This window comes from Schistocerca americana, chromosome 4, assembly GCF_021461395.2.
Source record: "Schistocerca americana isolate TAMUIC-IGC-003095 chromosome 4, iqSchAmer2.1, whole genome shotgun sequence".
NCBI classification, from domain to species: Eukaryota; Metazoa; Arthropoda; class Insecta; order Orthoptera; family Acrididae; genus Schistocerca; species Schistocerca americana.
The window spans coordinates 148,522,694-148,659,870 of NC_060122.1; the positions used below are offsets into that span (position 1 = coordinate 148,522,694).

At 37.9% G+C, this 137,177-nt stretch overlaps 1 protein-coding gene and 1 non-coding gene across 2 annotated transcripts; both read left to right on the forward strand.

Annotated features, from left to right (window-relative positions):
- Positions 1-3,733: 3,733 nt before the first annotated feature.
- Positions 3,734-121,388, forward strand: LOC124613311 (protein scarlet-like). The gene is made up of 15 exons (XM_047142007.1): positions 3,734-3,877; positions 21,999-22,164; positions 37,485-37,533; positions 37,625-37,674; positions 39,045-39,178; positions 39,295-39,447; positions 45,235-45,473; positions 57,323-57,500; positions 65,061-65,092; positions 88,993-89,098; positions 93,333-93,554; positions 101,226-101,364; positions 108,598-108,703; positions 120,765-120,865; positions 120,950-121,388. The coding sequence occupies exons 1-15, from the start codon at positions 3,734-3,736 to the stop codon at positions 121,129-121,131; spliced, it is 2,001 nt and encodes a 666-aa protein (XP_046997963.1). The 3' UTR covers positions 121,132-121,388.
- Trnas-cga lies at positions 62,335-62,409 on the forward strand. The gene has a single exon. It is a non-coding gene; the product is annotated as a tRNA-Ser (tRNA).
- Positions 121,389-137,177: the final 15,789 nt, after the last annotated feature.

Sequence of the window (137,177 nt, forward strand, 5' to 3'; positions counted from 1 at the left end):
ATCCCATATTTAAGTGAAGATGTTTAGGTCTGGCCAGATCATGAAGATTATAATGCTAAATTTTGGGCAGTGACCTGGGTAAACTGTCAGTTATTTTGGATTGAGTCATTTTGTCTGTTATTAAAATTAAAGTTTTGTAAAACATTTCTAGCCAAGTCAATTGCTGCTAAATTTTTTTCATTGTAATTGTCAATGGTAGGGCCAAGTTTTAATTAACTCATTCAAAAGTCTACAATGATTAGTGTTAAGTTTTTTTTATTTATTTGTTCTTAGGTCTTAAAATATTTGTTGCTGATAAAGATTTAGAAGTTCATTTTTTCTATCTAAATTGAAAACTTTGCTGGTCTCAACTCTTCAAAGATTTCGGATGAATTTTATTAGTTTATTATGTCAAAATTTATAACTGCAGTTGCTGTATTTGTTTTAAAAATTTGGTCAAATTAATTCTTGGTGTGTGTTGTTCAAATGCCAATGTACACAAATATTTTCTGTGACATCTAATAAATGATTAAAAGTGAAAATCTTAATGAAAAGGCCCTGTGGCTTGTCACCTAAGGATCCCTGTACACAAGTCATCCTGCACAGCCACACTTAGTGCATTCCAGATGGTAGCACAGAGCATGGTTTGGGTGCATACCTTGCTGCTGGATAACTATTAGCTTCTGGTTAGTGTGTTCTGGTAGGGTGTGCCTTTTTTTTAAAATAAAATGGTTGTTATATCTTCAAGTGTGTTTGCAGAAGGTGTCAACTGTGTGGCCACAATTAGTCTTAGGGACCATCTGGCATATGAATAATACATCCACAGTGAGAGGGAGGAGGGCAGCATCACAGAACTATGTCAGTGGCTGCGAGTCACGTTGAGCAGCCCAATGAACATCACCACGGAAACTGTTGGGGAGGTAAGTACCGCTTGCACTGCAAGTTGTTCCTTGTTGACCACACTTCAGGAAGGTATAATGTTGTTGGAAGGAACCTCTTACATGCATGATGAAATGTCAAGATTTCATGCTCCTGCAGACCACCTAGTTAATAGGATTTCCAATGTGGGTTTGATTAATAAAGATCCAAAATTCAATCCTGATATATAGGCATTGTGAGATGATCTTTTGTTAGTACAGCAGTGCATATCTTCCCTCAAGTAGCAGGAGGCTAGTGAACCAAGTGAAAGTCAAAGTTTAGATAATCAGGAGAAGTTTAGTGTACAGAGGAAGAAGAAGAATGTGTGGAGTCAGTTTAGTAAACTTTTGAATGCCCTTCTTCCTATCATTTGGGGTTTCATGTCCTGCAAATTAACAATGTCAATCAAACTATGAAGTGTTATGGCTAATAGTAAAGCTGGAGAATTAGGCCAACACCTCATAAATTGCCTACAGTGCTGTGTGCCAAGTAATAATTCCTTTAGTAGAAGGATGTTTGAATAGATTATTAATGGAAGTTTTGCAGGACAGTAGCTCACCTACTATCCTCAGTGAGAACATATTGTTTGAATGCCTAGGGGCATGTGCATGTAGGGATTTGATCAATAAATATTTTTATAAAGTGTAAGGGAAGATGAATCTTTGACTATCTATATTGAGCATGTACAAATGGCGATGACTGCCTTGTTGGTTAACATTTCTGAGTGTGAAGCTGTGCATAATATTTCAGAATGAATTTAGCTACAGGACTGATGCTGGGTGCCATTTTTGAATAATCCACAGTCATTTCCCAATCTAGACAAGATGGTTGTCAGTGCTGAAAACATGTGGTATGGTGATGAGAAAAGGGATAGCGAAGTGTTGACCTTTAAGAACAAGGTTACTACCATTGATGGCCTGGTTCACACTCAGCTTGTGTGTTTCCAGTGCAGAAGTGAAAGATAACTCATTAGAGACTGTAAGGTGCCATGCGAATGGCGGTTGGATAGTTGATGCCAGCAGGCAGTGCAAAGGCAAAAAGTGTTTTTGCCAAAGTGCTGCTGCCAGCAGGTGTGTGCTGTGCGTGTTGCATGCCTGCCCTTCATGTGTGCTACTCTTAGGTCAGAACCAGTCTGTGTCCTGACTGACTCTGGCAATAGCATGTCCTTGATTGGTCACACATGGTACTCCAAGCCTGGATTATGAGTGACTGAGGAGGGCTGTTAGGGCTGTTGCTCTGTTTCTAGACAAATGCAGGAATTTGTTGGGCAAGTATGCTGCACACTCTGAATTGATAATGTTAATAGGCCATTACAATTTTTGGTTGTCAAAGGACTTACCGTGTTATGGGCTGACTTCTTGGTTAGTACACATTGCATACTAGATTATGGGGAAAAGGCACTACATTTTAAGTTTTGTACTGGTAGGGAGATTGGGTTTTGTAACCAGGGGGAGGGTTGACTCTGTGTAATGTTCTATCTAATGACTCAATGTTTGGTGTAGGACATTTAAACCAACCTGAGTGAGCTCAAGTCTTGGAATTATTGGGACATTTTCCAGAGGTTTGACAGGGATATTGGGGGTTACCAACAAAATTCAGTTTGAAATTAAGCTAACTGATCAAGTTCCTGTGAGGCTGGTTCTCTACCATCTTTCGCCTCCTAAGGTGAAACAGCTCATGAACATCATGGACTGTTTGCTTGAAGAAGAAGTTATAAGGCCATTTGTGTCTCTGTATGCAGCACCCATCTTCCTTGTGCTGAAGCCCAACAATATGGGTTTTAGACCGGATATCAATTATCGAATATTAAACCAGAAGGTAGTATTAGAAATGGTGCCTCTGCCCGACCTGCATAATTGTTTTGCTTGGTTCGCTGGGGCACACATCTTCACTGTGCTCAACCTGAACCAGGCTTACTATCAGATACCATTTAGAGGGAGTTCCAAGCCACTGACCACCTCCTGTATGACCTACAACCTGTTTGAATTTCGTATGGTACCCTTCGGGGTGTACACCAGGGCAGCAGATTTATCTCGGCTTCCGAATTCTGTAATCAATGACTTGCAATTTAAATGTGTCCATAATTATCTGGGCAATGTAGTAATCTACAGTGCAAATTTTCAAGAGTGTGTCAAGCACCTCGGACTGGTTTGACTGTCAAACCTATTAAGGTCACATTGGCCCGGTCACAGTTATCATTTTTGAGGCATATTGTCTCTGCTGACGGGGTGGCTGTGGACCAGTTACAAACTTGTACTATTTAAAAATTCCCAGTGTCACATAACAATGAAGACATAGCTAGTTTTGCTAGCATAGTAAATTTTTTTTAGGAAATTTGCACCTAATTTTTCCTGGCTTGCTGTGCCCCTTTATCAGCAACGGTGCAAGGGAGAGACATTTAGGTGCAAGCTGTCTTTGTTGCATTAAAAGGTGCTGTAAGTAATGAAATAATGCTGGAGTCCCTTGTTTTAACAGGTTGTTCATGGTCCAGACTTATGCTTCCAATTCGGGGATCACAGCTCTCCTGCTTCAGGAGCAGGAGGAGGAGCATTGTTCCCTTGTGTATGCATGGAGTGTGCTGTCTGGACCCAAACTTCACTACTCTGTATATGAAATTGACGCTCTGGCTGTACTGCTTGCTTTAGAAAAACAATGATTTTATGTAGAACACAGATGATTTAAACTGGAGTTAGATAGTCAGGATCTGAGTTGGGTTTTAGCAAGTTCATGCAAGACTGATTGCATAGCACGCTGGTCTTGAGAATTTCTGCATAGCAATTTGATGTGGATTATATAAGGGGAACACAAAAATTAGGTGGCAGATGCACTTAGTGATATGCTCAGTGATGAAGAGGAATATGTGGTAGATGAGGAACAAGAAAGGTTGGACTCTGGCAGAGGAACTCAGCTTGCAGATGATTGCCACCATTTGGTTGAGATTTGTGCCTTGTTTAACAGTCTTGAAGAGGAGCAACAGAAGGTTAACCAGTTATGGAGGATCCATCAGTATCTGGAACAGGTTATTTCTTAGAGTAGGGTGTGTGATGTTACCGCATACAATACGATGGAAGGATTAAGATCTACTTTCCTAAGAGCTTGATACAGGCAGTCTTCAGCTATTCCCTCAGTCTTTTTTCAATGGGTACTTAGGTTATGAAAAACGAAGGGCAAAATCAATGAACACCTAACTTGGAAAGGCATGGGAACCAAGATATGGAGGCTGGTTGGGAGTTTTCATGAGTATAAATTGGGGAAGTCAGATGCCAGCACTAAGATGGGTTTCCTGCAGTCCACTTGAGAGTTTAGACCATTCAACAAATTGTTTTTGGACTATTTGAGACCCTTGCTTCATACCTGGAGTGGTGCTCATTATGTCTTTGTGATTATCTGTGCTTTTTACCAAGATTTGTGTGGCTTATAATGAGTAGGGAAACCACCAGTGCATTAAGTATTCAGCATCTGCCCAGCATCTTCACCAGTTTTGAAGCACCAAAGGTGTTGGTCAATGATAATACAGCTGCATTTATTTCTTGTGAGATCCAAAGATTTCGTTTCATTAATGGCATTTGCCATGTTATGACCACTGCCTACTACTCTCAACCATCATTTGCCAAGCAGAGTCTCAAAAAGATGGGACTGTTTGCTAGCTGGTTGTGTCTGGCATTTAATACTGAATGTAATGAATCATGTAGAATCGCTCTACCTAAGCTCATGTTTTCTTTTGATGTCACTTCCCCTTTAAGTAATCTTTAGGCATTGAGTGACTTGTTCCCAGAGTATGTTGACCTGCAGGAGTTACAAGCTAAGTGGGAACCTACAAGGAGACATATCATCCTTCCTCATCAAAGGAAGCCCAGAGATACAACAAGGGGTGATGTGAAGGGAATTACGGGGAAAATGCTGCCATTATTTGTGGGTCCATGAAAGGTTATTAAGGTTTCAGCTCCAGTCACATTTGTGGTCCAGGATATGCAAGAAAACACACAGAGATCTGCGCCCATATGGGCCAACTTAAAAGTTGATATGGAGGCTCAGTAGTAAACAACCTCCCTCCCTCCACCAACTGTTTGCTTTTAGAGGGGGAGGTTGATGCAGTCGTTGCTGACCTATTGATTGTCAATGCTGCTGAGAGTTTTTGGACTGTGGTCAGAGGGTGCGCTCATGCAGTGTGAATATGGCTTCTTAACCCATGAACAAGTATGGAGCTTGGGTATGGGTTACAGCAGAAACTGGCAGAAAGAGAGGGTGTCAGTGCTTTTGCCAAGTGGCTCGCGTGCCAGACATGTGAGCTTCCTGGATGAGGGCAATGAGATTTGGAGCCATCGGCTGAGAAGGAAGGAGCTGTTACCATCGTTGCAATGGAAATGCACTGTAGTACACAGCATCCAACACTTGAATGAAGAAAGGCATGCACCTGGGAGTGGTGGCTGCATCAACCTTAGCACTGTAACCTTAATAGCTTTCTGCTTATCCATAAAGTGTGAGCATCATCTAGGTTTTCAGGTTCCTACAAAGACAGTGTTGTTATGGCATATTTAGTTACACTGCCAAGATACACTAATTCAAGTGCTGTTTTGAGGATTGTGTTTCAAAACTTTGAGCAGAAGCTGCACAGTTGACCCTACTCTTATTGAAATTTAAATTTATGTAAGGAAAGTAGGAACTCAGCTCACATTTAAAGTGAAGTGGCTTAATGACTGCTTTTCTAGTTTCACAACTGTGTGCCACTTGTTGTAGCTGTCAGTTATCTTGGTATTAAATTGTGTATTACTGTTTTCCAAATTGAATTAATTTACAGTTCATGTGGCTGTCACTGCACACTGTATTGCTATACAGTTGCCTTACTAGTGTTGTGTAAGTTATTGTGGTTTTCTCTGTTATAGTGGTTACCTTGTGTGTCTGTGTCATAAGACACCCTGCCACAGGGCATGGCTCACCAGCATATTTTCCTGTGCATGTGAGTTCCGTTTGGCATGCCACTGCCAAGAGCAAGGGGCCTCCATATGTTTTCATTAGCAGTTATCAAAGTAACATGGTAATTGCAAAGCATGTATCGGGGGGGGGGGGGGGGGGGGGGTTGGGTCTGGACAGATCATGAAGGTTACAATGATACATTTTGCACTGTGACCTGGGTAAGCTGTCTGTTGTTTTGAACTGAGTCATTTTGTCAGTTATTGAAATGAAAGTTCCGTAAAACATTTCTAACAAAGTCAATTATTGTTAAAAGTTTTTTTTCTCTGTGACTGTCAGTGATGAGGTCAAGTTTCAATTAACTCATTCAAAAGTTTACAATAGTTAATGTTAAGTTTCTTTTAACTAATTTGTTCTTTGGTCTTAAAATATTTGTTGCTGATTAAGTTTTAGAAGTTCATTCGTTCTATCTAAATTGAAAATTCTTCTGGTGTCAATTGTTCAAAGGTTTCTGACAAATTTTACTGGTTTATTAAGTCAAGATTTATATGTGCTCAATTTCATAATAGTTTCAGTTAGTTAATTATCTTTCTCTTTGGTTCCATAAAGAGAAAATCATAGCTGATCTAACACACAAAGTTTTTACAGATTATTTCGAGAGATACTGATAATGTCCTTGACCATTGTGTGCACCCACTATGGTGTCTGATCAAACTAAGTTTCATCTCTCTGGAAGCTGGCCTTGCCACATGGTGCCCTCTCTGCACATGGCTGTGCCTCATATCTTCTGTAGGGCACAGAAACCATAAAGGCACAAAATTTAATGTTTCAATGCAAGTTACTGTAGCGTTAAGAGTACCTTGCTTTCAGTGTGACAGTATTAATATTGTAGCAGAAAACATAGAGTCATATTAACAAATGTTTCATCACGAGCAAAACTGACTCCAGTATGAAAGAAAATCACATATTAAATCCTACAAGCATTGCATTTGGTATTCCCCTGTTTTTGACATAAATAAATTTTCTGCTAATGTTTTTAAAAAAATGATGATACTCTCAGTAGTTGTACTGGTTAGATTCACTAAAACTTCATGGTATTTTAGCAGTACACCTGCTCATCATCTTGAGGTGAAGACTTCAGCAGTGTGGTCATTTCTGTAATGAAGTATGTAGTGCACAGTTTCTGAAAGAAGGCTTCTGGGTCTATGAATGAATGAATGATAACATACTATAGTTAAATGTTGTTTTATCTCGAATGGTCACAACAGTTATTCATAGACTAGGAAGTAGGGACAGACTAGAATAGCTGGGCACACTACAGAATGACAATGGACAGTGCAATAACTGAGTAATCAAATACATTTACCTATCTTATGAGATGTACTCATGTAGAACATTCAAGCATTTCCGATCTCTGAATAAAGTCTTTTTCAAGTCAACAGCAAACTGTCTTTCTAGCTGCTCTGGTTCTCACAGACCTAACTAACTTTGATGTTGGCAGCTGCTGCCCCATAAAATTGAGCTGTTGAATTCAGGAAATGATCAGCACTGTGAGGTGTAGGTTCTGTCACTGTCTGTGTTGAAATCACATCAACCTGTAATGCAACGTGTCCTGTTGAGCATGGTAGAGTGGACATAACTAATTATAAGTCAGCCATCCATGTTGTATGTATCTGATTCATCAATGGGCAGGCTGAATATGGGTCCGCAAAGTGGCAGGAGACTATATGGTTTCTACAATTAAAGAGATGGTCACATGAAGCATCGGATTTCCTAACTGGAATGAAAGCTGTGACTTAAGTAATGGTGTATTAAGTTTCACAATAAGAATGGCAGAAAATCAGCAATATCTAGAATTTGTTGAACTGTGATAAAACCAAGTACACTATATGAAAAGAAATTTCAAGTAAAAATTTCTTGTGTGAAGGACTAATAGGACAATATATTTAGATCTAACATAGCTTTTTTTTTTTTCAAAAATACTGTTTATTAACGTAGGTCAATGTTCATATATCTTGTCCAGGTAACCCATGTATAAGAGATGTATGGAGGCAGAAAGGAATACCAGTGTATGTGTGTTATGAGGATAATCTGTGTTATTTTATTGGTAGTGAATCTGTAAATTTTAGCTAGACTTACTGTGACTCCTGGTTGTGGACTGTAAAGTGCTAAACATATAATTTATATTCTTAGTAAATTTCTGGTTTAAAGTCACAGGATTGGTAAAATTTGATGTGAGTTATAATTTGTGGATTTAAGAGTTTGCAGTAGTGTAGGCTAGTCTGTGCCGAATGTCAGTTCTGCAGTTTCAGTTTTCTAGATGGCAGGAGGTTGCACTTTCTTCAGGTTGGCTGTATGTGTTTTGTAATTTTAACTTAACTATTTCATATTGTAAAGCTGAATGTGAGATGTTTAGGAATTCTGTTAATAATTTATGTAATACTGTATTTTGTTTTATAATTAGAGGTTGCAAAATGACTGTAATAATTGTGTGTTTATTCTTATGATAAAGGAAAATGTGCAAATAGCCTTAGTTGTGAATGGTGGTCATTGTTTCAATATTTATGGATATGCATAACATCACAGACAGCATCTATGAGCAAGCTAGAGCATGCAAATGAGTTTTTGTCTTCAGTCTTTTGCCAGTAACCTTCATTAGAAATTTTCACCTTTTGTGACTGGTACTGTATTGGCTGATGTGCATCCACAAGAACTTTAACTTTGTTTGTGGGACTTGAGGTAATGACAGATGAGAACTTTTAACTATTTTGCTAGGTTATTATTGAGATTTATGTGCTGGTTTCCACAGTGACATTTTATGTCACAATTGATAGTGAGAAACAGTGTGGTCAGTTGTTGAATGTTTGCTTAGGAATATCATGCTTAATAGGCTGTTGAACAAAATTTCTCTCATGTGTTCTAGTTTAAATTACTCTAATAAACTCTAGTTTAAATTATCTTTGTTTTCATTTGAGTCTACAGTTGTGTAAAGCCACTGTTTACAAATGTGTGTATTATGTGTAATAAATAGTTATTCGATTTAAATGATAATTCTTCTGTTTCAACATTATTAATCCCACAAAATGTATTTATATAGTTTATTTATTTATAATTTATTTTGCTTACTGCCTACTATATTATAGTGATTGAAGTGTCAGTCCTTTATTAAATAGATGGGCTATGACACTGACGTTAGTCTAGGCTCTTACGAAGAGTGGAATTATGAAATCATGGTGCAGTTGTAAACTCAGGTAGCTGTATATTGTAAATTTTAGGAATATGTTATGACATTGTATGGTCACCCTCTGACAATCAGTGAATCATTGCTAATCTCATTGGACACACATTGTTCAACTTACCACTACTCAAATCAATAGGGCATTGATTGATACAGGGTGAAATATTTTACAACATGTCAGCACACTGTTAACAACATAGGATAAATGATTTCAGATCTGATGGCCAGACAGATAACCTATTATGTCACTTTCCAACAGAAGGAAGACATTGAAGCAATTCAGAGGTGGGCTGCTAGATTTGTTACCAGTAGGTTTGAACAACATGTAAGTGTTACAGAGATGCTTTGGGAACTCAAATGCGAATCCCTGGAGGGAAGGTGACTTTCTTTTTGAGAAACACTATTGAGAAAATTTAGAGAACTGGCATTTGAAGCTGATTGATGAATGATTCTACTGCCACCAACATACATTGCGTGTAAGGACCATGAAGATAAGATACGAGAAATTAGAGCTCACACAGAGACATAAAGACAGTTGTTTTTCCCTTGCTCTATTTGTGAGTGGAAAAGGAAGGGAAATGATAAATAGTGGCACAGGGTATCATCTGCCATGCACAGTATGGTGGCTTGCAGAGTACCTATGTAGATGTAGATATAGAAGCAGAACTCGTTGATACCTGACACCACTGTGAAGTCTGTTGACAACTGAAAGTGGTGCTGGGTTTCATACACTAGCTTTGTCTTCAAAAAGAGCAGAATTCAAACAGAGATTTGTATAAGTTGTAGAAGCTGGGATGAGTGACTGCTGCAGTAGGAGCACAGGATAGGTGTGATAGGTCAGGATGTCCACATTTCACCATCATAGGTGTTACTGCAGTATTGTGGTGGCAGGTGGCAGGTTGTGATCTGTTATGCAAACAGTACTGGTAGAATATTTCCATTTATTTCATAACAACTACAGCAGTGAATACTGTACTGGAAACACAGCCAGTACTGTCCATGATGTAAGCTGACATCAGTTGGCAAAGTGTGCTGGTGTCATTAGTGGCTGAGCAGACAGACAGCACATGGTGCCTTCCTTCAGGCAATGGCAACAACTGTCAAGGTGATGCCATCTGCATGGCAGCTGTACTGCTGATTCAGGAACAGCTCAGAGTGGCATCCATTGGAGAGTGTATGTTGCCTGCAGCAACTGGCCCACTTAGTACAACATATCAAACTGCAGCCCCCAGCATGGATGATGGTGGTGGCACGTGCATGGTGAACAGCTTGTGCCTGCATGGGACGATAAATAGTGGCAGTGTTTGGCCACTTGGACAGTGACAGCTGGGCAGCTAGATGGCCTAGGCTCAAACACTGGTCCACCGGGAAGGTGGCCAACAGCAGATGAGAGTCACTCAGCTGGTGGTCTCCTTGTGAAAAGATGCAGAGTTGGTAGCATCCCAACTTAGCACAGGCAGCAGGCTCTGGCTAGTGAAGAAGGAATCTGGCAGTGCCCACCTGGTGACTCATCTTAGCTTGATGATCACCATGGGCCTCCCATCATGCCCAGTAGCTGGCAATGACTGCATAATGCTTGTTTAAACTGGATGGTATATATGCAAGCCTGACCTGCAAGTGTTTCTGAGATGGCAACATTCCTGGTTTCTAAGCTACAACATGCTGGAAGTGCTGGATGTAATTGTTGGGCAACTGTGACATCACTGGCCTAGCTTTCCCACATGTCAGTGCCTTCAGAAGCACTGTCAGTGGTGTAATGTGGTGGCAACTCCTCCTTACAGAGGTCCTGATTGTCATATTTTGCCCTGTCAGCTTACTGAATAATTTTTACTTGTGTCAGTGTGCCTAGTTACTTAGGTGTGTTGTGACACCCTCATGTGATGTCATTTTGCTGAGTTGGTCACAGCAGCCATCTGCTTTGTCAGATGAAACCATGGTGCAAAAAAGCATTTTAGTAGTTCTGTTGTATTTCTTTTCCACCTGTATTTATTATCAAGTTATAATTCCAAGAAGTTAACACTGTCAGTCTCTCTTATCTGCATGCCCTCACATTTTATGCATGTGAAATCCTTGTCCTGAACTGTGTATAGTGATCTTTTTCAGTTTAATGACAGTGATTGGCTACAAAACATCTATTAATGCCCATGTAAAATTAATTTGCAGCTACTTTGATAACTACACTTGTTTTGCTGATTGTTATCCAGACTGTTAATTTTCAGAAACAACAGAGGTCTTGAAATATGATCCCAAAGATTTATTTCATCTTCACTTGGAGACTTCTTCACTGCTATCTACAATATCTTGGGAGTGGGTTGATCTCTCTTCCTGGGCTTTATCAGATTGGGTGCACAGAAGTGCCTCTAGTAGGCAGTGCTCTAAATTTCAATGTATTTGTCGTCAACACTTGATATCAGGAAATGATACTTTTCAACGGACTGTGATTAATCTTACATATAAGGATCTGGATGATGCCACAGTTCCAGTGTTGGAAAAACGTTTAAAGTTTGCACCCACACCTAGACGCATTCCCACCATGGAATTCATTTCTTCTGTTGAACAAGCTGTGTTTTGTCTTCTGGAAGAACAGGTGAAAGAGATTAGACAGGAGGTTTCTCACCTTTTGCGTCAGGTTTGTCCTCCTATTGTTTCTGATTTGGGTGCACCAACTTATGACTTGTCAAAATGTTTAGCGTCAGCTCTCAGCCCTCATGTCGGTAAATGTGAACATAATATTTTCAATTCCATGGATTTTATTCAGCGTTTAAAGTTGCTTCATCTTGGTCCCTCTGATTTACTTGTTAGTTTTGATGTGGTGTCACTTTTCACTTGGGTCCCTCTAGAAGAGTCACTCATTTTAATTCATGAAAAACTTGACATGAAAACGACAAAGCTCTGCTGTCATGTTCTGATGTCCACCTATTTGTGATTTGATCACAAATATTTGGAACAAAACGATGGTGTGACTATGGGAAGTCCTTTATCCCCCATAGTCACCAATCTTTTTATGGAGGACTTTGAGGATATGGCCCTGAATACATTTTTTAAAGCCTTCATGTTTTCTGAGATATGTTGATGATATGTTTCTTGTTTGGCCCCATGAAATAGACTCTTTGCACTGGTTATTGGACCATTTTAACTGTCTTCATCTGAGCATCAAATTCACAATGGAAATTGAAAAGGAGGGAAAGTTACCTTTTTTGGATGTACTAGTTTATAGAAAAGAAGACGGAACTCTTGGACATAGTGTTTACAGAAAATTGACTCAAACTGACAGGTATTTACATGCTACCAGTTGCCATCCACCTTTTCAATGTATAGGAGTCCTTTGGACTATGATTAAATGAGCATATGCTGCCTCAGATGCTGAGAATTTACCCCAGGAGCTGCAACATCTTAAGGACATGTTCAATAATAACGGCTATATGGACCGACAAATTCGACATGCTTTTGAGTTTGGACCTCTACCTGAACCTTCTGAAGACACATTTAGGTCTGTGTCTTTTCTTCCGTATGCTGGGAACGTGTCTGCCAAGATAGGTAGACTTTTGAAGAAATATGAGATCAGATATGTTTTTCATCTGCCAGCTAAGATTTGAGCACTTCTTGGCTCGGTTAAAGATGATTTAGGTTTGAGGAAGTCTGGCGTTTACAAAACACCATGTGAGCGTGGGAAAATTTACGTTGGCCAAACTATTAGTACCACAACGACAGGTGTATTGAACATCATCACCATATGCGATTATTACAGCTAGATAAATCTGCGGTGGCTGAGCATTGCCTGAGAGGGACACAGGATGCTATACAACGAGATGCAAGTAGTTGCAAATTGCTTCATGGTACTGGGATTGTGTTTTAAAAGAATCTGTCAAAATCAGACTAGCAGCTAATATCATTGATCGTGGTAATGGATACCCGCTAAGTAACACCTGGAATCCTGCTTTATCAAATATGAAGAAACAAGGGCATCTGAATCAGCCGGCTATGAACAATCATTTGTAATGATATATCGTTTTCAACAGTATTCACCACCACAGGCGCTGAACTCTTTTTGCACCAGAGGGCAGCAGGAATGATTGAGTGTGTGCGTACTGTATCTAGCGCATGAGCTGTTGTACCTCTGATGCATATAAAGATGCAGTCATTTTCGATTGGAATCAGTTATCAATGAGAGCAGCATAGCTTTTCTCACCTGATGATGGCGGCCAGGGGACCGCTGAAATATTGTGTTCAGATGAAAGTTTGGTCTGGAAGGAAACCCAACAAGAATTTGATAAACAGAACCACTGCTACAGTTTAAAATTAGTTTAAAGCAGCATACCTATGCATCAGTCATGAAAAAATACAGGCTCTAGATACTGCATGGAATCTTAAAGTGCTAATTGGACCAATGTTGGTAGTGTTAATTTCTTTTTGATAAAAACTGATTCTTAACTGTCTTGAGATATAGAAAAATGATTTATAAAATCAGTAAGGGAATATTTGTTATAAGGGAATTTTGCTTATTTGTTACTATTTCAGTGCTCAGTTGAGTATTGTGCTTTGACTGTAGAGAGCAAGCAATTCATATTTTTCAGTTACAAAAGAAGGCTATGAGAGAATAATATGCTGCAATAGCTTATTGTAGGCACAGCTTTGGACACACACACACACACACACACACACACACACACACACATTCTCTCTCTCTTTTTTAAAAAAGTTATTTGTGGATTTTAACCTACAATAAAACTGAAAAATTAAAGAATTTAAGATGTAACATAGTACAATAAATAAAAGTGGATCGCTGATCACTCTCTAAAAAAGAATGATTAAGGCACTTGTCAATACACAGAAGCCTCCTGCTAGCTTTGGCCAGAGTCCAATACTATATAAATTTTTTGTAGTTTTACTACTTGTCTCATTGGCAGTTAAAATAGAAAGCATATCCTCGTGTATTGATTGCTTCTGATCTCCCATGAAAATATAAGATAAACTCAGTGAAAATGTCACACAGAGTGATTCATGTGCCACAGGCACCACAAATGGAGTGGTCCTCCTTCTGGAACATGGAGCAATGTGTAAAAGGACAGTGTCATATTTGAAGGAAAATCAAAATGTTTTCATCCTACTGGAGAAAACAGTGAGAGGTACATCACACTGGATAGCTGGTTTTACCAACCCAAATTTATTGTCCCTCAGTGCTTGTCTTTCTACTTTCCATATTTGCATGGCTCTTTGACTCAGTAATTTGATGACGGAAGAAGGATCTGGAAGGTAGCAATTTTATGCTTTTCTATACATTTCCATCTGCTGTTGCTTCCTTGGGTAGATTTTTCTTTACTAAAAATCCTCGCAACACTAATCACTTTCATCAATACTTTTCTTTTTATGCGTAAGTTTTGCCTGTCACTAACTCTTATCATTAGTTTTCTGTCAGTGAAAGCCTCAGTGGATTTTGACTACTCTTTTGTTTTTAGATGAGTGCAATACTTATAAGTCTCTCAAAATATTATTGCTCAAACATTACAGTGTCTTGTCTTAAAATTCCATGAAATGAGTAATTTATTTTTCTACATTTTTTGAGTTTTTTACTTAATAATAATTACTTTTAAATGGAATTACTTACTTAAATTGTTTTATATTCTTTACTATGAAACACAGTGTAAGAATAAATGAATGAATTAAAGAGTGCACTATCTACAGTTTTTATTGAAATATTTTCACAGTCAGAATAACATGTATACTTGCATTGTATGTGACAAAGTTATACAAAATTTATGCAAAGTGCATAACATTCTTCTAAAGCCTCATCCTTAGATAAGTCAATGGTCAGTAAATTTATTTTCTCTTATAGTGTCTACTGATATCGGCTATAAGTCCCAATATTTCAGAAATATTGTGTTCACACTTGTCTCTAAATTTCTTGATTTAATGATTAAGATAAAAATATTCTTCTTCTGAAGAGAAGTAATGTAACTGCACAGTGTGGCCCCAACATGGCTTGTTGCTTAACACTGCTTGAAGTTCATCAAACAGTACCTATCTTATCTTGAGGTTTACATTTTATCTGACAGCATAAGTATGCAGCATTCTTCAGACAATGTCATTCATCTCACAGCAAGTTAGCTGTGCTTCATGAGTGTTAACTTAGTGTATTTGAAAGCCACAGCATCTATCTATACCTGACAAAAATGCATGCAGGTCATTTATTGTAGAGTTTCAACATTTTAACCACTTTTAAAGACTGAAAGGAGGCGTAGAAGGGGGGACACGTCACTCCTCAAATTATTTAAACAAGTAAAATTCTTTTTAAAAAATGCATCTCAATCCTACACAGCACGTCAGCAGGGCACAGTGCAGTGAAGCAGTTGTTGTCACTGTAAGTTAAATCTAACTAAATGTAGAAACCAAAACATTCACTTTTATTTTATTTCTTTGGTGCCCATCCGCTTAGAACAACTGAATTTCACATGATAAACTGATGTATATGTATGTGCTTTGATTGTAATACACATAACATTTAAAAGACTTTATAAGACTGTATTCTAGAGCTTTTTTTAGCTTCATACCTTAGTTATGGTAAAGTGACAGAGAAATCTCTGTTGCTGTTGTGAGACATGAAATTGATATCACAACACTCCATTCTTTGACACAAAGTGTTCATATTTATATGAAGGCAACACTAAGGCAACATAAAATTCCATCAGGATAACTGTTCTTGGTCATCTATGCACGAATACATCTACAGTGTCAAATATACTTTCCTAAGAATCTTAAAAAAATCCAAACTGGAAGTTGATTATAAATTAGTTCTAGTATCTGAATAATACTATATACTTGCTCTGTTGTTTCCTTAATACACAATAACGGCTTGTCATTGCTGGTCCATAAGCCTGTATTCCTGGCAACACTAATGTCAGATCAGTTATTATAAATGTATCCACCAAAAATTCAGTATAAGAATTTAAAAGAAAAACAGACAGTGCAGTGCACACTATATGAGTATATGAATATTACAAAACTGTATTAAAATGCAATATACTTCATCTCTCACAAATAATATATTATAATACTTATCCTACTATTTCATAATGAGAAAGTATTAAGTGGCTGAATAGCTCAGATTCTTCTAAATTATGAGAGGCAGGACATTACACTAAAAGTCAGAGTTCCAAAATCACCTACATCAGCTTAATAATGCTATTTTCTGTCAAACAATGTCTCAAGTCAGTGACTGTAGTACATAAAATTGTACACTTTACATTTTCCTTTTACTAATTTTAGACAATAACTTACTCAATCTTAATTATGGTACTTCACATAGGACATATTTAACATCAAAGCAAGACACAGGACCACTGCATGGTATTCGTCCATGGTTTCAGAATACAGTCTTAGCAGATTTGGTACCGTTACACTAATACAAACACTATCATGTTATTTGTGGCCAAAAACAGTTATTCTATGTTTATTTAGAAAATTGAGGAAAAACAGTGGAAGATTTTCAATTTGCTGCTGCTTCTCTCCATATCCATCTCCCTCTTCCTCTTCATCCCCCTGTTTATACACATTCCATGAACAGCAGTTCAGGCACAACAGAACAGAAATTTGTCTGTCATCTTACCATGAGAGTAAAATTAACTGCAGTATGAAGAGAAGTTTAGAGTGCAATGTTTCATCGCCAGCAAGATCTCTGAAAATGAAACACTAGCCTAAGTGGCCAAGGACAGGAAATCAGCCATTTCATTATTGATGCAACTATTCCAGAAGTTGCTGGAAGTGGTTTACAGAAACCACAGAAAACCTAAATTAGGTTAATTGAATAGGAATTTTAATCATATTTCTTTCTAAACAGCAATTCAGTGTTAAACTCTGCCCCACCTTACTAAGTAAAACAGGGTAATGGAAAACAGCAGGTGACGTGCCTCATCCTTGACTACCTTTAGTTTCAGTTACATAACTGATTCCCTAAATATGTTAAAATTCATTTTTAAAACTGTAGTGATGACTTTTGTATAATGACCACTGAGTAAACTCAAGTATATCAGAGTCAGACATTATAGTAAGCATAGAGGCTTATAACTAATTCACAATTATCTAGGCTTCAGAATGGACTTTTGTTTTGTGATGCAAAGGTCTGTAGCTGACTATCAGTAGGCATCAGGTAAGATATTGGAAGTCCCAGACATTAAGAAACAATGTAAAAGAACACTTAATTAACCACTCCTTCTACAATTATCATTACTTTAAGTTCTAAGTCATTCACCAGCCGTGGCTGGATGGACAGCATTAAGCTTATAATAAAATTTAAAAAGTAAAAAAAGCTAAACTCCTCCCGAACAGGCCATGAAGGCCCAATTGTACCGACCGGCCGTCATGTTAACCTCAGCCCATAGGCGTCACTGGATGTGGGTATGGAGGGGCATGTGGTCAGCACACTGCTCTCCCAGCTGTATGTCAGTTTCCGAGACTGGAATGATAAAATTACAACAATAAAATTAATACAGAATTGCAGACAATCAACATTAGAAAAGAGTGTAGTAAAATAATAGTTACCACTGTTTTCATTGGCTCTGAGTTGCTGCCTAGGTAAACACTATTCTATCACCAGAGACGTATTGTTCAGTATTAAACTAAGTATATGGACTTATGAATGTAAATTCTGCATAACTCTAATTTTGTATTAAACAGGTTTTGACTTTTCCAGCATATTGACAACTGATAGTCTTTTGAGTGAAGTTATGTAAATGCTTTGTTTGCAGTATCAGAACTAAAGTACATTTAACCCTTTATGTAGATTTTTCTTGATCATAGTACTGATTTCGTGAACTGAGCTGTTTGTAGGAAAAGAGATGTATTTTTTACAACAAATTTTGTTGTAAAATAAATAACTGAGAAGCAATAGTTAGCATATCCAGATTTTTGAACAGGTTTCTACATGAGGTTCATGATTGCACATGACAAATGACGTGTGTGACGTGCTTTTAGACTCTGAAAAATTTTTTTTGACTAAATGTATAATGTGATTCATTCCACATCCCTGAAAGCTCCTATCTTGATGAGATTCATGGAATAATGTGTGTTAACAAATGAATATATGAATGAGTGAATGCAAGCATATTATTTCTTGATATCATCAGAAATGTTAATTTTCTGATAGGTGACAGAAATATAATACTGATTATGAAACACAATGGCTGTTCAGCAATCACTGAAGCAACACAAGCAGTTAGACACAGAAATATGCATTGAATCTGAGGGATTATTTTTCATTTTTTAAAGCCTTAATTAATTCAGAAACAGTAAAACAGTGATTAAGTAGACATTCATTTATATACAGTTAATAAATTACAATAAATTCATATGCAAGAAGAATTAAAATGCAGCAAATATAGTTATCATCTTATGAGCTAATAATCAGTGTACATAGGAATACGAAGTAAGATCATGACTATAATTATTATATTGCAAACTGATATGGGTATTGCTCAGCTCACAGAATTCTTTTATATGATTTAGATTGGTTGAGTGTTAATCAGTTTTTCAGTTTTACTTTATGAAAATTTGATGGGATGGTCTGAGCAGATTTGCGGCAATTTATTGTAAGTTTCAAAAAGATTTAGCAGCAAGGTCAAATGCACTGCAAAGCTCTAGCAGCAAGGTTAAATGCAGTGAACAGTTAAGTTGTGATATTCAGTTGATTGAAAATTTATCAATGTAATCTGAAACCATAAGTGCTACAGAAGAGCCACAGGACACTTGTAAAGTATTGGAGACATAAAAACCATTGAAAGTGCTTGATAAAATTAGGTGAAACCTGTTTGGTTAAAATAACAATAAATGTTTTTTTGCAAAAGATGAATTGACTGGCATAAGTCAGTCAGTGTATATTATGACAGAAGACCCACTGATATCAAACTCAAACCATTGTTTTGTTCATCTCGTATGTAAAAAGAAGAAAAAATATGTAAAGTGTAATCAAGAAAATGTTAAAGTGTACAGGTAATTAAGAAAATGTTATTTCCCTTAATGGAATCTTTTTTGTATAAACCTTTATATAAACCTTCTTTCTTTTATTCATTTTCATGTAAAAAGGAGACAAAATGTGAGAAGTGTTATCAAGAAAATGTTAAGGTGTAATTAAGAAAATGTTATTTCCCTTAATTGTTAAAAATATAATTTATGCTTTCTTTCTCTCTCTCTCTCTCTCTCTCTCTCTCTCTCTCTCTCTTTCCATATGACAATTCCTGTGTCTTGCTGTGATAAAATGGATGATAATAAATTTAATTGAATTGAACTGAAATGTTCTGTTGTGGCATGCTACATATGGATCATCATAAAGTGGCTGGAAAGGTTTTTGAATAGTGTTGTGTTCATCAAAAATCTGTTTACATGACTGTAAGCTATAGAAAATGAACTCTCTTTGCATAGAATGTTCTTTTGAAACAATTGGGCAGACTTACAAATCTGTGAGCATAGATACTGTGCAAAGTCTGAGGCTGCAGTATTATTATTTTACATGTAATGAAGAACTCTCCAGGCAGTTGAATTGTCTTTTCATACACTAATGTTGAGATCTAGTAAGACAGTAGAGGGGCTGCAAGTTCAATGCACTGCAGCATGGCATCCAAGTGAGGTGTTAAACTGTTGGTAGAGCCATTCCAAGGGCAACACGATTGTAGGAACAGTTTCAAATTCAGTTCATGATAAGTAATGCTAAACTGATTTAAAGAGGTATAGTTTGAACTGTTTGTCTTTTTTCATATTACTGGAGAGGGGATGCCAATGTGGGCAATCCACTCACCAAAGAAATAGGGTTTGGTAATTATGGTGTGTTTATTGTTGTAATTTGACTCCAATGGCAGTTGATGATGCATCCACCATAACTGAAAGAGTCGTGTCAGGATGAGGATGAACTAATGACGCAGCCTCTGAAATAGCAGCTTTCACTCTGATGACAGATGTTTTCTGTTTATCAGTTCCCTTCAAAGTGTCTCCACATTTACATTAACCTTTCAGCATTTTGTGGGGAGCCAGTACCAACAAAGCATGATTGAACAAAATGTCAATAAAAATTTGGCAAGCCAAAGAAACTGTGTAATTCACCTATTAAAGTTATAGACAATGTCCAATGTAGCTCTTTACATACAATGCACCTAGCTTTTCACTCCTCTTAACTAGTTTACAATGTTTTAATAGTAATCTCTGTCTTCCATATTATCCTGTCTTCCACCTTTAAGCTCTCAGGTTTTCAAATCTCATCCAGTGCAGTCCCAACAATCAGCCTTTCCTTTTCATCCCATCCAGTAAGTCTCCCCTGACCCGGGACTCTGGGTGACTTTTCTGAATTGTACCCCTTTCCTTAAACCTCTCCAGTCCTTTTTCTTCACTCCTCTTCCTTTCCCTTCAACTCTTTTGCCAGAAGAAGGAGCCACTGGCTCTGAAAGCTTGTAAAAGTTAAATCCCTTTGTGTGTGTGTTCCCCTCCTGCCTCTTTGTGGATAGATTTTACATCTATCTATTTACATTTCATTATTTCGTTTGTTTTGTACACATACATTCATTAATTCATCATGTTATACATACCTCATCATGAAGAAGAACCTTGAGGGATGAATAATGGATCAAGGAAAATTATCTGAGGGAAGCATTTATCAGAAACATTTGATTAGATACACTATTATTCACTAAAATGCCATACTCATTTAGGTTTTCCTAAATAATTTCAGGCAATTGCTAGGATGATTCCCTCAGAACGTTCATGGTTGGCTACCTGTCCTATCATTGCAAAAACATACTTATATAATCCATGCATACCTATATCACTATTGTGTGAGTAGACTGCTGTGACATGTAGGAAGTTTGGGACATTGAAATCCACTTACCATCCTTAAAGAACAACGCTAATGACACATCTGACCTGTTAAACACCCATGGCATTACATCTGTGTGTGGAAAGACTGGTAAAGACACATAATGTAGCACTGCATCGATCATTGCTGACACAAAGTAAAGCAATTCAGCATGACGATGCTGCAAATAGGGAGACATGATTGTCCACTGACAACAAAGAGTTCAGTAACAGAGTTTAGCAGAGCCATGCATCATGTGAGACAGCCTCTTCCAGCCAGCCACTGGACACATTATTTGGGGTCCAAGGACTGATGCTACTGCATTACCCAAGGAATCCTAGGAGCCTATAGCAGGTTGCTACTGGCTATTGTAACTGCAGTCAACCTGCATGAACGCTACACTAGCTTCAGTTGGCCACTGCCAGCACTACTCAGTGCTTTGCCAATGTGCTGCCTCCCAACAGCGTGCAATGCCTTCAGGGATAGCTGCCACCACCACACCCACAAGAAGATGCTGTAAATCAATTCCAGGCTGTACTGGCAAAATGAGAGTGTGCATCTGTATCTTACCTGGATTGATAAAGCAATAAAGAGTTTTCCTGGACTCCATCTATTTTGCTATGGCTATCCTTATCTTTGACAGGTGCCTGTCTGTCTTGCCTGCCAATTAAACCCACAGTGCCTAGGTTGTAGAGCAGCTATGATATCCTGACACCAGAAAGTATGGCTCCCCACCCCTCAGTAACAATCATATAACAGATGATCATTAGAATATACTGAACTATCAGGGTTCATTGTATTTTAATGACAAATGCCTATCATTGTGAGATAATCTCTGGATGAATAAGTAAATACTAACAATTTGGCTGTGATACAACTGCTTCAACTGAAACTATCACTTAATTAATTAAATATATGCTGTTTATTAATGAAATAGTATAAAATTAATTTAGTTTCATTTTGTATGAGTTTCCTTGAAATTTAACGCTATGTATTCTGTTTTTATTTCTGTTTGTCATATTTTACTTCATGGTGTTCAACAATTGTAACATTCTTTTTGTGTATAACTTGAAATGTGTTGTTTCGTAGATAAGACCGGCACTTGTATTCTTTTTGTTCTAGGAAGCCACAGGATTACTCAAACAAGAAACTACTGAGTCCTTTGATTTAGCTTGGTACAACATCAATGTCAAATACAAGAAAGATATTGCTGACAGTAAGACATACATTAAAAATCTAATCCCCTGGAGGAAGAGCATAAATGATTATACTTGTGTGTTGAATAATGGTGAGGCACATATACGTGATTTTATTTCATATCTTTATTACACTACTGAAAAGTCTCTGGTGGACTGTAAATAATGGCTGAGATAATACGCCACACTCATCTTGTAGGCATGACAGCAAACATCACATAAGCACATAACAAGCAGTGATAGGTTGCAATCTCTTTTCTTCAGGCTAGAGACCACTTTTATACATACATACTTTTTGATGCTGTGGTGTAGCTGTATTATTACACTGCAGCATTAATTCATTATGTTACATAGGTCCAACCACAAAGGAAACTCTCCAGGGAAAGGAAACGAATCAAAATGTACGTTAACATGGAACATATTTTTCTTATGCTCCTAGAAATTATTTGAATGCCTAGATTCAGGGACTGAAAATTTCTGTTACCCACATGCAAAGTAACAATATTTGTTGTAAAGCTAGGTGACAGGTAGTAACATACTATAAATAGGATCCATTATTTATAAATGCAAAAAATATTTCTTTGAAAAAATACCATTGTAAGGAAGTAAATATTAACTACTAATAGGAGATAAACAAAAACTATACAGGGTGATTCTTATTAACGTTTAAAACTGAAGAAGCAATGTAGATGATGCTGGAATATTTAATTTAATACAAGACACATGGGGTTGCAATTGTTGGGGAATACCCCAAAAGTGGATGACAAATGTTGAACCTTTTGTTTTTATCACAAGTCAAGTATTTTATCACAAGTCAAGTATTTTGTCACAAGTCAAGTATTTCTTCTTGACTTGGGTTGCAAGGATCAGGTGTGGCAGACCAAAAGGTTCAACTGAGGCATGTATGGCGGTGTGGCTCTGAGCGCACATGCGCAACATTAGCAAGTGGGGCTTAAGGTTCAAGTCTTTTATCTGGCAGGCAGTATTTTTCTCAATGTGTTAAATAGCTACATGTTTATATTATGCTAAGGTTTATTATTTTATTTATTGCTCTCATGGTCTCCATTGTTTTATTGCAAAGTACAGCACAACAAAAATCTACCATACTGTGTCATAAATATACTAATATAAGCTTTTGAATTGCATCACCCATTAAATGACATACGTTTTCTTTGTTAAATGATATTTGTAAATAAAAATAAGGTATAAAAGGAAAGAAACACAAAATAAGAAGAACTTTTTCTTGATTACAGTGAGGACAATCATTTTGCAACTTCTTTAATAAAACAGATCACATTTAAAGAAGGTGTTCAAAATTTGCACTGTTTGCTCAAATGCAAGTATTGCATCACTCAGTCACTCCAAACCCAACCACTCCCATGTGTGGTGAGGTGTGTCATCTGGTGACATCACATGTTCAACATTTCTCATCCATTTTTGGGGTATTTCTAGACATTGGTGACCCCATGTATCTTGCATTAAATTGTCTATGTCACTTCAAGGATTTTTAAACACTAATAAGAATCACCCTGCATAATAAAACTGAGGAGACAGCAGCTATTTTCAAAGTAGCAACTTCTGCACTAATTTATTTGATTATATTTAGATGGCATAAGTGTGCACAGAATAAAGTACTCTAGTGATAGTTTATTGTTAATATTGTGTACAGACTAAATTTCTATGATATATGTGTCTTATGTTAACATATAACTTGACTTGCTCCATATCTATAAAGATTCTCCTTCTTAAGGGTATCTGTGGGAATACAATGAGTGAATAAATAAAAAGAGTAGAATCACTAATTGACTGCCCCCTTTGGATTAAGGTCCTATTATTAGTTCATAAGCAACTTTAAAAAGTGGGTCAATTAGGTGAAATGTAGTAGTTCTTACTATTCAAAGAAAATAGTCATAAATGAAATAACTAGCTCAAAAACTAGAGCAAATTAACGGTGTAGTCAGGATCTGTTCCTACACATATGTACAGTGTGTGTGTAATGCTCATAAAGTTGAACACATGGGTTGAAAAGTGCAGAAAACATTGACACAGCTTAACAGCACTACCACATAAAATGTTATATAAAAGAAAACACCTGATGAAAGCTGACACTGATCACATGGGTAAGAAGACAGCAGAAAGACATCAGGCACAGAGCACCTGAAAACATCCTTTAGAAACTCCCAGAGGAGAAGGCACACTAGGACGGACAAATGTTTCAATTATTATTCTACCTCACTGCCAATCGAAACATCTTTGTGTGCTTCGTATTACAAGGAAAATAGTTAGATACAACTGCAGTCATTGTGTAAGAATTTTTTCTCATACAGATTACATTGATGAGACCAGATCAGTGGCCCTTTGTGTGAATTTTGTATTTTGAAAACAAGAGTTTTAGAGCATTGTAGACTACTCTGAGATGTCTTTAGCTGTTTTTAAAGACAGTTACACGATGTTTTACAAGATTTTATACCTTTTTGGTATGCAATTAGTTCTCACACCATTAACTCATTCAATGTATTTAGGAAATGTAATATTCGTAAAGGTTTAACTCTAGAATTATATCTCAGATCACATGTTTCAACTTCTGAATATCAGTCACCTTCAGAAAAGACCTTTTACAACTGACTTGTAGAATTTCATCATGGTTTTATTTATGTCAATGATGAATTTCACAAGTGTCACCCAAAATAAGTTGAGCACATCATGAAATGGATCACTGCTTGCCTTACTATGGTTCAGACATATGAACATGTCAAAGTTTATGGTGCATTTGCTGCTGAATTCTGATTTAGCTGTGAAAGAGAGTTATGTGTATGAGCCACAAACTAAGAAGCTCTTGGGTATTCCAACATGAAGTAAACCCACTTGTATCTTAGTTTCATTGAGCATGTTACTGCCATTGGTTTAGAAGGTTGAAGCTAGATAATATACAACAATTTCTTTGTCCTAAGTCATCAATGAAATTAGCTAAACTAACTGAAAATGTTGCAGCATTCTTTGTCTTGACAATGGCACTTGTCCATGTGACACCTCTGACAACTGACTAATTGATGGAGAAAGTATTAATGCCTCATGGCCTGTATTCAACTGTTTTATTGCCTAATGACCTCCTATTGTTCCCTTATGCCAAACAAATAATAGAAACTGTGTGGATTAACCATGGACCTTGCTGTTGGTGGGGAGGCTTGCGTGCCTCAACGATACAGATAGCCGTACCATAGGTGCAACCACAACGGAGGGGTATCTGTTGAGAGGCCAGACAAACGTGTGGTTCCTGAAGAGGGGCAGCAGCCTTTTCAGTAGTTGCAGGGGCAACAGTCTGGATGATTGACTGTTCTGGCCTTGTAACACTAACCAAAATGGCCTTGCTGTTCTGGTACTGTGAACAGCTGAAAGCAAGGGGAAACTACAGCCGTAATTTTTCCCGAGGGCATGCAGCTTTACTATATGTTTAAATGATGATGGCATACTCTTGGGTAAAATATTCTGGAAGTAAAATAGTCCCCCATTCAGATCTCTGGCCAGGGACTACTCAAGAGGACATTGTTATCAGGAGAAAGAAAACTGGTGTTCTACGGATCGGAGTGTGGAATGTCAGATCCCTTAATTGGGCAGGCAGGTTAGAAAATTTAAAAAGGGAAATGGATAGATTAGAGTTAGATATAGTGGGAATTAGTTAAGTTCGGTGGCAGGAGAACAAGACTTTTGGTCAGGTGAATACAGGGTTATAAATATAAAATCAAATAGGGGTAATGCAGGAGTAGGTTTAATAATGAATAAAAAAATAGGAGTACGGGTAAGCTACTACAAACAGCATAGTGAACACATTATTGTGGCCAAGATTGACACGAAGCCCACGCCTACTACAGTAGTACAAGTCTATATGCCAACTAGCTGTGAAGATGACAAAGAAATTGGAGAAATGTATGATGAAATAAAAGAAATTATTCAGGTAGTGAAGGGAGACGAAAATTGAATAGTCATGGGTGATTGGAATTCAAGAGTAGGAAAAGGGAGAGAAGGAAACATAGTAGGTGAATATGGATTGGGGTTAAGAAATGAAAGAGGAAGCCGCCTGGTAGAATTTTGCGCAGAGCATAACTTAATCATAGATAACACTTGGTTTAAGAATCATGAAAGAAGGTTGTATACATGGAAGAATGCTGGAGATACTAAAAGGTATCAGATAGATTATATAATGGTTAGACAGAGATTTAGGAACCAGGTTTTAAATTGTAAGACATTTCCAGGAGCAGATGTGGATTCTGACCACAATCTATTGGTTATGAACTGTAGATTAAAACTGAAGAAACTGCAAAAAGGTGGGAATTTAAGGAGATGGGACCTGAATAAACTGAAAGAACCAGAGGTTGTACAGAGTTTCAGGGAGAGCATAAGGGAACAATTGACGGGAATGGGGGAAAGAAATACAGTAGAAGAAGAATAGGTAGCTTTGAGGGATGAAATAGTGAAGGCAGCAGAGAATGAAATAGGTAAAAAGATCAGAACTAGTAGAAACCCTTGGGTAACAGAAGAAATATTGAATTTAATTGATGAAAGGAGAAAATATAAAAATGCAGTAAATGAAGCAGGCAAAAAGGAATACAAACATCTCAAAAATGATATGGACAGGAAGTGCAAAATGGCTAAGCAGGGATGGCTAGAGGAGAAATGTAAGGATGTAGAGGCTTATCTCACTAGGAGTAAGACAGATACTGCCTACAGGAAAATTAAAGAGACCTTTGGAGAAAGGAGAACCACTTGCATGAATATCAAGAGCTTTGATGGAAACCCAGTTCTAAGCAAAGAAGGGAAAGCAGAATGGTGGAAGGGGCATATAGAGGGTCTATACAAGGGCGATGTACTTGAGGACAATATTATGGAAATGGAAGAGGATGTAGATGAAGATGAAATGGGAGATATGATATTACGTGAAGAGTTTGACGGAGCACTGAAAGACCTGAGTTGAAACAAGGCCCCTGGAGTAGACAACATTCAATTAGAACTACTGGCAAGATGTATGAGACAGGCAAAATACCCTCAGACTTCAAGAAGAATATAATAAACCCAATCCCAAAGAAAGCAGGTGTTGACAGATGTGAAAATTACCAAACTTTCAGTTTAATAAGTCACAGCTGCAAAATTCTAATGTGAATTCTTTACAGACGAATGGAAAAACTGATAGAAGCCGACCTCGGGGAAGATCAGTTTGGATTCCGTACACATGTTGGAACACGTGAGGCAATACTGACCCTATCACTTATCTTAGAAGAAAAATTAAGGAAAGGCAAACCTACGTTTCTAGCATTTGTAGACTTAGAGAAAGCTTTTGACAGTGTTGATTGGAATACTCTCTTTCAAATTCTGAAGGTGGCAGGGGTAAAATACAGAGAGTGAAAGGCTATTTACAATTTGTACAGAAACCAGATGGCGGTTATAAGAGTCGAGGGGTATGAAAGGGAAGCAGTGGTTGGGAAGGGAGTGAGACAGGGTTGTAGCCTCTCCTCGATGTTATTCTGTCTGTATATTGAGCAAGCAATAAAGGAAACAAAAGAAAAATTCGGAGTAGGTATTAAAATCCATGGAGAAGAAATAAAAACTTTGAGGTTCGCTGATGACATTGTAATTCTGTCAGAGACAGCAAAGGACTTGGAAGAGCAGTTGAATGGTATGGACAGTGTCTTGAAAGGAGGGTATAAGATGAACATCAACAAAAGCAAAACGAGGATAATGGAATGTAGTCAAATTAAGTCAGGTGATGCTGAGGGAATTAGATTAGGAAATGAGACACTTAAAGTAGTAAAGGAGTTTTGCTATTTGGGGAGCAGGATAACTGATGATGGTTGCAGTAGAGAGAATATAAAATGTAGACTGGCAATGACAAGGAAAACTTTTCTGAAGAAGAAAAATTTGTTAACATTGAGTATAGATTTAAATGTCAGGAAGTCATTTCTGAAAGTATTTGTATGGAGTGTAGCCATGTATGGAAGTGAAACGTGGACGATAAATAGCTTAGACAAGAAGAGAATAGAAGCTTTCAAAATGTGGTGCTACAGAAGGACGCTGAAGATCAGATGGGTAGATCACAATACTAATGAATGGATAGATCACAATACTAATGAGTAGGTATTGAATAGAATTGGGGAGAAGAGAAATTTGTGGCACAACTTGACTAGAAGAAGGTATCGATTGGTAGGACATATTCTGAGGCATCAAGGGGTCACCAATTTAGTATTGGCGGGCCATGTGGAGGGTAAAAATCGTAGAGGGAGACCAAGAGATGAATACACTAAGCAGATTCAGAAGGATGTAGGCTGCAGTAGGAACTGGGAGAAAGCTTGCACAGGATAGAGTAGGATGGAGAGCTGCATCAAACCAGTCTCAGGACTAAAGACCACAACAACAACAACAAAGTGTGGATGTTTACTTTTCACCCCATCAAGAAGCTTTTTTATCTTTCCAAAAGCATATTTTCCAGGAATCAACATCACATGGGAAAACATTTACAGAATTGATTCAGATGCATGCTAAAGTGGGCAAATTTTAAAGGCAAATATTTGAGAAGGGATAAAATTGTTTGTACTACACAAAATTCTAATTGTTTTTGTAAAAACATAAAAGGTTGCTCTCACATAACTATAAACACTATTATAACATTAAATGTTTTTCTATTTTAGTGATTTAATTTGTATTTTTTGTTATGTCCTGAAGGTTATTATTTTGGCATAAAATTACTTAACAAGCTACAAATGAATACAAAGTGCATAACTAGAAGCCATAAATATTCCGGTATAAATTTAAGGTATACTTTATTAAATATCATTAAAGGTAGTAGAGATACTAGACAGTTAAAGAAAAATGTGTCTACTGTGACCATAAACATGTACAACAAAATAAGAAACAACAAAAATACAAACAATACCATGGACAAAGACATCTGATCACTTTATGTGGAGAGAGAGAGGGAGGGGGGGGGGGGGGGGGGGAGAGAGAGAGAGAGAGAGAGAGAGAGAGAGAGAGAGAGAGAGAGAGAGAGAGGGAGAGAGAGAGTTGAGCAAATAATACAAAGAACAATATACACACATCAAAAATTTTTTTGCATCATCCCAGTTCCCAGAACTCCTGAAGATATATGTTAACTATGGATGTTGCATCACAGACGTAGTCCCTTTGACTGCTCAGAGATGTCACTAAATCCACCCAAAGATGTAAACAACCGTGCATGAGCAGTGCCTATTAGATGGGGGGGGGGGGGGGGTCTGACAGCTGATCAGTTCCAGTCATTCCACCAGGAAGGAGGTACATGGCTCATGTTGTCTGTAGTTCAACCATGCCTAGACAGTCAATACCGCAGTTCCAGTTCAATTGCATCCGCATTGTTACTTTGTGCCAGGAATGGCTCTCAATAAGGGAAGTGTCCAGGTGTCTTGGAGTGAATCAAAGTGATTTTCATCAGACATGGAGGAGATACAGAGAGACAGGAATTGTTGATGAAATGCCTCGCTCAGGCCACCCAAGGGCAACTACTGCAATGGATGACTGCTACCTACAGAGTATGGCTCATAGGAACCTGACAGCAATGCCACTGTTTTGAATAATGCTTTCCACGTGGCCACAGGACATTGTGTTATGACTCAAACTGTTCGCAACAAGCCGCATGATGCACTACTTCACTCCCAACTTCCATGGTGTGGTCCATCTTTGCAACCATGACACCGTACAGAGTGGTACAGATGGGCCCAACAACATGCCAAATGGACCCCTCAGGATTGGCATCACGTTCTCTTCACCAATGAGTGTCACATATGCCTTCAACCAGACACTCATCGGATACGTGTTTGGAGGCAATCCAGTCAGGCTGAACGCCTTAGACACACTGTCCAGTGAGTGCAGCAAGGTGGAGGTTCCCTGCTGTTTTGGGGTGGCATTATGTGGGGCCAACATATGCTGCTGGTGGCCATGAAAGGTGCTGTAATGTCTGTACTATTTGTGAATGCCATCCTCCGACCAATAGTGCAACCTTGTCGGCAGCATATTGGTGAGGCATTCGTCTTCATGGACGACAATTCACGCCCCTATCGTGCACATCTTGTGAATGACTTCCTTCAGGATAACGACATCACTATAGTGGCCAGCATGTTCTCCAGACACAAACCCTATTGAACATGCCTGGTATAGATTGAAAAGAGATGTTTATGGAGGATGTGACCCAGCAACCACTCTGAGGGATCTACACCAAATCGCCATTGAGGAGTGGGACAATCTGAACTAACAGTACCCTAATGAACATGTGGATAGCAAGCCACAATGAATACAGACATGCATCAGTGGAAGAGGACATGCTACTGGGTACGAGAGGTGCAGGTGTGTACAGCAATCTGGCCCACCATCTCTGAAGTTCTCGCTGTTTGGTGGTGGCACAACATGCAATGTGTGGTTTTCATGAGCAGTAAAAAGAGTGGAAATGATGTTTATGTTGATCTCTATTCCAATTTTCTGTATAGGTTCTGGAAATCTCGGAACTGAGGTGATACAAAACTTTTTTTGAAGTGTGTAAATGCAGGACTCTGACTATGCATGTCTGGTTTTGCTGCTAATGAGACAGATGGCATGCCAAAGAAGAAAAAAATGTAGACTCATCAGAGAGTAATGAGAGATAAGTATTAGCAGTATGATCACATGTAAAAAACAAGTTACGAGGGCCATTTTTTTTTTTTCAAGCTCAGATAGGCTATAAATAAAAGACATGTTCATAGAAAGCAATTATTTTTTTACCAAAAGTTTGGTACACTTATAGTTACTTTTCAACATAATCACCGAAAAGATTAAGACATTTAACATACCTGTGGACAAGCTTTGCAATACCCTCTCCAAAAAATGTTGCCACCAATGATTGCAAATGAGGATTGACATTTTTTTGAAGATCTTTGTTGGTTTGAAAGTGATCAGTCACTTCTGAATGTGATTCCAGTGTGCTAATCACTGAGCCACCTTGCTCAGTTGTAACCATGAGACTAAGAAATTATTTATCTTTTATTTTCATATGTTTTTCTATACAAACACTCAAGAATTTTGTGATGCTGTAACTGGTTTTGAGCAGCATACCATCTTCAAACTAAATGCACATGCTGCAGTAGTTTCCATTGTGACATGTGCCTTTAGTCTGAAGATGACCACTTTCCAATGAAAATCTGTTGCAACAGTGTGAAATGCTTATGTGCTTGTATCCCAAAACCTATCATTATTTTATCTTGAAGGCACTATGTCATTTTTCAGATACTGACTTTGGAGCTATTGAAGTATATAATATATAGATACTCGAATAAATAATTAAATCACTGGCAAAATTTGTAACTATGTATGCAGTACAGAAAATTTGCAGTGAAAATGAATGATGATATAGAATGTAAAGAAAATGATAATGAGGATGCTACCCATAAGAGTAATGATGCAACATTCAGGTTACTAATGGGGAAAAAAGATTTGGGTTCAGAAAAAAATGATAAAAGTAAATAACAATGCAAATTTTCGCTATCATTTCATGACACTGAGAGCACTGTTACGTTGTTTAGGGTGATATCAGTAGAGATACAGTTAGAAATTAGATCTTTCTGGGAAGACAGCATTTTTAATGGTGTGAAAACAAGAGCTGATGGCTGCGCTAGCCTCTTTCTTCAGTGAAAGAAGGATCTTATACAGTGGGCTACACTTAAGAAAGCTTTGCAAGATGAATTTGACGTGAAGATTAGTGCTGTAGTATTAATAGACTGTAGTCTCTGTGAAAGAAGAAAAGGGAAGTTATTCAAGAGTATTTTCTATAATGAAATGAACTGCCAGCTAAGGCAATATTGACTATGATACTATTCCAGTATGAGAAAGATGACAATTTGAAAACAAAAGTTCTGTTTTATAGCATAGAAATGTGAAATAATTTCAGCAAAAGCAAAAATTCTGTGGAATAATTGGAAAAAATTGTTGGCACAGATTGGGAGTTGTGCCTGGATAGCTGAATCGGTGGAACACATGCTTGCAAAAGGTAAGGTTTCAGGTTTGAATCCCAGTCTGTTAGACAATTTTAATCTGCCAGAAACTTTCAAGAAAATCACAGTTTGTGGGATCCAAACTGAAAGGTTTTAAACTTTGGTGTGCATGTCCATAGGTCAATTGATTATAACAAGAAGAGCAAGGGTAAGTGAGACATCAGTTGCTACAAAATTGCCCATATCCCAAATGAATACATGAAGAAGCCAAGGGGTGAAAATGCTCATTTACTTTGGAAACCAACTTTATTACAAGTATTTTACAAAACAGCAGGTGCTTGATGGTTCTGGGGTACAGATTTAGGTAGGATATGGGAAAAAAACTTTTAGGAAGCTGAAAGGGGAAGTTCATCTCATGAATCTCTATAACAAAAAGACTATAGTTAGCTATTGAAAGCTCAGTTAGTGAGAATACAAAGGAACACGTTCAAAGTTTAATGACTAATTACTCTCTTGCAAAGGTAAAGTCTACCAATGCAAGACCCAGAATATTCTCACCACGAGGGAAAGAAAGACAACAAATAAGAGAACATTTTCAAGTGTAAAAAGTTATCTTCATGAAACTTGGTGTGTATATAGAGGGGACAAAATAATGCAGTATTAAGGGGTAAAACACATACTGAATTGTAATTTGGCATATTCGGTTTAGAGGGAATGTCTTAAAAATGATGACATACAAAAAATAATTTTTGCGTAAAAGTTGATACCCAGTCAATGTTTCTGAAAACTGCATAATCAGCTTTTGTGATGATTTGAAATTTTGCAAAATAACCCATCACCATCAATTCATTTTGAAAAATGAACACAATGTTACAACTTAAATCAAAGAAGATTTCAAGCCACATACATCCGTGTGTAATAAAGGTGGTTTCTGAAACATTATTTTTGGAAAATAAGCTGTACACAAAAAATGAATGTTTAAATATTTTAATTAGTTGTACTAAAAATACTCTGACAGCATATTGTGTACAGCGTGTTTTCCCAAAATGGTGTATAGAAACTAGCCTAATTACAGGTGGCTGTATGTACCTTCGATGCTTCTTTAAGTTTTATTATAACAAAGGTTTTCATTTATCAAAGTTAATTAATAATGGAGAGGTATTTTACAAAGTTACTGATAAGCAAAAAATTGATTTTATATAGTTTTGAAAAATGTTAATTACACATCAACTTTTATATGTAAACATTTTTTATGTACCATTGTTCCAATGATATTTCCTCCAAATATAATATGTCAAATTATCTTTCAGTGTGAGTTTTACCCCTTAGAAGTGAAATTGTGCACAAACAAAAAAATACATGTTGCATTATTTTACCTCTTCTACACGCTCACCAAGTTCCATCAAAATCATTTATTTACACATAGGAATGTTCCCTTGTAAGTCTAGGTGCAACTTGATAAAAGAATTATTGAACCAAATTCATTTGAATACGTTACTAAGCTTGGAGGGAAAAAAAGAGATAGATAGATAGAGAGAGAGAGAGAGAGAGAGAGAGAGAGAGAGAACATTGTGTCTCTATACACTATAGAAAATTAATCAGAACTATGATCCACTGCCCCATAAACAGTAGGACGAGTGTTTTTCACACTAGATCTCAAGAATAGCTCCTTTGACATTGATGTTGAAGAGAAATCCCAAAAGCGTACTTCATTTATGACAAATCTGGAACAGCTTCACGTTTAGAAAGATCCATCTGGATTATCAAATTGGCCTGCAGTTTCCCAGTACTTTATAAATGCTGTTTCTTAGACATTATCTCCTGAGAAATTTATACTTAATTACATGTTGAAAGCTGCAGCAGAATGTGGGTAGTAAATTAACTGTGCAAAATGCCAGTTCTGGGAGGGAACAGTTGATTTTTTCAAGTATGTCACACAACATGGACCAATTTGACTTCTGAGATGGCAAGATTTATTCAGACTTTCCAGACCAAAGCCTATCACAGCAATACAAGTTTCCTAGGATGAATAGGATACTTTCAGAAGTATATCTTGAATGTGTCTACAACTGCCAAACTCCTGAGTGTTTTATTGTGGAGTAATCAGGTATATAAGTTCCAGGGAAAGAAGAAACGAGTGTCTGAGGCATTTGAAGACATAATTTAACTGCCCCATTTTTAAAAATATACAAGAAAAAATATGAAACTAAACTGCAAAATGATGAAGACAAAGAAGGCCTTGGAGCTGTGTTATTACAAAAATCTCCAGATCATGATAGATTTCAATTAACCTCTTATGTGAATAAATAAACAATCCCTGTAGATGAAAATTACAGAAGTTACCATCTCAAAGTCATTATCATTGTTAATGCCTTAAAGAAATTTTGTGTATATTTACTTTGTTTATATTTTAAAATTCTAACCAACTAAGCTGTGTTCCAAAAGACAATGAATGTTCTCAGCAAGAATTGCTAGATGAACTTTAATCTCAGAAGAGTATTCCTATGACATCAAGCACCGTTCTGACACTAGGAAGTAACATGTAGAGCTTTAAGTTGCTTTGTAAATATGGTATTTGATTTCACAGATGGGTCAATAGCTAGAATCAGAAAACCCCAAAAGCAATTAACAGAGTACTGCAGGGTGGGAAGTATTGAATAAATTTTAACAATTACAGGACTCTAAGATTATTATTTACAATCCAACCACATGATACAAAATGGTGCAATGTGCTACCATTTCAATGAGACACAGACACTTCAAGAAAACATCATTTACACTTTTGATTAGAGTAAGAATGCTTACAGAAAATGACCATCACTCTGGGAAATTACTAGAAGAAGAGACTATTAATCCATTTGAAGAGAGACACAACAAAATGAGGGACAGTAATAAATGACAAATCATTGAGGATTAAGATGAAAACTGCACTAGCCCAACTAATGTCATTTCCTAGTACAAACCTGCTGATTTTGTGCTGATATAATGAACACAAACTGGATTATACTTATACCTATGAGCCAAGAATTTTGACTTTGCCGACTAGATGATAATCATAAAGGTCCCATAACAGCCTAGTTCAGAAAAAAATGTGTTGTGGTGTGAGTGTGTGTGTGTGTATGTGTGTGTGTGTGTGTGTGTGTGTGTGTGTGAGAGAGAGAGAGAGAGAGAGTGTATATGTGCAGAGCCATACTAAGGGAATTGATTCTCTACACTCGGTACCCTTAGCAGAATTGCAAAAAGCTTCATTTATTTTCAAGCACTCCAGCTTAAACTGTTTCACTACAGTCTTCAGTGGGGAGAAACTGGCAAAAGTCAAAAGCCTTTGTCAAAAAGCACACTTACTTCAGTGCCAGCTCACCAACCTTTGAGATCCTACAGTACTGTGGCCAAGTAGCAGCAAGAACTCAATAGTCGAGCATGAGCTACCTCCATAGTCAGTAGCTGTGCATTGCTGACACACAGCCCAAGTGGTGCACCTGTTCAGTTTTAGCCATGTCTTTAAAAAGCTACTTGGAAAAAAATGACCTTGACAACAGCATGAGTTTAGAGTCTTGGGTTGTCAGGCTGAGAGAAACGTCTCCTCTCTATGGCAGAAATCTGTTATAGCCTAAACGTGCTCAGGAGAACTAATGTACCTCTGGGTGTTAATTCTTAAATCATTTTTTTTTTCTTGTCATATTTTGCAATCATCTGGGCTGCACCCCTTGGCAGGGCCCCATCTCATCATGGTCTCGGTATAGCACTATATATATATATATATATACAGGGTGGTCCATTTGTAGTGACAGGGCCAAATATTTCACGAAATAAGCATCAAACGGAAAACTACAAAGAACAAAACTCGTCTAGCTTGAAGGAGGAAACCAGATGGAGCCATGGTTGGCCCACTAGAAGGCACTGCCATAGGTTAAATGGACATCAACTGCATTTTTTAAAATAGGAACCCCCATTTTTTTATTACATATTCGTGTAGTACATAAAGAAATATGAATGTTTTAGTTGGACCACTTTTTTTCGCTTTGTGATAGATGACACTGTAATAGTCACAAATGTGTAAGTAAGTGGTATCATGTAATATTCCACTAGTGCGGACGGTATTTGCTCCATGATACACTGGACCATTTACCAATTGTGGCAAAGATTGATATTGTGTTGATGTATGGCTATTGTGATCAAAATTCCCAATGGGCATGTGCTATGTATGCTGCTCTGTATCCTGGATAACATCATCCAAGTGTCCGGACCATTCACTGGATAGTTACATTATTTAAGGAAACAGAAAGTGTTCAGCCACATGTGAAACATCAACCACGACCTGCAACAAATGATGATGCCCAAGTAGGTGCTTTAGCTGCTGTCGCGGTTAATCCGCACATCAGTAGCAGACAAATTGCACGAGAATCAGGAACCTTGAAATCGTTGGTGTTGAGAATGCTACATGAACATTGATTGCACCTGTACCATATTTCTATTCACCAGAATTGCAGACATGTCTACTTGTGTCTGTATATGTGTGGATGGATATGTGTGTGTGTGCGAGTGTATACCCGTCCTTTTTTCCCCCTAAGGTAAGTCTTTCCGCTCCCGGGATTGGAATAACTCCTTACTCTCTTCCTTAAAACCCACATCCTTTCATCTTTCCCTCTCCTTCCCTCTTTCCTGATGAGGCAACAGTTCGTTGCGAAAGCTTGAATTTTGTGTGTATGTTTGTGTTTGTTTGTGTGTCTGTCGACCTGCCAGCACTTTCATTTGGTAAGTCACATCATCTTTGTTTTTATATAGATTTTTCCTACGTGGAATGTTTCCCTCTATTATAATCATCTTCGTTTTTAGATATATGTTTCCCACATGGAATGTTTCCCTCTATTATATATATATATATATATATATATGTGTGTGTGTGTGTGTGTGTGTGTGTGTGTATTATGTATTTCTGTGTCTAGTGTGCAATAACCACTGCCTGCAACATGGAAAGACCCATCTGTCCTTTATTTCTCCACCCTTTTGCTCCTGTCCCTTCCGCTTGATACAGCCAACCCCCCCTCCCCGTCTGCTCTTTCACTTACCACTTTAGTGCACATAGCTTTGGCCAAGATGATTACTTACTTTAGTTGGGTCACAGCATTAGGAGAATGTAGCTCTGTGGGTGTGTAGGAGTCATAGCATTGTGCCCTGCAAAAGAATATCACTTCAGATATTGAGCTGTAGTGTATATATTAGTTTGACATGTGTTTGTGAAAATAAATGTACTTAGCAGGATAAATCATATCAAATAAAAGCTTGATTAATTTAAATAGAAAAGTAGGAACTTTGTCTGAAAAGTAACATGTTACAGTGTACATTTTTGAGTACAAAATAAGTTATCAAGTCTAAAATAACTTGAATTTTACAGGAAAAAATTTGAAGTGTGTATTCATTCTTGTGTTCAGTTACAGGCAAAGCTGAGGGAGGACACTTAATTGCTCTGATGGGTGCAAGGTATGCAATTTGTTATCTAATTCTACTGAAATATTCTGATGTTGAATTACCATAAGAATGGTTTCAAATATTTCTTTTAAATTCTTAACAGTGGAGGTGGGAAAACAACATTACTTGCAGCAATAGGAAATCGCCTAAAAGGTAAGAAACTCTATGAAAAAATTCTGCTCACATTATCCATCAGTAGCAAACATAAAGTACAGTGAAGGGATAATAGTTTGGTGTTCATACACTGCAAGTTATTAGTTTCACATAAAACTGAAGTTTCACAGACCTTGTCCTAGTAAGATAAAGTGTTGGTCATTTGACACAGTGTTTAATGTCCATTGGTGACCTCAGACTCTTGACAGCATTGACATGTGAAAGATGCAAGTTCTCCATGACAGAGGTGGAGAATGGTTGAAATCCATGTCCCGCCATCCTGGTTATGTATTCAATGTTCATATAAATCGTTTCATGCATATGCCACGGTAGTTCCTTCCTATTCAGTGTTCATTTCATGTTTGTGCTCTGTCTTCAGTTACCTCAATGACTGAAGCATTTAAAACCTAATCTCCCTTTTTATTCAAAAATCCGCTCCTAAGGCAGTGAAATCTGGAATGAAAGGCCCTTTGAAAATATGTCACTACTAAGGCAATTTTGAAGACAGAACTACAGAAAATGGTATTTGGTTTCTCTTCACAAATAAAAAATATGTGTTTCTGCATTTTTGGAAATTCAGCCACTAAGGAGTGAAATGTGGGTGAAAGATTTTTTGAAAACAAATCATTATTAAAGAACTACTCAAGTATTTTAAAGCTGCATCTATGAAAACTGATATTTGACTACTTGGTTAGTGTTTTTGGGAATTCAACTCCTAAGGGAGTGAAATAGAGGATGCAATACTTTATGAAAATATTATTTTGTTATGAAAGCGTTTACAAAGCTAACTCTATGAAAATTTGTTTTTGCTTTTCTGTTAGAAATAAAGAAAATACATGTTTCACTGTTTTTGGAAATTTACACCCTAAGGGAGTGAAATTAGGGTTGAAAATTTTTAAGAAAAGATTTTGTTCTATTAAAAATTTTTAAAGCTAAATTTCTGAAATCTGGTATTTCACTTCTCTGTTTGATATAAAGAAATTTGTGTTAGGGGATGAAAGTCTCTGTGGAAACATCACCATAAAAATGAGAAGGCATCATTAACAAAAGCTTTGGACTCCAGCTATCAGAACTGCTCTTTGGTCAGAGGTACATTCAGAATAAACCTTACTTCAAGGGCCTTAACTAATCTAAAAAGTTTAGAAACTGGTGAACAGCATAAAAATTTGCTTAAAGGAAAACAAAAAACTCTTTGCTTACCATACAGTCTACATCAGTGAAGTAGGGGGTGCTAAACTAGTTAGTTAAATATATATACTTAGAGTGTGGACATCTTCTTCTTTCTTCCTTTGCCTGAGAAACTTTTATACGTGAAGAAAGTGCTGCTTACCATCTGATGATGATGTTCTACTGTGGCTTGAATGTTGCAGGTCAGATCAGTGGGGAAGTTTATCTAAATGGTCATTTGGTTACCAGATCACTGATGATGAAAGTTTCTGGTTTTGTCCCACAAAATAATATTGCTTTTAACACACTAACTGTGAATGAGCATCTGTTATTCATGGTATGTAAAAGTACTTAATCTACCATTACAATAATATTTTTAAGTTTATTTATGAACCACAAGCAAAGCAACATGAGAAAAATATTTAAGAAACATTGTTAAATTCTTTTGATAAGGCACGTATGCGAATGGACAGCAAAATTAGTGCAAGTTCTCGAAAGACTTGGATAAACAGTCTTGTCAGTGAGTTAGGCCTTTCCACTTGTGCTGATACTGTACTCAGCAAGATATCTGGAGGAGAGCTCAAAAGACTGATGCTGGCTATTGAGGTAAGTTTTCAAGTGTTATGTGCTGTCCTGATTGGAACATTACAAATTGTGTGGATGGATCGTACTGTCTATTGATATAAATTATCAAATTTTGTAGATACTGAAATAATTCTGGTACTCAAAAGTAATGAATAACTGATCTGCATGTAATGTACTGATAGATGTAAGATTAAAACATTAAAAAAAGGTGCAGCTTAATAATTACACTTTTGATTGTTCATGAAATCACTTTTTCATGTGGCGAGTGGAATTAAGTCTTTTACTAAAACCAATACTTACAGTGATGTTATAGGAGGGAATAATGGTATATCAATGGAACTGGTTAAAGTAGGGGGAAAATGATACAAAAGGCACTTGCAAGATAACTTAAAGAATTTCTATGTGCAATGTTATGAAAAGGAGGTATTTCTGCTCACCAGATAAGGGAGACGTTGAGTTACAGGCAGGCATAAAGACTGCTATGCATTCAAAAATTTCAGCCAAAAGGCCTTCTTCTAAAGTAGAAAACATGCACACATTTACAAAAACACAATTGACACACACATAACCACTGTCTCTGGACACTGAAGCCATACAGCAATCTTTTCAGTGTGCTGTCTGCAACTCAACATCTCTTCTAAACAGTGAGCAGCCATCTGTCCTTTTCATAACACTGTCATGATTCCATCCTGGATTTTAAATTGTTAGAATTTCTATAGAGTAACACCATTATGAAGTGGAAAACTATTATGATTATTGTTGTTCAAGAAAGAGTACAAATAAGACATAAATACCTACAGACTTACCAGACTAATCTCCATAATTTATTAGATATGGACAAAAATAATTGCCGGCTATGTAGAAGAAAAGTATTGGATGTTAGTCAAAGAAAGAAATATGCTGAGTTTAGATGAAGATAGGTACAATGCATAAACTGCAAGCTTTGAAGGTTCATAGAAACAGTCAAACTATTTTTCTTTTAACAAGTAATTACAAAACCTAATACTAACTGCTAGGGACAAGAAATAACTGTTAAAATACATTTCCATCTGTAAACTTTCTTGCTGATCACATAGACAACAAATTGAAATAAAATCAGTACATTGATAAGCTTATATAAAAAAATTGGTATACTTTGTATATAACAGTATATCTCATTGGGCTGATCAGAATCATCCAATATTCTCTTCATATACAAAATCAACCACACCTTGAAAAACTCAACTACTGCCTATGACAGGGCATTGCAGACCTGCCGACATACTCCAATGAGGTATATTCTGTGTAATATCCTGTTTTCACATCGAAAATAGTAACCTATCATCCACTCATGCATAAAATTTCTCTACACACCAGGTACTGTTTTATACTTAAAAGCATAATCAATAAAGAGTATCCAATTCATACCTCATGCAACTTTGGCCACAAAATGAAGTTTACTTCATGTTTCTTTTTGGTGTTGGGTCTCTTGCTCCAACCCCACTGTTGTTTCTACTGTTTTAGTTTTTGGGAGGAAGTAATTAACTTATGTTTCATTCCTATAGCAATTAATTTTCACATTAGCTTCTGATCATTTCATAAACATACTGCTCATCTTCCATAAGCATTTGCCTGTATAATTTACTGTACTTTCCTTCAATAGGCCTTAGTGGTAAGCAATTTTACACACTTTTAATCACTGATCATTCAATATGACGTTGTGCATTTTCTTGGTATTTTCACTTGTGGTTGCAGTTTTGTCAAGCCCTTAATGAAGATTTGAACCAATTTTGAGCGTATTTCTCTTGGCTGTAAATAAACCAGAACAAAGTATTTTATGACAACATATTAGTTTTTGATAGGGAGGATGCAGCAAGTTACCTTGGATGTAGACTCACTGACATACATAGAAGTAACATCAGGTGTGTCCCAGGGAAAAGTGTTGGGACCCTTGCTGTTCTTGTTGTGTATTAATGACCTTGTGGGCAATATTAATAGTATCAGACTTTTTGCCAATGATGGCTATCTATAATGAAGTACTGTCTGAAAGGAGCTGCATAAATATTCCAATCAGATATTGAAGAGATTTCAAAGTGATGCAAATATTGGCGACTTCCTTTAACTTTCAGAAATTTTAAATTGTACATTGTCTGCAATGGAAAAAAAAATGTAGTATTCTGTGACTATAATACCAATGAGTCATGGTTGAAATTACCCAATTCATGCAGATACCTGTGTGTAACACTTTGTAAGGAGATGATCTGGAATGATAACATAGGCTCAGTCATGGGTAAACCAAGTGGCAGACTTCAGTTTATTGGTAGCACACTCAGGAAATGCAATCAGTCTAGAAACGAGATTGCTTCGAAATCGTTTGTGCAACCTGCTCTAGAACATTGCTTAATTGTGTAGGGCCCATACCAAGCAGGACATGTATGGAGAAGGATAGCAAGAATGACCACAGGTGTGTTTGACCCATGGGAGAGTGTACAAAGATGCTGCAGAAACTGAATGGGCAGACTCTTGAAGATAGATGTGAACTATCCTGAGAGAGACTACTTGCTTTCAAGAACCCACTCTAAATTATGACTCTAGGAATGTACTACAACCCCCTGCATATTGCACACACAGGGATTGTGAGGACAAGACTGGATTAATTACAGCACACAGAGGCATTTAATCAATCACTATTCTGATGCTTCATACATGAACTGAATGGGAAAACGCTTAATAACTGGTAAAATGGGATATACCCTCTGCCATGCACTTCACAATGGTTTGCAGAATGTAGATGTGTATGTTTATTTTATTTATTTATTTATTTTGTTTATTTCTTACTCCATTGATCCAACTGTGATCAACTCGCAAGGATATAGAGTGTGTAAATGCAAATATTCCAGAGTGCCTCTGCCATGCACTTCACAATGGTTTGCAGAATATAGAGTAGTATGTAAATGCAAATATTCCAGTGTGGGCTTAACAAACAGATGGAAAGACTGACCAGAGAGAGAGATCAACTTGTGAGAACAATCAAGATACGCCTTGAGTGAAATCTGATCCAAATAAAAGTCAATGTTTAAGTCTCAGAGAAAATTATATTTACAGTTTGAGCTCTCTAAAGTGACCCTATGAGTCCAGTGCTGTTTAACATCTATAAAGCAGATGAGACAAACATAATAAAGAGATTCTGTATGCAGAGGATATGGTGATAGGATCAGCAGTAAGAGAGGAGGCACAGAAGACGCTACAAGAAATAGACACTTGGTCAAATGAAAATGATCTAAAAGTAAACAAGGGAAGGACAGTTCAAATGACATTCAGGAAAGGTGGGAAAACATTACCAAAAGCTAATATAGTCCTATACAATGAACCAATACAAATAAGAGTGTGACATAAGTACGTATGAATTATGTTATGAATAACAGGAACATCTTTCAGCATGCATATTCAGGAAAGAGCATCAGCAGTCATAAAGCATCAAACAATATTCAGATCATAACCAGTCTGTCTTCTATTGATAAAAAGAAGGAGACAGACCTAGAGTTCCACAACATGCCAGCCATGCTGGATGGCATCTGGACCAGAGAATGTAGGAAACAGAGGCAATTAATAAGTTTCGCAATGCATGCGTTTCATCATAATATGTCTGTCAACAATAAATTCAACAGACTGACCTATGAGTGTAAATCTGGCTATGTGAGTAAGAGCATAAAATATTCCACATCATAATGTGTATGAAGAGAATGAAAACCATAATTGGTTACAGCAGAGACTAAAAGAAACTTGTTAAAACTTGTACATTAATGCTCAATCTGGCACACATTTCTCACTAACAAATTGTTCCAGTTTATCCATAAAAACAAAACACACAAACTGGGACTGCTAAAAAATGCTCTGTAAGCAAACCAAATTGACACTAGTTAGGCAAAACTTAACAATGTGGAGAAAAAGTATTCACTGATCTCAGTGCTGAGTCATTTTCTCTTTGTCCTTATATACAGGGTATTACAAAAAGGTACGGCCAAACTTTCAGGAAACATTCCTCACACACAAAGAAAGAAAATATGTTATGTGGACATGTGTCCAGAAACACTTACTTTCCATGTTAGAGCTCATTTTATTACTTCTCCTCAAATCACATTAATCATGGAATGGAAACACACAGCAACAGAATGTACCAGCATGACTTCAAACACTTTGTTACAGGAAATGTTCAAAATGTCCTCCATTAGCGAGGATAGATGCATCCACCCTCTGTTGCATGTAATCCCTGATGCACTGATGCAGCTCTGGAGAATGGTGTATTGTATCACAGCCATCCACAATACGAGCACGAAGAGTCTCTACATTTGGTACCGGGGTTGTGTAGACAAGAGCTTTCAAATGACCCCATAAATGAAAGCCAAGAGGGTTGAGGTCAGGAGAGCGTGGAGGCCATGGAATTGGTCCGCCTCTACCAATCCATCGGTCACCAAATCTGTTGCTGAGAAGCATACGAACAATTTGACTGAAATGTGCAGGAGTTCCATCATGCATGAACCACATGTTGTGTCGTACTTGTAAAGGCACATGTTCTAGCAGCACAGGTAGAGTATCCCATATGAAATCATGATAACATGCTCCATTGAGCATAGGTGGAAGAACATGGGGCCCAATCAAGACATCACCAACAATGCCTGCCCAAACGTTCACAGAAAATCAGTGTTGATGATGTGATTGCACAATTGTGTGTGGATTCTCGTCAGCCTACACATATTGATTGTGAAAATTTACAATTTGATCACGTTGGAATGAAGCCTCATCCGTAAAGAGAACATTTGCACTGAAATGAGAATTGACACACTGTTGGATGAACCATTTGCAGAAGTGTACCCATGGAGGCCAATCAGCTGCTGATAGTGCCTGCGCGCGCTGTACATGGTACGGAAACAACTGGTTCTCCCGTAGCACTCTCCATACAGTGAAGTGGTCAACGTTACCTTGTACAGCAGCAACTACTCTGATGCTGACATTAGGGTTATTGTCAACTGCATGAAGAATTGCCTCGTCCATTGCAGGTGTCCTTGTCATTCTAGGTCTTCCCCAGTCGCAAGTCATAGGCTGGAATGTTCCGTGCTCCCTAAGACGCCAATCAATTGCTTCGAACGTCTTCCTGTTGGGACACCTTCGTTCTGGAAATCTGTCTCAATACAAACATACTGTGCCACGGCTATTGCCCCGTGATAATCCATACATCAAATGGGCATCTGCCAACTCCGCATTTGTAAACATTGCACTGACTGCAAAACCACGTTTGTGATGAACACTAACCTGTTGATGCTACGTACTGATGTGCTTGATGTTAGTACCGCAGAGCAATGAGTCGCATGTCAACACAAGCACCAAAGTCAACATTGCCTTCCTTCAATTGGGCCAACTGGTAGTGAATCAAGGAAGTACAGTACATACTGACGAAACTAAAATGAGCTCTAACATGGAAATTAAGCATTTCCAGACACATGTCCACATAACATCCTTTCTTTATTTGTGTGTGAGGAATGTTTCCTGAAAGTTTGGCTGTACCTTTTTGTAACACCCTGTATATCTCAGTATATACTATTTTTTTTGTTATCAATATGCAGGATGAAAGAAAAGCAAATATTTATTTGTGGTTATATTGTTGCCCGTATTGGTGCTTCTTCTGTAACCTATTCATTTCTACAGTTTTATCCTTTTTGAGGTGTTACAAATTTGATAACTGTTTAAATTGTTTTGCAATTTAAAATGATAATGGTCATTCACTAACAATGTGAAATTAGTTTTTTAAACTTAAATTGGCATTGTTTCAAGTTGTTAACAGATCCACCTATACTTCTTTGTGATGAACCTACCACTGGACTTGACAGCTACAATGCTCAAATAATGATACAGAAGCTTAAATCTCTTGCAGCAAGAGGCAAGATAGTGATCTGTTCTGTCCATCAGCCTTCTTCAGAAGTATTCAGATTCTTTGATCACTTGATACTCCTGGCAGAAGGGAGAGTTGCATTTCAAGGAACTCTTTCTGAAGCAGCTGAATTTTTTAAAAGGTTGGTTTTATCAAGTTTTCTGCAGTGTAGTTGGAATAATATGTTTACTGGAGAAAAAGAAAAATCCATCACATTCAAGAAAAATCCACAAAGGAAAATCCAAGATGGAATGTAACAATATTACGAAAAAGATAGTTTCTCCTCATCCTACAGCGGAGATGTTGAGTCGCAGGTAGGCACAACAAAAAGACTGTCAGAAGTGAGCTTTTCGCCATTGAGGCCTTTATTGGAAACAGACAACACACACACACACACACACACACACACACACACACACACACACAGTCACGCAAACATCTCACGCACACACACGTGACTGCAGTCTGGTTGCTGCGACCTCAGCAACCATAGATTGCAGTCATATGTGTGTATTTGTGTGAGTGTGTTTGTGTGTGTATGTTGTCTATTTAAGACAAAAGGCTTGTTGGCTGAAAGCTCACTTTCTGAAAGTCTTTTTGTTATGCCTATCTGCAACTCAGCATCTCCCCTGTATGATGAGTAGTGACTGCCATTTTCAAGAAAAATCAGGCATTAAGAAAAGAAAAAAGTAAATTTATTATATATGGTACACAAAAATGACTGACGCTAACATATGTGCTCTGAAGTACAGTTGAAGTAAAATGTTTATGGGAGAATAATATAATATATTCTAGAAAAATTAGGAAAAAAAGAGAATTTATTATACATGGTACACAAAAATGGATGTTGCTAACATAGTGAATAAGGAGATTGGTTGAACAGAAATACATGATGTAAACTACTCTAAAATTACTCTAGTGCACTGAAAAGAATTAGTTCATCAGGGAAGTGAGCAAAATGTATCATAGTCTACAAAGCAAGAAATAAACAAGAAAAATACACTATTGTGGAGCTGACAGGTTTGAAAAACAACACAGTTGTATCAACATAAGAGTATATTCATTAAACATGCTGGACATATTGTTGGGTCAAACTGAGCACTCTTCATTAATGTCCGGCACCAAACACGTTTTTAACATGTTAAAAAGTATTTGTCCTTCCATTCCATCAAAATTTCTTCTTGATTGTTACCTGCTGCCTTTCACTATGTTATGTCCATTTTTTAAAATCTAGACCTCTGTTTTTAGTGTGTCCTAACCATATCCCTCTGCTACCAGCTACTTCTTAGTTTCCACATTTTCAGATCTCATCTATTTCTAGAAATTTTTTGTTACTTTCCCTCTCATTGTGTTCAACTATTTCTTTCTTTACCTGTGGCTGAGGATGAATTTCGCTACAAATTCATGAATGGCTTTATGCCTAGGACTATTTCCTCTCTTTTGTCTGACAAAGGAAGCTCTCTCTGGTTCTGAAAAATTATACTTGTGTGGCTGTTTGTCCTTTTGTTTACTGTCACCATTAAATAGAATTTTCTTTTTGGATGATTTTACTGCCCAGTCCAGACAATTACAGAGGGTGGATATGCTCCAATGTAAGCCTACCAGGGAAATAGTAGGCAGTTTGTGAAAGAATGCCAGTGTGCACTTGGTATGTTTGCTGGGAGTCTCACATGAGATATGAATCAGGCTCCACCAATGGCTGTGGAGCAGGCTCCGCTGGAGGCTGTCGAGCACCGTGGGTACAATTGGCAGCAAATTGTGTCTGATTTTGGCATGAATGATGCTTTCCACTTGGGTTCTGAGGCCGTCTTCGATTCCTTTTGGTGGATGTCTGAACTGTTTTAGGCAGCCACCATCACACACAGAACACAGGCTAAGTTCACTACTTGTAACATGATACTCAGGGCTAATTGAAGGTGTCTGACTTACAGCAGAGTGGAAGGTCTAAACCAAAGAATCAGATGATTCTGCTATGGTATTGTTTGCAAATTTCTTGACCTCCACTATTGGGTGGAGAGTTTTAGGGTCCCTCTTAATAGAACTGTATGTAGGAAGCAATTAATAGGGTTACAGAGTACATATGATGTGAACACGGGGGTTCTCAGGTTCATCCACTTGGGATCAGTGATGAATTGGCTGCTGAAACTGAAGACAGATCAGTGACATCATTCAAAGTGAAATTCATACTCACAGATCAGAAATACAAAGGTTTAATATGATGATAGTAAACAGCTGGAGCATCCTTGGGAAGGTCTAGAATTAATATCATTTATTAAAATAGTAATAATGCCCAGATAATGTTAGAAACAGAAAGTTGGTTGAGACTGGAAGTGAACAGCAATGAAATCATAATTCACATTGGAATGTTTATGGTAAGGATAGGTTAGGCATCAATGGTGGCAGTGTATTTACTGCAGTAGTGAATTTGGTAATATCTGGTGAGGCTATTATTGATTCTAAATGTGAATTAAGCATTAAAAATGGGTCAAAAATGATAACCAGATGCTTTCATACATCATCTGTATCAGATGATGTAGTGCTAGACCACTTCACAGAGTACTTGCTGAATTTTGTGAGTAGGTTTCCTAATTATTCTACTGGCATTGGGGGGGGGGGGGGGGATTACTTCAAGTTTCCAAGTATAGAGTGGGAAAGATATGCGATCAAAACTTGTGCCAGGGACAGGGATTCATGTGACATTGTTCTGAATTTTTTTCCACAAATTACTTCAAGCAGATAACCAGTTCATGAAGGTAATGTCTTAGACCTTCTAGTGATAAACAGACCTGAAATTTTCAAATCAGCTAACACAGAGGAGGCATCAGTGATCATAAGTCACTGATAGAATCAGTGACTGCAGGTGTTACAAGGACTGTTAAGAAAGGTAGGAATATGGTTTTGCTTTACAAGAGTGACAGGATACAAATTGCTGAGTATCTTAGTAGTCAGAATAAAATATTTGGTGCTGAGGATGAAGATATAGAACACAACTGGAGAGAACTAGAAATTATTGTTCACTATGTCTCAGACAAGGACATTCTGTGCAAGGTGTTAAAGGGAAGGGAAAGGCACACCAGGGTTTTATAGCCATTAGAAAACTTCTCCATAACCAAAGAGAGCTTCATCACAAATTTAAGAGAGATCAGAATGTAAATGTCAAACAAAAGCTGGAAGAAGTGACAATGAGATAAGTGATCAATAATTTGAAAAGTGCAAATTTGCCAACAAAGAGGTTTTGGTCTCATGTAAAATCAGCAATTGGTTTGAAATCTTCTATTCAGCACACAGTGTCCATACCAGCGCCGAAACAGAATACAGAATTCAATCTTCCAAAATTGTTTCACCATGAAAAATCATAATACAAACCCTCCCTTTAATCATCAAATGAATGCTGAAATGGCAGATATTGAGATAACTGAACACAGAATACAAAAGCAACTACAGCTGGTTTCATTTGATTTTATCAGGGAAGCAAAAACAACATTGGTCAAGCCTGCTGCTGCCTGCACCGAAACAGAGCTTATTATGCAGTATCATTCCTTGTGTCTCTAGTAAAGCCACCCAATGCCCTTGAACAGTGCAAGGAAATCTTTTACCAGTGCTTTGATAGACAGAATTTCTTCAAGTCTGTTGATCCAAATATTCTGTGTCTTTTAATCTCCAATGCCTTGCATTTAAAGATCAAATGTGATGCAGTTTCCTTGCCCACACCACATATCCTACATTTGGGGTCTTCTATTATCCCTAATATATGTAGGTGTTTTTTGAAATTCCCATGGCCTGTCAATAGTCCAACCATGAGTTTCATTTCTCTCCTGTTCAAGCCCGGGATTGAGAGACTTTTCTTAGAACATGGCTTCGACATCAATACATTGCCAAGTTTTTGCCTTTGGACCTTAGTCCAATATTCTATGTGTGGTCTCCTTGTCCAGTTTCATAGTTTTATTTTTATCATCACTTTGGTGGTTGTCAGGATAGGATTCAGTCCAATAAATGGTGTCATTGCCCCTATCCTGGCCAACCTATTGGCTTACTCATTACCAATAATTCCTGAGTGACCAGGGACCCACAATAGGTTTACCCTATTGCATTCCCCTAGCTCCACAAGGACTTTGTGGAATTCTGCCATGATCTTTGATCTTGTTGCAGAGGCTGCCAGTGCTTTCAGAGCTGCTTGGCTGTCTGAATAAATGAAAATGCAATGACCTCTGTAGCACCTCCACAAATTCTCACACACCTTGATAACAGATATTTCTGCTTGAACCACTGTGGCCATCTTCCCTAGAGAGATTGCATTCTCTAGCCTTGGCTACACTCTGTACACCCCAGCCCCAACACCTTGGTCTGTTTTTGAACCATCAGTGACCCAGACTATGTCCCCAGTATGATGTCGAAATTTGTTCTCCCAGAGCTCTCTACTTCCAATTACTACATTGAAAGGCTTATTGAAGCAGCTGGGACTTAATACATAGTTGGCTGGGATTTCCCCAACCGTATCTATGTCTACCTCACCCAGTATTTTAGTGTGAGATCCTGGATACCCTAGTGAGTTCCAGTTTTTGTCAGTCCTTAACCTCTGTGCTCCAGCTGCTGCCTCCATCTTTACCCACTGGTGTAATGGGGGCACGCCCAGCATGTTTCCCATCCCAGCAGTGGGTGTGTTGCTAATTCCACCTGTAATGGCTAAGCAGGCCAATCTCTGCACCTTAGCAAGCTACTTAGTAGCTGCCTGCTGCTCTACCTCTTTTCACCACACTGTAGCTCCATAAGTGATTACAGGTCTTACTACTATGGTGTGTATCCAGTACATCCTCTTGGAGCTTAAGCCCCAGTTTTTACCACAAGCTCTCCTGGTACTCATTAGAGTACCTTTTGCCTTGGAACCAGTGATCCTTACATGAGGGGTCCACAATAGTTTCTCATCCAAGGTTCCCCCTAGATATTTCACTATCCCCTTCACTGGTAGAGTTTCATTGAGAAGCTCAAGATTCCAGTATGTGTGTTGGATCTGATTCCTCGTAAATGGTACTACAACAGCCTTCTTAGGATTGATCCTTAGATCCTGTTTCCTGCACCAATTTTGCACAATGTTCAATGCTCCTTGTGCCCTAGCTATGACTGTACTTGAAAATTTGCGAAGTATTACTACGACAAGTTTGTTTCCATATCTCTGGAAAAAGTACTGTCTAGAGTTTAATTCTACAATGAGTGCATTCACTACAAGGTTCTGCACTAGAGGAGGCAGGGCTCCTCCTTGTGGACAGCCTCTGGTGGTGTGGATTAGCATTTTTCCTAGTATCATGGTGGCTTCTACCTTTCTACCACTAAGCATGGCTCTAATCCTCCTGCAAATGGTGGTCTCCAAGCCATGCACCTTTGCTGCCTTAATCATGGATTTGAAGGTCATGTTGCTAAAAGCCCCTTCAAAGTCCATGAAGATGCAGAGGGCTATTTCCTGAAAGTGTAGTGCTTTCTCCACCTTCCCACCAAGTTGGTGGAGTGCTGTTTCACACTATTTTCCTGGTTGGTATGCATGTTGGTTTATGCACAGAGGGACCCTAGTTAACCTCCTTTCCCTAACATGCACACTGAGCAGTTTTCCTCAATTCTCCCTGGATTTGGAATGAAGACAAACTTCACTGCCCCCCAGACATTAGGAAGGATTCCTGCTGCTAGGATAACCCTCAATAATCTGCATAGGAATCATATTAAATTCACTCCTGCTTGTTGCAGGAGCACTGGAAAAATTCCAGTTGGACCATTTGACTTGAATGGTTAGAATGTTCCCATCACCCCACAGGGATCTCATCCTGGTCTATGTTGTCTGTCAGAGTACATTGAGGAAAATGAGTCTTGAGGAGTAGTCCCAGCATTTCATGTGCTGCCCCTGTATACTTCCCATCCTCTTTCCTTAAAGTTCCTCCTGGATTAGTAGGTATCATAGTGAGGATTTTGTGAAGTCTGGCCTGAACAGCCATACCCTCTACCTCCTCACAGAATACCTTCCAGGACGCCTGCTTTGCTTGCTTGGTTGCAAGATTGTATTTGACAAGAGCCTCCCAATATTCTGCCCATTGACCTTTCCTTCTCGCAAGGTTAAACAGTCTACATACCTGTTTCCTCTGGGTTTCCAGGCTGTTGTTCCACCAAGATACATTCCTCTTTGTGCACTTCTTGGTGCTGTTGGTTAGTAGTGAAAAGGCTTCTGGACTAGACAATATTCCTAAAGAATTCTTCAAAGATTATCTGAAATAACTTACTTCCCTTCTAGTACCAGTTTATCATGAGTCTCCGGAGCAGTTAAGGGTATCTAGCAAGTGGAAAAAAGCATAGGTCATTCCTATTTTCAAGAAGAATTGCAGGAAAGACACTCGTAATTGTAGGCCTTTATCACTGACATCAAAAACGGGGCCAGATTTTTAACTGGATTTAAAAGTTCAAAGTTCTTTGCTGATAAAACTGAACACATCACACTTAACAGAACAGAACTGACAGATGTAAAGGTAATTTCAGGAATATCCCAAGGAAGTGTGGTAGGACTATTTCTGTTTACAATGTACATAAATGATCTGGTAGAGAATGGCCATAAGGCTGTTTGCAGATAATGAATTTATCTATAAGAAGTTTGCAATGCCAGAAGACTGTATTGATTTGTAGGTGGACCTGAACCTGCAATGCATTGATGAATGGTGCAGGGATTGGCAGTTGACCCCGAACATAAGTAAATGTAACACATAGTGCATATGTAGGAGGAGAAATCCACTACTGTACAACTGTACTAGTGACAACAAATTGCTGAACACAGTATCTACTGTAAAGTATCTATCAGTAACCTTCCGAAGTGACCTTAAATGAATTGACCACATAAAACAAACAGCAGGAAAAGCAGATGCTAGTCTGAGATTCATAGGGAGAATCTTAAGAAAATGTAACTCATCCATGAGAGAAGTGGCTTACAAAACATCTGTCTGACTGATTGTTGATACTGCTCATCTGTCTGATACCCATGCCAAATAGGGTTAATAGAAGAGATGCAGAAGATCCAGCAAAGTGCAGCACATTTTATCAAAGGGTCATTTAGTCAGAATGAGAGCATTACAGAGATTCTTAACAAAGTCCAGTGGCAGATGTTGCTAAGAGGCACTGTGCATAATGAAAAGGTTGACTATCAAAATTCCAAAAGAGAATGTTCCATGAAAAGTTGAACAACATATTACTCATCCTTCATACAGCTCACAAAATGATCACAGCATGAAAATTTGTGTCATTAGTGCTAATACAGAGGTTTACTGACAACCATTCTTTCCACACACCACTCACAAATGGAACAGGGCAGGGATGATCAGTTATTGGTTCTGGAAGTACCCTTCATGAGATACCATCAGATGGGTTGCAAAGTATTGATGTAGATGTTCAGAAACTTTCCTTTGAAATGGAAAGGCTGCAATGTTTGAAGGGATATTTGAGTAACTACACAAATACTCAAACACTGTGGATCTGCCACTAAATGCTGGATTGCTTCTTTTTATAGCTGCATGTTGGAATGGGAACAGACTATAGTCATTCTTCAGGAAAACTGAAATTACTGTATTGCTCAAAGCAGGGAAGAGACCCAGACCTTCCACAAAGCTACAAACCAATGGCACTGATCTCCATCACATTCACATTGTTTGAACTACAGTATTGATTTTGTACAGAACAAGACTGGCAACTGATGCACTAACTCTAGTGCAAAAAGTTAGATTCCACCCAATTTATAACTAAATTGATCATGTCCTATCCTTAATTCCTTATTTAGAAACTGATTTAAGAAGAAAGAAAAAATATGTTTTCTTTATAGACTACCCTGTAGCACATGACAACATTTGTAATGAGGGAGTTGTAGTGAAGTGCCCTTCTATACATAAAGATCATCTCACTCATCTACACCTACACACATACTCTGCATAGCAGTGTTAAGTGTACAGCAGGGAGTCCTTAGCACAACCACATGCTGAGGTTTCTTCATGTTCCAGTTGTATATATAGTGCAAAGAGAAGGACTTCTTAAAAGCCATATGTTTGCTGAACTTAGTCTAATCTTGTCTTCACAGTCCCTGTGGGATTGATAGGTAAAAATCTGAAGAATATTCTTGCACTTATCACTTAAAGTTGGTTCTTGAAACACTGTAAGCAGATTCTCTTGGGGTAGTTTGCATCTGTACTAAGCATCTGTCATATCAGTTTTTTTAGGCATCTCTGTGATGCTCTTCCATTGACCAAACAAACCTATCACCAGTCATGCTGCATTCTTTGTGTACATTGAATATCCATCTGTTAGTCCTATTTGGAATGCTTCCCACACACTTGAGCAATATTTTAAGATGTAATGCAGTCTTCTGGAAAAAATGAAGTAAGTCTATAGACTGAATGTTTTCCAGTATCTTGCCAGTGAACCAAAGTTTGCTAACTGCCTTACCTACAATTGCAATTATGTGATCATTCCATCTCATAACCTGTGAATTGTCACATCCAGGTATTTGTGTGGCTTGACTAATTTCGATTGTGACTCACTGATACTGCAGTCAAAGGCTACTAATTTTCTGTGTTTTGTGAAGCATACAATTTTACATTCCTGAAAATTTAAAACAAAATTGTCAGGCTTTTCATCACATTTTAATCTTATTAAGATCTGACAGGATATCTGTACAGAATTTTTGGGATATTATTTCATCATAGTTAATTGTATCATCTACAAAAAGTCTTGAGTTTACTATTATTGTTTGCACGTCATTAACGTACAACATAAACAACAAAGGTCCCAATACACTTTCCTAGAGCACACCTAAATGCTGGATTGCTTCTTTTTATAGCTGCATGTTGGAATGGGAACAGACTCTTTATCATTTGCTAACCAAGATAACATGTTGTGTCTTTCCCACCAAGAAATCTCCTATCCAGTCACAAACATTAGTGGGGCACTGAGTTACACACTTTTTGCAAGTCAAAAAATACTGTATCCACCTGATTTCCTTGATCCATGGCTTCCAGGCTGCCATGTGAAAAAAGTGCAAGTTGGATTTGGTGTGACTGATGTTTCAGGATTCCAGGCTCATTGATATAGAGTGGAGCATTCTGTTTCAAATAGTTCATTATATTTTAGCTCCGAATATGTTCTAAGGTTCTACAAAAGATGAGATTTGGCAGTAGTTTTGTGGATCACTTACGCTATCTTTGTTATTCTTGGTTTTGATTTGTACTTTCTTCCAATCACTGGGCACAGTTTTTTGTTCAAGAGATCTGGGGTTTATTATTGTTAAAATTGGAGATAACTCAGCTGCAAATTCCATATACACTTGTGTCCAAAATTAAAGCTACAGTAGAAATTTTGCAAGGTTGCTTTTATTCTGCCCCAAAACACTATAAACAGGTTAACAACTTAAAGAATACAGAACATAAACAATTGCAATATGCACAATAGTACGACAAAATGTTCTTCATTTTTTCCAACTTAACTGGTTTGAACACACTTTCCCACAACTGGTTAATCAGTTTGATATGTGGTGTGACCACCTCTGGGGCAGTACAGGTCTGACAACAATAGAGCATACTGTGAATGATGTCATCAGTCTTATGTTGAGGCAATAAGGTCCATTCTTCTTGCAGAGCTACTCACAAGTCTTGGAGAGTGGTTGGTGGATGCTGACATGACACAGATATGGGAGTCAAATCAGGAGAGCAATCACACCATGCCAGTAACACAATATCTTTCATTTCCAAGAAAATATCAACCACCCATGCTGTATGAGGTCAAGCATTATTCTTCTTCAGTATGAAGTCTGAGCCCACAGCACCTTACAACAACTGTACATCACAATACCTGATAGCAATTAAACCCTGCCAATTCACCCATACAACTTCATGAAGAGATGTTGGAGTGGTTAGCATAATTCGTGCCCAGACCATTAAGGATCCTCCTCGATATCGGTATCTTTGCACAGAGTTTGGGTCCCAAAATCATTTCCATGTTCCCTCCAGATGCAAATCCATTGAGAATCAATCACAACACCAAATTGGGACTCATCTGTGAAAAGAACATTGACCTTCTGTTCAACCACCCAGATGGCATGTTGACAACTCCACTCTAAACATTCCTTCTGTGAAGATGTGTCAAAGGTACACATACAGCAGATCTCTGACAATAAAGGCTCTTCTGTCAAAGTCTTGCGTGCACCATTTTGCCTTGATACAACATGTCAAATGGGTGGTGTGAGGTAAAATGCCAGTTGCTGTGTAGTACTAAGGTGGTATCATTGTGCCCTTACAGCCAAATAACACCCCTCTTTTTCTGATGTCACATGTGATCAACCATGCCCTGGTGTCTAGGACACAGTTTTTATCTCTATAAACTATAGGTGTATCTGAGAAATAACAGAATGATTCACATTAAGACATTGGGCCATATCAGTTTGAGACTGTCCTGCTTCCATTCTTCCTATAGCCCTCCATTGCAGAGTGTCTGGTAGGTGTCTCCTCTGTGCCATACTGCACCATCTGTGTCTGTGCACACCGGGATTATGACTGGGACTACCCAGCAAACACTACCTCATTTGATAGGTGCCCCAACATCATGGTTGGCATGGTTGTCTGTTGACTGGAACACTATCTTGTGCAGTAGAGAACATGATCATACAGACATCTGCTCACAGTTTGTGTGATTATATCATGAATAGGATGGGAAAATAGTGGTTTGTTGCTTTAATTTTGGACACCAGTGTAGAATTTTGAAGGAATTCCATTGGGTCCTGCAGCATTGTTTACTTTTAGCAATTTCAGCTGTTTCTCACCATCACTGACACTAATATCTATAGCCGGCCGCTGTGGTCAGCGGTTCTAGGTGCTCAGTCCGGAACCGCGCGACTGCTACGGTCGCAGGTTCGAATCCTGCCTCGGGCATGGATGTGTGTGATGTCCTTAGGTTAGTTAGGTTTAAGTAGTTCTTAAGTTCTAGGGGACTGATGACCGCAGATGTTAAGTCCCATAGTGCTCAGAGCCATTTGAACCATTTGAACTAATATCTATGTCACTCATCTATGCAGTGGTGAGAGGAGTAAACTGTGGCAGTAAAGAAAATGATGATTAATTGTGAAATTCAAGAGAGAACACTAGTGCTTGAGAAAAATTTCCATCAAAGGATTTTGTGCTTTAAATGTAAGTAAATATAATAGTTACACAAATGCTAAATGTGAGCAAAAATATCAATTTACAAAAGGTGATTACCAGTTGTGCCAAAAACTTACAAAGGAGGATTGTACAAATGAGGTCATCACAGTGCAAGTACATAAGATCATATGCCTGAAACATGAACATGAATACTATGAAAGGAATATAAGAAGATAGTGAAATGAGGCTCACAAAATGTGTACAACAAACAAAGCGTGTAAAGGGAAAAAATGGCCATGCATCTCTCAAAAATACTGCTTTCAATCTCTTTGTCAAAACTGTATAGAAGTATGAAGAATTAAGTATAAATAGTTCAGCAATAATAATCCTCAACATACGACTTATTGCTCATTTCCAAATATGCCAGGAGATGTTCTTTACCCCTTCCAGCCTAAAGTGCTGTTCTTCTTCCAACAGATTTTGATTTTCTCTAACACTTGCAGAAATTTTCTGTCTACTCAACATCTTCACAGGAGGTGCAGATGTTTATCACAATTCAAGGATGTAGATATTTATGATAAAATAATATAAAAATTGATATCACAGTATAACTATTTATTAAACCAGTGGTGAATGTACTGAAACATAACTCAACAATTTCTGTATATATTTCAAAAAAATGTTTCTGTAAATAGCACAAGGGAAACTTACTTTCTGAATGAATCTAGGATATCTTTTTGTAATTTTTGCCGTATTTGTCTGTGTATGTTGTACCATCTAATGTGTAATGAATGGGTCATTATCATCAGTACACATGCTTCACTAATGAAATTCATGTATTTCTTTACAGATTAGGGTACATATGCCCAGACTCTTTCAATCCAGCAGATTTCTACATAAAACAGCTCTCTGTAATTACTGATTATGAGGAAGAATGCTTGAAAAACATCAGAAAAATTTGTACTGCATTTTCACAATCAGATTATTCAAAGGCCTTGGAAAAGAAACCTGACACTGCTCCAGCAGAGGTAAGAAATCAGTGTTAATTTAAAAATTATCACTACATGAAAAGAATCTAATGTATGTTTAACTAGCCTCCATACTCTCAAAAAATCAATTTAGCAGGTATAATCCATTGAACATTACATTCCAAACAGAGAAGTAAGGGATTAATTTAGAGTGTAATTGTCTCCATACATAATGTATTGTAGTTAAATTAAGAAAAAACAGGGACAACTAAGCAAATTATTTCAAGCAGGTAACCCAAAGCACTTTGTATATTAATATGCAGTATCTAGTCATAAAGTCAACAAACTTCCATGCTCATTGGATCACTTTAATTTCAGTGGAAGTATGACTGTATAGAATGGTTGTGTGTCTGCTGAAGTTAAGAAAAGTGTGATTCTATCCATAAAGGTAAAATTAGAAGCTCCAGATACAAGGCTACCAAGAAAAGATATTCCAACTGCTTTGTATTATTTGTAAAATTGCTGAAGAAGCTGATACTCTTGCTGCTTAAACATAAAGACTATTAATATTTGATGATATCAATATGGATAATATATTTAAGAGTAAAATGTCAACTATCTGCTAAATGCATTAAGATTTCTTAACTTTTATTACTCAAACAAAAATTCTACATGGCAGTTAGTGTACCTGGATAGTGTAATACATATTTTTGTTTTAACAAAACAGAAATTTCTATAGTCAAACTGTGCATATAGCAAATTTGGAAAAACTAGGAGACTGGTTAATGATTTAAGCCTAAACTAACTGATAAACATAATGAACCCAATTAAATAGGGAAAATATGATGACTTATAATGCAGGTATCATAAATGAACAAAAAACTTTTGGGCTTGTTAACTGGATGCATATTGTCCTAAATATTACAAGGAAACATAAAATTAAAGCCACTATACTAACATACAAAATCTACAAGAAACGATGTATCTCATATCAGAATAAAATAATAATAATGATGGTAATCCCTTAAGAGTCAAAACATACCAATGATGACAAGGAAATGTATATGAAAGGGAAAAAGATTTAAATTTCTGAAGTTAAAGTAGCAAAATGCAAAGGAAATGGCATGTACATACTGAACTCTGTGAATATTTGCAAAGTTAAATTGCATGAAAATGAAATCCATCAAATACCAATTGTACCTAACATTCTAAATGCACATTTCCTAGTCACAGTCAACTGATACCAACATAGAAGAGAGAAGTAAGGCAGAGACACTACTGTGAGGACTAAAAAACAAACTAACAGACACCTTTCACTACATTTGTGTGTGGAGAAGGTAAGTCAAATAGTCGTTTGCTAAGCTCAGAAATTCTATATTACAGGATTACCATGGTTCCTCTAATTATCTCATTAAATACATAAGAAAATAAATTATACTTCCTCTGAGTAAGCTAATTTGTAAAATATTAAATGAAGACAATTATCTACAATGTTTCAAAATATCTGTAGTTCTGCTAGTTTATAAGACGGAAGATGCAGCATCTCTGGATAACTATTAGCCTATTTCACTTAAGCCTATAATATAAAAAATTTAGAATACAGGAAGTATAAGCAGCTAAGAAAGTATTTTGAATTTACAAATATACTTACCACCTCAGAGATCCAGCCTATCAACAGTCAAACCAGTTGAAAAGTGGTGGCAAATGCATTTATTTTTAAAATAAATATATAATCTTTGCAGCACTTTTGGATATAAGAAAAGCAATTGTTGTGATACTAGTATCCCATAATGATTTTGTCAAAAAACTTCAGTACTTTTGAGTAGGAGAGAATTCAGGCCTACTTAAGCAACAGAAAGTAGTTAGTGAACATAAAAAGTAGTTACAAACAATGTACCTCACAGGTAGGTTTTGTATCTATCCTGTTCATTATTGATATAAAAGATTTACTTACAATTGTGTCATCTACACTGTGCTACACTGAAATTACAAAATACTAATCACATGTGATACCATCCTTAAAAATGTGCAACACAGAATGATGGTGCTGTTGAAGAAATATATCAGTTGGTTTCAGGTTAATGTACTTCAGATAAAGACATTAAAACTAAAGACATTGTATTCAGTCTGAATGATCACAGTCATGATAATAAAACAATTAAACTACCAAAATTTGCCATAGGCCAAAAACACAGCTGAGGTATTAATGCAGTAAAAGTATGTGACAGACTGGTACATGTGGTCTGTCTGCATTAGTAAGTAACTACTATTATATGCATATTTCTTGTTCTCCCACTTCCATCTGAACTATGGGATATCAATATAAGATAATTCTGTAGGTTTGAAATTTGTGTTATATGACAATAGAAAGCTATCATTTGCATCACAACATTTAGAGCATGTAAATCACGTAGGTATTATTTCAGACAGTTGAATATGACGGTACCTAGTCCATTTAGACACCTGTGTGTAAAACTTAAGGATGATAGTAGCTTCTGCATGATGTGTCACTGCCGACAAGCATAGCTAAATGAAACTTGGTGCAACATCTCGGTTCAGTTTACAGTGATAAAAGCTATAGAAAGAATAATTTAAAATTAAGAATAGAATTTTTAGAGGGGAGAATAGTGTAGAACCAAAGTTTGGTAATTGCAGATCAAAATTATAGTATATCAGCAAGTAATTTAACATCTAAGTACAGCAAAGCCATGGAAGCTCCATCATGGAGAAGGCAGTGATGTTAAACTCTTGTGATGAAAAACCTATAAAAAGGCCTGATCATCATTATTGCCACCTTTTTTACTTGATTGTTTTGTTAAAGAGTGGGGAACCCGTGTCAGTCAGCAAGACAATAATTAGATTGGACTTAATCGTGTCAAGATTCACGATAAACTGTTAGAATATTACGGAGATTAAAAGTGATGTAGTGTACGATGTCTGACTGTTGGTAGCAATGGAGTATTAAGGGGATTTTAGGACTTTAGTGCTAGATTGGAACTTTATGGACATATAGACAACAGAAACTCAAATTATCTGCTGTTACGAGTGAATTCAGAGGTACCGGTATTCAGATATTAACGTGTGGACTTTTGAAAGTGTCATGTGCCATTAGTTGCAAATCTGGACGTAGAGCATGTCCATATTGGCATTTGCCAACTATTTAGATTTCTCCAGGCTAGGAACCTTTTAAATAGACCATCATCCATCATCATCTTAATCCTTGAATATAGAGTGAAAGTGAAATACAAGAGTGTTGTACTTATTTCATTTACCTAGTATTAATCAGTGAAGGTTTTACAGAACCAAAGCTATTCAGCATTAAGTCAGCACCATCTAGCAGAAAGCATAGGCATTAACTAACACACTAACTGAAGTGAACGTTTACATGTTTTATGGACTGCTTAATATGAACTTTTGAGACTCTTTGACGTCCCCACTCCCTCCGAAAGGTGGCGCAGGCTGTCTTAATCATAAAAGGGGAGAGTTTTAGCCAGTAAAATTACTAAATAAAAGCGATATTTACAAGACTCACAGTAACAGCAAAACACAAGGCCCACACCTCATCGGAGAGTCGTCGCTGTCACGTTGGGAAGTAAAGTCGGAAAACCTACCGACGATACGTATCTACAAGTAGATGTCGACATGGAGTACCTAAGAAGGGAACCACAAGAGAGTTGGGGATACTTCATTGGACCATACATAAGAAAGGACTATCACAGTATAGTACCGAAAGTAACTGAAAGAAATACACATTGAGACAAATAGGTATGACACTTTTATTCAAAGACAACAATTCACTGAAGTCATAATACAATGGTTTATGATGGCCCTCTGGACATTATAAAAGGTGGGACATGATTCTTAATAGGTTGTGTCACCACCTTGGATGGCACTGCATGCTCTGTAGTGTGCTACCATGTAGCCACAAAGATGGTAAGAAGTTCTTATTGTAGGACATTCCATTCCTCCACCAGTAGAGTTGAGAAATGCTGGATGGTCGTTGGTGCATGTGGACATGCTGCGATATGTCTCCGCACTGCATACCACACATATTCCATGGAATTTAAGGTGGGGGCATGGGCAGGCTAATCTATTCATCAAATACCTTCTAGTTCCAAGAGCTCCTCCACCCATGCAGTTAGATGCAATCATGCACTGTCATCCATAAAAATGAAGTAAAGGTCAAATGCACCCATGAAAATATGCACTTGAGGAAGCAGTACAGTGACACAATCGTGACTGGTGAGTACACTGTGTTCAAAGATTCAGAGGTCAGTACATCCAGGTGAAATTATGCCTCATCACACAGTGACATCTGGACTGCGAAAATGATCGTTTTCAAAAATGTTCCTAGGTGCATTATGTAACTCCATATGGCAAGAGGTGGCAACATGTAATGCACCCAGAAACATTCCAGAATGAGATTTTCACTCTGCAGCGAAGTGTGCGCTGATATGAAACTTTCCTGGCAGATTAAAACTGTGTGCCGCCCTGAGACTCGAACTCGGGACCTTTGCCTTTCGTGGGCAAGTGCTCTACCAACTGAGCTACCCAAGCACGACTCACAGCTGTGAGGGTGGGGCGTGAGTCGTGCTTGGGTAGCTCAGTTGGTAGAGCACTTGCCCACGAAAGGCAAAGGTCCCGAGTTCGAGTCTCAGCGCGGCACACAGTTTTAATCTGCCAGGAAAGTTTCATATCAGTGCACACTCCACTGCAGAGTGAACATCTCATTCTGGAAACATCCCCCAGGCTGTGGCTAAGCCATGTCTCCGCAATATCCTTTCTTTCAGGAGTGCTAGTTCTGCAAGGTTCGCAGGAGAGCTTCTGTAAAGTTTGGAAGGTAGGAGGCGAGGTACTGGCGGAAGTAAAGCTGTGAGGATGGTGCATGAGTCGCGCTTGGGTAGCTCAGTTGGTAGAGCACTTGCCCGCGAAAGGCAAAGGTCCCGAGTTCGAGTCTCGGCCCGACACACAGTTTTAATCTGCCAGGAAAGTTTCACCCAGAAACATTGTTGAACATGACTGTTTTGGTGGTCCAAGTGTTGTGGTGGGGAGACATGATGTTTCATGGGTGTACTGACCTCCAAATCTTTGAACATGGTACACTCACTGGTCCACATTACTGTACTCCTTTCACCTGTGCATCTTTTCAGGAATGCATTCAACCCTGACTTCATTTTTATGGATGACAATCTCCTACTGCATTGAAATGTGCAGGAGAGAACATACTTGGTGAACAGATTGGCCTTCCCATTCCCCCACTTAAATCACATCGAGTATGTGTAGGATGCATTGGGCAGACATACTGCAGCATGTCCACATGCACCAATTACCACTCAGCAGTTGTCAATGGTGCTTGCAGAGGAATGGAATGACCAACTACACAGACTCCTCACCAACCTTATGGCCAGCATGAGAGTGCATTACAGAGAATGCATTGCCAACTATTGTGGTCACACACTCTATTGAGAACTGTCTTCCACCTTTTGGATTGTCCAGGAGACCATTATACACTCCTGGAAATGGAAAAAAGAACACATTGACACCGGTGTGTCAGACCCACCATACTTGCTCCGGACACTGCGAGAGGGCTGTACAAGCAATGATCACACGCACGGCACAGCGGACACACCAGGAACCGCGGTGTTGGCCGTCGAATGGCGCTAGATGCGCAGCATTTGTGCACCGCCGCCGTCAGTGTCAGCCAGTTTGCCGTGGCATACGGAGCTCCATCGCAGTCTTTAACACTGGTAGCATGCCGCGACAGCGTGGACGTGAACCGTATGTGCAGTTGACGGACTTTGAGCGAGGGCGTATAGTGGGCATGCGGGAGGCCGGGTGGACGTACCGCCGAATTGCTCAACACGTGGGGCGTGAGGTCTCCACAGTACATCGATGTTGTCGCCAGTGGTCGGCGGAAGGTGCACGTGCCCGTCGACCTGGGACCGGACTGCAGCGACACACGGATGCACGCCAAGACCGTAGGATCCTACGCAGTGCTGTAGGGGACCGCACCGCCACTTCCCAGCAAATTAGGGACACTGTTGCTCCTGGGGTATCGGCGAGGACCATTCGCAACTGTCTCCATGAAGCTGGGCTACGGTCCCGCACACCGTTAGGCCGTCTTCCGCTCACGCCCCAACATCGTGCAGCCCGCCTCCAGTGGTGTCGCGACAGGCGTGAATGGAGGGACGAATGGAGACGTGTCGTCTTCAGCGATGAGAATCGCTTCTGCCTTGGTGCCAATGATGGTCGTATGCATGTTTGGCACCGTGCAGGTGAGCGCCACAATCAGGACTGCATACGACCGAGGCACACAGGGCCAACACCCGGCATCATGGTGTGGGGAGCGATCTCCTACACTGGCCGTACACCACTGGTGATCATCGAGGGGACACTGAATAGTGCACGGTACATCCAAACCGTCATCGAACCCATCGTTCTACCATTCCTAGACCGGCAGGGAACTTGCTGTTCCAACAGGACAATGCTCGTCCGCATGTATCCTGTGCCACCCAATGTGCTCTAGAAGGTGTAAGTCAACTACCCTGGCCAGCAAGATCTCCAGATCTGTCCCCCATTTAGCATGTTTGGGACTGGATGAAGCGTCGTCTCACGCGTTCTGCACGTCCAGCACGAACGCTGGTCCAACTGAGGCGCCAGGTGGAAATGGCATGGCAAGCCATTCCACAGGACTACATCCAGCATCTCTACGATCGTCTCCATGGGAGAATAGCAGCCTGCATTGCTGCGAAAGGTGGATATACACTGTACTAGTGCCGACATTGTGCATGCTCTGTTTCCTGTGTCTATGTGCCTGTGGTTCCGTCAGTGTGATCATGTGATGTATCTGACCCCAGGAATGTGTCAATAAAGTTTCCCCTTCCTGGGACAATGAATTCACAGCGTTCTTATTTCAATTTCCAGGAGTGTAAATTGCAGTGAATCCAATGCAGTTATTTTCTTTGAATAAAAGTGTCATTCTTGTCCATCACATTTCACATTTGTTTCAGTTACCTTATTTACCATATTGTACCAGTTCTTTTTATGTATGCTTCAAGTTCCTTCAAGCTATATTACTTGGCAGTGACACAACATGTGGAAGTTTTTTTCATCCTTAAATTTTGCACATCAGAGTATGTAAATGCTTTGTGTTTGTTAAAAGCAACATAAATAAGTATAAAATAAGGATGTCAGTTTGTAACATTAAATTTATGTGCCATATGCTAGGTTAACAGAGACTTTCATAATGTTGTCAGAGACTTGTAACAGCTACAAATATCTTGGGCTTCTCTACTTCAACAAGTAATGTGAAAGTATATACACAGCTTCAGTAAAAAGTTTTAGAACTGGAGTTGAAAAATGGATGAGAAGTAAAAGTTGTTAATTTACTCAAGAATTCTAGGAATTATCTATGTTTTTATGTTAATGAACTAAGGATAAACCACAGAATGAATTATGTAACCATACTTTAATTTATGTATCTATTTAATACTAATTTCTTGTACATATTGTCATTCACTTAGGTATTTAATTACCCCTTGGGCAAGGCAGATTACAATATAAAATGCTCAAATGTGAATAAAGTTTTTGATATTAATTTTTTACCAATTTTATTTTCAGTTTCCCATGGAACTTAAAAATTATACAAAAATGTAAGTATAAAACATGCATTCTAAGTTTATGATTGAAGACCCAATCCAGAACTGTGTTAATTTACCTGAGACATAATCACTGAAATTATTTTGAAGGTCTTGGGATCAACTTTTGATTATATCTAAGCAGTAATGAAACAAATTGATGCAAGTGAATAATTTGTTCTGAACTGAAACTTAATCAGAATCACCTGCCTTTTACAAGCAGTGTGTTCCATATAGCACTATCTGAGCACACCTATTAGATCAGGATGTCACTTGTTTCTCTACATTCCTTCAAAGCTCGACAATGACTTTCTTGCTGTACTGATGAACTAGCACAATTTGGAGAAAGAAAACAGAAAGTTCAGCTTAAACACAGTCTTAGGAATCTCACTGATATCATATATCCACTAGGTCCTTTATATATAAATATTGTGAATAATAAATGTTGTATCACACATCCCTGAGGCACAAGTAGTGGTACTTTCACTCCGGCCATAATAGATGTCTAATCTGATAGCAGTTTATGTGTGGAATTGTGCTGAAGCCTTTCTAGAAGTCAAGCAACCTGATAACAACTTATTCATTGTGTCTACAGCCTTCTGGACTGGGTGGAATGACAAATGAATGAAGTCAGCTGTAGGTCACATAGCCAGTACTTGTACTATCTATCACAGATGCCACACTTTCTTAATAGAATCACTGATTTCCTTCGTTACTTTATTCTAGGTGATCAGTTAGATCAAGCTGGGCTCATTGCACGGTCACCTCAGTAACTGAGCCCTCTTTCTACTTCTGGAGATTTATTGAAGCTACTATTTGTACCAACTTAATTAACTACACATGCTGAGGGCATAACAAGAGTCTACAGATTATCTAAAAAAGCTACACCTGACTTGCTGCAGCAAGCCTTGAAAGAAATTGAACTCATTTAGGATATCTGCTGAATTTCCACTTTAAGTCACATCAAAATCTTATGAAACTATACACTGTGAAACTGATGTATTTTTTTGTTATTGCTAGTATTTATTTTATGGGTATAAAGCCATGGTGAAAGGCATAATCTCTGCCTGAGGTTACATTTTTAGTGCTGGAGACATCATCAGAAACTTTAATGACTCAGAGAGCTGTTACAGTCTCAGACAAGCTCAGCAAAATGAACAGTTTGGCTTGCTGAACTTGTCTGAGACTGTAGCAGCTTTCTGAGTTATTAAAGCCTCTTATGATGTCTCCAGCATTGGAAGACAAAGCTTCAGGCAGAAAACTTTGCCTTGGACCATAGTCTTATGCCCCTAAAACAAATATCAGCAATAATGCAAAGACTGGGTGTGAAAACCTACATTCTGTGATTGATGTACTTCACTGAAACGTGCACCATATCTGCCTTTGTTGATTTTCATAGTAAATTTATATACAAAGTCAAAGTTTTGAGATTCTTATTGAAGAAGTCTGCACAATACCAGACCATTGTAGTCCTTCCTATGCTCAAGATAACTGTATGACAAATAACATTTATTTGAATTATTCATCCTGAGAAAAACTTTTGAGTGAGCTAGCTTAACAAATTGAAGGGGAGTCAGAAAGATGATTTAGTAATATAATTTATGTGATGTGTAGCAGGTTCACTGGCAACAATGTTGTATGAGCATTATTCTGAAGAAATTGTCAGATTCAGAACAAGAGTTAGAAATGGAGCCAGAGAATACATGGTGAATAGTGAGAGAGACATCACTATCTCATAGGACTACCTATATCACTAGTACACAGTTACCTGAGCTCTAGGCTATAATTGGGGGGGTTTAAAGTATGGCCATGATAGCACTGATTTTATGAATACAATTTAAACATGCTGATCTCCTTACTGAGTGAATTGGTGCAATGGTTAGCACACTAGACTCGCACTCAGGAGGATGAAGGTTCAAACCCACATCTGGGCATCCTGATGTAGATTTTCTGTGATCTCCCTAAATCACTTCAGGTGAGTGCCAGGATGGTTCCTTTGAAAAGGGCACAGCTGACTTCCTTCCCCATCCTTCCCTAATCTGATGGGGCTGATGACCTCGCCATTTTATCCCCTTCCTAAAACCAACCAACCAAGTCTCCTTAGCATGCTGAAGTCTTCATATCCGTATATCAAACCCCATGGCATGTTAGTAGTCAATTTTACCAAGTCAAAATGATTCCTAATGCAAACTGACATTATTTATATTGGAAAAAGCTGGAACTTGTGACACTACAAAATGCAGAAAGGCAATAATTTGTTTCATTACTTAAATTTTGCTTATCTATGGTATGGAAAGTTCTGACAGAATACAAATATATTGCAAGCAAAGGTGAACACACACTGAATAGTATATGAAATGAATCATCACCAGACACAAAAAAGAATGAAGACTTGCTAGCTTTTGGATAAATTCTTTAAATAACTAGGCAACACGTTCCTACATGCACACACACACATTCACACACACACCTGTTTGTGCAGCTATATTGTTCTGGCTGAACACACAATTCCGGGATTGCAGTTTGGGTGGTGAACATCGTTAGTCATAGCCTAGTCTCTCATGTCAAAGTTACAAACTATTTCTACTATAATGATGGAAGCTGAGAAATCAATTAAAATTTGTGCTGTGGCTAGGACTTGAAGCCAGATCACCTTGCTTGTTAACCACATATGCTAGCCGTTACACCACCACAGCATTACAGCTAGCATAGCTGGATGGACTAACCTATTCCAATGCCCTCCATAACACAAACTTCAGTTCACATCTTCAGCTTATTTTCCCCTTCTTAGATCATCACTATTGCTGAAGACATGAATTGAAGTTTGCATTAGGGAGGGCATCGGACTAGAGTAGTATGTGCAGGTGTGTTAGCTGAAATGGTGTGGTGGTGTGACGGCTAGCATACCTAGCTCCTAAGTAAGGAAACCCAGGTTCAAGTCCTGGGCACAGCACAAGTTTTAGTTCTTTCTTCAACTTCCATCATTATAGTAGATAAAGATGAGATATAAATGTCATCAGGAAAATGTAATTACACCAGGTCCATAGATACAAACCATTTCCTTCACCACTGCCACCTTATTACCACATGAACCTCACCCACGTGGCACCCTCCTGTGGGCTCTAGAGGACACCTGACTAGCCTCCCCAAACCCCAAACCCTTCATCTGTTTCAGATTCAATGATGGTATCTTCATGATCTGGACCCAGGGTCAAGACACCCTATCCTCCTTCCTCCACAGCCTCAGCATCTTCTTTTACTTCATCTGGTCCTCCTCAGTCCCTTGCCGTGGTCATCATATCCCTGTTGAAGAGCTCGGTTCAAGATTGGCCCAGTTCACTCACCCAGCACATTCTACTTTAGTCCTGTCCCAGTCTTATCCTATCCCATCAGGGGCAGGGCCACCTCTGAAAGCAGACATGTCATATATCAGTTCTCCTCCAGTTTTTCACAGAATTTTGAATGGAATGACAACCAATTACCTGTCCACCAGAAGAATGGCAATTGCTAAACTGTGGTCAAGAACAGAACTGACCAGTTATTGTCAGAATGTCCTGCAGAGCATAACATGCTCAAATTCAGTGGCCACATAACTAACTTGTACCACCCAGATACTTCCATCTAGCACCACCTATTCTGAACTACACAGATGGGCATTATCATTTCAACACATCCTTCCATGCCATAATCCTCTTGGCCTCAATCTCTACTAACCCACTGCACCCACAGCCTCTATCTATTAGTGTTCCCTTCCTGTCCTCTCCCTCCTTCCCAGTACATGCCTTTGCATTATTGTCATCATGTACCACTTAAATTCACTTATACCAGCACTGTTTTGGGACCATCAATGGTAGGCTTTCAATGTCAGGGTGAACCGTTAGCGATGGTGCATTTCAGTAGCTATGGATGGAATTGGTTGATACAATGGTGCCCCAAACCTCTTGATGTGTCAACAGATGTAAGGAGCCACCCATGGTTGTTAACCACTGTAGCCAATTTCTACACAATATTTGACCATATACACTTACCCACACTGCTGAGCTCAAGAATATTGTCTGGTATGCTGGCCCTAGGGTCCTTCAGACTGTGGGACCAGAAGATGAAGGAGATTTCATGGTTGTTTCCGTTGGAAGAAATACACTGGGCTATGGTCAAGGATGGGAGTAGTCCTGTACATAGTCAGGAACATCATGAGCACTGCTGTCATCATAGTGGTTCTCATTTCTTTTAAAATTTCCTGCTTAAATGTCTGTAACATATGCTCTGCTTCATCATTGGAAGATGGGTGAAATGGCAGACTGGAAAGGTGTGATATGATGCTGGTGGTGCAGAATCACTTGAAAGTTATTGCCATGAATTGGGGTCTGTTGTCCAATATGATAGTTTGGGGAAGCCCTTCACTGGCTAGAACTAGAACAAGCACATTAATTGTGCCGTCTGTTGTGCTGGATGCCAAGCTGATCACTCATTGGTAATTAGAGTATGCAACCATGACTAGTAACCACACAGAGCCCGGAAATTGGCTGATTAATTCCAAATGCATGTGCTCCCAGGGGCAACTGGGGATAGGCCACAGGGCAAAAGATTTGGTTGATGCAGCCTGATGCCAGGCACAAGTGAGACAGCTGCACACCATGGCTTCGACACCCTTGTTTATACCTGGCCAGTAAGCACATTGTTGCATTAGGCCTTGACACTTCCCAGTGCCCTCAACAAGTAGTTGCAAGACTTGAGGCTGTGGGGTGGCCAGGATGATGACACAGTGAGTATCTGCCTCATAGGTCATGAGGAGGAAATCAGTGATGACTAAGAGATGGTGGTAGAGGTCAGCCCAGGCCCAGAGCACTGGATTAATGTTCTTTAAAAAGTACACAGGCCATCCTTGGAGCACATAATGCATGGCTCACTGTAAGATTGGGATGCAATGAGTGTCTGCAACAATTTGTGCAGCTGTAATGGGAAACCCATCCAAGGTCTACATCTACATCAACATACAGGTAGATACTCTGCAAGCCACCATATGGAGCATGGCGGAGGCTACCCTGCACCACTACTAATCATTTCCTTTCCTGTTCCACTCACAAATAGACTGAGGGAAAAACAATTCTCTATATGCCTCCATGTCAGTCCTAATTTCTCATATCTTATCTTCATGATCCGTACACATGATGTATGTTGGCAGCAGCTGAATCATTTGGCAGTCAGCTTCAAATGCTGGTTCTCTAAATTTTCTCAATAGCATTTCTCAAAAAGAATGTTGCCTTCCCTTCATGGATTCCCATTTGAGTTCTCAAAGCATCTCCATAACACCTATGGGTTGTTCAAACCTACCAATAGAAAATTTAGCAGGCTGCCTCTGAAATGCTTCAATGTCTTCTTTACAGGTCAACCACACTTTCCTAAAATTCTTCCAATGAAGCGAAGTTGACCATTCACCTTCCCTTCCACAGTTCTCACATGCTTGTTCCATCTCATATCACTTTGCAACATTACACCCACAGATTTAAATGAATTGAGTATGTCAAGCAGGGCGCTAGCAGTGCTGTATCCAAACATTACAGGTTTTAGCTTCCTACTCACTTATATTTTTCCACATTTAGGGCTAGCTACCATTCATGACACCAACTAGAAATTTTGTCTAAGTCACCTCATATCTTCCTACAGTCACTCAACTTTAACACCTTACCATACATCATGGTATCATCAGCAAACAGCCACAGACTGCTGCCCATCCTGTCCATCAAATCATTTCTGTATGTAAAGAAGAACAGCGGTCCTATCACATTTCCCTGGGACACTCCTGATGATACCCTTGTCTCTGATTAACACTCCATCTAGGACAAAATATTGGGTTCTATTATTTAAGAAGTGTTTGAGCCACTCACATATCTGTGAACTTATTCCATATGTTTGTACCTTCATTAACAGTCTGCAATGGGGCATTGTGTCAAATGCTTTCCGGAAATATAAAAATATGCATAGGTCTTCTGAATTTTGCGTCCGTGTGGAAACATGAGATTTCCTGCTTGTCAATGGCTGGAAATGGTTCCATAAGTAGGAAAGATGGAGCATCTACATTTGCGTGTTGTACTGTGACTTTGTATTTAAGGGTATAATAAGTGTAGGAGCTCAGGAAAAGTGCCCAACACTGGAGTCCTTGTGCTATCTGTTCTGGAAGGACGGAGCTTGACCCAAAATGTGCTACCAGAGATTTGTAGTCCATAATTAAAGTGAACTTAGTTCTGAATGACTAAACATGAAATTTATTAATGGCAAAGGCATTTGCTAAACCTTCCTTTTCTATTTGTGATGAGTGCTTTTGCATGGGCTTCAGCATCTTTGATGCATAGGTAATCAGTTGCTCAGAACCATCAGCATTCCTATGTGCCTTCACAGTCCCACTGCCATATGAAGAGAAATCTGCAGTTATGACCAGTGGACATGATGATGAAAATGGCTTAAGACAGGGTGCTGAGTGCAGTATATGCTTCATCTGTGTGGCAGCATGTTCACAGACAGCCATCCACCTGTACTGAGTGCCTTTCTTCTGTAACTGATTTAGTGGGTGTGTGATATGGGCCATTTGTGAGAGGAGCTCTGCATAATAATTCACCTCTGCTAAAAAAGTCTGCAGCTGCTGTAAGTTTTGGATGTTGGCATAGAAAGTTGATAGTTGTGATGTTGCAACCAGTAGGATGGATATCTTCTTTGTTGAGCAAGTGACCAAGATATTTCTCATGAGAATGGAAGCACTGGTTTTTGTCTAAGCAGAACTTTGGCTCAGCATCATGCAATGTAGTGAATAGGGTACGTGGTCCTGATGTGTAGCACCCATGTCATTGAGATAGTTAGTGCAAGTTGGTATGCGTATGGTGAACTGTCCCAGATAGCTCTGGAAGATTATAGCTCTGGAAGATTATAGCTCTGGAAGATTGATGAAATGGAAGAGATATCAAAAAGCAAATGATTGTACTTGTATAATCTGAAGGGGGTGTTGATAACCATGATGCTTTGTTAGTCCTAAACCAACAAGATCTGCAAACATGTGTCAGCAAGGTTAATTGTAGAAGAATGTTCTCCTCCAACAAGCTTTGTGAAGAGGTCTTCTGGGCATAGTACAGGGCAGGTTTCCACTCATGCCTGGGCACTGATTGTTGTATTAAAGCCTCCACATAGCCATAGGGAGCCATTGGGTTTCTTTACCACTACCAGAGGCATGGTCAAAGCACCAGTTTTAACTAGTTGAATCACCTGAAACTTGTTTAGCTGGTCGGGTTCCTGCTTAACTACTGTCCATAAGAAAACTGGAATGGACTGTATTCAGCAGAAATGAGTCACTGTGTATGGATGCAAGGATATATGAGCCTCAAATTCAGAAATGCACTCCAAGCCAGGTTTCAAAACAGTGGCAAAAGTGGCACAAGATCATAGAGTTCCTGAAAGGGAACCACATCAGACACAACCTTAGCAGTGATGCGGAAGCCAAACAATGAGAAGATATCTAGACCAAAAATATTTCAAGCTGAGTGACTACCAATAAGAAACAGCATTATCAACCATGTGACCTTGTAGGCTGTAGTCATTGTGAACTGACCCTGGAGGTGAACTGAACTGTCACCACATGCTACCAATGTGCATGATGGTGGTGGTAATTCCGAGGAACCCAGATGAGCAATTGTTAAAATGTAAAGTTACCAAGAAAATGGTAGTTCCTGTTTCCAGCTGGAAACAGTTGTCTGTTTCATAACTGTGGATTCTATAAACAACTTGTTAATAAAAGAGTCACCAGGGGAACTACTGCCTTAAAGTTCATGCACTATTTCCCGATGTGAGGAGCTGGATCTAATTGCCCAGACAGTGAACTGAGTAATGTGGAAAACCTGCATATGTTTGTGTTGTGAAGCAGTCTGAGGATGATGGAAGACCCAGATGTCCACACTGACAGGGAATGACTGGCTCTTCAGAAGCCATCAACACATCTGAAATTGACAGATCATGACACCGCACTCTGGGAAGTGGTTTATGAGTATTTCACACTCCTGGGCATGATGTGGCATCTGAACTGCTGCTAACTGTGGTCAAGCCATAAAGTGCTCATTAGCCACTTGTGCAATTTGAAAAGATTGCATGACTGTCACAATAACTTCCAGTGGTGGGTTTTCTACCTTAAAGATTAACATGCATGCTTCCAGGTTGTGCGCCAACTGGATCACTTGGTCTCAGATTAAAAGGTCTGCATATGAAGATTTTCATAGTGGGTTTGTACAAGTGAAATCACAATGATGACTCATCACTCATAAATCAGTCACTCAAGAGCAATATGACTGATCAGGTTGCTTCTGATATTGATGAAATCCGAGCTGCAATGTGATTACATATAACTGCTGCCAATAATTATTCAAAAGTAACATTGATGTCTCCATGAATGTAAAGATGACTGGATTTTAGATAGGTGCAAATTTCTTTAGTAAGAGTGACCATTGGAAGAATGATAAGTGGAGAGCATCATCATTGCCCTGAATGACATTGAAATGCTACTTCAGCCACTGTCAATACATGTCCCAGTCCTCTTTCGTACTGTTAAAAGGAGGAAATGCAGCCTGGGAACTTGCAGATACGAATCAATGTGAATAGGCTTCCTATAAATGACATGTCTCAATGTATTCCAAAGCAAAGTCCAGTGACGGCCATACCTAAGGTCCACCTATGACAAACAGAGTCCACAGTGTAAACACCTTAGTCAAACCCTTAGCACACTCACCATACACTCCACAAATTTCATCACAACTGACTCACACTGGCCCTGGACCAGCTTATATACCAGGTTATGGCATGGTCTTATCAAAGGGCACACCTAATGTTAAGCTCCCTCTGGGTATGTGTTGCCACAGCAGTCAACGGTAATGTTGCAGCAGCTACGCAGTTTCCATAGTGATGTTGGATGGCATCACTACATCTCCTCCTCACCAAAAAATGACCCCTGAGTGATAAGATGCAGATGGTGGGTGGTCAGAAGGGGCCAGCAGTGGGAAAGGAGATGAGTCAATGTCCATGGGCATCACTGTGGAAGGCCAAAGCAGGATGAGGCTTGATGGAAGATGTACAGAGATTGTACAAAAATATGAAAATATAGCAAGAAATGCATGCTTGAACATAAATGCAGATGTTAGCCATGCCTATGGGTTGTGCTTTAGTAAGTGACCAAGAACAGCACCTATTCAATGTTCTCAATGTCTCGCTAGTATCAGTCCTGGTCAGAACAGTGTTCTGTGTAATTGTAAGTGTGTTACAGTACAGCTAATTGAATTTGAATGTGAACAAATTGTTGGTGCTCATATGGTTAGTTCTTTCATAATGAAAGTAACTGAATTGTGTAGTATTTCAATATGCTCCATATCAAAGATTTATACCACATACAGGGAAAGTGGAAAAACATGTTCACTGTCACAACACGGAAAAAATGTGTTGCCTGATTGTGACAGACAGTAATCAAAGAGGATTGTGAGAAAAACTAAGCTGACGACAGCTACAAAAATCACTGCAGAAGTGAATGTTGCACTCGCAAACCTTGTCAGTACCAAAAAAACATGAAGGGAGCTCCAGAAGAAGGAAATTTTAGGGTGAGCTGGAATTCCAAAACCACTCATCCATGATGCAGATGCACATAACAGGAAAATGTAGTGCTGAAGCCAGAAAACATGAGATATTTAGAAATGGAAGAAAGTTATTTGGTCAGATGAGCCTTCTCTCCACACTGTTTCCAACTTCTGACAAAGTTTGTGTTTCAGTGATGATGTAGGCAGCTGTATCAAGGTATTCCATGGGCTCCATGGGTACTCGGCAGTGTCACTTTACTGCCAAAGATTATGTGATCATTTGGCTGATCAGGTCCATCCCATGGTACAATGTTTGTATCTTTGTGGCGAGGCTGTGTTCCTTGGTGATAGGGTCCCTGATCACACAGCTTGCATTGTACAGGACTGATTTATTGAGAACAAGGAGGAATTATTACATCTCCCTTGGGCACCACACTCACCAGATCTCAATATTATTGAGCCTTTGTGGTCAGCATCAGGACTTTTATTTATCCATTCCAAGATGACAGGGAGCTATTTTAAATACCAACAGTTTTCCTACAGCATGTTAATCAGGGTAATTTGTTGGGTTTTTTGTTTTTCCATGTTTCTGTCCACTCACTGTAAAATGCTGGTATACAGCAGGGCTGATGAGTTTCTAAAGGTAACTGTTTATAATGTTCAAGACCGTATGGCACATTCAACGCAAAGTATGCTTGTGGCATTGCTTCTAAGAGATTTGAAAATATGCTTCTGCAAGGTCACAACATAAATTTGTAAAGACTTTATCTGGGGTTGGTAGGGGTAAGTTTACACTTCAGTTTGTGCACTTATCTTTACTTTAAAATCAACACTAAGTCTCAGGGTGTCATTGGGTTTGCTTACTGTTACCAGGGGAGAGGCCCATTGACAATGGGGAGTATGTGTTAAAATGTTTTCATGAGTGAGTCCGTTCTGCTGTGTGTGTGTGTGTGTGTGTGTGTGTGTGTGTGTGTGTGTGTGTGGTTTTTTTTTTTTGGGAGGGGGGGGGGGGGGGGGTGGCTTCAGAGCCAAGTGATATATTCCATCCCAACAGAAATATCACATGACAATTTATCAGACTCTCACTTACAGAGCTTTATTGTAAACAAAATATATGTCACACAGGTACTTCCACTGGCTCTATCATAGTGTAATCAGTAAGTTCCAAAGAGAGAAACTTGAGTCTTGTTGAAGAGTGTGATCAACAACAAAAACAACTCCAGATTTCCATGCTGTTTAAGTTCATAATTTTGACCACATTAAAGTCTGAAGCATAACATAAAGTTTCCCAATTATTTGATAAAGTTAAATTCTGAAACAGAAATCAGATATTAAAAGTGTGAAGTCTTAGTGAGATGTTAAAGTATAAAAGTTGTAACAGGATCACAGCACCTGGAATTTCTGGGTTCATAGTCCCGATAAGAGAAGCAGGGAAATTGTCTAAGTTCAGCCAAATACTACCAGCACTAGGTCTCACACTGTCAAAGTGGTGAAGCAGTAAAGAGGCAGTGTGCCAACACTTCCTGGCATGGAATCATTATGTTGAAAAAGTCTAGTCCCACAGTGATGTGCAGAGTGGATAGGCATCCACCTTGTAGGGAGTGATGTCCTGGCAAGTCTTTCCAATGTTGCTTGATGCATTGGCACTGTATTCTGGAGCCAGACCATGAGCCTAAATAATTGCCTCAGATAGTGATACCTCATGTGTGATTGGTTCCAGTTGATTTCTGTGGAAACAGGAAATAGTTCAGTCTGCTTGCATTGATCTTAGCTGCACACATGTCTTGGTGTGCTGACCTGGCTGCTGGTGTCGTCATCTGTTGCCCTGGCAGTGCAGCTCATTGGTTTGAGTTTCCACATCCTATGGTCTGTCAGCATGCAGGTCTTGGTACTGCTGCCATGATATGTGTTGTATTGGTAGTTGTTTACACCTGCTGTTCATGATACAACAGCACCAAGGGCCCTGGGTGAGCTGTGTAAAACAGGGGGAACTGTCACTTTAAGAGTGTCAATTTCAAAACTAGTTCTCCTTCCTGATCCAAGTGGGAAGATTTGAGCCTATCTGTCATTAGATTAGATTAGATTTACTTTCATTCCAATTGATTCATAGTGAGGAGGTCCTCCAGGATGTGGAACATGTCAGAAAAACAACAATACATGACAAATATTTACAACTAAAACAAATAAGCTAATGTACCATTCCACAGGTCCCAAGTGGAATGACCACGATTTTTTAATGAACACTATATGAAAGAGTCATTTTACAAATACTAATGCACTGAATTTAAAATAAAAAAGTTTTTTATTTATTTATAAGGTAATAAACATGTAATACAACTACTATAATACTTATTTACAATGAACACATTACACACACACACACACACAAATTTTCAATGAACACATTACTGCACTGAAATTGTGCAGAAGTTATATTGTACTTATATACAAATTAGTTGGTTTTACTGAGGAATTCATCAATGGAGTAGAAGGAGTTGGCCACCAATAAATCCTTTAGCCTTCTCTTAAACTGAATTTCATTGGTTGTTAAGCTTTTTATGGCTGCTGGCAAGTTATTGAAAATGTGTTTTCCTGAATAATGCAAACCTTTTTGTACAAGACTAAGTGACTTTAAATCCTTGTGAAGATTATTCTTATTTCTAGTATTGATTCCATGAATTGAGTTGTTGGTTTGAAAAAGTGCTATATTTTTAATGACAAATTTCATTAAGGAATAAATATATTGGGAAGCAGTAGTTAGTATTCCTAGTTCCCTAAACAGGCTTCCGCAGGATGTTCTTGAGTTCGCACCACATATAACTCTTACTGCACGTTTTTGTGCCCAGAAAACTTTAGCTTGGCTTGATGAATTACCCCAAAAAATAATCCCATATGACATTATGGAATGAAAGTAAGCATAGTATGCCAGCTTTTTCCTTTTTGTATCCCCTATGTCTGACAAAATTCGCATTGGAAACAGAGATTTGTTAAGATGCTTCAGCAGTTCTGTGGTGTGCTCCTCCCAGTTGAATTTATTATCAAGCTGTAATCCCAAGAATTTAACACAGTCCACTTCTTCTATCTTCTTGTCATCGTATGTTAGACATATACTCATGGGACACCCCTTACAAGTTCTGAATTGCATGTAGTGTGTTTTTTCAAAGTTTAGTGACAAAGAATTGGCAAGGAACCAGTGATTAATGTCCACAAATATTTTATTGGCTGATCTTTCTAAGACTGCACTTGATTTGGTTTTTATTGCAATGTTTGCATCATCGGCAAACAAAACGAACTTGGCATCTGGTAATGTTACTGGTGAAAGGTCACCGAGCGAGGTGGCGCAGTGGTTAGCACACTGGACTCGCATTCGGAAGGACGACGGTTCAATCCCGCGTCCGGCCATCCTGATTTAGGTTTTCCGTGATTTCCCTAAATCTCTCCAGGCAAATGCCGGGATGGTTCCTTTGAAAGGGCACGGCCGACTTCCTTCCCTAATCCGATGAGACCGATGACCTCGCTGTTTGGTCTCTTCCCCCAAACAACCAACCAACCTGGTGAAAGGTCATTGATATACACAAGAAAAAGTAAGGGCCCCAAAATGGAACCTTGTGGGACCCCACATGTAATTAGTTCCCAGTTGGATGATGCCTGATAGCTTGATACATGTCTCTTTCCTAATAACACCCTTTGTTTCCTGCCAGAGATATAAGATTTGAACCATTCTGCAGCATTTCCTGTTACACTATAATATTCTAATTTACTTAAAAGGAAATTGTGATTTACACAGTCAAATGCCTTTGACAGATCACAAAATATACCAGTTGCCTGCAATTTTTTGTCTAATGAATTAAGCACGTTTTCACTGTAAGTGTAGATAGCCTTCTCAATATCAGAACCTTTTAGAAATCCAAACTGTGACTTTGACAGTATGTTATTTGAGATAACATGGTTATAAAGCCGACTGTACATTACTTTTTCGAAAATTTTTGAGAATGCTGGCAACAGTGAAATTGGACGGAAATTTGATGCTATTTCTTTATCTCCCTTCTTAAACAGTGGCTTAACTTCAGCATATTTCAGCCGTTCAGGAAATATTCCACTGATAAAAAACTGGTTACACAGATAGCTTAATATGTTACTTAGCTCAGAATCACATTCTTTAATTAACTTTGTTGATATTTCATCATACCCACTAGATGTTTTTGATTTTAAAGATTTTATGATGGACATTATTTCTGTTGGGGTACTGAGGGTCAAATTCATATTATGGAAGTTACTTGAAATGTCTGGTCTGAGGTATTCCATAGCAGCATCTACCGAACCTGACAACCACATCTTTTCAGTAACAGTTATAAAATGTTTGTTAAAAAGTTCTGCAACACTATACACATCTGTCACCAATGTATCATTTACTCTTAATGCTATTTGTTCCTCTTCATGTCTGGTTCTACCGGTCTCCTCCTTCACTATATCCCATGTTGTCTTTATTTTGTTATCTGATATGACTATCTTTTCCTTGTAATATATTTGCATTGACATCTGTATTACAGTCTTTAATATTTTGCAGTATTTCTTATAATGTGCTATAGCATCAACATTGGAAATTTTTCGGATTGACAGATACAGTTTTCTTTTTGTTTTACAAGATAGCCCTATTCCTCAAGTAATCCATGGCTTCTTTGTAGACTTTGCTCTAACCTTGGTAAGTTTTGGGGGAAAGCAGTGTTCGAATAAGGTAAACACTTTATTAGCAAAAGTGTTATATTTTTCATTCATGACATGAGCACTGTAAACATCAGTCCAGTGAATTTCTCTGAGGAGTGTCCTAAAATAATTAATTTTTGGCTTACTGATTACCCTCTTGAGCTCAGATTTAACAGATTTTATATCCCGTTCAGTGTTAACATTTAACAGAAGGAACTGGATGTCATGGTCTGAGAGGCCATTGACTATTGGTTTTGTAATATAATTTTGTTCATTGGACTTTTCTATAAAGATATTATCAATGGCTGTTTGTGAGCAAGTGGCTATCCTAGTGGGGAACTTTGCATTGGGAATTAAGTTGAATGATAGTTTTACTAACTCAAATGAGTTCTTATTGGGAGAGTCTTTAAGGAAATCTACATTGAAATCACCAGCAACCACTATTTCTTTGTTTTTGGTTGTTAAATGGGTCAGTACAGCTTCAAGGTGGTTTACAAACAGATTACAGTTACCTGCAGGTGCTCGATATACACTTAATATTATGAAGGATTTTTTGTGAAATTATAATTCTGTTGCACAATCTTCCATATGCTGTTCTAGGCAAAATTTAGGAATCTCTATGTTCTTAAATTTATGACAGTTCCTGATGAATGTGGCAACTCCTCCTTTCTCCATATCTGATCTACAAAAGTGACATGCTAACCTAAACCCTGTAACACTTAAAAGTTCTATACCAGTGGTCACATGAAGTCCAGAGAGGCAGATTATGTCAGCTGGGTTTGAAGACTCTAATTCATCTATGCAGATAGTTAATTCATTAATTTTATTTCTCAGTCCTCGAATATATTGATGTAATAAAGATAGCTGACATTTCACATCGACTGAGTTAAAATTGGGTAGAGTTAAAATATCTGCTGACTGTTGAAAATTCTTAACCAATGGCTGTTTATGTTGATGTAATAAGCTGGAATTATGTTTTTTGATTTCTTTCTCAAACTGAAGGTTTGTCTCAGTTCTAACCTCTCTTAAAATTTGCTTTCTTTCTATCCTCCCTACCCTAAAAAGTCTTTCAGGGAGCACAAGGCCCTCTGGAGTGTATGGCATGCACTGTTTCATGAACCATAAATCCAAAAGTGTAGAAAGAGTCTATCTCAAAACATTGCTATCCCAAAGGCCAGGGTGGGGCTGTCGACATGTAACATCAGAAAGAGAGAACCATTATGTGGCTGTAAGGGCAGGACAGTACCATCTTGGTACTGCATGGCAACTGACATCAGACCTCGCAGCTTTCACTGGACTTGTTGTATCAAGCCAAAAAACATACAGAAGGCTTTGGTAGAGTGGCCTTCATTATTGCAGATCTACTGTACATGTATCTCTGATGCGACTTCACAGAAGGGAACATCTATAGTGGAGCCGTCAACAAGCCACCTGGACAGTCGAACAGTAGGCCAACATTCTTTCCATAGATGAGCCCGGATTTGGTCTGGACAGTGATTCTTGATGGATTTGCATCTGGAGGGAATGTGAAACATGATTTTGAGATACAACCATTATGAAAAGAGACTAATATCAAGCATGTTCACTAATGGCATTGGCAGGAATTATGTTGACCACTCAAACACTTCTTCATGAAATTGGCAAGGTTTAACTGCTGTCAGGTATCATGATGAGACCTTCAGACCTCATGTGCAGTTGTTGCAAGGTGCTGTGAGCCCAGACTTTGTGATGTTCGATGATAATGCTTGACCTCATAGAGCACGGGTGGTTGATGTTTTCCTCCATGCACCATGCGGCCTGCTCACTCTCTTGATTTGAATCCCATATAGCACATCTGGGATGCACTAGGGACATGGGTTTCATCATGTCAGCATCCACCATCCACTCTCCAAGACTTGTGAGCAGGACTGCGGGGAGAATGGGCATTATTGCCTCAACATGGGATTGGTGACATCATTCACAGCATGCCCCATCATTTGCCAGACCTGTATTGCTGCCAGTGGTGGTCACGCCTCATACTGAATGCATTAATTATTGTCAGAATGTGTAAATCTGTTAATTTTGAAAAAAATTAAGAACATTTTTGTCTACCATTATGCATGTAGCAGTTGTTTATGTTCGGTATTCTTTATATTGTTTCTACTTCACTGTCACTTGATTATATTGTTTTGTGCCAACATAAATGCAACCTTGCAAAACTTTGGTTTATTGCTTTAATTCTGGGCACCAGTGTATTTGTCGTGACCACCTGCATAGTGGGAAATCCTAAACTTAAGTAAGTATATTGGCTTAGGGAGGACACAAAAGCACCACTGTCCAAGAGTAGCTTTGGAGCATGTTTGCCAATGCACACATCTAAGTACATGTTCTTGTATACATTGTGAGAAACCTGTACTTCTGTAGACTGTCACTCATTGGGTCCACTTGTGCAGGCTGGGGCACATTTACCATGGAACTCCTAAAATACCCCTCTTGCAAATGTTCTCTTTTGCCACACACATTCCTTGATGGGGGCACATGCTGTGTGCATGGAAACAACATTTACAGATGGACAATGGAGGTGCTGTTGGCATGGCCCATCACCACTGTTATAGTTGTTTACAGCCATCTGGACTGCAAAGCAAATGAGGTCCCTGCTGGAGGTGGTGTAACATACCACATGATGGTGGCATCTTCTTCCAGTGTAAATGAACTCTGAGCTGAGTGGGCAGTTTTGTAGGCATGAACTATTTGCATTTCTTCTATCATAGAAGGATCTGATTTACTCAATACATTTTTTCTCACTTCTGAGTGAAATACTATAATGCCCTTGATTACAGAGTATGCATTGTTGTGTCCCCACAAACATTTTAAATTTACAGATCCTACTTATTACATGTAGGTTGGCAGCCTAATCATCTTAAAGCTGATGGGGGCCCCATTTTCTTTTTCTTGTTCCTTCCAAAAAAAATTCTTCTAATAAAGAAAACAAAGTTCTACTAGGCTTGTTAAGGGCTCCACTTTCTGTATTAGGTGAAACAATTAGGGATATCTTGACAATAACACGGTATTTTGTCTTTCTGAGTTGGAAATTTGAAAAACCAAAACATATAACAGCAATCTTCGGCAGTAAGTGTCCCACCCTTCATGTTGTCCACTAAACGTTGGAAAAGCCATAGACATGGGCAAGGACATAGCCAGGATTTTGTCAAAAAGGGGGGAGGGGAGGTCCAATTTGTTAAAGATGACCTTGCAAAGGCTCATTTTTCATTTATACTGAAAAAAATTGTTTATTTTTTTAATTTTATGTACATAATTTGCTTTTGGGAGGCCTTCATACAAATAGTACATGCTATAAAAAATTAAGCAAGAAAAGTTTTCCTTAAAAAAGTATAACACACTTATTCTCAACAGTATGGATGAGAATCCCAGCATTGCCCAGGTATTTACTGTTCATCTCTTCCTCTACCCTCTACTGCCATCTCTTCCTCCACCTATCTTTGTCAGTCTTCTCCTCCCCCTCTCTCTTTCCATCTCCTCCTGCCCACTCTCTATGTCCACCTCCTCCACCCAAGAACCTGTTAATCTCCACTCCTTTCCTTTTCATGTCCATCTCCTCCTCCCCACCCTCTCTCTGTCCATCTCCCCCTCTTCCCTTCCTCTGTCCATCTCCTCCTCCAACTCTTCCTCCTCCCCCCCTCTCCCCCTCCTCCTCCTCCTCATCCTGTTCATCTCCCCCTCCCCATCACTGTGCCTGCCTTCCTTCTGCTGTCAGTGTCAATTTCCTCCTCTTCCCTTTCTCTGTCCATCTCCTTCTCTCCTTGCTCTCTGTCCATTTCCTCCTCCCCTGTCTCTGTCCATCTCCTCGTTCTCCCTTCTGTCTATATATGATACTGGATGTACCTGCAAAATTATATCACCATACAGCATGTAGGCACGTAGTTGAGGAGATACATCACAAACAATGAGCTGCCTGAGAATGAAACTGGAGAGCAAAATTCACTAGATGTACAGGTGAGATATGTGTACAAATATTTGTGAAATATGTGTGAAATATATTTGACATATGCCTATGTAAGAAAAACCACGGGTAAAATCCTCATCCTAAACACATGGATTAATTTCAATCAGATTTGGTACACATATTAGTTACAATCTGGAAAGAAATACTTACAGGTTCAACCACCAGCCTCCTATTCAAGTGAGTGTGACCACTTGGATAGAAAAGGGAGGACAAGGAGATAGACATACAGGGAGGGGTAAGGATGAGACAGATACAGACAGGAAGAGGAGGAGATGGACATAGGTAGTGGGAATTGACAGAGAGAAGGGAGAGGAAGAGATGGGAGAGAAGAGGAGTATGAGGGATTGACAAAGAGAGGGGGAGGAAGAGATTGACAAAGAGAGAAGGAGGAGGTGGACAGAAATGTAGGAACAAGTTGATGGAGAGAGAGGGAGGAAGAGATGAATAGAGTGAGGACTGGAAGATGTGGGCAGAGGAAGGGGATGGTGGAGATGGTCAGAGGAAGGGGAAGGGGGAGACAGACTAATAGAATATTAGAATAAATGCATACTCCAGCAACACCAGGTACTCATCTAGTTTATTTATACAAGGGTTGAATGAAAAGTAATGCCTCCAACTTTGTTAATTAGGTTTGTATGGGGATATTTTAATAAATCAAACACAGAAACAATCCTCAGAATGTGATATTTAATTACCAATATTCACTTTGCCACATAATCACCAGCCAATTGGATACATTTCTGCCAATGAAGAACAAGTTTTCTGAAGCCGACACAGAAGAAGTCAACACTCTGTTTCCACAACCATAGTCTCACAGTTCTGTCATAATGGTGTACCCACATTTTGTCTCTTGTCACAATTGAATGGAGAAAGGTGTTGCCTTCATTCTAGTAACACAAGAGGAATTCCTGGCAAATTTCAAGTTTGTGCAGTTTCATTTCAGAAGTATTTCTGTATCTAGGGTACCTGTCATGCACAGATCTTCCAATAGCCAAGCAAAGTAATAATGTGACTCATGTGTTCTTTCTAAATACCAATTGTGCTTGAAATTTCTCTCTGAGTGATATGACAACCATCCTGAATCAATCTCTCAACATTTTGGTTGTGAAACTCCATGGTTGCTGTCACAGGTCACCCAACTCTTTGTTTGTCTTGCAGGTCAGATGGTCCCACCTCAACATCTTTAAACTTAATAGCCCAGTGACACACAGTACTCACAGCAACACAATCAACATAAACTGCTTTCATTCTCTGATGAATCTCCTTTCAGGTGACACGTTCTGCTGTCAAGAATTCAATGACTGCGCATAGCTTTAATCGCATTGACTGACCATCTGTGCAGGGTACCATACTTTACACTGTAACAACACAACCGTTCAATGCTAAGGCTTCTCGACAACTGGAGTGTAGAGAAGAGGCTACTGAACAAGGCAGTACCTGCTGCATACCAATTCTGCCAACTGTTGAAGAGTTATGAAGATGGAGGCATTACTTTTCAGTCAACTCTCATAAAACAAAACAGAATTCACAAATTCAATGAGCTGCATTTTTGGCATCTTAACATTGATTCATACACTGATTTCAACTAGACTTCTAACATATGTAAACTCATTAATGAGTTTGTATTTATCCACAATAATATGGTTATATAGTCTTTGATGCTAATAAACGCCTCTACAACATACAACATACAGTGTCATTAATATGACATTTATTTAGAAGTACGTTAGTTGTGATGGTTGGACTGACTGGTGGTGGTGGTGGTGGTTAGTGTTTAACGTCCCATCAACAACGAGGTCATTAGAGACGGAGCGCAAGCTTGGGTTAGGGAAGGATTGGGAAGGAAATCGGCCGTGCCCTTTCAAAGGAACCATCCCGGCATTTGCCTGAAACGATTTAGGGAAATCATGGAAAACCTAAATCAGGATGGCTGGAGACGGGATTGAACCGTCATCCTCCCGAATGCGAGTCCAGTGTGCTAACCACTGCGCCACCTCACTCGGTTGAACTGACTGTTCCATGGATATTATGAATAACAAATTTCACAGCAGAATACTGATCTTGTACTAAAATGTGAGGAATGGATCTCTTTGGTCATCTCGTGTTTGGTTATCTGATAATGGATGGATGCATGCATGTTTTAAGATTTAATTGTGGATGGAACTCCTAGCTTCAGTTATTATTGTATTACAAGAGCATAAATAGATTTTGGCCTTAAAAGGGCGGCAGGGATGTAAGGTGCAGTCAGCTAGGATTAATTCAAGCAGCCCACAGAAAGAAATTTTGGAGAAATGATAGGACTATATAATGTGTTATAATCACATACCACTTCAGCTCTCCATAAACCTATTTTCATAGTTACATATCAGAAATGGTTTTCATAATTTAGGACATCGGATGGAAATGATCATCTGGAAAAGGACCGACAAAATCCACAATATGGTTTCGAATGATCAATGAATCAAAGTGCACGATACAGCTGATGTACACACATACTGCAAGGTACAGTATTTTCAGTTTTGCACAGAAAATTGGATATGAAACAAATTTCAGCAAGATGGGTGCCACATTTGCTCTCAGATGACAGTAAACACAATTGTATAGTCAATGCCGAGGATGTTTTGTCACTTGTCCATTGAAATCCTGTTGGGTTTCTGATTTGACACATGATTGTGGATAAAAAATGGATTCAACCACAGTCCAGAGACTAAGAAACAATCAGAAAAGTAGGTTTTTAAAGGCAAAGGGGTTTGAAGAAGGCAAAGATGGTGAAATTGGCATGAGGTAATGGGCACGGGTTTTTGGGATGTATGTGGAATCATCCATGTCAGTTACTTGAAAAAAGCACAGACAATAACTGAAGAGTATTGTGTATCATTATTGCACCACTGAGCAAAGAAATTGAGGAAAACTATCCTCATGTGAAAAAGAAGCAGATCATCTTCTATCATGACAATGTACATGAGCACACATACACAAATTTGATAATCAGACAGGGAATAAACTTCAAATTATTGCAACATTCACCGTATTCACTGTATTAGATCCATAGTGTGCTTTTTTCTTTCCAAATTTGAGAAAAACACCTCTGCAGATGGATGGTTCACATTAAACAATGAGGTCATTGCCCAACAGATGCCTATTTTTCAGATGTTCTGAAATTCTACATTTTGGATGGCTTAAAAAAGATGGAGCTACACTTGGAATAATGTGTAGAGTAAAAAGGGGATTATATTTTTAAAAAAATCCCCAAAATAATCTGTTTTTCCATCTTTTTCTAAGAAGTTACTGAACAACTTGCCTAACTACAGAAATGACACAACCATTGGGGACTCAACCCAGTTTATTCACAACAGGAAATACATACAACATGCCCCTTGTAAACAGTGCAAGCAATCTTAAGTCGGTATTGCAAATCAAAATTCAGTCCAAACTGTACCTATGGCAAACAGAGTCCATAATATAAACATGTTAGCTAAACCAGTGGCACACTCACTGTATGCTTCCCCAATCATGTCATAGTTGACTTAGACTGGCACTGGTGCAGCTTGTACAATGGATTCTGGTGTGATCTCATCAGATTCTGCTCCTAATGACAAATCCCCTCAGGGTAGTGCTGCCACTGAAGTTGACAGTAATGTTGTGCCAGCTATTTTGTTTCCATAGTGACATTAGGTGGCACCACTCTAGGTTACATAATGGTAAGACAATGATTTTAAAGCGGAAAATATTTACAGGGCTGAATGTGGACTTCAGTCATAATTTATTGGTTATGAAATGTAGTTGAATTAAATCAGGCTATGATGGGGGAATTGTATTAGGAAATGAGACATCAAAAGCAGCAGATGATTTTTGATATTTCAGCAGCAAAATAAATAATGGTAATTAAAAATAGAGACAATATGAAATAAATAGAGACAATATAAAATGCAAACTGATAGTAGCAACAAAACAATTTCTGAAATGAGGAATCTGTTGCCATTTAATTGAAATTCAAGTGTTAGGAAGTCTATTCTGAAAGTATTTGTCTGGATAGCCTTGAATGGAAGTGAAACATGGATGAAGCTTTTGAAATGTGGTGCTACAGAAGAATTCCAAAGATATTATGGATGGGTCAAATAACTAATGGGAGCTGCTGAATTGAATTGAGGAAAAAAGTAGTTTATGGTACAACTTGACTAAAAGAAGGACTCGATTGATAACACACTTCCTGAGGAATCAAGGAACAGTCATTTTTTATGATGGAGGGAAGTGTGACAAGTAAAAATTGTAGAAGAGGATGTAGGCATGAATACAGTAAGCAGGTTCAAATGCATATAGATTGCAGGAGTTATTCAGACATGAAGAGGCTTGCACAGGATATACTAACATGGATGGCTCCTTCAAATCAGTTTTACAACTGAAGATTACAACAAGAATGGTTTTTCCCATTATTGAAAAATACTTCTTATAACTGAACTTCTTTATTTGTAGTCTTTGATCACAATATTCACATGGTCACTGTTGCTCAAAATGTTGGTGTTAGTAAATATGTTATAATATTAGAGTAGTTGCTCATTCTTGGTTGCACTGATTTAATTCATTCCATACTGATATGTTGCTCACACCAGCACAGGGAAAACAGTGAACAAAGTTTACAAAAGTTTATTGACCAAAGAATCAAATGTCTGCTTGAACAATAATAACAAAATCATAATTACAGTGTCTCACAGGTATGAAGACTTGACAGTATGATGATTCCAGAGTCTGACAAAGTAACACAATTAGGATCTTCATAGACAAATATACTTGTATGGAAAATGTTCTGTCTGAATAAGCTGTTCTGAATAACACCAGCATATGAGCAGAAAAGTCTATCCTGAATACAGCCTGACTGTGCCAAAGGAACATTGATGAAGGCCGAATACAGTGGTGGCAGTCCCTACAATGGGCTTCAAGAGTTTCCTAAGATGATGGGGTGAATAGCACCCACTCGGAGGTTAGGAGGTTCTCTCAAAGCTGGATGCAATGACTTGTGTAGCTCTGGCACCGACCTTTATAGTGACCAGTGGTGGAATACTCATGGTACTATTTTCTGGTCCTGTGTGTGGCAAATGTGAATAGGTACCTTGGGATTTGAGGTCTCTGTTAGCACTAGTACCACTGCCTGGTGTCCATCTGTTACTGCGGCAGGGTGAGTTTGTGATGCTGAGGCATACAAGGGTCATGTAGGGTGTACACACATCTGAGCTACCAGAATGGTTGCCAATCGCTTTTGCGAAGATTGACAGTATAGCTCATATATTAGTGTTTTTATTGGAAACAGTAATGCTTTATGTTCCAAATCTTTCATAAAATTAATACTGAGGTCAGCACAGAACATATTTTGCTAAGCACACCAAACAGGTAACATGATAGAGTTTACTTATTTCAAGAAACAACTGAAAATCTCCCATTAGGTATCCCTAATTCTTGTAAGTATACGAACAGATTCCTTCACTGTGCATCATATAATTTTAATGTAATGAACTAACTTTATGTTACCATATAAACTCTTTGATATTCCAGGCATCTAAATTATATTATTTTAGTTTATTTTGAACTGTTTATGGATGAAATCATTTTGTTTGTAGATCCCACTGTAATTGGCTGTCTCAGTTTTACTGGTTGATATGGCGCTCAATGAAAGATTCCAGGAGATCATATTTTGGACATGCTCTCCAAATTATTATGTTCTTGGTTAGTGTCAGCATGTTATTATGATTATTTTAAGTGGCTGCTACATTTTATAATCTTTTGTTTTCCTGTCAAGCTGTATAATATCGTAGAATTCCTATCAATTGTCAGTTCCTTCCACAAATGTTTCCCTCTTTTTCTACTTTTTTAAAAGTATTCCCATCCCACCTTAAACGTCCTGATTATTCAGTGAAACATTATATATTTCCTTTCTTCTCTAAATGTCTATCTTCTATCTAAAAAGGAAATTACAGTTTGTGCCTTATGATTATTTTAGAAACAGTACTCAAGATGTTTTCTATAGTGAGAAATTTTTGCAGTATTGTATTGTATGAATTTCTGAAGGAAACAAAGTACTAAGAAAAAAAAGAAAGAAAAAGCAGTTCATAAATTTATAAATAATGGAATATCTTTACAGCTGACATCTGCTTGTAGAACCTTTTATTGTCCATAAAAAAAACATTAGCACATGTCTGTGGAGCACCACAGATAAATTTAAGTGATACTAAAACTGGATGCAGAATCCATGCCTGCTGTCAATATAGACTGCAAGATTTCATTTTTCTGGAGACAATGCTCACATGTTAATAGTCTTTTCATAAAGCTCTAGGTGCCCCCTCAATCATTATAAATGGCAAACACAACAGAGAACTCTGCTAGCCATTTGGATTTGGATTTGGTAGTCATATTCTTCCTGCATTTGTGGATGGTTTAGTTTGCAAGTATCACAGTTTAATGAACTACAGTAACCTCTGCGAGGTATAACATAACAAAGTTACATGTCTCAGGGAATAAGGAACTTGAGTTATCCAAAATGATTGTGAAGACAGAACAAACCACTATTAGGTTAAAAAAAGAAGGAAAAAGCCTACTTTAGTCTTTTAGTGTTTCAACCGCAAATTGTGTGGAAAAAATAACATTTGGTTTATAAGAGGCCAGCTTAGTGTGGCAACAGTGCCAAAGCTCACCACTTGCTAGGTATCACATGCACAACTCCACCTACGTATGTGAAATGCTCCAACAGTCACATAGTATGGAGCCATGACTTCCCCATATAAATGGAAGTGCAGGAGTTCAAATTCAATAATGTAGCGCTGTATAATGAAGTGGAGAAAGTAATCAGTTCAAAAGCTGCCACCTCAGTTCATTTCACTTGTCAACAGCTAAGAAGACTGTGTAATCACTATACAGGGATAGAAAAGTAGTTCAAGAACAAATAGATGGTTCGTCTGAGGTACTTGGAAGACCACTGCTCCCAAACCAGTAGCCACCAGATCAACTGTTGCAAGGTCTAACAACACAAAAAAATATCTGTCTGCACCAAAGCAATAAAAACTGCAAACATCAAGCCACCAGTGTGACTATGTATTTAACACCAGCAGCATAAGAAAGACTGACACACAAATTTGTGGAAACAAAGAAAAGGGAGATTTCAGTATGTCCAGTTATGTTTCACTAGCACTGTCAGACAAATCTGAAGAGAACCCATCTGTTGAAGCAAAAGACTACAGAGTCTGTCAAGGGAATTGAGCACCGCACCGCCTCTAAGTCAACTGCTACATGCCTACAATCTCAAGTGCAATGTAAGGCAACAGATCTAGTAAAACCTCACCAATAAATGCAGTAGTAGTTGCAAGATTTATATAGATGACCTGGGACTCATAGCACATGTAAAGGTCTCATCTCCAAGACACAGATACATCTGTGCTTAGAGGAACAGATGGCCTCAGTTGGGAGAGAACCACATATGGTACAGCCATATTTGTCAACAACAAATACTATGCCTAAACTTGAGTTATAATGTATTTTCCAGTCATTCAGAGTGAGAATGGTCCATATAAAAGTGGATTTCTCCTGGGAAGACAACAGGAGGCAGATATTCACATTGATGTAAACATTAGAAAAAAGAATTCGGTTTGAGACTGGCAACAGCATTGAAACTGTATATGATAATGTGAGTAGAGAAAGATTTTACTAAGAGATAAGAGAAATGGTAACTCCTGACAAACTGATGAGATTGTTGTAGGTGGCATTGAGCAATATAAGAAAAATGGTAAGTATTCGTAGTAACTTGTTTGAGTCATCGGATATTCACAGTGAAGTATGCTAACACTAGCTCTAGAATATGTGATATGTAAAATTTGGCTGCTGAGCAAGGGGTGATCATCCACAGATCAGTGCAAACATTGGCCTATGTTCCCAGAAAGTATTTGCATTCTGTAATGGTGTGTGCACTGGTTTGAAACTCCCTGGCATATTAAAATTGTGTGCTGAATTGGGACTTGTACCTATGACCTTTGAATTTGCAGGCAGGTGCTCAGCCAACTGGCCAATTATTGCCCTTTAGGGTCTCCCAAACATTTACACCATACAACTTTACTTTTTTTACCTACCCTCATCGCTCTTCTTCAACCAGTTGCCTATCAAAATTCCCAGAAGCTTTTCTGCTTACCTTTCTCAAAGTGTTCCTACAATGTCATCAGGAGAACTTCTATGAAGTATGGAAGGTAGGAGAGAGGTACTGATGAAAGTAAAGCTGGGTGTGCAGGTCATGAGCTGTGCTTGGGCAGCTCAGCCAGTAGAGCACTTAGCTGCAAAAGATGAAGGTCCCAGGTTCACATCCCATTCTGCCACACAGCTTTGATCAGCCAAGAAGTTTAATTGTCCTCCATTACTGACATAAATACAATCAAAAGAGCTCAAAGGCAATGGAGGAATTATTCGTTACATGGGATTGACTATCAGTGAATATAAGATCAAAAACTTGGTTTGTGACGGATTCACATAGGGAAGATGTTGATTTCAGTAACCATAACTAGGGGGTGAACTTGAGAAAATTGAGCTATTTAAATACTTAGGAGTTACCATCAACCACAGCAATGATAAATAAGTTGAACTACTAGTGATAGCCAATGGAACTTATTTTGCCCCAACAAAATCACTTTCTCAAGGCTTCTATGTCACACCTCTGAATTAATCATGTAGAAAAACATTTATAAGATCAATGCTCCCATCTGAACAAGAATCTTGGCCACTAACCATAAGGCATATCAATATTTTGAACAGCTTTGAGAAGACATACTCCACCAAATAAAAGCTTCTGCTGTGAAGAAGGACGTTGGATATGATTGTATGAAAATGAATTTTACACCAGCTATTGTGACTGACATATTAGCATAATAATAAAGTTCTCTGCCCAAACTCTTTGCCTTTACAAATGTCTGCTTGTGTCTGTATATGTGTGGATGGATATGTGTGTGTGTGTGTGCGAGTGTATACCTGTCCTTTTTTCCCCCTAAGGTAAGTCTTTCCGCTCCCGGGATTGGAATGACTCCTTACCCTCTCCCTTAAAACCCACATCCTTTCGTCTTTTCCTCTCCTTCCCTCTTTCCTGATGAAGCAACCATTTGTTGCGAAAGCTTGAATTTTGTGTGTGTGTTTGTGTTTATTTGTGTGTCTATCGACCTGCCAGCGCTTTTGTTTGGTAAGTGTCATCATCTTTGTTTTTAGATATATAATAATAAAGTTAGTAAGACTGAGATTGGTAGTGCATGCAGCTTTGTGGAGTAATAAAGAGTCACTATAGCATAGCTGTGCACTTAACATCATCAGAACTAATGTGAACTATGGTGAACTGATTCTGTAAGTGAGCAAACCACTGCATGGAAAAGCAGCAGCATCTTTGCAGCAATCATGTTAACTATTACATCCACGGTAGTAATGCCTGAGCTTGTCAGAGCGTCCCTCATGGTGAACAATGATGATGGATAATTGAACATGACAGTTATTGTTACAGAAACTACATGACATTATTTCTGCTGCTGGTCTCATGCTTAGTGTCTTAACAAATAACTGTAAGCAGTGAAGTTGTCACATATTAATGTGTAGGTGCTCATTTCACTTATGTGACCCAGGTCACCAAAAATTGTGTTCCTAAGGGTAACTTTACTAGACACAGTGTTTGCTGATTACAAATAGAGCACATGTACTAAACTGGAAAGAGTGTATAGCTGTTTTCACTTTATTTTGAAGAGAAAAATTGTAACAATAAAATCTGGAGAACAGAAATGAAGATAATAGTCTCACATTTTTCTGAGTATTTCATTATTTGCCAAGCAATGACCGAACAAAACTATTAATGATCTCATATATATTGAACATTTAAAATAGTGTTTTGGGTTAATGGTTTGAGTGCACAGTTTTATATAACTGCATGATTCAATATGATCTGTTTCAGACTACCACAACAGTTGTAGCCACTTTCTACCAGGGTGTCAGTCCAGAAACTCAGGAGGGAATGCAAGACTTCAGGGGGCTGCTGTATCTTCTTTCTAGTGAAATGTTCTTCTATAGTGCATACAGTGTGCTCTACACTTTCCCATATGAAATTCCTATATTTCTAAGAGAAAGCAACTTATACTCCTCATCAGCATACTACATTTCCAAGGTCATAGCAGCGGTGAGTAGTTTGTTAACTTCTAGTTGTTACAATGTGTGCTAAGTTTGTGAGAAGTGTAACAGCAGTGCATTCTGATTCAGCTTATACACGTAAAACACATACTAAATATAGACTGCAAATTGGAAGAATGGAGTAATATTCATTCATTACCAGGATTAGTCATGTTAAAATGTAACACCCCTTTTATTTCATGAGCAGCCCCAGGTACTGGAATGAGGTTTTTGGCAAATTATAGTATGCTAAGAGGCATGTACTTTGGTGTGTGATAAAGCATCTTAACTTTTGTATCAATCAAGGAGGAGCTTACGGGTGCTCAGTGCAGAGATTGTCAGTGATGTATCAATTGAGAAATTGAAGCAAGTATTATTTTTTAAAATGGAATGACATATGTTTTTTTAACAACACTCAAAAGTGCTTGGAAAGATGATTCCAATGATGTAAGGCTTGTTAATTTTGAGGTTGAGACTCTTCACAAAAGAATCCCACAAATCTACTAAAATTGGAAAGCGATGTGGCCAGAGTCAGCTACTGTGACGTAAACATCACCAAGCAGAGCTCTCATGCAATGATCTGTCACTATATGCAGTAAGACAGGCCTACACTACTAAGATAAAACCTCATTTCGTATATGATGTAGATACAGGATCAGCTATGATTTTTGTATATGAAACTATGGCATATGCTAGCTTCTGGTGCACCAGATGGGACTTAGGAAAACTATTTCAAATATGTGTACATTTCCAGGTTTTTGTGTAAACAACTACAGCTTCATCAGGCAATTTTCCATTTAAACCATCTCATTACTGCTGACTTGTCCAAGCCAAAGCAGAAACATTGGTATTCATACTTCACAATGATTGACAACCCTATTCAAGGGAGAAAGGAAACTACACTGTATTATCTTCCTTAGATTTGGAATGATAATAATAACTGTATCAGACCTGTCTGTGCATGGAGACACCTGAGTGCTACTTAAAGTAAATAACCTGCTGTCAGACCAATGTGTCTATAAATGTGTCAGAAAAATGTGTTACAAAATTGTCATACACTTAAACAGCTTATTCAGAATGACTGCCAACTTGTCACCCACAAAATAAATACTTCTCTTAAGTAGGTGCTCAGATTGTTTTTATTAACTGCAAGGCACATTTTTAGTCACTGTTTGAGAGATAGATGAACAGATGAAAGTACACTAGATGATATGCCATTGCATACTGTGGTGATTCAGTTGCACATATCATCTGGCATAGTTTGGGCTTTAAGATAAACTCATTCTTTCAGTGCTCCTCATAGAAAGAAATCAAGAGGAGTTAAATCAAGAGATCTGGCCAGCCAATGTAGTCCAGCACTCCATCCTATTCAATTTTCAGGAAACTTCTCATTCAGTGTTTTTGTTGCAACATAGGAAGAGTGATCTGCGCAGTGGTCATGTTACAACCACATACCATTTTGCTTACCCAGTTGTACCTCTGCTAGAAGAACAGACAGAATGTTATAAGAATGTGAATGCATGTTTTTCCATTTAACAAAGTAAGGTCATGCAGTGGAATTTACTATTGTACCTTGTTAAAGCAATTTTTTTTTATTAATGTACCGTATTTAAAAAGAAATTTTGTGCTAAATTGTTAATCAACATCATGTATGAGCATAATGTTTAGTTCATCTCTGTTTTTTTTTTTTTTTTTTTTTTTTTTTTGACTTCTTGTGTAAACAGTGCCTCCAGATTCAGAAATAAATCTAAGTATTTGAAAACCAAACTCACCACTTTTTGCCAGCATCTGATATATATTGAGAATAAATAAGTTTTTTTCTCAACAAAATACAATAGATTATGGGTCCCAGTTACGTATGTAAAAACGTGTGCAAAAAGTGACAGATACATTTTTTTAATGCATATTTGAGAGTGTGTTTTTGGTTTTAGAGTTGAAATGGATCTGGTGAATAGTGAAACAGATTGGCCAATGTGGAAGAGAAAAATACAAGATTTAATTGACTATCATGAAGGAGCTTTAGATGTGATTGATGGCAAGTTACTAAAACCTGAACCACTGTCTGAAGGTGCTAATGATGCAGCAATAAAGGATCCTAAAGCCAAATCACATTTTTATTGTAAAGCGAACAAGTCGATGATTACATGTGCAGTTACAGACACTGTGTATCAGAAGATCATGGACAAAGAAACGGCTCTTGAAGCATGGAAGGCATTGAAGCAGAATTTCAAAGCATCATCAAAGGACCAGGTTCAAGATTTGTTCAGATTTCTTTGCATTTAATTGGACTCGGGGGGAATACATCTCCACACACATAGTGAAGTTAACAAGTCTGTGGAATGAACTGAACAACAATGATACTGGTATGTAAAATTTTACATATTCTACCTGTAAGCTTTGATTCCATTAAATTAAGTTGGATGTTATTAACAAAAGATGATAAGAAAACATTGATGAATTAAAGGAACAGTTGTGCATGTTTGAGAGAAATTTCACAGAGAGTAGTGATAAAATTGAACAAGAGGCATCAGTAGTCAAATCAGGCATACAAAACAAAATAAAAACTAACAAATTCAAAGTTAAAGGAAAATGTAACTATTGCAAAGAACCGGGCCACTGGATCAAATATTGTAAGAAGTGGATTTTTGATGGAAGACCAGCTAAAAATACAACTGTGCAGAAAAACATGGACAAAACTGTAGTAATGAATGGTAGCATTGTTTACTATTTGTGGCAAGGCTTGTTCATTAAAAGTGGATGGGTACAATTGGTGGATTGACAATGGTGCAATGAAACATATGACAAATAGTCTTGATTACTTTGTCAGCTTTGAAGCACTCAACAATCCCTGCTGTATAAAGGCCACTAGACAGGAGTCTCTAGAAGCAACAGGAAGAGGATCAATTCAGATTCTGTCAACAGTTGGCAGCAGCTGTGAAGAGTTGACCCTGACTGATGTCTGGTATGTACCAAAAATTTCCAAAAACTTTATTTCTGTTTTAGGTGCCCAAGATTGTAGCAAATACAGTATATGTGAATGTATGCTTTCCTGGTGTATACAGCTGGCAAAGAGTTCTCAGGCTTCCAGCCAGGTGGCTGTGTCTTCAAAGTGCAGTTTGAAGACACCGCCACCTGGCTGGAAGCCCGAAAACTCTTTGCCAAATACAGTATGTTTCAGTCAAGTACTACATATTGCTCTTTGACAATTGGTGGCAGAGTGAGATCATGTGGAAATCATAAAGTTGGTTGCACTTTATACAAAACAGAAATTAAGCCCTTAGTGCCAGAAAGGGTGCAACTGTGAATCTTTCAGTGGAAGATAGATTTGATGTACTTCAACAGTCTTGTGAGAGATGGGGTCATCAAGACAAACATCATGTTAAAACAAAACTCAAAAAGGAATTTAACATTGATGTTAAGGAAGGGGCAGAGATTTGTGAACCATGCAAATGTGGGAAAGCGCATCGTCTACCATTTGGAACTACAGAAAAGTCAACAAGGCCTGCTGAGTTGATATCAGCTGATCTGTGTGGACCTTTTCATGAGTCATTCCAGAAGAAATGTTACCTTGTTTTGTTCAAAGACCATTTCACCAAGTTTTGCTATGGTTCTTTTGCCGCAGAAAAATCAGAGTGGAGTAAAATTCTCAAAGATTTTCTCTGGCGCACAAAGGCATTGGGGTACTCTGTTAAAGAGATGCTGAGTGACAATGGCAAGGAGTTTGATAATAAAGAGGTTAGATCCATCTTAAGTTCAAATGGTATAACACAGTGATTGACTGCTCCCTATACTCTTGAGCAAAATGGTATTTGTGAGTGGGGTAGGACAGTTGTTGAGATGGCCAGGACACTTAAGTATTCAAAACCAGATGTCACTTATCCAGAGCAGATATGGGCTGAATTGGTTAAAACAGCAATTTACACCTTGACCAGGACAGGGAAGTCATCTGTGGAAGGTGTCAGTAATTAAGAGTTGTGGGAACGGAAAAAGGCCTCTAACTAAACATCTTAGGGTTACCGGCTCAACATATTATGCACACATTCCAAGTGAAAATTGAAGGAAACTGGACAAGAAAGCTGTGAAAGGATATCTAATTGATTATGATGGTGATGAATGCTTCAGGATTTGGATAAAAGAAAGTAATTCCATTGTTCTGACCAGAGATATACAATTTGAAGAAAAACTGGGTTGGTGAACTGAACAAATTACACTACCATTTCAAGTTGTTGAAAAGCCCATTGCAGGTCCAGAGTATATTAAAAATCAATCAGAGAGTGAGGAAAATACACACTCAGAAGATAGTATGGAGCATGAAACTAGTTCAGACAAAGACTCTGATGATGACATTCTGGAAACTTGCAAAGAGGAAATAGGAGTAAGTTAAGAGATCATTCATCATTAAAGAGACCTTAATAATTATGCAATGATAACAGAAGATTTCTTTGTCACAACTGAGGTTCTTGAAACCTACAAGGGTACACTTAGACATGAAGACAGCATCAAATGTAAAGAAGCAATGGACAAAGAAATGGAATCTCTGATCAAAAATGAAACACAGGAGGTTGAAGACTTACCTAAAGGTGCCAAGGCAATACTATGTAAGTGAATGTTTTGATTGAAACCAAATGAAGACGGTCAGATCAAAAAATTTAAGGCTTGATTGGTTGCCAAGGGTTTCAGTCAATGAGAAGGTGTAGATTAAGAGTCAAACTTTTAGTCCAGTTGCAAAAATGACAACAATTTGGTCTAATCTGAGTGTTGCTGCCACTCAAAGAATGTATCTCAGACAGTTTGATGTGTCAACAGCCTTTCTGTATGGAAAACTTAAGCAAACCATTTATATGGCACAACCAATAGGTTATGAAGATGGTACCAACAGAGTTTGCAGATTGAAGAAAACGCTGTATGGTTTAAAACAAGCACCAAGATGCTGGAACTTGCAAAAGGAGTTCAAGATCACAATGGCATCTGCAAACTATTATTTAGGTTTGAAAATTGGACATGACAAGGATGGCTGTATCAAGATTCACCAGAAGGCTTATGCACAATGAATTTGAAAATGTTTCAACTTTTCAGAGTGTAAATCAGTTTCTACCACAGTGTTGAAAGTTACAGATGTTTCACAGTCAGGGAAAGATGACATGGTAGAACAGTCTTTTCCATATAGAGAAGCAGTTGGAGCATTAATGTATATGATGCTTGGCACAAGACCAGACCTAGCCTTCAGCGTAAGTGCTCTGTCAAGATCTCTCATTAATACCACTGAAGATGACATATTAAGAGTAAAGAGGGTTTTTTGTTATGTATCAGGAATGACTGAATATGGAATTACATACAAACCAAGAGGAAAGAGCACAACTGTGGAATGCTCCAGTGATGCAGATTTTGGAGGCTTCTCAAAAGCAGGCAGATCAATATCTGGAGTAGTCATCAACTATGCAGGAGGGGCGACATCATGGCTAAGTCAGCGACAAACCATGCTAGCAACATCTACAACTGAAGCTGAACTATTTGCCACAAATGAAGCTGCTGAGGAGATTATTTGGTTAACTCATCTATTCAGAGAAACAACAAGACTATCTGAAATTCTGGTTCTCCAAATTGACAATAAAGCAATAGTGAAGTTGGCAGAGAATCCAGAATTTCATCGCCGAACCGAACATATAGCCATCAAGGACAAGTCCTATATCATTTCGATGATGTACTACAAGGACGCTAATAAATTGAATTGAATTGAATTGGATTTCTTTATTCATGAAAAACTTTATGAAGGAAGAATTTGAGTTCATCAAATTCCATCTGAAGAGCAGGTAGCGAACATCATGACCAAAGCTCTAATCTTCATAAGATATTGTGTAATCAAATGGGATTTTTGTAAAACTCAGTTTTGTTTTGTTTTGTGGGTTTTCCTGTTTGTTGATTTCAATTTAACAAGGTAAAGTGTTAAAGTAAATTCTTTTCATTAATGTATTTAAAAAGAAGTTTTGTGTTAAATTATAAATCAACATCATATATGAGCAAAATGTTTTTTTTTTTTTTTTTTTTTTTTTTTTTTTTTTTTTTTTTGAGTTCCAACTCTCGCTCATTTACTCTTTAGTGTTTTTAGAAGCTCCTTGGTCAATTGAGTTCTTGTGTAAACAGTACTTCCAGATTCAGAAATAAATCTAAGTATTGGAGAACTAAACTTACTGCTTTTTGCCAGCACCTGATCTCTATTGAGAAGAAATAAGGTTCTTTTCTCAACAAAATGCGATATACCTTATGAAGCCAGGGTGCATTTTCAGCTGCCCAGTAGTGCACATTATGTAAATTTACATTACCATGGTTCATAAAAGTTCCTTTGTTGGTATAGAGCACACTTTGGACAACATACTGACATCTCTTGAGTGCAGCAGAGCAAACCAACAAAACTATACACAACTTTTGAAATCATGTCCACCAAGTGCATTATTTAGTGACAGATGATATGGGTGGAATTTATGTTGATGCAAGATGCAAGTGACACTCCTCTGGTTGATCCCACATACCTTGGCAATATGTGCTGCCATTCACCATGTAAAAGTAGAATGTCTAACTTCTTATCATTGGTGTACATGTCTGCATGCAAAGTGTGTTGAAACAGAAATGACCTGCTGTTAGATGACAGTCCCTCCTGCTTCTACAGTGCAGCAAATAAACAGTCAAAAGGTTTGATAGGACAGCCTTGCCTGTGGTGAACATCTTTACAATGCAGTTGCTGATTCCCCTGGCTTCCTTTTCAGTTTCAACCTTATTATTACCAAGCATTGTATCACTGTGCTCATCTTTTCAAATGTTTTCAGATGCCATTAAAAATATATCATTCTATTTAAAAAAAGATCATACTTGCTTCAATATCTCAAGTGAGACAAGAGTTAAGACACTTTCTCACATACCAAAGAAACATGATCCCTAGCATACTATAACATTTTTGGAAACCTCATTTCGATATCTGGAGCTGTTCATAAAATGAAAGGGGTGTTATGGCTTATGTGAGTCACCCTCTATGTTTTATGTAGGTTCAGTTAAGAAGAAAGACTTTCAGGGATCATAAATGAGGCAAAGTATATAGTAAGAGAGCTGTAAGAAACAAAGATTGTAGACAGCATTAATAGTTGATGATTGTGGAACTGCTTCATTCTAGTTTTACTGGCATAGACTATAAAAACATAAATAAATTAGTAGGGAAGATCCTCAGTTTGTTTATCTTTACAGTCCACTTAATATTTACATTAATACACTAATAACTGTCAAGAAATAATAAGAATTCCTCCTATTTTGTCCACAGTATTTTAGCAATGGATTTAATCATTGATGTAAAATGCTGTGCACTCACTACCTGGATAGCTCAAAATTGGTTTTTTAAATAAATGTCGGTCTTGTCTAAGTTAAGAGATCCTATTCCTATTATACTGCAGCACATATAATGCCAGTTTTAGTTGTTATAAAGGCAAACATTTTAATAAAGCATTTGAAATATATGTCACTGCACTGCAAATTATGCCTATTGTATCATATGGCATCCTATAGGGTACCAAACTATAAAAGTTCCATTAAATATTGTAAAGCTTTTGAGTAAATATCATATTTAGTGTAAGACAAAATAATTTTACTTGGAAAAGGTTGAAACAGAAAATAAATGGGGACGTGTGTCCTATTTCAGATGCCAAGGACTGTAATTGAAACAGCAGTATTTTTTGGATTTATTTTCATACTCGCTGACTTCCCAGTAGGAGGACTGGTTGGATATTTCATGCTATTGGGTCCACTGTTGTTGATATCCATTGGTGCACTAGCCTATGGTAAGGACTTCCACCATTCTAATGACACACTACACACAGCAATTACTGTACTTAGCAAGTGCTTTGTGTATTATGACTGAATATAGATGAAAATTCCTTTAATCTGAAACTGTGAGTTGGTACAGAAAATAAGAATCTCAGTTGGAGGAAGGATTTTAAAACATCTATGAAAAATAAATAAATAAATAAAATAAAAATAAAAATAGAAATAAACCTTTCAGCTTCAGTGTAAGCTACCCATCAAAGAAGTGGATGGCTGTTGGCATGAAACTCTTATCACTGAACATCCTCTGAGTCATACTTCAGTTTTATTACACTTTCCCTGAAATATGATGCTGTAATTAAATGGAATTATATTTCCATAGGTCTTCTTTTTAAAAAAAAAAATGCTAAGAAAAGCACTGTCAGCAGTTTGGGCAAGACACTGGGTAGTATTTATAACTGATTTTAAAAAATGTTTCAGTTGTATAGTCTTCAATATCAGATTTTTAAAAACAGGTTCTATAAATAATAGTTTTACACAATCTCTTTCAGTAAATCATCAGCAATGAAAAAGAACAGATTGTCAGGTTCAAATGGTTCAAATGGCTCTGAGCACTGTGGGGCTTAACATCTTAGGTCATAAGTCCCCTAGAACTTAGAACTACTTAAACCTAACCAACCTAAGGACATCACACACACCCATGCCCGAGGCAGGATTCGAACCTGAGACCGTAGCAGTCCCGCAGTTCCGGACTGCAGCGCCAGAACCGCACGGCCACCGCGGCCGGCACAGATTGTCAGGCTTCTACTTCATAAAGCTTAGGAGAGTTGGCTGGGCACTAAAATTAGTTAATATTTTCGGACAGAACTGCACAGAACAACTTGCAGGAGCACAATAAACACATAGCTGCTCACTGTGTTCAGCGGTAGTAATGAAGGAAGAGAAGGAGTAGCAGAGTATTGTACTGAAATCTACAGCTGCACTACAATCTCCAAAAGAAAAATATTTTATTAAAAACAGTTACTGGCTCCAAATACCAGTTTCAAAGCCATCATATTCATTATATTGGTACTGCCTGTTGGAAGACATTATGTCTTACTTAATGAAGACGCAAATTTTGAAATTTGTCTCAAAGATATAAAATATCTTTCTAGTTATCACCTCAATTAAAAGATGTGGCAACTATAACATAAACTTGGGCAGTTAAGACATCTGTCATCTTATGGGAGTATGTAAACAGGTGTAGGATACATGTGGAGAACAGAACGTCTTAGTAATAAAAATGTCCCTCCTCCTACATCTCAGAACTAAACATTTCAAAGCTACAGATGTTTCTGCGCTGAGGGATAATAGCTTGCAAAGAAAGGATGACCTCAGTGGAGAGAGAGCTAAATGTTGAGTGGCTACATCTGTAATGGTGCTTAACATCTGTAACTCTTCCTCTCAACACTCATATACAAGAAACATCTGTTACAGTGCAAATGCTTTACTATAGTAACAAAGTGTTCATGTTACATGTAGCCAAATGAGACTCTTAAAAAATCTTGTGACATGGCTCCCTTAACTATTTGCAAGGACTGTAATGCAAACATTGTGCTATGAGTCTTTTCTCTAATCTTTCTGTTGTCACGTTGAGTTAAGATTGAACACAGTGTGGGACAGCGGGTGGAAAAATTTTATTTTTATTGTATTGTTGTTCTCAACACAGGCTCTCTAACTACAATGTTGGCATTGGGATTCATAGAAAATGCAGTTTACTGTAACAATTTTCACTATATTCTGAAAATGATAAAGCAAAAAGTTTCAAATAAATATTTAACCAAGCAATGCCACTATCAGTTATTGTACTATCAGAGCTGTTCAGAGTCTATTGCGTGGATCCTGTTATCCCTAGATAATGAAACTGTTCAATAACCATTATCGATGTAAATGTTCAAAGTGAATGCTCACCAAAATTTGATGTTAACACTCATCAAACACCACACTAGTAATGATAGAAGGTCTGTCCTGTGGCGACATGTGAAAATACGACACACGCAAACTGAGAATAAATCACTGGAGTCATTCCACAATTAACACTTTACCCCAATGTGATTGTTACGTGCATACCGAGTTACATAATATGGCATCCAAGGCTGTTCCTTGCAACTGCACAAACGTGACACAGTTTCTGACACGGAGTGCGCACTGATACAAATCTAGAAGAGAACTGGGGCCTGACTCTAGCTCGCAGTGCTTTTATTTATATAGCCGCGGTGCTGACCGTCGAAGGCGCAGCTGACAAAATTTGCCTTCCTAACTAGCCGCTCATGCTAGTAAAGCACCACTCCAAGTTACTAAATAATTAATTGCTTCATTCACTGAAGGCCAATTAAGCTCTCAATTTAATTGTGCTATCAGCACACAGGTAAGTATCTGTAATAAAATTCTGATGTGATGAGGTTAAATACTTTTGGCGAGATAATTATTTTAGTTGCACTGCATGCAATAGATGAGCTCTAAACTTGCCCTTTGGAGAGACGCTACAGCTATGGTTTTATAGCTACCTTTCGAAAACTTCTCACATCTTTGTTATTATAGCTTATCTCCATTCTACCTAAATCTAAACATCCTAACTTTATCTAATCACTTACTTAATCTATCTTGCTTCGATACTCTTAGGAGACAAAAACAGAAAATCATGAATTTCAACTAAAATATTACTTTGTGAGATCCTGCATGCTGTTTCCATTAAATTACAATGAAAAAGGAATCCGAATATAAACTTTGAAGTTTCTAGCTCCTTCCTGTTGCGCTGATAATTTTTACATAAAACATCCAAATTTCAAAAACTGTTAAAGTTAGTAAACTGAAACTTAACACATTATCATTTTAGCATCACTCCTAACACATTATTAACTTTTCAGATTATTTGCTTTACTTTTAACGTATTGCACAACATTCGTGACATCATAGCTAGTTACAGTGGACTAGGCTGGCCCACAATGGAAAGCATATGAATTCTATATGGCGTGAGAAGACTGCTTCCCTAGAACAGAGATGAGCACTTTGTAATTGCCAAAGTGTAACTTTCTGTTAACGGTTTCACAAGATGCTCTTCTGGCCTTGTAAACACTACTCATGGGTAAATAGTTGATGGTTTGGTCTTCTAATGAAATTCTGGTTGCATTTTGAAGACAGAGCAAGACCAAAATGAAGTATCTGAAGCAGGGCCAGAAATGTTAAATGGTTCCCACATGACACCCAGGTGTGGGTGGATCACATTAAAAACGTGATATGCCACACCAGTGAAGAATCTGTCCCACAGTCTTCTGGACAATTATGGAGTCAATCTGTTTCTTATGGAGTGAGCAACATTTGCATTAAGGGACAGATAGTGCTAGTCACAATCCTGTGATATTATTCTATCAGTGTGGTTACTTATGCAGGTACCTGTGGCATTTCTTATTTTGAATATGATTTTAACAGTGTTACATGAAGTAGAACTACTGTTCAGATAAAAATATATTACAGTGCCACTGTTGTGTTTATCATGAAGAAAATTATCATCCTCTCTGATGAAGAACTATTTAGATTGCTGACCAAACTGACATCAAACATAAAACCTTTAGTGATTTTAATTGCTTCAAGATGAAGACATCTAGTCTAATAACAGAAATGGGAAAAAGGAACATGAGTGAATTAACACAGAACTATGTAGATGAGAGGTTTGATGAAGAAAAATGTGAATAAATGAAGAAAAATTGTCATAACTGAACTTATGTGACTTTCAAATGACATCATCTTTGTTGTATACTATCTTATTTATTCTTTGTCAGGATGTACAGAAACCAGCAATGAATTTATTAAGCAGTTCTTTTCTAACCCACATCTGAGGTATACATCCAAGAATGCAATAAATTTTGTAGCTAAAGCCATGATAATAATTTGACATTCTGGGTGGTGGTATGGGGGAAGGGCTGAAAATAAAACTCATTACAGTATACACTGAGGTGATAAAAGTTGTGGGATATCTCGTAATATCATGTTGGACTTCCTTTTGCCCAGCATAATGCAGCAACTTGACGTGGCATGTACTGGACAAGTCACTGGAAGTCCCCGAAATATTGCTGCCTCTATAGCTGTCAGTAATTGTGAAAGTTTCGCTGGTGCATAATTTTGTGTGCAAACTGACCTTTTGATTCTATCCCATAGATGTTTGATGTGATTCATGTCAAGTAATCTGAGTGTCCATATCTCTCACATGAATTGTCCGGAATGTTCTGATACAGCACACTTTCACCTGTAAAAATTTCATTGTTGCTTGGGGACATGAAGTCCATGAATGGCTGAAAATGGTCTCCAAGTAGCCAAACATAACCATTTCCAGTCAATGATCATTTCAGTTGGACCAGAGGACCCAGTCCACTCTATGTAAACACAGCTCACACCATTATGGAGCCACCATCAGCGTGTTGCACAATGCATTATTGACAACTTGGGCCCAAGGCTTTGTGGGGTCTGTGCCACAATTGAACCCTACCATTACTCTTAGTAACTTAAATCAGGACTCATTTTACTAAGCCACAGTTTTTCAGTTATCTAGGGTCCAACCGATATGGTCACTAGCCCAGGAGAGACGGTGCAGGTAATGTTGCACTGTTAGCAAAGTCACTTGCATTGGCTGTCTGTTGCCATAGACCACTAATGTCAAATTTCACTGCACTGACCTAATGGATATGTTTGACATACAGCCTACATTGATTCCTGTGGTTGTTTCACACAGTGTCGCTTGTCTGTTAGCACTGACAACACAGGCATTGCTACTCTCAGTCATTAAGCAAAGTCGATCAGCCACTGTGTTGTCTATGGTGAGAGGTAATGCCTGAAATTTGGTATTCTCAGCACACTCTTGTTATTGTGGATCTCAGAATATTGAATTCCTAAATGATTTCCAAAATGACATGTCCCATTTGTCTAGCTCCGACTACCATTCCACATTGAAAGTTCATTAATTACCACTGTGCAGCCATAATCATGCCAGAAACCTTATTTCACATGATCACCTGAGTACAAAGGACAACTCAGCCGATGCACTACCCTTTTGTACCATGTGTATGCAATATGACTGCCATCCTTATATGTGTATATTGCTATCCCATGATTTTTGTCGTCTCACTGTATTGCGGCATCTCGAGGGGTGTACTAAACAAATGTTTCTCACTTTGTTCAGTTTAGTCAAAAAGAATGGAGAGTTTACCTATGTGTAGAAGAATGAAATTTTAATACCTCCCCCCTCCCTCCCTGAACACTTCAAGGAGCAGTCTTTGTGTTGCCCTCAGTGCCTATGTATGATGATCTTTAAATGGATGACTGATTTCTATTTTATCTTGTGTCTGCACTTTATACAGCTGTGAAGTCACTTACAGTATTGTTCCAGGTTATTCCATCATTAATAACTTAATCCTACTCAAAACAGCTATACAACATGCACAGATTAGATTAGATTAGATTAGTACTTGTTCCATAGATCAATTGTTCGGATTGTTAATAACAAATTTCATAAGTGAATATATATATTGTGAGGTTACAGTGAAGTTTTCTGGCTCTTTAAATAAGTGTCTGCAGGATGGTCTTGGATGAGCTCCAGCAATTATTCTGATTACACGTTTTTGTGCAATGAACACTCTTTTACTCAATGATGAGTTACCGCAGAATATGATGCCATACGAAAGCAGAGAATGAAAAGAGGCGTGGTAAGCTAATTTACACAGATGTATAATCGCCAAAATTTGCAATGACCCTAATAGCATAAGTAGCTGAACTCAAACGTTTCAGCAGATCCTCAGTGTGTTTTTTCCAGTTCAACCCCTCATCAATGCATACACCTAGAAATTTTGAATATTGTAACAAAATATTCAATCAAAACCTGATAGGTTGTTTGTTTGTGCTGAGAAACACTATGTCTGTCTTGAATGTGTAATGTTGCTGGATAGCTCCATCAATAGAATATCCAAGGATCTTTCCTCTCATAGTGCTAGTTGAGGTAGTAGATCTGTGAATTCCTATTTAAAGTGTCCATGATGGTAACATGTTACTCGTAACTTACCTTACACCACCATTTACATATTTTACTGAAATCATTGTGTTGCCTTCTGTTAATTTCCTTTATCCATATATGGGTGTTAACATCCATACTGTAGTGCATCCTGACACAAACAATGACAACAAAAACAGAAACAATGAGGTGTAGATGGATCAGATGTTAAAAAAAATTACATTTCCATATTGTTTGCTTCAGACTTATTTCTTGTTTATTACCAAATTTATATCTGTTTCCTTATTTCCTCCTCCATTTATTTCAGCAATTTTAAAATGTTGATTGTCACACTGAAATTCTTCTGTAACATCTCAGTATTTCACAAAACATGCTAATTTATCAGCAGAGCAGCCTCTTCAGATGTCACTTAGCAGAAATTATAAATTGAGCAACTTAGCATTTGCAGTACAAATACTATCAACTGCATCTGAAATGAACACATAAAAATAGTGTAAACAAGTTACTTTGAATCTATTGTTAGATATGGTATTGGTTTTGGGGGAAAAGTTTGGCTAATAAAATTTGGATACTAAAGATGGAGAAAAGAAATCATGCAGAATACATACATTGGCTATCATAAAGAACTATGTCACTCATTATTTAGAAAACTTCAAATATTAACTCTCTCATTCCCATAATTTATGAGATTATTACTTTTTTGTAGACAGGAATTATTGTAGTTCCACTGAACAGAAAATTATCTGAGATACTGATACTGAAATGCTACTGATCAGTTGACATTCGGACAAATTCATGATACACAAAGGTATTTTTGACTGGACACAATTTATTACATATCCCACTAACTATACATGGCTGTTCACAGATATGTCATTTTACTTTTACCATACATACTTTTTATTAGTTTAAAAGATTGTAACTGTAATGTAAATTTTTAATACATCTCCTGCACATGAACCAAATGGTTTGCAAATGTGCATTTTGAGACTAATAAACCGCAGTTCCACAACTCACAATAAAAAGGTATTTTTGTGTGCTACACAAAGACTACATTTAATAATGTTTTGTTTTGCATGGTATGCATCTACTAGTATTTTGTAGTAATGTTTAAGAATTTATCAATAAAACAATATCAATTTTTCCATTTGCTGTCTGATCCTGTTTCTTTACTTTGCATCAATGTTTTAATCAAATCTTATTTGTCTTTCAGGTTGTATGATGTCAGCTCTCTTTGAATCATATGATCTCATAGCTACATTGACTGTTGCAATTGATCTTCTCTCAATGCTGATGGCTGGAATATTTTATAATCTCAGGTAAAAAAGGAAAGAAACATAGCAAGCTATAAATTTTGTCATGTTAAGGCACAACCAAGTACAAATCCAAAAGCATAGTCACCAATACGTTTTAACAGTTAGTACTGAAAGCACATTTATTACTGATGCCAATGCACAGTCAGAACAGAACTGACCTCCTGGATTGAGAGTGCAGCTTTTTATACAAACATTGAAAGTTCCAGAATACTCTTATATATGCGAACATTCAATATTCCACAATACACAAACATTGCAAATATAAGATATTTCAAGAATCTTTCAGAAATGATAAATGCTAAATAATAAATGGTTACTGGTTAAGCTGTCAACTCACAACATACTAAGCCAGTGACACTAACCAGTATGCCACATTGCATACACCACATCTCATAGCATTATTCCTTCTGCTCTCCTGGAGAAACTGTGACCCATTGTTTCAAAAGCTCTCACTGGAGCTGCCTACAACACCCTGGATCTACATCTTGTCAGTGGTCCTCTGCATGGTGGTTTTGGTACAGCTTCTCATTCTGGTTATGCAGCTACATCCTCTTCACTATGATGAGCCTCAAATGTAACTCCTCCCACTGAAGTTTCATGACAGTTGAGAGTGTCTTTAGTTTCCTTGAACCCCCACAGTTGACTGTACACCTCAACTGCAGTAAGGCCTTATATGGAGAACATGTTTGAGATCTGTGCACTTTTGTTTTCATGGTGAAGGATCATAATCCTCAATTTCATATGTGATGTCCAACAATCTATGAAAGATATGATATGGCTCAAAGCAGTGCTTTAGTAACTTTTCAAATAGTCCCACTTTCCACACAGGTGTAAAAACCCATACCAATTCTTCCAAGCTACATTTCACTCATTGCTGCTTGGCATTATATCACTCTTGGTCTTTCTCCTGGTTGTCCACCATTTGTATACGTGCCAACTGCTTTGCTTCTTTGGTCCTGATGACATGATCTTTCATGTATCATCCTCAGTAACGTCCTGTTGAAACAGGATCATTGTATGTATTGTTCCAGCCTCATGACTATGGAGAAGAAAGAATAGTGTGGAGGCTGCAGTGTCTTGCTTCATTGTGTTGTATGCAAATGTTATGTCAGGCAACAGCATATTAAAGTCTCTCAGTTCAATATCATTGTATTAGGATGGAGCATAAGTTCATAAAGGTTTTGTTTTGCATATTGGTATTCTTGTTGGCAAGGGTTTATTTATCAACTGTCATTTTTTATTTGTAGTTTGCTGTTGCTATTCGAGTTTACATATTGTCATTTGGAGATAGTGAGTAGAGTTGTGGATGTTAGAAAATAGAGGGGCAAGTGGAGAAATCAGAACATTTCTGATGTATTATTCTGTTTGAGTTCAATAAAGGAGTGACAGCAGTGGAGGCCGACAGAAACATTTGTGCCATATATGCAGATAATGCCACTGGACAGAACATGACAAGAAGATGATTTTCTCATTTTAAGGAGGATTGTTTTGATGTTAGCAACTCTCCACATTTAGGAAGACCATGGGTATTTTATGAAGATCATTTAAACACATTAATTCACAATGGTTTATCTCACTGTACTCAAGAATTGACAAATATGATGAACTGTGATCATTCCTCCACCATGTGACATTTGCATGCAATAGGGAAGGTTCAATAAACTGGTGTATGGGTACCATATGCCCTAAGTCAAAATCATACAAATCAACAGGTGGTCATATGTGCATATCTGCTTGCTCATCATCAATTGGCTTGTGAACAACATGATCATTCCTATACTGCATCATAATTGGTGATAATAAATGGTGTCTTTGTGCTAACATAAGGAAAAGAAAGGAATGGCTGAACCCAAAAAAAGCAGTAGTGCCCTGTACAAAGACCTGTGAGCATCCACAAAAGATAATGTTACACACCTGTTGGAACAGTAATGGTGTGATGTTCTATGAATTAATTCCCTGAAATGTAACCATCACTACTGACATTTATAGCCAGCAACTGAGACATCTTGCAGATGCAATCCAAGAGCAATAACCGGGAAGACTGTATGAAGAGATGTTACTCCACAATAACACCCATCTCCAGCCAACATTCTGCTAGACTGACAAAAGACACTACGCAGGAGTTGGGCTGGGAAGTTATTCCACACCCACTTTATTCACCTGATCTTGCACCCTCAGACATGTCAAAATGTCTGCTTGTGTCTGTGTATGTGTGGATGGATACGTGTGTGTGTGCGAGTGTATACCTGTCCTTTTTTCCCCCTAAGGTAAGTCTTTCTGCTCCCGGGATTGGAATGACTCCTTACCCTCTCCGTTAAAACCCACACCCTTTCTTCTTTCCCTCTCCTTCCCTCTTTCCTGAAGAAGCAACCTTGGGCTGTGAAAGCTTGAAATTTGTGTGTATGTGTGTGTTTTTTATTGTCTCTGTCAACATATCAACACCTTCTCGTTTGGTAAGTTACAGCATCTTTGTTTTTATATATATTTTTCCCGTGTGGAATGTTTCCCTGTGTGTGTGTGTGTGTGTGTGTGTGTGTGTGTGTGTGTGTGTGTGTATGTGTTCTGCGGCATCAAGAGATCACAAATTTAGTTTTGGAATGCAGCGTGAAGGGTAAAAGTTGGAGAGGGAGACCAAGAGATGAATACACTAAGCAGATTCAGAAGAATGTAAGTTGCAGTAAGTACTGGGAGATGAAGAAGCTTGCACAGGATGGAGTAGCATGGAGAGCGGCATCAAACCAGTCTCAGGACTGAAGACCACAACAACAAGGAACAATATACTGCTTGTATTCCAAATGCTGTCTACTCAGTCGATGGCTCTTTTGTTTCCAAATTGGGGACATGATGATGAAGGTGTTTTAAGTACCTGGGGTCTCCACCAGACAATGTCACATCTAACCACAATCAACTCCACATACAAAGGTAGAGTCATGAATGAAGTTGAACACTCAGTACTAAAAGCAAGTTTATTACTGATATCAAGGCACAACCAGTAAAATGATTGACATTGATGGAGAGTGCAGCTGTTTGTACAAGCACCAAAAGTTCAGGAATTATGTTATTTACACAAACTTGAATGTTCCAGAATATATAAACATTACATACACAACATATTTCAAGAAGCTTCCAGATATGATAAATTCTAAATAACAGAGAACTGCTGGTATGTAAGTCTGAACTTATGATCTGCGGCTCTGTCACACTGCACACACCATAGCTAGTGACAATATGAACAGAAATATTGAAAATACATGAACATGACACATACTCATTAACAAAGATATGAGTGTCATTTCGAAGGGACCGATAGCCTTTGTAGTCTGGTCCCTTCAACCCCCACAAACCAACCAGCCATCATTTTGAAAGTAAAGAATTTTTACAAATATGTCCTCTGAATTAGTTTTATGATAGCCAATAATTTAGTCTCAGTGTTCAAAAGTTGCTGAGACTTGTTTAATGAAGTTAATACCACAGATTTATTCATACAGTGCATGTAATGAGCAGTAAGAGTAAACATTGTGGTTTTCAAGTTTAGTTGGTCTTAAAGTGTAAGATGTGATACAGTTCTTGCAGATGAAATATATTAGAACCCATGACTTTCAATGTAGACTCCTTCCAGACTATAGTGAAGATGATATGAGTGTGGTCAATTTTAAGAAGTGCTGTTGACAAGGGATCTCAAATTGATTCTGTATTTCTTGATTTTTGGAAGGCTTTGACCCTGTACCAGACAAGTGGCTTTTAGTGAAATTGTGTGCCTATGGAATATTGTCTTAGTTATGTGACTGGCTTCATGATTTCCTGTCACAGAGTTCACAATTCACAGCAATTGATGGAAAGTCAGAAAGTAAAACAGAAGTGATTTCTGGTGTTTCCCAAGGTAATGTTATAGGTCCTTTGCTTTTCCTTATCTATATAATTGATTTAGGAGGCCATCTGAGCAGCCATCTTAGGTTGTTTGCAGATGACACTGTTGTTTATCTACTAGTAAAGTCATCAGAAGATCAAAACTAATTGCAAGACAATTTAGAAAAGCCATATGTATGATGCAAAAATTGGCAGTTGGCCCTAAATAATGAAAAGTGTGAGGTCATGCACATGCATGCTAAAAGGAATCCATTATGCATTAGTTACATGATAAGTCAGTCAAATCTAAAGGCCATAAACTCAATTCAGTACCTAGGAATTACAATTATGAAACACTTAAATTGGTGGGAACACATGGAAAATGTTGTGGGGAAGGCTAACCAAAGACCGCATTTTATTGGTAGGACACTTAGAAAATGTGATAGATCTACTAAGGGGACTGCCTACACTATGCTTATCCATCCTCTTTTAAAATACTGTTGCATGGTGTGTGATCCTTACCATATAGGAATGACAGAATACATCAAAAATGTTCAAAGAAAGGCAGCATGTTTTGTATTATCTTGAAATAGGGGTGAGAGTGTCACTGAAATGATACAGAATTTGGGACAGACATCATTAAAACATAGGCGTTTTTTGTTGCAAAGGAATCTTCTCACAAAATTCCAATCATCAACTTCCTCTTTCAAATGAAAAAATATTTTGTTGACACCAACCTACATAGGGAGAAATGATCACCATGATAAAATAAGGGAAATCAGAGTTCGTACAGAAAGATATAGGTGTTCATTCTTTCCGCACGCTATATGAGATTGGAATAATAGAGTATTGTAAAGGTGGTTCAATGAACACTCTGCCAGGCACTTAAATGTGATTTACAGAGTATCTATGCAGATGCAGATGTAGACACTGTTTGGTGATCTGTTGTATAATAAGCACCCTGCTTTAGCTAGGTCTTTATTGATCAGTTGTAGTTGGCTACTGTTGACCTGAAGCCATCTTTTACTATTGTGTTGTAATTGTGTAGTTCTCTGCTTAGCATTGGCATACAATTTAATTTGAGATACATGATAGTTTTGAATATATACATAGAGGGTACAGACATAATTTAATATTCTTTGAATTTGGTTTTTAGAAGACTCTCATGGTGATAGCCTTCCAATACATCTGATCCTTTTTTCTGTACATTGTCAATCCCGGGAACTTGCAACTGTCAGCTTCTGTTACTAGTGCTCCCCTAAGTGTTACATTTTGTTTCCTTTCATTTGTTGTGCTCTCTACAAGTACTTTCATGTGGGTTGTTTTCATATATTGTTTTCACTTAAAATATTAAATTGCCCTATCTACATCCCTGATAGTTCTTGTTTCTAAATCAGTTATTGAGCTGCTACTTAGAATTATGAATGTATCATCTGCATAAATGGCTACATTTTCTTTTACTGACACTACCTTGTCATTTACATACAATATAAACATTAGCGAACCAAGTATTTAGTCTTGTGCTGAAAATCAGAGAAAAAGGTCTGCATCTTATTGTTTACAGTGTATCTTAACTTTATGCTTTGTTCTTTGTTTTCTATGGATGTTTTTATTAGATTGGCTGCATTACCCCTGATATCATATCTATGAAGTTTATCTAACAGAGTAGTATGGCATACACAGTCAAAGACTTATGAGAGATCAAGAAATATGCTGAAACTTTCTTTTGTTCTTCTAAAGCTCTGATCATATGTGTCATGAAACTTGCTGCAACTGTTTTTGTAGACTTCCCTTTCATAAATCCATGTTCTACTTCATCCAGGATTTTTGTATTACTATGAAATTTGTAACTTTGTTTTTAATAGCTATTTTTACAATTTTTGATAAGGTGAATGTGACTGTTATAGGTCTGTAGTTTCCAGGATCCCCCTTGTTGCCATCTTTATAAATTGGCACCATGTTACTCTTTTTTAGACATATGGGGAACCATCTTTTCTTCATTACCAAGTTTAATAGAAATGTCAGAAGCTTAGCTAGATACTGTGAGTAGCATTTGATTACTTTTACAGATATTCTATCTATGCCCTCTGTGTCTTTGTTTTCCATGATCTGATTACATTTGTAACCTCTGTTTCATGTGTTGGAAATAGGAATAAACATTCTGTTATTTCTGGTGGAGCTATACTCATTTTAGTCAGTACTTTTATTTTGTTTCATTAGCTTCTGCACTATATTTATGTAATACTGATTTAAAGTGGAACACACTTAACTTGGGTCAGTCAGTTCTTTCTCTTGTACTGTAAATACTATGTTACCACTTTCTGTCCTATTATATTCATTCCTGTTTGTATTTATGTGTGACCAGAATGTCTTAGAAATATTTGATGAAGTTTCTATTTGATGTTTATAATAGCACAATTTTGCTTGCTGTATCATTGTACTGTATTCTCCCATCTTTTGTCTGTACATTTCACAGTCTGCTTGGCTATTATATTTCCTACTTCATTCATATGAATCCTTTAAACCTTCTCTATCATTCTTGATATCTCTGATGATCGATTTCTTTCCATGTCTACCATTTGTCTTTCTGTTGACCTTTCGACAAGCTATGTTTATGTGGCGACTTAAGGTTGAAATGAAAGTGTTCCAACTTTTTGTCAGCCTACACTCTTCAACTATATTTCCAGTTTCAGTGTTCTTATTCTGTAGCTCAGTTAACTGCCAATTGTGATCTAAAATGACTGTGTTAATTATGTGTATTTTTCAGTTTATTTAAAGGTACATTTCTAAAAACATCATGTATTATTGTGTCTGATGATTCAGTGCTCCTTGTTGGGCTATTTATATGCAGCTTCATATTATTAGTATTGACATCATGAAAGAATTTTGTATAGATACTCTGTTTCAATGTATTTATGTCACCAGCTACTATTAGTTATGGGAAGTCTTTAATAGTTTTTTCAAGGAGAACTTAAAGTTTCATTACAAAATCTTTTATCCTGAAGCTTGGAGAGTGATATATAACTAAATCTAGACATCTGATCTTCAGAAAATTTGTTTTAATTGCTTGTGCTTCAAAACTCATTTCTCTACAGTTGGTAACTGGCCATGGAACACTTTTACTTATATTGCTATCCACATACAATGCTACCCTACCACTTTTATGTTCTGTTCTGCAGAAATACGACCTTCTACCATATCCCTGTAAATTGTTCATTTTTATTTCATTTTCAGTCAGTCCATATTCAGCCCTTATGAAAATATTTGGTACCACGGGGGAGAGGGGGAAGTAAAACTTCTGTTTCGTCTGCTCTTTTGAAGCATACTGAACATTTTGATGAAATATGTGGAACTCAAAATTAGTTTTACTTTCTTTTCTATGTTGTGTTTTGTTTTCTTTTTTACCTGTTATACAGCTTACTCCCTTTTAACTTTAATCCTCTTGGTGCCTGTTTGTCAAGGAAGAGTATATTTCACAGGAACATTTGTCATTCTCCAGAATAAAAAATGCTTTATCACAATATTTTTTGACCATATAGTGTTATTCATTACTTTATCTCTATGTTCAACGTCAACTTTGACTTTGAAATTGTTATTTAGCCCATTTTCTTAAAGTTTCTCAGTGGTAATGTTGTATGGTTAGGCTTTCAGCACACCTAGCTAGTCAAAGGAATTGTGTACTACTGGGTTGTCTTTGTTGTGTATTTCCATTCAGGAATCAAACTGCTGGACCTTAAAATTACAACACCAGGAAGGATAACAAATAACAAAAATTTACTTGCTGTGCATATAAAGTGCAGCTCAAAGAATACATGATTAAATTTGTAGGTGTTTTAATTTAGTATTCAGATTTTTATATATGTTGTCTATAGAAAGCTGAGTAAGTCACAAGGTAATAAGTAATTAAATGAATACAATATGACTTTATTGATCCAAACTGATGCCTTTCACCATCTGCTACTATCGGATAATCTGTCAAATATAGAACATTACACATAACGTAAGGAAAGGATAGATTGCTACACACTGTAAAGATGACACATTAAGTTGCAGACAGTTACCATTAAAAGATGTTTACACACAAACTTCCAGCCACAATTTTCATCATAAAAAGGAATGAACACACACCACTGATTCACTCAAGCAAGCACGCCTCACACATGCAATTGCCAACTCTGGCAGCTTAGATCAGAATGCACCAACAAACTGCGGCCAAGAAACAGCTGGACCACCCTGTTGCTGAGCAGGCTGCCCAACACAACATTCTTATTTTCAGTGATTGCTTCATGACCTGAACCATCTGAATCCATCCCACTAACACCAGCTTTTCTGAACTGCGCAGATGGGAATTCTCCCTGCAATATAGGCTACGTTTCTGCAACCCTCCTGGCATCAATCTTCGTTAGTCATTGCCCTTACCTATCTAGCCCCTACCCTGTTCTGATTCAGGCACTACACAGCTCTCTATTCCACCAACACACCCAGTCTTCTTACTTCTCTCCTTTTCCGTCAACCCCCTATCTCCCCCACCGTCTGTCTAACCTCCTGACTGCACTTAGCTTCCCTACTCTCCACCTCATCCCTGCACACTCCCAGTGGCATTTTACAGCCAACCCTACCCTGCTATCACTTCCCCCTTCCCACCCCAACCTCCTCCTTAGCCCCACCCGGTTGCCTCTCCCATAACGTACTGCTGCTCGCAGTCTGGCACCAGTTGCCAGAAACTCTGTTTGTGTGTGTGTGTGAGCTGCATTTGCGTGAGTGTATGTTGTCTATTGTTGACAGATATCTTGTAGGCTGAAAGCTAAATTTCCATCCATCTTTTTGTTGTGCCTTTCTGTGACTCAGCATCTCCAGCGTGGTGAGCAGCAACTATCCTTTTCGTAATACTGGTTGAGTTAGGAAGTCATTATTGCAAGTATCTATAAGTCAACTTACGAATTTGTCACCTAGGATACAGTTTCACTTGTTGCATCATACAGTTGAAAATGTAAGAGGTGACAACGTGAAAATGCTGCCTGTGTACAAATGCAAATCAGGCGAACTGAAGAATTATAACCTGGATGTTTTAGAACTGTGTCTCTCAGAAATTTTAAATGGAAAAATAAGTATTAACAAGGCTAGCTGAGCAAATAAAATTCACAAAGGAACGCTGATAAACAGCATTTGTCATCATGATGGTATAACACAACATGTTCAGCAAGTTTTTAGTGCTAAAGGAAAGTAGTGTGTGTTTCATCAGGATTTCATAAAGTAAATTTGTGGTCACATTTTTTGCTGTAAACATTCTTTATATGTTACTCTAGAATTCATTTTAAAATTTAATTAATATGTCAGGTATATTTTTCAACTATAGATGACGTTTCAGAATATTTAGAGGCTCCCTAGAGTCATAAACAAACTACAGTTGTCACTTAACAGATAACTGCTCAACAAAGTTATACTTGAGTAGCTCAGATGGCAGAGCACTTGCCTGTAAAAGACAAGAGCTTGAGTCTCTGTTTGGCAAAAAGTTTTAATCTGCCAGGAGGTTACATAGCAATGCACACTCTGTTGTAGAGTGAAAATTTCATTCTGGAGGCAAGTGAGTGTTTCTACATTCTGTATATAAGGCTATAGCTTGGTGCGAAGATTAGTGAATGGTACTAAATATCAGTAACATCTATTGCTGGCCATATTGTAAATCTTATAGCATGTAGTGTGTGCCTCAAAAGTCAATGAATCATAGTTGAAGCAGTGTTACAGAAAAGCAAATAGTTTTAAATATTAAAACATGCAACTGTTTACTGAAATATCACAAACGTTCAGTCAGTGGTAAAGAAAGTGATAGTCTTTGGCTTATCAGTATCTGAAATTTATCAATGAAAAAAGAATTTCTGCAAATTGTTTGTCCTACTTAAACTCTAATACTATCAAATTGTGGAATCCATGTACATTTGACTAGCACAGAAGATCATCAGCTATACATAAAGAATGGCAGTGTAGTTGGTAACAGGTTTAACTTGAAGTAATGTCACAGAATTATTCGTAAAGATAAATTAGCAGTAGTGAAATTATTAAGTTTTCCTAAGGAAATTCCAAGAGCTAATATGATATCATTGTCTTTCTTGTTGCAGTAAACTGATATAATAAAATTTTTGTGTTTCCAGCCAGACGAATTTGTCAAAATGGTGCAGCGTTTTGATGAAGTTCGTTGAAATGGAGCACCATTTCATCTAATTTACTCTGCTGGAAACCCAAGAGCTTTATATTTTTTTCAATAACTAGTTTTCAGTGATAAATTTGACAATTTGATGAGCCGAATTTCAAAGATGGCCACTTTTTTGTACTAGTAGTATCAAGAAATCTGATTGAAAAATACTGTATTAAAATGTTGCCAGAATTACAGTTAGTTTCATAAATGGCTAACTGCAGAGATTATTTCCTAACACTGAGAAGTTCATTTCATTTTAGTCTTTCTTGATGTGCTCCAGCTGGACAGACATGTTATGAGATGTGATCTTACGAATCTAGTACACATTGGGCCACATGTGCTGAAAAAAAATGAAGGATTTAACCAGCTTTGAGACAAGAGGCATTTACAAACAGATACCATGGAGAGTAAGATTACACTCTTCCAAGTTTTTATTTGGTGGGTGTGTGGAGTTTCTACCTTAGCCTTCTTTGCCCAGAAGTGTTTTTGGTATCATGAAGCACTGTCACTGAATCTGCAGTTAACAGTTTTTGATAACAGTATGTCTGTGAGGACATGCATCTACATTAGAACAAAAAAATCAGCTTTTGTTTATGAAGCATATACAGATAAGGTACATATTTGTGGTTTCTACAGTGGCAGTACCACTGCTGTCACATAAGAATGCCCTTAGTGTTTTCCCACATGTCAAATTTCTGACATTTTACAACGTTGTTTCAGAGTGGTGGAATGCCCAGCTCACACATTTCATCTGAACATGGAATTGAATAATTTGTGCAGAGAGAGCAACAGATTATTAAGAAGATTCATTGTAGTTTTTACAGCTAGTTTCTGAATGTCTCACTGTTCCATAAATGTGTGTATGACAGACATTACATGCTGAATGCTTGTGTGCATTTCATTATGTGCAACATCTTTATATCAGAGGCAGCGCTGAATGGATGAAGTTTTGTGTTTAGCCAAATAACAGTTGTGACATGCTTTATCCAATATTTCTTGTTGACAAATGCACATTTACATGTCACAAAATCAGTAACATATTTAATAAATGTTGTAGGAAATTTATTGTAGAATGTAGGGTTAAAGGAAACCACTCACTGAAAAGCAGAGCCTCCACTCAACAGTTTCCCTTTCCTCCATCCTATCAGCCCCTCCGATTCAAGTCCCCATGTTACCTTATGTGTGTGTTGTTTCCCTCCAGCTGCTACAATCATTGCAGCCCATATACGTGCCAACGCTCTCTCCTGCATTCCTAGCCAGCAATCCGGCCACCTCCTCCAAGCCACTAGCCACCCACCCCCAGTCCCTCCCTCTGCCTCCCTCTCCCTCTACCCATCTCATCTGACACTATCCCCACCACAACCAGTCTCCTATCAAAAAATAGCATTGGCACTGTTAGTAAGGATGAGTCTGAAATTTAGCAAGTTGTATTTTTTTCAGCACTTTTGCTTTTCAGTGAGTGTTCTACTTTAATCCTAAAACAATCTAAAGTATTAACATATTTAACAAGCACTAAGAGCTGCAGGTGAACCTGGTTTAGTGGAAACAAATTTCCAAGTTACAGAGATTACCAGTGTGTGTTGCAGCATAATGTGTGATATGTTTATAAGTCCTATTATTTCAAATGCACAAATTTCAAGTCACAATTATTAACAACTTTTGAGAAATCTTAACTGAAGAGGCGAGTATTTTCAGATGAACATATATCGCACAATGTATCTCCAGCAGGTTGAAAATGTGTAATCAGCGTAAAAGAAAAAGGAATCACTTGTGTAACATGCAATAGAAAAATACAAAAAGGTGACAACAACCTAGTTCTTGATTGTTATTAAAATTTTTGTTTGGGGTTTACTCAGTTCTGAACTATTCTGTCCTACATGAATGCATTTTTTGCAATGACTACTTTTCCGTAGTATCTCAAACTTCTTGAATAACTGACGACATTTTCTCTTTTTTGAGCATAACAAATGACTGCAAATGTGCTGTGTGTAAGTGCTTAGCCCATATGTCTGATTACTGTTTCAGGGCACTGCCAAAGAGAATTGCTTGGTTGAAATATCTTTCACAGTTTTATTACTGCAATGAGCTGTTGGCATCCCTATTCTGGAAACATGTGGACCACATAAGTAAGTAATTCCCTTGAATAAATAAGATGCATTAGTTTTGAGATTACATAAAATATTAACTCCATTTAACACTTATGCCAACAGGTTGCCCAAGCAATCCTGATTTGCCTTGTCTGCATAATGGTGAAGAAGTACTGGATCAATATGGATTTAATCCACATAATACTATGACTGACATTATTATTCTCTTTGCATTCTTTGTACTTTTGAGTATGATTGGATTTATACAAATATGGAGGAGAAGTAGAAAGTATTCCATCTACTAAGTTGTATGCTGAACTATCATATGCATGTTTTTGCACATAACATTATGCCCAAGGATTTACTGAGTAAAACAGGGTGTTCATGATTAATGATGTAAACACATACAGTTGAAAGTAGACAAAACTAAAAGCAAAAAAGGCTCACTAAACATAGGGTCAAAAATGCATGCCTTAAAACCTACGAGCTGTTTTTCATCTTCGATACTGTGAAACAAATCTCTTCTACTGTAAGTTCTTTGCTTTCCATATTTTGGGAAGTGGTAGTATGGATCAAAATAAGAGATAAATGTCCAGAAAACATGTTTTCTAAAACTAATACTTTAAAAGTTATGAGCACTTGATCATTAGAAGGGTTGTGTTTCAAAGTAGCAAAGTAGCAAAGATGAACAAGTGCTCATAGCTCTTAAGGAATGCATTTTAGAGCACATGTTTACTGGACTTCTTTTTCATGTTTTGGTCCATACCACCAGTTCCCAAAATACAGAAAGCAAAGAACTTGCAGTAGAAGAGATTTGTTTCAGAGTATCGAAGATGAAAAATTGCTCATAGCTCTTAAGGCATGCATTTTTGACCCTACATTTACTGAGATCTTTTTGCATCTAGTATCATGTATTTTCAAATGTATGTGTTTACACCATTAATTATGATACACTCTGTATAAACAAACAAGTGATTATTAAAATCCTTTTCTCATTTTATAGCTTCCACACTGATGCTACTTGTTGTTATATTACTCTCCTGATCAGAAATGGTCAGTTTTGGGAGACTATTTGTGCCTATGTGAAATACATATTTTATAAATATAAATATAAATTTGTCTTCTTTTTTTGTGATGTATAAGTTAGTTGTAAATTTTGACATGCCAAAATGTAAATGGAACAATTAACTTTAAATTTTAGGTCTGATCTGGTTCTAGCACATGAAAGTGTAATAATAGAAAATTCACATTATTGCAAGCATATCATAAAAAGAGGAGACAGCTGTATTAAAGCTAAATCACATAAAAAGCTGAAGTGGTGATTTGGAGACCATTAACAAACACATGGAGCAATGCAACTAGATTGGGTGCAGTCAGATTATTGTGGCATAAAAGAACAAGACAAGAATAGATCTTAGAATTTGTAAGAAAATCAAATAGGTACACTTGCTGGGTAAAAGTCAAGGAAAGGCAAATGTTCAAACATCTTCTTAGATTTTCTGGATAACAAGAAATCAGTACTTTTAAGCCAAGTATAAGGCTCAGTGGTGTCGTGTGTTGATATGAGAGAGAGAGATCAAATTTTTTGTCATTACTGCTGTTGCAACCTTTAGTACATCATTGAGTGTAACAGGAACAGCATTGGAAATATTCTTTACATGCATATGAAGGTAAAATTTGAGCAATCTGGCAATTTCTACATAAAGAACTCTGTAAAATGAGAGTGCAAAAGTGTCAAATTGCATTAAGGGTATTGTATTGCATTGTATTATTATTAAATACATCCTACTTAACAAAAGAAAATTATATAAATTGCCCATGTTAAGAATTTCTTTTGTAAAACTGTTTATACTCAGTATCACAGTATCTTGCACACTGAATTTTGCAAATATACTGCAGATGTGATGCCAAGAAGCTCACTCCTGGAAAATCTGTATATACAAGTATTGTAAAAATGAGAGTGCAAAAGTGCCAGACTGCGTCAAGTATTGCAACAAGTATCACACTTAACAAAAGAAAATTATGTAAAATACTCATGTGTAGAATTTTCTCTGTTGTAAAGTATGCTTGTGCAAACATCATAAAAAATGACCCTAGCAAATAATATTTGATGTAACGATGTTTAAATTAATGAAAGTTTGTCCAACATATAGGTTATAATATATGTACCTCAGAGATTTCAGTACGTAAAAAAACTAAAATAAAACATCATTCAAAGGGTTACTAAGGAGAGAGAAGAGTTGAAGGGGTCAGTGGAAGAAAGTGCTAATCCACATTAGCCTACTTTAAGTTATTGCATGGTATAAGTTCAATTAAATTCCAAGGGAAAGACATAAGTACAATTAGACCAAACAGTTTATGTGGCAGTACCTACCGAACTACTTGTAACCTGGATGTCGTCCAACCATATACAAAACTAATTACATGATAAGACTATTTATTACTGAGTGGTTAGCAGTTTCTTTCACCATACACTAAAGTTCAAATATGGTTATAACTATTGTGGATACAAACACAGTATTGGTTGGTTGTGAATACTCTGGGTAAGATGATACTTGCATGGTGTACCGATCTGCTACATATGGTGGTAAGAATGTAATTAACCCTCCGTTACAAGCACTGCGGACTGACCGCAGTTTTATCTTTCCATCAACAATCACTTATAAATTCAAGATTTCCATTAGCGGCTTTTTTTACCTTCCCCTCCTTCCATAATGAATTATTGGCAACAATTGAAGTTAGTCATTATTGCCAGAAGCAGCAGTCTTGTGAGGTGCGGAGTGTCAGTCCACGTGTGTGCATTCATGTGGCGCGGTTCTATCATCAGTTCTTTTACTATATATTGCAGGTAAGGAGGTTTCTTCCTTTATAATATTACAAAACATAGACAGTTACATTTAGAAACTTTTTTTATTTATTTATTATCCAAACTGTCATACAATTATGAGCCTTTTCATTGACCATCACTGATTAATGAAATAAGTTATACACATTTTTTTTTAGAAGAACAGTGGATGACGATCAGGTTTTGCAGTGGTTGGACAAAGAGCTTGGTAATGAAGAATGTAGTGATCGGGAGTCAATATTCGAAAGTGATCACTATTCAGATAGTGAACAGTCGCTGGAAGAAAGTGATTCTATCGAAAAATTTGACTTGTATTTTGGGAAAGATGGTATGCAATGGAGCCATCAACCTCTAATCCAAAACAGAAGAGTAAGAAGACCTCAACATAATATTGTCAAACATTTACCGGGAGCCATAGGCGAAACAAAAAATTCCAAGTGTCCAATTGATTGTTTACAACATTTCTTCACAGATGACATTTTAGAAGAAATTGTTCATTGCACTAATATTTACATTGCTACCATCTGTTCTAAATATTCCAGAGAAAGAGATGCTGCAGACACTAACATTACAGAAATCAAAGCTTGTTTAGGACCCCTTTTCTTGGTGGTTGTGCTACGAACATCACACACAAATTTACTAGATCTCTGGGCTGCAGATATACATCTACATCTACATACATACTCCGCAATCCACCATATGGTGTATGGCGGAGGGTACCTCGGACCACAGCTAGCATATTCTCTCCCTGTTCCACTCCCAAACAGAATGAGGGAAAAATGACTGCCTATAAGCCTCTGTGCGAGCCCTAATCTCTCTTATCTTAACTTTGTGGTCTTTACACGAAATATAAGTTGGCGGCAGTAAAATTGTATTGCAGTCAGCCTCAAATGCTGGTTCTCTAAATTTCCTCAGTAGCAATTCATGAAAAGAATGTCTCCTTTCCTCCAGAGACTCCCACCTGAGTTCCTGAAGCACTTCCATAACATTCGCGTGATGATCAAACCTACCAGTAACAAGTCTACCAGCCCGCCTCTGAATTGCTTCTATGTTCTCCCTCAATCCGACCTGATAGGGATCCCAAACGCTTAAGCAGCACTCAAGAATAGGTCATATTAGTGTTTTATAAGTGGTCTCCTTTACAGATGAACCACATCTTCCCAAAATTCTGCCAATGAACTGAAGACAACTATCTGCCTTCCCCACAACTGCCATTACATGCTTGTCCCACTTCATATTACTCTGCAATGTTACGCCCAAATATTTAATCTATGTGACTGTGTCAAGCGCTACACTACTAATGGAGTATTCAAACATTACAGGATTCTTTTTCCTATTCATCTGCATTAATTTACATTTGTCTATATTTAGCATTAGCTTCCATTCTTTACACCAATCACAAATCCTGCCCAAGTCAACTTGTATCCCCCTACAGTCACTCAATGATGACACCGTCCCGTACACCACAGCATCATCAGCAAACAGCCGCACATTGCTATCCACCCTATCCAAAAGATCACTTATGTAGATAGAAAACAACAGCGGACCTACCACACTTCTCTGGGGCACTCCAGATGATACCCTCACCTCCAATGAACTCTCACCATCGAGGACAACATACTGGGTTCAATTACTTAAGAAGTCTTCGAGCCGCTCACATATTTGGGAACCAATCCCATATGCTCGTACCTTAGTTAGGAGTCTGCAGTGGGGCCCCAAGTCAAATGCTTTCCGGAAGTCAAGGAATATGACATCCATCTGACACCTTCATCCATGGTTCACAAGATATCATGTGAAAAAAAGGCGAGTTGCATTTCTAAAGCCATGCTGATGCATGGACAGCAACTTCTCTGTCTCAAGGAAATTCATTATATTCGAACTGAGAATATGTTCAAGAATCCTGCAACCAACCAATGTTAAGGATATTGGTCTGTAATTTTGAGGATCTGTCCTTGTACCCTTCTTATATACAGGCATCACCTGCACTTTTTTCCAGTCATCGGGACATTACGTTGGGCAAGAGATTTGCGATAAATGCAAGCTAAGTAAGGAACCAATGCAGTAGAGTACCTCTCTGTAAAACCTAATTGGAATCCCATCAGGACCTGGCAATTTATTTATTTTCAACCCATTGAGCTGCTTCATAACCCCAGGGATGTCTATCACTATGTCCTCCATAAGGGAATCTGTATGAGACTCAAACGGCGGTATGTTTGTACAATCCTCCTGCATGAAAAATTTCTTAAATGCTAAATTTAAAATTTCAGCTTTTGTTTTGCTGTCTTCTGTTTCCAGGGCACACTGATCAGTAAGTGACTGGATGGAAGCCTTTGACCCGCTTACCGATTTTAAGTAAGACCAGAATTTCCTTGGGTTTTCAGCAATATGTTTTTCTAAGGTATGATGGTGATAGTGGTTGTATGCTTCACACATTGCTCTTTTTACAGTAGCATGAATCTCTACTAACTTTTGCCTGTCCTCATTCTCCCGATCTTTCTTGTACCGCAAGTGCAACTGTCTTTGTTTCCTGAGCATTCTCCGAATTGCACTGTTAAACAATGGTGGGTCTTTTCCATCCATAACCTACTTTTTTGGCACATACTTCTCCAATGTGTGATTTACAATGTGTTTAAAATTTGCCCATAATTCTTCCAAGTCCATCGTACCAGAAGTAAATGAAGTCGATTCATTTACTAAGCGGGATGCTAACAACTGCTTATCTGCTCTTTCTAGTAAGAATACTCTCCTAGCCTTCTTGACCAACTTTTTAACTTTCATAACAATAGTCGTAATCACAACATCATGATTACTAATCCCTGTTTCAACACTGAGACCGTTGATGAGGTCTTGTCTGTTAGTGGCTACCAGATCTAAAATATTTCCATTACGTGTTGGCTGTCAATTTAGCTGCTCAAGACAGTTTTTGGATAATGTGTTCAAAAGTAATTCACACGATGGCTTATCTGTACCACCTGTAATGAATCCATAGACATCCCAGTCTATACTAGGTAGGTTGAAGTTGCCTCCAACTAATATAGCATGATCCGGGTATTTCTGCAATATAGAGTGTAGATTCCCTTTGAATGATTCTAGAACTGTCATGGTGGAACCTGGTGGCCGGTAAGAACATCCAGCAATTAACTTTATTCCTCCTAGCCCTGTTAAAGGTGTCCAGATAACTTCACAATCACACTCTACTTCGACCTCAGTAGACACAATATTTTTGTCAACTGCAATGAAGACACCACCTACTACGGTGTCTAATCTGTCTTTCCGATACATGTTCCAACCCTCACTAAATAATTCAGAACTTCCTATCTCAGAGTTCAGGCAGGTCTCAGTCCCAACAATAATTTGCATTCCACACGCTTCCTGGAAGGCAGTAAATTCAGGAACTTTATTCCAAACACTCTGAAAATTTACTGCTAATATCTTGATAGCTGAAGTGTATGTACACTGAGCACATCCTGATTTCCCTGCCTGCACGTCGACTGGTGAGTGTTCATCAGGACCCCTCGCACTACTGCCTAGCCTAAAACCCCCCCATGTGCATGCCACAAGTACTCTGCTACCCGAGTACCTGCTTCCTTTGTGTAGTGCACCCCTGACCTATCTAATGGAGTCCTACAATTCCCCACCCAATAGCGCAAGTCTAGAAATCTGCAGCCAAGACCATCACATAGTTGATGAAGCCTCTGGTTGAGACCCTCCACTCGGCTCCAAACCAAACGACCCCGATCCACTCTGGGAACGATGCTGCAAATAGAGAGCTCTGGTTGCACCCCGCGTGCAAGGCCAGCAGTCTTCACCAAATCTGCCAGCCGCCTGTATGAACTGAGGATCACCTCAGAACCCAAGCGATAGGCATCATTGGTGCCGATGTGAGCAACTACCTACAGATGACTGCACCCCGTACACTTGATAGCCGCATGCAAGGCCACCTCAACATCTTGGATGATGCCCCCAGGCAGACAAACCGAGTGCATATTGGAATTATTTCCAGACCTGTACGCTATTTCCCTAAGGGGCCCCATCACCTGCCTAATGTTGGAGCTCCCAATAACCAGCAAGCTTTTGCCCCCGTGTGCCTTCTTGGGCCCTGCTGAAGGAGCGGCCACCTGCCTAATGACAGGATGAATGGGTGGCCCCAATGCGCCGGGTACATTAGAAGGTGTCTCGGTGGCTGAGTCAGCAGACGCAGCAAGCGAAACCTGGGGTGTCTCAAGTGACACGCCAGACCCTCCACCGTCACTGCATCTCAAGGCAGCAGCCTGAAGCCGGCTGATCGTGGCCAACAGCACACTCAGCTGCTCACGAACCGCAGCCAGTTCCTCCTGCGTCCGCACACAGCATGCACACACCCTATCCATCCTACTGCTAATATCTGGATGTAAAGAGTTGCGACAAATAAAACAGCAATATGCAACTGCACAGTTGCATCACCACTGCCAGATTGAGCTGCAATATGTGAACAATTACTTATGAATTAAGCAATCAAATGACCACAACTACACCACTATCAAGATATTACAATGTCTTAGTACAAATGACAACTGCCTACACGATGTTACACTCTACCATTATTAAAATTTTATACTACCCCTTTCTAATTTGAAAATATGCAAAGATCTGAAAAATTTCACCACACAAACACGCAAAGTAATTTTGAATTAAACCTGTGGAACTAATACGAAAAATTGAATATACGACTAGTTTCTGCTACTGCTGCACGCACATGTCACTCTGCAAGCACAGATGAAACTGCACTGGCCTCTGTCTGGATGTCCAGATGGTACTAGAGTGGAGTACTTCAGACTTTCAATGGGCATAAACTGTTTTCGTTTCTTGCTGACATGCCTGAGATTTGATGATGTCAGAAACAGAGCTCATCAGAAAGAAACAGACAAATTAGCTGCTGTCTGATTCTTGATAGATCAGTTCAATGAAAACTGCAAGAAACTTTATAGTTTATCAGAACTAGTTACAGTAGATGAAATGCTGGATGCATTCAGGGGCGGATGTGGATTTATACAATACATTCCACCAAAACCGGCAAAATATGGTATAAAAATGTTTGCACTTACAGATGAATGATGTTCTATACCACCCGTTTAGAAATATACTGTGGAAAGCAAGTGGATGGGTCTTATCTCTGTGATAACACAGCTCATGCTATTGTCAAAAGAATGGTGAAATGCATATCTAAATATGGCAGAAATGCAACATGTGATAATTGGTTCACATCAATTCCCCTTGCAGCTGACTTGTTGGAAAATGACAAGCTGACAATGGTTGGAACAATTCGAAAAAAATAAATGTGAAATTCCTCCATTTATGACAGTAGCAAAAGATCGTCCTGTGGAATCCAGCATTTTTGCATTTAGGAAGAATATGACATGGGTTTCATATAAACCTAAGTAAGACAAGGTTGTTCTGGTACTGTCTACTTTACATGATGATGACAATATTGACAGTGATTCAGAAAAGTCATCATCATCATCTTCATCATCATCTTGGACAGTTTCCAGCCACTGGCTGGGTCTGTCGGGAACACAAGTCTCTCCATCATGTTCTGTCTTTCCACCATTCCCCCTCTTCCACCTTCGTCCAGTTCTCTCCTCTTCTCATCACACATTCCGTCACTCCCTTCACCCATCTATCTCTTGGTCTTCCTCTGGGCCTCTTCCCCTCCAGTTGCAGATCAAACATCCTCTTTGGAATTCTTCCCTCATCCATTCTCTTCATGTGTCCATACCACTGCAGTCTTGATTTTTCTATCCTGTCCTGTACTGGTTCCTCCTTTAGTCTTTCCCTCACATACACATTTCGCAATCTGTCTCGTCTTGTTACACCCAACCTGCTCCTCTGGAACTTCATTTCACTAGCCTGTATTCTACTTTTGTCGCTTTTGTGCATTACCCATGTCTCACTTCCGTATGCCAATATGGGGACAAAGTAGGTTTGGTATATAATTCCCTTGGATTTCTGTGGCACCTCCTTGCTCCAAATAAGCCCCCTAATGCATTTGTAGAACTGCCCTGCTTTTCTGCACCTTTCATTTATTTCCATTGCGTTTCCCCCCTTACTTTCAATCACGCTTCCCAGGTACTTGAAGTTCTCTACCACTTGTAGTTTTTCCCCTCCACAAGTTATATCCACATTTGGCCTATTCTTCTTCCTCGTTGTGACAATTATTTCACTTTTCTTTGCAGAGAAATGCATTCCATATTGTGCTGCCGTTGCCTCCCATGCATCTAACTGCTCTTGCACCTCCTTCTCGCCATTTCCCCATAACATCAGGTCATCGGCAAAAAGCACTGCTTTCATTTTAGATTCAGAAAAGTGCAAGCCAGAAATAATAACATTTTACAATGAGACTAAATCTGGTGTGGATAAAGTTGATGAGATGAAATGTACATACTCTGAGACAAGAATTACCAGAAGATGGCCATTTATAATTTTTCCTGTCTTCTAAATATTGCTGGAATCAATGGATACATAATTTACAAGAGCAATTCAGATTCAACAATTCCCAGAAAAGACTATCTAAAAGTTCTTGCCAAAGAACTGTTGCATGATTATATGACAATGAAGGTCAATCATCTAAGTACACCAGTGAACATCAAGAATCGTATCAAGGAAATTTTGGGATTACCAACAGCTGAAGCTCTTCCTAGACCTCTATAAACAGCAGCTCTAGGAAGATGCAACTTCCGTGATAGGAAAAAAAAACCAGACCGACGAGATTTTCCTGCCATGTGTGCAATAAATTTGTATGCCTGGAACATGTCGGTGCATATCTGTGCAGTGAGTGCAGTGAAAATGAAAGAATTTAATTTATAGTGTATAAGAAGAAAACAAGGATTTCTAGCTAGTAAGTTAAAAGAAATATAGAAAAAGAGCACATCTTGTAAATTGGCATTGAAAAATCAATGGGAAATCTTCTCCAAGAGAATTGCTTGGTGGATGAAATATGCAGTGCAATTGTTGGTGAGATTAGATTAGATTAGATTAGATTAATTATTCATTCCATAGACCTACAAAAGAGGGGATCCTCCTGGGTGTGGAACATGTCAGATAAATACATTACAAAAATGTAATTCTAAAAACTGGAGTTTCATTAATTTTAATGATCCTCAGTCAATAAATAGTGAAATTATGTGCATGAATTAAAATTAAGCTTCTAATATTTACAGGTTTAATACTAACATCTGCTTTCATTAAATCCATCATTCACACAGTAGCTAGTTACTTGGCTATTACAACCAAGTATTGTCAAGAATTGAAGTAAATATTCATTTCAATGATCCTCAGTTAAGAACAGTCAAATTATGTACAAGATTTAAAATTAAACTTCCACTATTTACAGACTTAAGACTTACATCTCCTTTCTGTACATCCATCATTCACACACTAGGTAGTTACTTGGCTGTTACAACCAAGTATTGTCAAAAATTAAAGTATAATAAATTTTCATTAAAATGGTCTACTGCACTCGTTGAGAAATCCATGGATGGAACAGAAGGAGTTCCCCACCAAAAATTCTTTTAAATTATGTTTAAATTGTGCCTTGTGTGAAACTAAACTCTTAATGGTTGCTGGTAACTTATTGAAAATATGTGTTGCTGTATACTGGACTCCTTTCTGGGCAAGAGTAAGTGATTTTAAATCTTTCTGTATATTTTCTTATTCCTAGTATTGATACTATGTACTAAGCAGTTAGTTGAAAAAAGAGATGTATTATTTACAACAAACTTCATTAAGGAATAAATGTACTGGAAGCTGTGGTTAGAATGCCCAATTCTTTGAATAGGTTTCAACATGATGTTCTTGGATTTAAGCTACACATTACTCTTATTATACGCTTCCGTACTCTAAAAATTTTTTCTCGTTTTGTGGAGTAACCTCAATATATGATACCATATGACATAATGGAGTGAAAATGAGCAAAATATGCTAGTTTTTTTAAATTTATATCTCCTATGTCTGACATCATTTGCATTGCAAACACAGACTTGTTTAGGCACTTTAGCAGTTTGTTAGTATGTCACTCCCAACGGAATTTATTATCAAGTTGTAATCCCAAGAATTTTACACTCTCAACTTCTCCTATTTCCATGTCATCATATTTTATACACACACTAGAAGGAAATCTCTTTGAAGTTCTGAGCTGCATATACTGGGTCTTTTCAAAGTTTAATGACAGTGAACTGGCTATGAACCACTTATTAATGTCAGTAAAAATTTGATTAGCTGCCCTTTCTAAATTTATATTTGATGTACTATTTAGTGCAATGTTCGTATCATCTGCAAATAAGACAAATTTGGCATCTGGTAATGTAACAGATGGCAGGTCATTAATATACACAAGAAAAAGTAGTGGACCTAGTATTGAACCTTGGGGAACATCACCAATGATGCCATAATATTTTAATTTACTTAAAAGAATGCTGTGATTCACACAGTCAAAAGCCTTTGGCAAGTCACAGAATATGCCAGTTGCCTCTGATTTGTATAATGAATTAAGGACATTTTCACTGTAAGTGTAAATTGCCTTCTCAATATCAGAACCCTTAAGAAACCCAAACTGTGACTTTGACAGTATGTTATTGCCACTAAGGTGCTTATGTAGATGCTTAAACATAGCCTTTTCAAAGATTTTTGAACAAGCTGACACAAGTGAGATTGGTCGGTAATTTTACAGCATTTCTCTGTCCCCTTTCTTGTGGAGAGGTATAACTTCAGCATATTTAAGCCAGTCCAGGAATGTTCCTGTGATAAGTGATCGATTACACAAATAACTTAAGATATGACTAATCTCACATGAACACTGTTATATTTTGTCATAACCTCTAGAATACTTTGATTTCAAGGACTTTATGATGGATTCTATTTCTCTGGGTGAAGTATGTGTCAATTCCATTTTACTGAGATTGCTTGTGTGCACTGGTCTCAGATATTCCATTGCATTATTTACTGAACCTGACAACCCCATGCTATCAGTAACAGAGACAAAATAATTGCTTAAATGGTCTGCAACACAACATGCATTTGTTACCAGGATTTCATTTATTTTTTGAGGTATTTGTTCCTCCTCATTTCTGTTCCTACCTGTCTCTGACTTAACTATATCCCATATTGTTTTGTTTTTTTTATTGCTGGATGTATTTATCTTCTTCTCATAATGCAGTTGTTTAGATTTATCGATAACCTTCTTCAATATTTTGCAGTCATTTTTGTAATGAGCTATAATGCTAGTATCAAAGCTACATATCAGGTAGTTTCCTTTTGTCTCACATGATATCTTTATCCCTTGTGTGATTCATGGTTTGTTATTAGACTTCTGCTTAGTTTGAGTTACCTTCAGGAGAAAACAATTTTCAAATAAGGTGGAACTTTATTAATGAATGTTTTGTATTTTCCATTTGTGTCTTGAATGCTGTACACATCCATTCAATTAATTTCTTTGAGCAATCTCCTAAATTTCTCAGTTTTTGACTGTTTTATTGGCCTTCTGTACTCAATTCTGATAGATGTTTTACTCTGAAAATTTTCAAAATTTGATGCTAGGTATTGCATGTCATGGTCAGATAGCTCATTTACTACTGGTTTTGTAATGTGACTTAGTTGCCTAGAATCGTCTATAAAGTTACAACTGGTTTTAAATGTGGCTTAGTTGCCTAGAATTGTCTATAAAGATATTATCAATGTCAGTCTTGGAACATTTGTATATGCTAGTTGCGAAATTTACAGTAGAAATTAAATTGAATGACAATGTAACTGTTTTCAGTAACTGTTCACTGACAGTGTTTTTCAGGACATGTATATTAAAATCACCAGCATCCACTAGATCTCTGTTTTTTAATTTTAGATGAGATAATAAATCTTCAAGACCATTTGTAAACAGGTTGAAATTTCCTGAAGGTGCTCTGTATATGGCTACTACTATAAAGGACCTATTATGAAATTCTCTCTGTTGCACATGCTTCTCAATGCTGCCCTAAGCAATATTTATTAATGTCATTATTCTTAAATTTAAAACTGTTTTTACCAAAGGGGCAACTCCTACTTTCTCCATATTTTGTCTACAGAAGTAAGAGACTAACTTAAATTCTGTAATGTTTAACATATCTATACCAGTGGTCACATGATGTTCAGAGAGGCAGATTATATCAACTGGGTTGGATGACTCTAATTCATCAATGCTCATAAGTAGTTCATTAACAACTCCAATTAACTCTCCTGACAGAAGAGTTTAAATAAGGTCAGTCATGGTGTCTCAGAACAGACACAAACTCAACACTAGTATGTCTCGTTGCTGATGCAATCTTTGCCAGGACACACTCTATATTGTACCCAGGATCTCTGTCAATACTACTACCTGGCCCACCCACAATAACCACGGTGTCTTCCTTGGTAAAATCTTTACAGAGTGAACCTAAATCCTCTGTCACTTGACCCAGACCAGCAGTAGGTTTAAAAAAATTTGTTACCTGGTATTCTGATCCTAACTGGCCTGCAAAAGTTCGCCTACACCTCTGACATGTGAACTACCTAACAACAAAACTTTTTTCTCCTTGCTGACTTCCCTACATAGAACATGTAGGAATTCATATAAAGGAATCTGCAGATAACTAGTATTTTTCAGTCATGAATGTGCTTACCACATGTAATGTAGGTGTCCACAAGCTCCTCACATATAGGCATAGATATTAACAAAAAAGGCTTTGAAACACTGCCTTAGGTTTTGGTTTTTACCTCCACTGATAAAATACTTGTGTGAAGACTTCTATGATAGAACAAAATTATCAGAATGTAGCAGATTTTTGTGGCATTTAATGGAATAGAAAACAAATATTTTTACATGTACCAACTTTGTAGACAAAAAATGTTCTGTTTAGTAAAATTATGTCATTTACTGTATTACACATACATCATATGAAGGGCTTATTTCAATAGTGGTACAAGTCCATTTTTGTTGATTCTGAGATACAGAGTCCTAAAGTTAAATGAGTGCTGAAAATTCTGCAGTTGAGATACCAGAAATATTCAATTGAATTTGCCCATTAGAATTTTTTCTGTCAAAGGCTAAAGGAAGAATGATGAAAGTTTTATGTCTTAATACTTAGTAGATAGGGCTGAATTGGTGAAATGTACGAGTTGAGATATTTTCAGTCATGTGTGTGTTAGTGTAAAGAAACTAACTACTTTGTACAATAAAGTATATTTTGAAGTAAAAAAAGGAAGATAGAAAAGTTAATGTTGTTGCCTTTGGTGCAGAAGGCCCATAGTTTGCTTCCTGTTACTGCCTCAGAATTTTTCTGAGGTGGGGCAATCTGAAATGTGATCCACTCAGATTTGTAATGTCAAATGAGGAGCTGCTTGAATACAGAAGAAGCAGCATCATCAGCATTCATCTACTGACAGAAATGGATAGGGGGATTGGTAATATGCTGATCACATCCCACAATCATAAATTGCTCCTCATACTGCCCTGTAGGTAGCTGACCAGTTGGAACAGGCCTAAGGCCTAATACCTGAGTAGGGCTTACACTATGGTTACATTACGTCATTTTTGAAACATTAATTTTACATTACATTAGCTGTACTGCATCATAAAAATAATTATAATTTTAATTTGTACATGCATACTACATTAAATAATAAACAACAAAATGTTAATTGTAGCTGCTTACTCATGACCTTTTATTAAGTGCATCAATATTAGAGTTTATTAAACTGTAAATTAAAGGAATCTCATGCAGATATTGCTATTATATTTCTACAGCAATCGCAAATGTGAATTATGACATTCTTTTCTAAATAAGAGAAACATGATTCATCACCTGCATCTGTCACATTACATAACATTTATCGTTTTCCATGCATCCCTTGGAGAGGAGTCTCTGGGATGCAGAAAGGGTCAAATCATTTTTTTAAAAAAAAGATACCTGGATATTTTACAATTCTAATGCAGATTCTTCATTAGCCTTCTTGCTCACAGCACCTTAGTGTGCAAACAGCCCTGCATTAACACTTAAGGAGTTGAGCAATAATATTTCTAATATATAGCTTTGTTTATCTTTCACTTTCAAAGAATGATGCTGAATCTTATCAGGAATGATAACAAGATTTATCTTTTTTCAGTGTAAATGAAATTGGAAGGAGAACAGTTTCATGACATGTAGACTTGCATGGTAACCATGTGCCAATATATGTAGATTGGCACATCTCAGGAAAGTCAAACCGTTGCAGTCTAAATTTACTTCATGAAGTCTGATGTATACTATGCTATGTAATGTCAAAAAATTGGTTATACATATTTAATACAATCACGGCTACAGTCACCGAACTCATCTGCTCCCCAACAACTGTTCAGCACCTGATTACCAACACAGTGAATGAAACGAAATAGACCGTTGGCATCAGAAACTCTAATGCATCAGTGTTACTTAATTTAATTCTGATCTACATGCTCAATTCTTGTAGTGGTCACTGTGAGTCATCCTGACTTCTGAATAATCAACATTAGGAAGATTGCTACAACAGAAATTTCCCAAATTTTTATTGCACATGAGATATAAACATAATATGGAATTCAGTTAATCTGCTAGGTTTATGAGAGTGTAAGTATTGAATCTGTCTAAGAATAAATTAAAATGATTGTTCTTGAACTCCTGGAGAGCAGGAGGAAAATATTTTAGCTTGAACAGCGATGGAGAATATTGGGTGAAGAGATAGAACACAGTCAACCTATTCCAGTGATAATTAGGTAAAGTGATAATTAGGTATTGTCTTTGATACAGACATTCTTCTGGTAATGCAATTGGAGAAATAAAGTAATTATTTTCTTTTAAAATTTGTGCGGGTTTAATATGCTATGTAGCCATACATTATTTGACATTGTTGCCATACACAATTTTTTACTTTTTTGTTCAATAAGTTCAACATTAAATTTAGTTTAAATTTATCTATCAGTTACTTCAACTATTCTTGAAGGTGAAGAGGTTTTCTTTTTAACTTCTTTGATCTGGTAAGTAAAAGTATTCAACAAACGTATACTTATGTTTTTTTAATGTGTTATTTTACTTCCAAATAATATGTGACAGTACTGTCTAGTAAAATTACATTTTCCTAGTTGCAGCACTTACAAATTTTACACACTTTAATTTGACCTTTATCTAACCAACATAACAAACATTTCTGGTAGTCAAAAAAACTGAAACTGCCTGTCACAGCTGACATGACGCCATTCACATAGCAAGGAAAACACACTACTTTGACAGGCAAATACACTCATGCTCATAAATTATGGATAATTGCAGAATGTGGTGCCACACAATGTGGCACTACACAAAACTGGCGCTAATAGCATAGGCATATAGGGAACACACGTGACACAGATCTGTAAGTCCACAGTTTTGGTGATAAGTTGAGAAAATTGTCCCGAAACACATGTGCTACAAAACGCCACTATTTCTTGTGCATGTACCCCGACATCAATAT

Coding starts and splice junctions, on each gene's coding strand:
- LOC124613311 (XM_047142007.1), top strand. CDS start 3,734: ATGCTCAGTGATGAAGAGGAATATGTGGTAGATGAGGAACAAGAAAGG. Junction 37,675..39,044: donor AATAGGAAATCGCCTAAAAG/GTAAGAAACTCT, acceptor TGAATGTTGCAG/GTCAGATCAGTGGGGAAGTT. Junction 93,555..101,225: donor TTTCCAAGGTCATAGCAGCG/GTGAGTAGTTTG, acceptor GTCCTATTTCAG/ATGCCAAGGACTGTAATTGA.